This window comes from Pan paniscus, chromosome 21 (assembly GCF_029289425.2).
Source record: "Pan paniscus chromosome 21, NHGRI_mPanPan1-v2.0_pri, whole genome shotgun sequence".
Classification (NCBI taxonomy): domain Eukaryota; kingdom Metazoa; phylum Chordata; class Mammalia; order Primates; family Hominidae; genus Pan; species Pan paniscus.
This window is the reverse complement of record NC_073270.2, coordinates 8,060,723-8,204,901: the sequence shown is the minus strand read 5'-3', so window position 1 is coordinate 8,204,901 and position 144,179 is coordinate 8,060,723. Positions and strand designations below refer to the sequence as shown.

At 37.3% G+C, this 144,179-nt stretch overlaps 1 long non-coding RNA gene across 1 annotated transcript; it reads left to right on the top strand.

Annotated features, from left to right (window-relative positions):
- Positions 1–25,153: 25,153 nt before the first annotated feature.
- On the top strand, positions 25,154–132,971 carry LOC130541035 (uncharacterized). Its single transcript, XR_008955076.1, has 8 exons — positions 25,154–25,388; positions 29,704–29,744; positions 37,722–37,769; positions 90,918–91,000; positions 96,092–96,142; positions 131,240–131,438; positions 132,066–132,261; positions 132,791–132,971. It is a non-coding gene; the product is annotated as an uncharacterized LOC130541035 (long non-coding RNA).
- The last annotated feature ends 11,208 nt before the right edge of the window (positions 132,972–144,179 follow it).

Sequence of the window (144,179 nt, the reverse complement as noted above, 5' to 3'; positions counted from 1 at the left end):
AGAAAAATGTGATATATACAGTAGGAAGGAATTTCCTATGTTTTCTTGGCACTGAAATTTTCCTGGAATGGTTTTTGGAAATACATTATTAAAATGCACATTGCTGGTGGAAAGCATTAAAATGATACATCCAGATCCTTAAGGTACAGGTTTTATTTGTAGAATTAAATAAAAAACCTAGAGAGGCAAACAAAACCCTGAAGCTTCCTTTTTAAAAAAAAATGTTTTGATAAGCATTTCTAACCTTTATCAGCATGAGAGCTACAGGTCATAGACATAGTGAGTTGAGGTGATGATAAAAATCAGGGTGATAAGAACAGGCAGTGAATTGCAGAGGTTAGATCAGACTTGAAGAACCCCTGAAGGTGTTGATACTCAGCTCAGCAGAGATGGCTTTAAGTTCCAGGGACAAAGCCCAGTTGCCAAGAGACAAGCTCACACAAGGAAACTTGTTAACAAAGCCCAGGAATAATATCTGTATAGCTGGCATCAGACCAGGAAAAGAAATTGAATAATGTACATCAGTATCCAGTACTTCCATGATTTCAGCTGTGATGTCTTTGCAAATAACTTTCCATCTTTGTCTCCAGCCTTCACCTAGCTCTTGATTTCAAGATTCAAACTCCCATCCTCACTAGATGACTTTCTAACCTCAAACTCAACTGGACTCACCATTTTCTCTCTCAAGCCTGTTTCTATCTGAAGTTCCTCAAATTAATTACAACATCTCTCAAGCCATTCAAGCTTGAAGACTTAGAATCCTCTCTGGCTCCTCTTCCTCCCTTCCTGGCTACAGTTAGTGCCAGATCCTCTTGATTCTACCTCCATCTGACTACAAGACACACAACCTCCTTTCCATAAGCATGGTCATTGTCTTGGTTAGGGCCATACTACCTCTTACCCAAATTAATGTGATGAACTCTTAAATGGTTAGCCTCTCCCTTTAGCTTTTCCTCCTAATTCACTTTATCAACTATTTTAAATTTAATCTTGATAAAGGATTACATTTGTTCATACATCTGAGCAAAACTCTAAGTACCCCTGTTGCATATAAAATAAAGCCCAAACCAGCAGCTTAGCAACCAAGAACATCCATCCTTTGACCGCAATGATTTTTCCAAAATTATCTCCTAACCCCTCTCCAGTTCAAACAATGTTGCTTACTTGCTATTTGCTATGTTAAATTTTGCTTTCTTATGTTACCTTTTTATGGTGCTACTTCTGCTTATAATGTCCTCCATCCAATGAATTTCTCTGTATCAAAACTCTACTCATTTTTAAATTCTGTTCTTATAAAGTCTTCCAAAACATGGAGGTTAAGCCATATTATTCAAATTATTATACCTTCTTTTACGCAAATTCTCATAATGTTTTTTCCCTTTTTTTAAAATTATACTTTAAGTTCTAGGGTACATGTGCACAACATGCAGGTTTGTTACATATGTACACATGTGCCATGCTGGTGTGCCGCACCCTTTAACTCGTCATTTACATTAGGTATATCTCCTAATGCTATCCCTCCCCACTGCCCGCACCCCACGACAGGCCCCGGTGTGTGATGTTCCCTTTCCTGTGTCCAAGTGTTCTCATTGTTCAATTCCCACCTATGAGTGAGAACATGAGGTGTTTGGTTTTCTGTCCTTGTGATAGTTTGCTGAGAATGATGGTTTCCAGCTTCATCCATGTCCCTACAAAGGACATGAACTCATCATTTTTTATGGCTGCATAGTATTCCGTGGTGTATATGTGCCACATTTTCTTAATCCAGTCTATCATTGATGGACATTTGGGTTGGTTCCAGGTCTTTGCTATTGTGAATAGTGCCGCAGTAAACATACGTGTGCATGTGTCTTTATAGCAGCATGAATTATAATCCTTTGGGTATATACCCAGTAATGGGATGGCTGGGTCAGATGGTATTTCTAGTTCTAGATCCTTGAGGAATCACCACACTGTCTTCCACAATGGTTGAACTAGTTTACAGTCCCACCAACAGTGTAAAAGTGTTCCTGTTTCTCCACATCCTCTCCAGCACCTGTTGTTTCCTGACTTTTTAATGATTGCCATTCTAACTGGTGTGACATGGTATCTCATTGTGGTTTTGATTTGCATTTCTCTGATGGCCAGTGGTGATGAGCATTTTTTCATGTGTCTTTTGGCTGCATAAATGTCTTCTTTTGAGAAGTGTCTGTTCATATCCTTTGCCCACTTTTTGATGGAATTGTTTGATTTTTTTTCTTGTAAATTTGAGTTCTTTGTAGATTCTAGATATTAGCCCTTTGTCAGATGGGTAGATTGTAAAAATTTTCTCCCATTTGGCAGGTTGCCTGTTCACTCTGATGGTGGTTTCTTTTGCAGTGCAGAAGCCCTTTAGTTTAACTAGATCCCATTTGTCAATTTTGACTTTTGTTGCCATTGCTTTTGGTGTTTTAGTCATGAAGTCCTTGCCCATGCCTATGTCCTGAATGGTATTGCCTAGGTTTTCTTCTAGGGTTTTTATGGTTTTAGATCTAACATTTAAGTCTTTAATCCATCTCGAATTAATTTTTGTATAAGGTATAAGGAAAGGATCCAGTTTCAGCTTTCTACATATGGCTAGCCAGTTTTCCCAGCACCGTTTATTAAAAAGGAAATCCTTTCCCCATTTCTTGTTTTTGTCAGGTTTGTCAAAGATCAGATAGTTGTAGATGTGTGGTATTATTTCTCAGGGCTCTGTTCTGTTCCATTGGTCTATATCTCTGTTTTGGTAACAGTACCATGCTGTTTTGCTTACTGTAGCCTTGTAGTGTAGTTTGAAGTCAGGTAGTGTGATGGCTCCAGCTTTGTTCATTTGGCTTAGGACTGTCTTGGCAATGCGGTCTCTTTTTTGGTTCCATATGAACTTTAAAGTATTTTTTTCAAATTTTGTGAAGAAAGTCATTGGTAGCTTGATGGGGATGGCATTGAATCTATAAATTACCTTGGGCGGTATGACCATTTTCACAATATTGATTCTTCCTATCCATGAGCATGGAGTGTTCTTCCATTTGTTTGTGTTCTCTTTTATTTCATTGAGCAGTGGTTTGTGGCTCTCCTTGAAGAGGTCCTTCACATCCCTTGTAAGTTGGATTCCTAGGTATTTTATTCCCTTTGAAGCAATTGTGAATGGGAGTTCACTAATGATTTGGCTCTCTGTTTGTCTGTTATGCTTATTTTTTTAATACAAATGATTTTAGTATGTGTCTGGAGTCCCACCTGAAATTTACTATTCACAAGGGTACAACTGGTTCTTATCAAACTTGGAAAGGTGTGAAGCACCTATTGAAGTGTGCCATGTGAGACAGGGCATTGGTATTCTGAACAACTGAACACTTCACAGATTCAAATACGAAAATTCTGTAGGAGCTACACAGCAGGTTCCAGGTCACACAGCTGTGAGAAGAGAGCCTTAATTCCAAGTCTCCTGAATTGTCCCTCACAGCTTTGCCTTACACCAGCTGCCTCAAGTTGACCCACAGGTTTCAGCCCATCCCATGGGTCTCTTTTTACTTTTCAACCAATGAGAAAATGTGTTTTCTCCCAGACTCTGGTGAAAAACACAAACACACGTTCTTTTTCTGTTTCACATAATGATGTTTTCTGCCCTCTAGGATCTCAATTCCACTGAAAACAACACTACTGATGTTTTCCTTGGACATTAACATGAAGTTTAGCTGAACTCCTTCTAACCCCTTGGATCTGGGACCTTGGGCTGCAATTCACTTGTGCTTCCCAGTTGCCTCACAAGTACTTTCTGGTTTCAACCCTGTTGGAAATATTGAGACAAGAGTTTCTCTCAGAGGGTAGTGTTTGATCACTTTTACTTTTTTGAGTTAGAGGGAAGCAAAGCCTCTAAAAACAAATAAACAACAGTTAATCAAGTTTTTGATCCTCCTCAAAAGCTTGAACTCAGTTCCAGTTTGAGGCAAAAATTTAGGTCAGTTCTCATTTTATTTATTTGTTTCAAATTTTTCAAGGGAGCCCTTCACCTAGGACGCCCCAGGGCACAAACACAGTAACACACACATAAACACACACACACACAAGCACGCACACATACAATTACCATGCTATTTTCAAATTAATCCACATCTCCATAAAAGCACTGCAAAAAACTAAAAATAGCAACAATAATAACAAAGCAACTCCAAAACAAACATTTTATCAGCTTATCTTGCAGAGGGACTTGCCCCAGTTACTTCTGTAGTATGACTTAAATGATAATGCTAAAATTTTCCCCTACCCTGAAATATCCATAAAATCATCCTACCCTCTTATGTGAAACCCTTACCACAGGAAATTAAGTTCTTTAAATAAAAACATTAATCTCAAAAAAAAAATCCTTTAATGTCCTAGGAGAGGTATCACTAAGCCATTGACACCTCATTGTGAATTAGTTTATATGAGATTAGTGAGTGAGTCACTCTCAAGAACTGGAGGAACTCCCCACAAGTTTAGACACTTGCTCACTATCCCCCAAACCCTTCCTTCTACAACTTTGCCCAATCTACATTTATTCACTGTTGTTTACTTATCAAGAACCCAACCACTGCAACTATCTGGAATTTATTTAACAGTTAAGGCTTAGCTCAAAGTTTACTTCTTTCATAAGTAGCACCAGGATGAAGTGGCTACAAGGTGCCAAGTGTTTTACAGTGCATTGTTCGTTTACTTTTTTTGATGAATATCGTATGAGAGAAAGAGATGATGGGAGGCTGTGCATTTGTGGGGCAGGGAATATATGGGAAATCTCTGTACTTTTTGTCAATTTCATTGTGAATCCTAATGTTCTCCAAAAGCTAAGTCTATTTTGAAAAGTCATATATCACATAAATTCCTGGTCCCAGAGAGAACAGCTTTTAGAACAGGTTCTAAAAGATGCAAAAGGCTTGGTCAAGTTATTTATTGCCCTACCTCCCAGAATCTCTCCCTTCTCCCTCTAAGGATGAGACTCATTCTTATGACTGAATGTAAGATCCACAAATGGTGAAGAAGGGAAATGATGAGATTTTCCTCAACCATCAAGAGAGTAAAGGGCTGTAGAATGATTAATAGGAACTGAAACAAATGGACAGTAATTTTTAAACATTAAAACATGTCAGCAATGTAAGTTGCTACTAGAATCAATAATGGTGGTTGCCATACCTGGGCAGGTCAAACATACTGTTTATTGCCTAAGAGAGGGAGAGAGTTAAAGACAGATTGAGAGAGGAAGGATACAGAACCAAAAGTCTACACAGGAAATTAAGTGTGTGCTAAACATTAAATACATCTCATGCCAAACTATTGCTTAAAGCCACTTCAGCCATTAATGAGAACCTCGTTGCACAACTCCAAGCTGCCATTTATATAGACTCCTATGTAGATAGTCTGGTTGCTATCACATATAAGTCATAGTTTCCTCTCCAGCCATACCATATCCAAACTTTGGAAACACAGCAATAGAAAACTACCTGAAACCTGAGATGTGGTCTTTCTTCTAACCTATATGAAAATAGATGGTTACCAAAAACAAAACAAAACAAAAAATCACATTACTCCAAAATATTGACTTTCAAAAATATCCCTAATGCAAACCTGGAAATTGAAGAAGATGATCAGTAAGTGAGACAACCAAGAAATAATGATGATCAAACCAACTTTAAAGAAGCCTCAGCTAGGTGCAGTGGCTCCGGCCTATAATCCCAGCACTTTGGGAGGCTGAGGCAGGCAGATCACGAGGTCAGGAGTTCAAAACCAGCCTGGTCAATATGGTGAAACTCCGTCTGTACTAAAAATACAAAAATTAGCCAGGCATGGTGGCACACGCCTGTAGTCCCAGCTACTCAGGAGGCTGAGGCAGAAGAATCCCTTGAACCCAGGAGGCGGAGGTTGCAGTGAGCCAAGATCATGCCACTGCACTCCAGCCTGGGCGACAGAGCAAGACTCCATCTCAAAAAAAAAAAGAAGCCTCTTCCATCTATGGTGTTTGAGAGTCAATCCAAAGTTGGTTCGTCATGAAACTAATGAAGCTTAACCTTTAGGGTCCCTACTTGTGTAACCCCTTTCAAGGTTCCAACGAAGGATCTAAAAATGAACTCAGAAGTTTATATGTACTTTTAAAAATTTTTCAAAAATAGGATATTTAATCAACATTGATTTAGTATCACTTTCGTTTCAATTTTTTTTTACCCTTGTAGATAAGGAACTTTTTCTCATTTATTTTTCTATTGTGTAATATTTAAGACATTCCAAAAATATGTAAAATGTATATTATGAAATACGCTAAATGAACGGTTTTTTTTTTCGCTTTTTTGTTTTAAGTAATGAAATCTACATGCTATAATTAATGCATGTAGGATCAAAGCATTTGACTTTTGGTCTTGTCTTTGCCCCCTTTTTTCCCCCTTTGGGAAACTTAATTAGTGTAAGTTTCAGTTGTTTTTTCTACAATAGCATCCTCAGTCTGCTCTACTTCCTGGGAGATGTGAGGTGAAAAACAACAACAACAACAACAACGTAAGCTATCTTTGGCAGGGTAGAATATATATATTTTTTATCCTATGCATTTTTTCTTCTTTAAACCTACTGGGAAAAGGTGTTTTTGTAAAATAGATATTCTACTCTAAGAAGCAGTCATATTAGCAGGAGAAAATTTATTGGCCTAATAGATAATCCAATCTTCAGATTTTGAAAGACTTGTTTCTATTTCCTTGGAGGATCATAAAGACACGATACTGGTCCTATAAAGTAGACTTAGGAAGAGTGATGCCCATGGCCATGACCTCACAATATTCCACCAGATGGAGCCAGAGATTGAGGAGATTACTGTAAAAACAGGCAAAAGAAAGACCACTACTCATCCAAGGATAATCCTATTTGGACTGAAACACAAGCTGGAGTTTAGTGGGAGTTCATGTTTACCAGTAGACTGTTTTACTTCTGGTTATGAATAATATTTGGACATTTTCCCATACATCACAAGGTAGAAATAAAGTCATGTACTACACAGATAATTGGGAAAGCATTTTCTAAACTACAAAGTATTCTACAAATATTGCTATTACTATTGTAATAGTCTGAGGGATAGTACTTAGTAGCACTGTTTCTGAAAAACAACAAACTTACAAATAATTCTGTCATCATTTATTGGACATAAACCAAAAGAGATGAAGATTCAGAAAGGAATGATATAATTCTTATTTTTATAGAACTCACATTTCATGTGGCCTTAAAAAACATGGCCATGTAACCCAAATAAATGAGGGCATGCCAAATGGCTCAGCCGCTTCTTAGGGTCTCATTTATAGAAACACAGAATACTAGTCGAATGTAATTTAAATCTCCCTTATAGGATTGAGGATATACCTTTTATTGCTGACCAAAGGACTTAGGAAAAAACTCTAGCTTATCTTTTTCCACAATACTCTTAGCCCTGAGAAGCTCTGGTGTTTCATTTTCTCAGCATTTCTCAACTCTCTTTGAATTTTCCCCTTGATACTCTTGATACTCATGAATAGCAGAGAGTGTGTGCTATTCATGCTGGGCCACTCTAGAATAGCCATAAATTTGAGTATTTATAAGCAATAACTTGAATCCACTCTTTAATGCATTTAGAAAGAAGCCCATAGCCTCATCTGAGATGTCTAGTTCTTTTCTCTCTAACTGCTTCCTCCACCCCAACCCCCAAATGATAACCACTAGAGAATTTCTAGTAAATACAACTATGATTTTATTATACTGCTAAAAGGCTGGACTTGTATAATAAAGAACATTCATAAAATGAAACTGCTTTTACTACATTTTTGCCATTATTCTTAGTGTCAGTACCATAAATGTTACCAATTAGTTCTTTATGAGATATTGATTGCAGATAGAAACTAGATAAGAATTCTGCCATGGAAAATGAAACTTTGAAAAGTTGTTGAACCAAAGGGCTACCAATGGATGATCCACACCTAGACAGAGACGCCCAGTAGATAACCTTTAGTAACTTTAAAGGCTTCTAAAGTGGCTTGGTAATGCTGTCTCCTCAACATTTAACAAAGAACAAAGTCACTATAAGATGTTTTATTAACTTCAAGTTTGGAGCAGGTAATTTCTAGGTTTCCCATCAAAGCTTCTTTTCTATGTCCAATGAATGGGAAAATCCCTCAAATGGTTAAACAATTGGCCTGGGATCTGGGTGTAGTTTAAATCATTTAGATTTGAAATGTGAGGATTATAAGGAGGCCAAATTCACCTATGGAGAAAACAAACATGACCTTTTTCTGACCTAAGTTTCTCTAACATGCCCCATGAATAAATGTGAAAGTCACTTCCTTTCTTGGATTGTGTTTTCCATGTTCCTTACTGATCCCTATGGAATATGGACCAAAGCATCTACAGCATCTCCACCACCAGTTTCTCAGCATCTCCTCTCTTTCTCAACAAGAAAGAATTTCAACATCCAAAACAGAATCCCTTTCAAACGGCGATTATCTTTACATTCCTGTTATCTAGTAGTATGTTTATTGGTTATGAAATAGTGAGTAATAAAAAAGGGATTTTTAAAAATAGAATGAACCCAGATAGCGACAATCTATCCCAAACCGTCTGGCTTTCTCTTGAACAATATAAGTTACTTCAGCAAAATGACTGATACAGTGCTTTTCCTAGACAACTAAAATCAGTCTTGCTGCGCTGTGGCCATGGTGTTTTAGGTACCTGTATGGTTCAGGTTAATTTGTAATTGAAAAGCTTATCTGACTTATATACCAATCTTCTCTGTATTTCCTTTATCTCCAGTTCTACTACCTAAATTTCTGAAGTCTAAGATATAGACCAGAAAAAAAAGAAAAACTTAACTGTAGATAAAGATAGAGAAAAAACAAATAAATAAAATAAAGCAGCTTATAATCTCTTTTACGGGACATTAATTTATTTTTTGTTTGTTTTTTATTTTTGTAGAAAATCAGCACACTTACACTTCTAGAAAGACTCTTTTTCCTTTCCCTTACCTATCTTCACTGTAGGAGAAATTTTTTATCCTCTTTTCAGAATAAAAAAGGTATCTTTACCACTAAAAGTAAACTGCTTTTTAAAAAATCTTTTATCATGATTCTGTCATGAGAGTTTTGAACAGTTCAGTGCTTTAAAGGGCTTCCCTAGTTTTGTAATAGATCAATGTGGCAAAAACTGAAATGCTTAAAAAAAAGCAAAAGTTGGATTGGAATAATTTAAAAGCACCATATTCTTTTATATCCTGTAGGAAATAATTTGGCATAAATTAAAACAGGCTGGAAATTGGCTTATGATCTACATTTATTTTGCCCTCTTTTTCAAATATTTATATCTAATCTAAGTCTATTAGCTATACATGTATATAATCTCTGTATCTGTGGATTTACATACATCCACATAGATGTACATAGGTATATACATACATATATTTAATTTTAAAATCCTTATAAAAACAAGTTTTCTTTTTTCTAGAAATTTTCCTTGGGTTTGCTCATGACTTTCCAATCCAGAATTATGTAAATAAATTATATCATACAAGGCAATATGTTCAAGGAGTTACTACATTAAGTAAGCAAACGTCATATAAAACCCGCATAAACAGAGTCCCTCATTCAGGTTCCTTTGAAACATGTTTATTCTTGGGAACTCATTCGCTCTTCAAACCTTCTTACCTTTAAACTGCTTCCAAGCTCAAAGAGCCCCGGAAAGAATTCATGTGCCTGAAGCTATACCACCCTGAGAGGATCTGCTCCTTAAATTTTACAATTGTCAGGTGGAGAGAGGGGAGTGAGGAGGAAGGGGAGGGCGTTTGGGCGGGACCCAGAGGAGCCCGGCAGCACACCTGCAACAGAGAGGAGTTACAGAGTGGTGCCAATGACTCAGGCCTGCATCAGGCCTTTAAACTCAGGATCTGAAGGCTGTTGCTCATTTTAAAAAATAACAAAACAAAACAAAAACTCTTGGCGTAGTGTCATTGAGAGAAGGGATGTTAATCCTCCTGACTGGCTTGTCCTGATTCTTGGGACACTAGAATCTGCTTGCTTTGATTTCCCTTTCAGATTGAGCGAGGCAGGGATTCTCCTTCACTTCTGGTCTCAGGCTGTGGTTCCTCTGGGCCATTACACAGCAGCTGTGCTCCATTCCAAAAACAAGTGTCTCATCTATAATATTATTACTCCCTTGCTGTTCACAGGTGGGAATGTGAGGCATGGTGAGTTCAGTGGGCCACATCCATGACCATCTCGTATCAGGTTATTTTCACTATAAAGGAAGACATATGTGGAAAAATAAGTCATGTAGAGGAACTTAGTGTTTAGGTTTTCCTGAAAAGATGGCCATCCTAATTTTAATGCATTTGCTGTATACCATGTGACATAATTCAGCTTACAGAGAAAAACCTACATTTTTTTTTCATTGACCAGAAACATTGGTTTCCATCAAAACCAATTTATGGTTCCAAGATATGGAATCAACCTAAGTTTCATCACTGGATAAATGGATAAAGAAAATGTAGTACATATATACAATAGAATACTATTCAGGCATATAAAAGAATCAGATCCTGTCATTTGCAACAATGTGGATGGAACTGGAGGGTATTAAGTGAAATAAGCCAGACACAGAAAGACAAATATTGCATGTTTTCACTCATACATGCAAGCTAAAAGAATAATCTCATGGAGGTAGATAATGGAATGATGGATACCAGAGGCTGGGAAGGGTAATAGGAAGTGGGGATTGAATAAAGATGGCTTGGTAAATGGGTACAAAAACAGAATTAGATAGAAGAAATAATATCTAGTATTCAGTAGCACAATAGGGTGACTATAGTTAACTTATTGTATCTTTCAAAATAACTAGAAGTGTGGAATTGAAAGGTTCTTAACACAAATAATATATACTCAAGGTAATGGGTATACCAATTACTCTGATTTGATCATTACACACTGTATGCTTTTATTAATATTTCACATGATCCCATAAAAAGATACTATTATATATCAATAATAATTAAAAATAAAAATAATAAAATATACAAGATAATAAAAAAACCTCCAGGGTTCTGGTGACAGCAAGCTTTACGTATTTCAGAAACATGGTTCCAGGAGTCTCCCACTCTCTTTTTATAGTATGATAAATGACCTCTTATCTTGTTGAGGGAAAAACAGCAAATCTTGAGGATTCTCTTCTTCCATGTTTTTATCCATCTACAAGAAACTGACCATATGCCTTACCCAAGATATCTTGGGAAACATGTCTCCAATAGACAGGGATTCAGATTATAGTGAGTATTCATCTTCAAAGATTTGATGTACAAGAAATAGCAAATTTGTTTATTTTTTTAAATCAATTAAATAGTTTTTGAGTTTTCCTTTTGTCCAGTTAGTGGAAAATACATCTTAGCCATTATAGAATAGGGCCATTCCTCTAGCCTAATTTTGCCCAATATTCCCAAAGTCTTATTTGCTATCTGAAATATGAAAGCTAGGACATGTCTCTATCAGTCCATTATAATCAATAATGAAGTCCACCTTCTTATAGTTTCCAAATAAAATAAAAGGCACCTGCTGCTGTGGTTTAAATGATGGTGCGTGCTCCAAAATTTGTATTTTTTGTACTGAAACTTAATCCACATTGCAACCACTTTGAGAGGTGTTGCCTTTGGCTAGTGATTAAGCCATGAGGGCTCCATCCTCATGAATGGGATTAGTACCCTTCTAAAGGTGCCTGAGGTATAGAAGGAAATACTCTCTTGCTCTTCTACCCCTTCAGCCATGTGAGGACACAGCATTCTTCTCCAGAGGATGCAGCAATAAAGCACCATCTGGAAGCCGAGAACAAGCCCTTAAGACACCAACACAACGGTTGCTTGATCTTGGACTTCCCGGACTCTAGAATTATGAGAAATAAATTCCTATTGTTTGTAAATTACCCAGTCTGTGATATTTTGTTATACTAGCACAGACTAAGATACCTGCTAATTGTGAATTTCATAAAAATAATGAATAATTTTTAGTATAAATAATGCTTTAAATATAAATGAACATTTAGTCACAAATAATGCATGGGACATACTTATGCTAAAAAGTAATTCAACATTTACCTGAAATTCAAATTTAATTGGTTGTCATGTATTTTTCTTTGCAAAATATTGCAACACTGTTCCTTGCTCAAGCCTGAAAATCTCTTGATAACTGGCATCTTCAAACTCTGAGTGCTGTTCTGCCCCAAACTCAGGGTTTTTCAAATTCTTGGAGAAACAGCCCGTGCTTGGATTCTGCCCTCTTGAGTACAAGAGAAAGCAAAATTTTCTTTGGTCTTAGCTTCTTTACTAGTCACCTTATATCCAGAACACCTTCTGGGAGTGTCTCCTTCTCTCCTTCCCTGATTTCAAGGCTTCTGGAAAACAGAGGTTTGAAAGCCAGGTAGTCTAAAAATAATGTTCACTTTTAAACCTGTCATATAGAGCTTCCCTGAGGCAAATAAATGTTTGAGGATTAGAAGAGATGAAAGGAAAATAAAAAGGGATCAAACCACAAATTAAGCTTTATCTCAATAAAGCTTTCTGACAAATGGTAATTTATAAAGAAATATCCCCTCCAATAAAGATGGTCATCTTTCCTTTTCACTTTTCCTTCTAGATTAATAATGTGCCATATTGAAATGTGTTGAAAATTACAATAGTCTTGGATAAACTACTGTGGAATCATTGTGCTTTCCATATTTACAGGGTGAGTCTAAATACTTGCAGGTTGGTTGAACTGGATGGGGGGATTGGTCTTGCTTTGTACAAAGTCAGTAAGTCTTTCCATCTGTGTAGATGAGTCTTCTTTCAATTGACTTGGAAGGGTGTAAACCAAAGTCTATTTTATTTACATAATAAAACCAGAAGCATACAACAAAACAATCAGTGTCTATCTGTCTTAATTGTGAAGAACAATTGAATTGGGAATTGGAAAATATGAATTGGACAAGTTGGTGTACCTGTGATTGTGTGACCGAGTTATTTAAACCTAAATAAATTCACCAAGCTTATAGAAATATAATAGGGTAGTTTCATATAATGTGGTCAGGTTAATTAATAAGCACTCCAATTACCACTTTTACCAATCTGCAATTTTGAGACTTCAGAAGTCCCCCATATCCCTATCTTAAATAGTGTGATTCATTCATGGATACTCTGATTGCATTTCAATTCTTGAAGGAGAAAGCGGGAAGAAAATAGATGGTCTCACTAGTTGTTGTAGTTCCTGCCAAAATACTTTTGCTAAGAAATCTTTCTTCTTCACAAAAGGCCTGATACGCAGTTGTTTCTAAAGCAGGAACCTGCTCTACTTTCTTCCAATGAATGGGAAAAGGTATAAGATCATTTGGAAAGAGTGAGGGTTAGGGTGGGTTTCCTAGCACCTTGAAACTGCTAGTTAGAAAGCTCAGAATAAGCAAATGCTCGCTTTTCCCCCACCTCCCCATCTCCTACCTCTCTTTTTTTATTTTTTGTAAAATAACTATTTATTCTTCATTCCATCAGAGAAACAGGATATCCTAGAACCAGTGGAAATACATACAAGGCTCATATAGGTATTTTAAGACTCTGGAATCTAAGGAAACTATGTGTTTTTTAATTAGAACTGATTCAAATGCTTTGACAAGTCTTGAAAGAATAACATATGAGGCATTCCAGGTTTACCCTGCAGTCAAGCTCAGCATTTCCAGCCTTTGAAGTTGCTGATTTACACACATCTGCGATGGGCTCAGCTGGACCCGCCACTTACAGACAACTTTAGAGTTACAGGCCCCAGGTCCACTGCATTTAAAGAGTCTGAGAAAGCAGTACTGTTATTCTCTGCCTGAGCATTAGAATCACTTGGGAAGCTTTCCAAAAATTCCAGTGCTTATGCTGCACCCCAGACCAATTGTATCAGAATCTCTGAGGGTGGCATCCAGACATTAGTGTTTTTTAAAGCTCCCAGATGTGGAGTTAACAATTAGGATAAATGAACTTTAAAGCATTCATGAGTAAGATTCATAAAAGGCCGATCTCTAACGCTTTCTAGGGTGAGAACTACAGAATTTAAGGGAGTGACTCACATTAGGGTAGATGACCCCCAACCTCAGGGACCTAAGAGCAAATGGAGTTCTCAAAGGAGGCTACCCCTTAAGCTTCAAAAGGAGAAACATGTTTTCTACTGTTTAACACTCAAGATGGAGGGGGTAGAGGGCAAAGAGTACCGGAAAATCCTAAATTTTCATCCCCATTTTACCACTATCTTCTATGACACCTTGGACTTCAGTTTCCTCACCTGTTTAATATGGGTTGAGTTTTAATCAGTGGCTCTCAATTGCTCATTAGAATCTCCAGGGGTATTTTGTAAAGTACTTATGCTCAGGCTGAAACCCAGACTAATTAAATTTGAATATCTCGGGCAGTAATTCAAGATTTATCTATTTTAACATATTCCTCACGTAGGGCTTCCAGGTAAAATGGAAGACGCCAATGTCTTCGAATTTCAGATAGACAAAAATATTTTTTATTACAAATATATCCCAAATATTTGCATTGGGCATACTTATATTTAAAAAATTATCTGTTGCTCATCTGAAATTTATTGAAATTTCAGATGAGCAACAGATAATGCCGAAATCGGGCAGCCCTCCCAATGTGATTAAAATATGCAGACAGAATTACTGGTGTCCTTGCTACTCGTAGGGTGATCTCCAGATTAGCAGCATCAGTTTCACCTGGGAGAAAGGAAAATCCATGGGACCTAATCCACACCAACTGAATCAGAAACTTCAACAAAATCCTCAAGTATTTATGTGCACATAGAACTTTGAAAAGCACTGGCTTAGGTGACCTACCACAAAGTTTCCAGAATCTTCCAACCTTTCCAACCAAAAGCAGCAAATCCAGAGGTTGCTGCACAACTTAAAGAGGTCCCCTAAGTTCATGGAAACTTCAGAAATGGTTTCGATTGCATTTACTGCAAGAAAATTGGTTGCTTCTATTTTTCACCCCAACTCTAACATAAAATCCCCTCACTCTTTTGTTGAACGACAAAGGATTTGAGCTTAAATTAGGTCTCTGCTCACACTACTTTGCCTGCCCTTGCCTGTTCTCTCCATAGAGGCAGGGCCTGGACTGTGACCCAAATCTTGCATTAGTCAGGAGAACATGAAGCTGGATTGACTTCATCAGCTTGCCACTAACCCAAAAATTGTGACTCAGACCTGACCTGTCTTTGCAAATATACTCTTTCCTGCAGGGGAAGGACTCCTCACCTCAGCTAATTCACCAGGCCTTCCCTTCATTAACATGAGGATGTCTTGCCATTCAATCAGATATCTAGATATTAATAGGTAGATTAGATAAAGAGACATATTATATATACACATTGTTTTTGTTGATATTAAAATACATGTTTAACTCTTCCAAATTAAAAAGTATAGCATTTCAGAAGGTCGATAAGAATTCTCAAGCCTAAACATTATTACACCCTAAACCATAACTTATCAAACACCATCAGTCCATTAGCTACCTCCTTTCTGAACTCAAGGCAAATCCAGCTGTAGAAATACATACCAAACATATTGCAATGTTCACACTATACATCACATTTGTCTGAAAATGTGACTACAACATCGATTTTGATTTTCTCAAATATATACCTCTTTTTCTAATATTAAGGGTTTTGATAAAAGGCTAAATATACATCAACACCTCTCCCATATGAACACACGTGTATTTAAGGGGCAGTTTAATGTTTATGTTTCTAATGGATTTGCACTGAACTCAAGAAAGCATTGTTTTGCAAGAGACGTTAGCTGTACAAAAGAGTATCTTCTTTTCCGCCTATGAATTTGTTAACTTAAGGGTAATTAAGACTCCAATCTAAAAATCATGTGTTTAATTTGCAAGTTAGTACCTTGTATGTTCAAAAGCATTCCAAAAGAATGAAGATGTTTTTTGGGACTCAGAATGTCCTTTAAAATCTCTTATTTTTCATTGGAAAAAAATTGGAAATTGTTTCCATTGGAAAAAAAATAAATCAAGAGTGTAAAATGACTGAGGGTCTGAGTTAGACTCTGGATCCTCTGGCTCTGGTCACTTTCCTTAGGAAGTCTCCATCAAAGTTTTCAATGGGTAAATGCAATTTTTACCCCACCTATTATGCCAAATCAGAACAACATGCATGCCAGCCTTGCTATAGTAACTGACATTAGCATAGATATGCTAACGTGACTTCACAACTAAAGGACAGAGTCTGGTGCTATTTTACCACTAGCAATTTTCTCCTTAAGATTGGGACCAAGTTGATGACCTAACTTACATTATTCTTCCCTTCAATTTAGTATAGTTGACAGTGAACTCAGTTCTTCCCTCCAGATCATGCCTTTGGCCGTGGAGTTCCTGACGGATGTTAGCTGGCTCCAACTTGTCCTCCTTGCTTGCTGAGGTGACAGGACCTTTTTGCACCAGAGGGACTAGAGCCATTTAAGCCAACACCCACACAGGGTGGGACTGATTCTCCCTAGACATAAATCTGCCAGATTGTCATCAGCTAGATCATCCCCCTACAAGGGCAGAGAAGTAAAAGCAAGCTGAATCATAGATTACTTCACAGCTTATAGCTAATAAAATAACAAACTCAAAAGTTAATGCAATTATTTTCCTGTATTCAAGACCATATACTGAGAAAATCAGTTAAAAAGTCCATATATGGCAGGTCATGGTGGCTCATGCCTGTAATCCCAGTACTTTGGGAGGCCGAGGTGGGTGGATCTCGAGGCCAAGAGATCGGGACCATCCTGGCCAAGATGGTGAAACCACATCTCTACTAAAAATACAAAAATTACCTGGGCATGGTGAGGCGAGCCTGTAGTCCCAGCTACTGGGGAGGAGGCTGAGGCAGGAGAACCGCTTGAATCTGGGAGGCAGAGGTTGCAGTGAGCCGAGATTGCACCACTGCACTCTAGCCTGGTGACAAAGCGAGACTCCGTCTCAAAAAAAATAAAATTAAATAAATAAATAAACAAATAAATAAAAGTATATATTATACATATATATAGAGAGAGACAGAGAGAGAAAGAAACCCAGGTATTCAAAAATAGTCTAAAGATACTCAAAGTTATTTGCCAAAAAGATGGGATTTAGATTAATGTGTGAATAACATTCTAAATAAAACATTTTTTAAAAAAGCAAATTGTACACTTTAGAAAACCAATAGTATACTTATTGAACTTATACATATTTGTTACACAGAACAGAGCCCTCAGAAATAATGCTGCATATCTACAACTATCTGATCTTTGACAAACCTGACAAAAACAAGAAATGGGGAAAGGATTTCCTATTTAATAAATGGTGCTGGGAAAACTGGCTAGCCATATGTAGAAAGCTGAAACTGGATCCCTTCCTTATGCCTTATACAAAAATTAATTCAAGATGGATTAAAGACTGAAATATTAGACCTAAAACCATAAAAACCCTAGAAGAAAACCTAGGCAATACCATTCAGGACATAGGCATGGGCAAGGACTTCATGACTAAAACACCAAAAGCAATGGCAACAAAAGCCAAAATTGACAAATGGGATCTAATTAAACTAAAGAGCTTCTGCACAGCAAGAGAAACTACCGTCAGAGTGAACAGGCAACCTACAGAATGGGAGAAAATTTTTGCAATCTACTCATCTGACAAAGGGCTAATATCCAGAATCTATGATGAACTCAAACAAATTTACAAGAAAAAAACAAACAATCCCATCAAAAAGTGGGCGAAGGATATGAACAGACACTTCTCAAAAGAAGACATTTATGCAGCCAAAAGACACATGAAAAAATGCTCATCATCACTGGCCATCAGAGAAATGCAAATCAAAACCACAATGAGATACCATGTCACACCAGTTAGAATGGCAATCATTAAAAAGTCAGGAAACAACAGGTGCTGGAGAGGATGTGGAGAAATAGGAACACTTTTACACTGTTGGTGGGACTGTAAACTAGTTCAACCATTGTGGAAGTCAGTGTGGCGATTCCTCAGGGATCTAGAATTAGAAACACCATTTGACCCAGCCGTCCCATTACTGGGTATATACCCAAAGGATTATAATTCATGCTGCTATAAAGACACATGCACACGTATGTTTACTGCGGCACTATTCACAATAGCAAAGACTTGGAACCAACCCAAATGTCCAACAATGATAGACTGGATTAAGAAAATGTGGCACATATACACCATGGAATACTATGCAGCCATAAAAAATGATGAGTTCATGTCCTTTGTAGGGACATGGATGAAGCTGGAAACCATCATTCTCAGCAAACTATCGCAAGGACAAAAAACCAAACACCGCATGTTCTCACTCATAGGTGGGAATTGAACAATGAGAACACATGGACACAGGAAGGGGAACATCATACACTGGGGCCTGTTGTGGTGTGGGGGAGGGGGAAGGGATAGCATTAGGAGATATACCTAATGTTAAATGAGGAGTTAATGGGTGCAGCACACCAACATGGCACTGGTATACATATGTAACTAACCTGCATGTTGTATACATGTACCCTAAAACCTAAAGTATAATTAAAAAAAAGAGAAACATTCCTATTCATAAAATAAATATTAACCTAGAAAAAATAGATATTTGTTATAAAAATATGTTAGATAATATAAACTACCAAAGTTATTTTTGGTAGTTACTTAAAATGAAAACAGGCATCCTCAAGTAACACCCAAATTCTCCACCTTTCTTGTACTTTCATCTCTTTCCTTCCTTGTGTTTTCTCAGAGACCAATATGGCCAGTTCAGATAGAAGGATGACTTAACTGGAGGTCAGAAGATATTAGTCACACTGTATAAGGAGTATTGTGGGGATAGGAAACAATGTTTCCTCCATAAAAAGACAAGTGGAGCTGAACTGAAAATAGGAGATGTATGGGTGTGGTGGCTCACACCTGTAGTCCCAGCTGCTCAGGAGGCTAAGGTGGAAGGATTGCTTGAGCCCAGGAGTTAGAGACTGCAGTGAGCCAAGATCATGCCACTACATTCCAGCCTGGGCCACAGAGGAAGTTCTTGTCTTAAAAAAAAAAAAAAAGGAAAGAGAAAAAGAAAGTAGGAAAAATAGCTGTCATGCATATGTATCTTTGATGTTGTTGAAGATGCTTTGAATACAAAACCTAAAACTTTACTCATATAAAATATAATTATATTTAAGTTGTCCTGTACAATTTTGTCCAAGTTGTATATGCTTTATGCCAATGAACTCTAATGAGAAGTCATCCCTTGAAATATTAAGGCTGTTCCAGTTACCATTGCTGAGTAACAAATTATCCCAAAGCTTGGGGACTTAAGACATGCTCATGGTTTTGTAGATCACGAATTTGGGATTATCTTAAGTAGGCAACTCTAGCTCAGGGTCTCACATACAGTTGCAGTAGATGTTACCTGGGACTGCAGCCATATGGAAGCTCCACTAGGTAGGATGTTTGAGAAGGCTCTCTTACCTGGCTGGCAGTTGGTCATGACAATTGGCTGAGATTCAGCTGGGGCTGTTAATAAGAGTGCCTACTATATGTGGCCTCTTTACCTGGTAGTCTTGGGGAGGTCAGGGTTCTTATGTGGTCTCCAAAAGCAAGTATCCTAGTTGCAACACCTTTTATGATCTAGAATTAAAAGTCACTCAGTGTTACCTCTGCTATATTCTATTGGTTAGCAGTAAATCACAGATTCAAGGGGATAATTAGACATCCTCTCTTGATGGAGGAAAGGCAAGGCTCTGGAAGAATGTGTGGCACTGGAGATGTTATTGCAGCTGTCATTGGAAATCTGCCATAGATATTCATGGAATTAATTAAAATATACTGGATTTAAATGGAGATAGATAGATTGATTGATTGATGTACATGATTTAAGGTATAGAGTCAGCCCTCCATATCCCTGGTTGTGCATTTGCAGATTCAATCAACAGCAGATCAAAAATATTCAGGAAGAAACATTAATAAAAATAAAACAACAATTAAAAATAGTACAAATAGAAAACAATACAGTATAACTAATCACATAGCATTTACATCGTACTTGTTATCAGAAGTAATCTAGAGACAATTTAAAGTATATAGGAGGATATGGGTAAGTTATCGGCAAATGTTACCCCGTTTTATAAAAGGGACTTGAGCATTCATGGATTTTGGTATCTGAGTGGGTCTCAAATATGCATATGATTGTATGGGACTGTATTCACAATGGCAATTGACGATCTGCTGAAAGCAACTCCTCTGGGTTGAGCCTCCACTCAACAAATTACCCCATTCCAAAGACTTGGCATAGGGAACAGGTGGGAATTGTTCTCCTTATAGGATCAATCTTATTTAGTAGCATCCCAGCAAAGGCTTAGAGAAGGAAGAAAAAGAATGCAGAAGGAAGAAATGAAGGAGAGGGAAAAAGGAGAAGGGAATGGAACGTATGGCAAGAGAAGGGAGATAAAACATAGAAACCTCTTTCTGCCAGTTCCTGGCCTCCCTGAGATGGGTTACCAGAGCAAACTCAGGACACAACAACTTAATTGAGCAGGAACTTGGGTCTCTTTTTGTCATGGCCCATAGGCATGCTATTTGCATGTATACTCTTTCTTCCCTCTGCATATAGATTTACCTGCTGAGATGCAACTCAAAATGAAGAGCTATAAACACAGAGAGGAATCAATGTATTTGTTTTTATCCACTGTCTCCAATGCCCTGATTTTGATATTTTTCCACTTTAGAAGTCATGAAGACTCAGTGTTATGCCGGCTTTTAAAAATACTTTTAGGAGTTAACTTATTTCTCAGAGTTTTGAACAACTTAAATAGTAGAGTTATATCTCCCTTGGAAGTTGGAAAGGATGTACACTAACATTTTCCTGGCCTTTTTGGAGCATTATCTTTGCTAGATTTCCTATTCTCTAAATTATTTATTCAAACTTCTTAAACCATAAACCAATTAATTTCCACAAAGGTTTAACATTCTCCTAGGCACTTGTGATGAGATTAAAGATTATTAATGGCTTTTCAGAGCCAAGACTCATCTCTTTTTGGATTTTCTAATGCCCTTCATAGCAACATCTTAATATATTTATATTTGCCTGGCATATATTTTTTAATGGGAAGGAAACTGTAAAGTTTATTTTTAACTAACTGGTTGAATGCAAAAAATAGACTTTGCCCTTGGATAGTCCTTGTTTGTAGTGTGGGTATCAGGAGAATGAGGCAAGCCAAGCTGTGAGGAGTCTGTGGGTCATGGTTTTGGCAGCGTGGAACCTGGGACATAGAGTCCCCCTTGATACGGCTGTTCGGCAGACCAACTTTGTTGTAAATATTTAGATAAAAATGGGCTTTAGAGCAGCCACATCTGAAGACCCACAAGGCTGAATGTTACACAGGGTATGTATTCTGCTTTTGGCTTTAACAAATGTCTAAAAGGGAGAAATCCAATTGACTCTTGTTGTTTTAATGTTAATTAATTGCTGTGGTGTCTGTTCATCAAGTGTGAGTGTAGAAACCTGTTAGTTCACTTACCACTGGGGCTGGACTTAGCAGATGGGAAAAATATTATTTTGGCATGTTTTTAATGGCAGCACAATTTATTTTTATCTAGCTCTCTTTGGTGTGTATGAAAGGAGACTGCCACCTGTGCTTTGTGGATGAGTGTCAATGATTCGGACAGATTAATTTATGGCTTAGTAGACAACCACAAAAGATTTCTGGGGTAGAACTCACCTTTTGGCCAGCTTGACATGAACTTCAATTTTACCTCATTTTCCCAGGCCTGGAAGATTGTATTTAAGTAATATTATACCAAGTAGAATATAATCTGTACTTTCTCTTAATCATGGAAAGTACAAATAAAGATATAGACTTGTTTCCATACGTCACCCTCTGTGTGTGTGTGTGCATGTGTGTGTGTGTGTGTGCTGTGTAAATCTGACTTACCTAAATTCTGACATTTGTAGCTGCCTTTTCAAATGCTGGAAGCACAGATACATCTTGAATGATGTAAAAGCACATTCGTATTTTTAGCAATAAATCTTTGACTGTAGAATATCATTAAATAAATTGAAAAGCAGACCAATATTAACATTGTGATTTATATGCCACTTGCTGCTAGAGACTTGACATAGAATACCAATTATGAAAATGGTATAGTGCTAGATTTCTTCCTGAATTATTACACACACATTATACTTTGCAGGGAGCAGGTTTGACTTAAATGTAAATTACCAGGGCTTTTTTTTTTGCTCTTTCAAAGGGCTATTTGTTGTATTACCCAGTGCTTTTCTGTCCCTCATAGTTGAAATAATTAAGATCATTTGCAGGGCCTGGTTTGCTCATTTTGCCTAGTTACATTGCTGCTATGGTCCATTATGTCTACAGGGGAGCACCACTATTTAATCTGAACATCTGGAATCCATCATGTGTAGTGAAGGACAAGATGTATCCTCATTTTTAAGCCAACTCCATGATAAAACTGATGGATGGGACCAATGTGTACAGGTGAAGAAGATTGATACTTAAGATCTGTATGTTGTGATAGGAAGATCATAAGAGGACTTTTATTCTGCTTCTTTTTTTTTTTACTTTATTTCATTATATTGTATTTTATTTTATTTATGGCACAGCAATCAGAATCTGATTGAAGATAAACTCATCCTATTTGGGTCAGAGCATTAGAAGAAAGAAAGAACTGACACTTCTCAACCTTCTCTAGTTGAAGACTTCTCTGTGCTGTAACTACTCGAAGAGTTCAGCAGAAAAATTTTACTGAAGAACCCCTGATCCTCATTTAAGTAGCTGTAGAGAATATTCACTAAGTGTAATGGGACACGTCTCTCTCATGCCCACTTCTTTTCTCTTATCCCTGCAAGAAAATGAAGTTTTGTTGGAGTCAGAGGTTTATTTTAGTTTATTTTAATCAGAAACGTGTATGAAATCCAAAGCACACGATCTTCATTTTTAATAACGTAAACCATCCCCCCATGTTTATGTGCTTTCTCTGGTCCTCGACATTTTTTTTTCTTTTTAATTTTAAGAACATCTGTCCCCACTGCAACTTCACTTTCATCAGGAAATCTAATTACAGAGATAGAAAAGAGTATAGTAGGTGAAGCAAAAGACAGCAGCTCCACCTCTTAATACTGAATACTTAGATGACTGCCAGATGAACAGCTGGATCCTTGTGTGGCTAAAAAACTAACTCACCTGGTGTAGAGAAAAACAGTTGATAGATCAAAAAAGTAGTACAGATAACAGAGAGCAAGTGGTATGGATATGAAATACATTAGGGAGCATACAAATGCAGTTTGGCCAGGATTTATTTCTAGTTATGCACTGATGAGGAGACATGGGGAAAAATTGTCAAATTAAAAAAAAATCTTCTTGGCAAATTTAAACTTTGCCTCTATCCTTTTTCTCTTAATCTGCTACCCAGATATGCACTTCAAATAGGAATGTGGGCCTACTGGGGCATGAAATAGTTGAGAGCTATTCAACAATGAGGAGAATGAGAGAAATCTATTTAGAAGGACATTTTAGAATTTAAGCCAGTTGAACCTTAATAGTCACAGATAATTTAACATGACCCCTAAACCATTAGGGGGATTTTTACTACAAGGACTTGGCTCTGTATTAACAATGTCATCCTTCTTAGAAATTGATAACTATAGAAGTTATCCTATGTGGAGTAAGATAAGAATGACTGCTCTTCATGTTTACAAGAGATTACAGTGGATAAGAACCAGGTGAAACAGGAATCCCAAGGGATCTCCTTCCTTCTCAGAGTCATAGCCATTCCAGGGAATCTGTACATTTTCTGGCTTTCCCATTTCTATCAGATGGTTACTTAGGAACAAATGAAAATCAGCAAAAGTGCCATGATAATTATCACAAATTTGTACGAAATAATGAGGCAGTTGAATGCATTTTTTCTGTCTTATCTCTGTTTGTCAATGAGCTAAACAGTGTGTTCAGGTCCCTCTGAATACTTGGAGGAGCAAGATTCTTTAGCCTTGTCTCACTGATTCCCAAAGTTTATCTAAGTCTTCCAGAGGAGGACCTCTATTGTCAACACTTGATAGCCAAACCCTTCCTTTGTTTTTTTCCTTCTATACACTACTTGTTAATCAACTTGCACAAAACCAATTTCTGGTTCAACTTTGTCCTGAGCTGCTAACTGGCTATGACTTTATTTTACAGGTGCAGTAACGTTGTTAGCTATTATTTTGAGGAGCTCCAGCCATGGGCTCATTTGATAGATTTAATTGCCAACATCTTGAACAAACCTCTTGATTTTAAAATTTTAATTTAGCATGTTTAACATGAAAGAGGATTGCCGAATAAGTGTCCCATTTGATTTACTCTATAAGTAATACAGCTGTTTGTCTTTATTTGAAAAATAAAGGTAGACACTTAGAAATGAAAGATGAAGGCTTGGAATGTGACCTGTAAGTCCAGAAATCACAGACCAGAAAGCAAGAAAGGAACATGAGCAGCACATGTCAAGTATCCAGGAATTTCTAAGTATAATGCAGAACTTGGGGCATGAGAAATAATCTCTCTCTCTCTCTGCGTGTGTGTGTGTGTGTTTTCTTTATCTGAGCATGTTTTTTTATATACTGCCTTTTCTGGTAACTTCATTAGGTCTGTATAATTATAGTTTGCTTCAACCTTAGTCTGCATCAGTATTCATTATTATCTATTTGGTGCATTGTAGCAGCATAAATATAACTAAATTACTAGGGTCAAACCATAATGGGAGCTGTTGTGATGGTAATTAGAGCAGAAATATAGTCCTTTTTTGGTAAAACTTGCAGAATTGTAGCATGAGGTGTGTTCTTATAGGGTACAATTAAATCCAGGTTGTGGGTTCAAGGTGGTAAAATGATGGATAATGAAGGTACACCATTAATCACAGTTCTGAAAGATGCTCTGTATCAATTCTTTTCTCTCTGAAAGGTAGCTCAGAGGTTGATGCTAAGACAAAAACCAACAGAGGGCTTAGAGGTAAGATGCCAACTTCCGTGCCTTCACTAATTGTCACTAGAAAGGTGAAACTGTATCGAACTCTTTAAAAGGAAAAAAAGAAACTAGTAGAAAGCATCTCGGCGTGGTTATTGAAATCATTAAATTTGAACTTAGTGGAGCAATGCTTTAATTCTATGTGTCTTTGCCATGTTGGGCTGAGTCTCTCACATAACATCTTTAGAATTTAGAATGTGCTATAACTTGGAGCGGAATCACCCTTATTGTCTTTACACACAGCCCATAATCCTGAAAAGCAGAAACAGAATTCCACTCTTAACCCCCTCAGTTTGCAGAATGTCTAAGTGTAGTGACTCTAGACTCAATGTGAGGTATGTGGAAATGCTTCAGAAGAGAACAAGGCCTCGGCTGGGCGCAGTGGCTCACGCCTGTAATCCCAGCACTTTGGGAGGCTGAGGCGGGCAGATCATGAGGTCAGGAGATCAAGACCAGCTTGGCCAACATGGTGAAACCCCATCTCTACTAAAAATACAAAAAAAATTACCCGGGCATGGTGGTGCACGTCTGTAGTCCCAGCTACTCGGGAGGCTGGGGCAGGAGAATTGCTTGAACCCAGGAAGCAGAGGCTACATACAGTGAGCTGAGATCGTGCCACTGCACTCCAGCCTGGGCAACAGAGCAGGACTCTGTCTCAAAAACAAAAGCTAAAACAAACAAAAAAAGAGAACAAGGCCTCAAAATTAACAAATATCTGCTGATTAACTTTTTTCACTCACAGCAAAAAAATTGGAATATTTCTGAACCAGTGAAATATCTCATTAAAAACCCAATTAAAAAGTCTGTGTACCCAAAATGTAAGAAAGGCTTGCTCTTTAAGCACACAATTGAAGCCTTTGATGTCTACCTAGGATTGCTCATTTGATCTCATTTGATGTACTCCTGGAAACTTTGTAAGTATGTATGCATGCGGCATGTTCAAGGTCGTAGGCAACCTTTTCCAAACTAAGTTCTTCGCCCTTCATGGCTTTGTGGAATTTAAAAAATCAATTATATTTTATACTCTGAAATAAAAGTTTCCAATTTGGAAAGATGTTTAAAGTCAACGGTTGTTTCTCCAATAACTAACACAGAGCTTGGCATACAGTAGGCACCTTATAAATTTCTCTTTGAGAGAATGAATAAATGCCTGGGTAAAGCTAATTGATACAAAAGGGCTCAATAAACTATGTGAATATTAAATGAAAAAATGGAAAAACAATTGGCCTCTAATAACCACACAGAAAACTGAGTACATGTTTTCTGCTCTTTCTGATTTTCCAAAACACACAGTTAAGAAGTTTCTCATGTAGCCTGACACATAAAGGTTTAGAATGGTGAGTTATTTATTGGATATATTATTCATTATATAATCATTTGTGTATCTTTTGACATTAATTGTTCATCTTTCTTTGTATGATTTCATAATCAGTTATAGATTATTTGAGCCCTCCTTTTTTAAGGCAACTTTCAAATTGTATAGTTAATTTTATAGTTTTTTATAAAGCTACTCAAGTGATTCATTATTATAGATAACTTTGATTATATGTTCAAATTTTAAAAACTGATTAATAAGCCAACATTATGGCAGATTGAATAATTTCTTAGCAAATATATGCTTTTTTTTTCCTTATGCCCATGCTTGATTTTCAGCTCAGCTGTTGGTCCATGGATGTTCGTAGATGTGACTTAAACAGATGCTTGAATTGTGCTATACATTTAGGCTTGCTGTCCCGCTCTGTCTTCTGCCATGAGAAGAATATATCTCACTAGCCACTGACTGGGACAAGGAAGATGAGAAATAGTCATGGCAGATCTATACCCAGCCTATAGCTCTGAGCAAAACTCTGAGTCAAACTCGGCCTGCATTTTGCGGACTCCCTGCTGGCCTGAAAAAATTTGTATTCATTGTGGAAAGCCAATGTTCATTGTGGAAAGCCAATGAAAAGAAAATTCATGTTCATTGTGGAAAGCCACTAAGTTTGTCTGTTTTGTTATGTAGCATTGTTGAGAAAATACTAGACTGATACAACTGTTTATGAATTAACACCATTTTGCTTTTAGGCACATCTTCTTTATGTAGGTACCATAACATAGGTTCCCTTGATCTTTACCATAATCTCATAAATCAGACACGATCGTATCCCCATTTTATACATTTGAAATCTGAGGCCTCAAGAGGTGAAGAGAATTCCTAGACAAGACTTGACACCAATTTGTACATCTCCAAATCCCATGTTACACGCTGCTTCATCCATTTAAATGTAGCTTAGTTAGCCTGCCTCTCTGGTACCTAGTAAGTCCTCATAAACACTAATTTTCTTACCTTTCCTTCTTCTTTCTTAAATTGTATGTATCAAGTTAAATGGAAATGTTTGATTAAAATAAGATAACCAAGGCCTTGTGTAGAATAGAAGGAGGTATTGTGCATGTTTTCTTCTGATAAGATGCTTCTAATATAGGAATGGAGGCAAAAATAAACTAGTATAACAATAAGAAGCTACCTGTCACATATTTAACAAATAGATTGAGATAGTAATTAAAGCATTGTCTCAATCCAGACATAATTGAAAAGCTGAGTACTTCAGTTAATAATCACTTTAGAAGGTGAGAAAAAAAGAGATCTATGCAGTAATAAACAAAGTAGACTTCATTCATTAGTACTATTCAATCTCTCCTTAAACTGAAGATTAAGAGCTGATTGTAAGTATTTTATAGTCAGCATACTTATACTGTAATAGTACTACAGAAACAGTCTCTCCAAATGCATATTTAAAGTTGCGTAGCTCCTCCTGACATGCATATTTGAAGTCAAATTATGATTTTTGGAAAAGAAGATCTATCCCTAAAAGACATTTCTCATTCACTATGACTGTCTGGAATACGCTCCCCTTCCTTGTATGCTTGGTACAGTAAATTCCTTTATATTTAACTTAAGGACCACCTCTTTTCCTACGCCTTTTCTGATCTTCCCATATAGATGCTCTTTCTCTCTCCTACACTTCAGTAACAAAAATGGCAAAATTTTAATAGATTTTGACATTGTTTTATTTATGTCATCTTCCTATCTTCTTCCTCTACTCAGCTCCTTGAAGGCAGGTGTTTTGACCTTCCTTGTTAGCAAATTTAGTGTTTGACATACAGTAGGCACTGCCAAAACATAGAATAAATAAATAGACACAGTTAAGTCTTAAGAACTCAGTCTTTAGGAAGAGAGAAAAACAGAAATGTAATCATTTATAAAGAGAATTGAGAGAACTAATTCTTGTTGCCAAGAGGCCAGGACTCAATTAGGCTATTGAATTATGATCAGTGGGGAAGAGAACTGAAAACAGAAAAAGAAAGAGAGGTTCAATGTGTTCAATGGAAAGACAAGAAAGGATAATAGAGATAGAATATTTTCTTTTAAGTGGTTGAAATATTTCTTTTCTTTCCTTGAATCCTTGAGGCACTCTGTCAGCTGGCATTAAATATTTATCAGAGAATTTTTTATGCACATAAATAGGCTACATGTATGACTAATGTAATGGTGGCCTTACATAATCAAGTTAATAAAATTAAATGTATTCACTTAAAAAATCAATTCAGAACATTTTCTTCATTCCATCAACTTCAATGCTTACGTTCTTCCCCATTGTCCCATTGCCTTCTGCTGTGAGGGAGAGGGCGAAGATGAAATGATTATTGCAAGCCTAGGCTCTCACAAGATAAATATAATTCTGACATTACTTCAGCTTACTACTGGAAATGAACCCTGGACAAAATTCCCTTTTATCTCCCTCTCATCCACCAGACATACTAAACATAAAACTTTAGAGTAATGATAACACATTCTGAACTAAATTTAAGTGTTTTGAGTCTCAAAATAACCGACTTTGGGTCTTACACAAGCTACTGATTCCAAGTATGTAACTTACATATGAAATGAGAGTTACACAGTGACACCAGTTGTTTCCAAAGGCTTAGTACACTTGCTGCAGTCTTGCGATGCAGTTTAGAATGAGGTGAGAGGAACTGAACATTGAGCTCTTTCTCTTAGTAGCTGTGTCCCAACATCTTCCTGCTAAAATAAATGGGGCTAATAAAAGCCATCTTAAATGGAGCTAATAAAACTTATCTATAAAATTGAGGTACTAAATGAGAAAATGTAGATACTGGAGGCAATGAAAGCCTTCGATAAATATTAATGTCATCTATCTATCTATCTATCTATCTATCTATCTATCTATCATCTATATCTTCCATCTACCTATCAATCATCTATGTATCTATCTGAGATTTTGGAGTGGTAACCAACATTAATTCCCTTGACTGAGTAAATTCACTTGACTGAGGCTTTCAATGTGCCTTCTGTGAAGAAATTACAGTAAAGCAGTATAGAATCTTAAGTTGGATATTCTGGGTTTGAACATGGGTTTTGTGACCTTGGCCAAATGTATTTAATTTTGCTGGCCTTAACTTTTTTTAAGATGAAAGTAATAATAGTTTTTACCTCTTTAAATTATTATGAGGATTACATGATCTAATACCTGTTGCAGCACTTAGAATAATAATTGACAAATAGCGAAGAGTAATAAATATTAGTTATTATTTCCACAGTTCTATAAAGAGTAACTCAGTTTTGACTTCCATTTTATCTCTTTTTTTCAGATGAAAAGGGAAAAAAGAAACTGCATATAAATAGTACTAGAGTAAGTTAAAAAGAACTATCTTATAATGTGCTTAAAATTATGGAAAGTTTCTGAATTCTAGCCTGAAATTTAAGAACAGTTCTAAGTAATTCCTTAAATTTGTTAAGTCTTTTCAATCTTTGGGTTTTCAGATAAGACAACCAAAGGACTGACTGCAGTAAATAGAGCTTTTGAAGGCATTATCATTCTATTAACAATAAAGCTGAGAGGATAGATTTGTTTTATGATTTTCACATGATATTACTCGTCAGTGACCTGAGCTGAATTTGAACTGGCATTCTTGAAAAGAAAGATTCCCTTTACAAATCCTTTAACCTCTAATGCAGTCATTTTAATTCACAACAGGCTAGAACCTTGCATAATTGTTCTCAGCTCAATACAATCTTTAACAGCTTTTGATTTACATATTGGGCAGCTGTTTTGAATAAGAAGTTGTCCATCATGGATCCTTTTGTCATCTGTCCAAGGAATGTATTTATAAATGGTTCCAATTAGAGTAATGAAGGATTCATGTGAAAACAATGATCAATAGCCAACCTTAAAAACAATATAAGTCAAAGACAGATGTAAACTGTGACCAGGCATAACAAAGTCAAGTTATCTATGGGGAATGTATACCATCACTCCCGGAAAACAAATAGAAATTTTCAAGTCTTTGACTATTGGACAGATGTTGATTCCATGACACAGAAGCATTTAGATTCTGTGTTAAATAAATCATTGACCCACATATGACTGAGACTATGCAGATTAATGAGAACAACCGTGGCCAGGGAAAAGGCAGCTCAGTGAAGCCAGCTAGATCAGATCCTCACTGTGATTATGGACTGCACCCCATCAGCCTTCAGGAACAGATGTCTGTTGCTATAAGAAGGAGCCACGTTGATAGTGAAGTATCTGTACAAACACGTTTCAGACTATGTCAGACACATCTGGTCAAGGGCTTTGTAATAGCTTTATTTATTTCTTGCCTGAACTGGAACGTCAGAAGCATGCACTCCACATTAAGCCAAGAGTTCCCTTTGTTCCACACGGCTGCCACAGCTGGAACCTTTTGTTAGATGACACAGCCAGATCTTCTGTAGAGACCATTATATTCTTTGGCGTATTTCAGTGAGTTTGCATCTTTTAATCCACCTCAGCAAGCAGTGGGGAGTTCATAAAGGCCATGCACAGAGCCTTCTCTTAAAACTGTACAGGAACACCAGCTGGGATTGCAAAATTGATAGCATCGAGGTGGCCTGCTACCAAGTTGGCCTTAGTGAGATGTGCTCTCTGCCATAGCCCTGTTTGCTTAGATCATTTAGGAAAAAAACATCAAAACAGAAGTAACTTCTCATTCTTGTGTGTTGAGGTTGCTCATAGGTTACTCTCTCCAGCCAAAAAGAAAAAAAGCCAAAGAAATTTTGTCATAGACTATAAGATCTGTGTATGATGAACAGTTTCATGAGGGTTACTATAGAAACATCTAGCCTACAAAAGTAGAAGGGACCAGTTAAAACGAAGTTCTGCCTAGATTTCTAATATAACTAAAGCTGTTTTTTTTCCCTCTCCCCCTCTCTTCTGTCTCTCTTTTTCTCTCTCTTTAACCACATCAATTGACAGCCCAATTTCCACATATAAAATAGGAGTCATAAGTTAAAAGAAGGTGGGGGCTGAAAAACAAAAGTAGATATTCAGAAATGTGCACCTAGAAAAGTCTTTCAGACACATTGAATTGATTTTGTTTGGCCTGATTATCAGAAGTTCAGTGCCGTTTTTAGTTTTCGGGAACACAGTCTCAAACATGACAGTAGCTCTACTCCAGCCCCGGGGCACCCGCCCTCACTTTGCCTTTGCCACATCCTTTCTACCAACTGGCCCCCAACTCAGAATAAAAGCTGGTCTAGCCTTTCCAATTGGCAAGCCAATGACATTCACCTGCATTTCTCTTGCTAGTGATCCTCTTAACTAATGCTTAAGCTCCAATTTCTTGCCATAGTGCTTATCACAGATTGTACTCCTGACTAAGACTGACCTCCAGATTTATCTCCTGAAGCATCCCCATCAAGAGTGTCTGATGGGGGCCGGATGCGGTGGCTCAAGCCTGTAATCCCAGCACTTTGAGAGGCCAAGGCAGGCAGATCACGAGGTCAGGAGATCGAGACCACCATCCTGGCCAACATGATGAAACTCCATCTCTACTAAAATTACAAAAATTAGCTGGGCATCATGGTGCATGCCTGTAATTCCAGCTACTCGGGAGGCTGAGGCAGGAGAATCGCTTGAACCAGGAGGTTGGAGGTTGCAGTGAGCTGAGATCACGCCACTGCACTCCAGCCTGGCAACACAATGAGACTTCATCTCAACAACAACAACAACAAAAAAATAGTGTCTGATGGGAAGAAATTCTCCTCCAGGGTCTACTCCATCCCGAAGACATTTCTGAAATGATTGAGAAAGCCCTCAAGCATAACTTGTCATTGATGTTGCTAGGGCATTCTATTAGGAAGCAGATGCAGAAAGAGCTGTATGTAGTTAGGGGCATGCACATGTGTCTTTGCTCAATATAGGGGGTTGTATACGGTTGTTCTCCCCACACAGCATACAGGAAGTTTAAAATTAAGCTATACTTTACTTACACGGATAAAAGTCTTGATTTTTAGTTTTAACTAAGTATTTGCTGTTTTCTGTTCAAAAGGAATGCTGGGGGTTCATGTCAGTGACAGAGTGAAAAGCTAGAGCAGTAGCATCAAGATATAAACCAAGGTTCATTTTCTCTCTTTTCATATATATTACTTTTTAATAAATCTATGTTTTTCTAATTACAGAAGTAATATAAGCTCTTTAAAAATTTAGCAAAATAATAGATGAGCACAAAACAGAGAAAGTTAAAGAAATGAATGATTTTATGCAAGTAAACCATTATTAATATTTTCTTATATTTTCTTCCCATCTTTATATATATATAATTTTTAGCAAAAATAGTAACACACTATATATGGTATTTGTAACATGCTCTTATACTTACAAGTAAAGCAAAAAAAAAGTCAGTTTAATATACGTAAATCATATGTAAATGAAATGCCATAATAAAAATACATCACACATAATTTAAATATAATATGTACATGAATAAGTTAAGTTATAATATGTACATGAATAAGTTATAATATGTACATGAATAAGTTAATATGTACATGAATATATAAGAACACATCTAAGTAACACTTTTTTTACAAAAAATTTTTTATAGCTACACAACATTACACTATGTGTATGTATCATAAATATTTTTACAATTTTTCTGTTTAACTTTTAAGCCATTTCCAAATTTTTACTATTAAGAAATAGAAAGTACAATTTAGACTAAATGTTTTAAAAATATTCATGATTAGTTATTTGAGATTAAATACTAGAAGTTGAAATTTTGACAACTTTTAGGACAATTATAGAACTTGTAATGATTGTTGTCCAAATTCAGCAAGGCTTCTAATAGAATATACCTACAGGATATCAAGGAGGTACAAGAAAATATACAAATTTTTTAGAGGCAATACTAAAGTATACTGTCTAGGGATACACTGTTTGAGTGCTAAAACCATAAAGAAATGCAAGGAAGTGGTTAATATAAAAGTTAGCAGAGCAGGCCAGGCGCAGTGGCTCACGCCTATAATCCCAACATTTTGGGAGGCCGAGGTGGACGGATCACTTGAGGTCAGGAGTTCGAGACCAGCCTGGCCAACATGCTGAAACCCCGATTCTACTAAAAATACAAAAAATTAGCTGGGCTTGGAAGCACATGCCTATAGTCCCACCTACTTTGGAGGCTGAGGCAGGAGAATAACTTGAACCTGGGAGGCAGAGGTTGCAGTGAGCCAAGATTGTGCCACTGCACTCCAGCCTGGGAGACAGAGTGAGACCATCTCTAAAAAATCAAAAGTTAGCAGAGCAATGAGTATTTGAGGAAGGGACACATGGAGAAGACTTCTGAGGTGAAGGGCAATGTTCTGTCTTTTTACCGAGGTGAGGAATGCAAGGCTATTCACCTTCTAACAATTTGTTAATTTATTTGTTTGGATGGTTTTTTACATTTTATTTTATAATGCAAAATCTAAAAGTAAAAATCTAGATTTGATTCCAATTCAGCTACTGGGTATAATTAATTACAAGAGTAAATTCTGACAATCCTGTGAACCTCAGTTTTTTTTCAAGTGTCAAATTAGACTATGCATCTTTGCATGTCTGCATCTAAATTGATTATGTTATGATATTCTATTATTTTAAGGCAAGTCACTCAGGGACAGGGGATCCCACAAGACTGTGAATACCAGGAGGTATCATTCATTAATTGGCACCATTAATTGGATCATTGGGGGCCATGTTAAAGGCTGCCTATCACAGAAATATCACAGGTTTTGGAGTCAGGTATTCGTGATTTTTATATCCTGTTCCACTATTTCCTAGCTATTTTACCTTAAGCAGACAAAATAATCTTGCTGTGTCTCAGTTTTCTCATTTATAAAATTGGGATAATATTTACCTCTTTGGTATGAATCCTACCAAATAGATCTCATTTCTCTTTTGAAACAGAAGTAGTAGTCTATGTCTAGAGCTAGTGTATTTTTATTTCAACAAAGTATTCGGTGATAAATTTCTTGACATCCTTGAGGTCAAGATGAAAAATGGGAGATTTGGGATTGTCCAAGGGAACAGGGCCCTCAAGAAAGAAGGCTTCTGATGCTATTAGAAAAGAATATATTCCTGTCTGTTTCAAATTCAACAAATTTATAACCTTCTTGAATAAAAGCATTAAGTAATGAAAGTATTAAGTTTATGCCTGACACGAAACTAGAATAGCTAATCCTTTGGAGGACACATTCAAGATTCAAAATCACATTAACAGATATGAATGATGTGCTCAGCTAAGTAAGACATTAACTAATAAAGACAAAGTTACAGTACTCTGTTTAAGGTCAATGATACATTTACAAAAATACAGAATTGAGAAGGCCTTCTGTCATGGCTCAGATTTGTAAGATAGTTTAGCATTTCCACAATTTATCTTTACCTTTATTAGCTTGGAATTGACAATGCTAGGATCTCAGGTTAGTATTTTTTGTATCCAAAATCCATGTTCTGCCTATATCTACTATAGCTATTCCCTCTGTCTGCCTTGTATGCTATTCAAACATGTCACCTCATATCTCTAAATATGCTTTCAGTTACAAAAGCCACCAACCAAATAAGGCCATTTAAACTTAAATTAATTAAAATTAAATTAAAAATTTAGTCCTTCAGACATGCTAGGCAGATCTCAAATAATCAACAGCAAAATGTGGCTAGTGGCTACTATATTATTGGATGGTACAGAAACAGAACATCATCATTGTAGACAGTTCTAGACAGCAGTGATATAGAGCAGGGCTTTCCAATGGGCCAGTTCTACCCTGCAGGGGGCATTTTTTGGAATCTATTGGGGTACTGTCAGTTTTCACAATAATTTCATAAGAAAATAATACATAATAAAAATTGTTCTACTTTCTCATAATTTTTTATTATCTTGTAAAATATTTAAACAGACAAAAGTCCTATTTGGAGTTATCTGAGTCTAGAACTGAACTGTTAAATATACAATGCAAATAGTTTTAATATATACTATCTTTTATTGGAATGTTCCTATCATGTGAATTCAGGTACTCTGTGACTTGGCTTAGTCTGTTCAGTGTTTAGAAAAATCACATCATGAACAGAAACACCACTTATGGTGTTTGAGTAGCAAATAAAAGTCTACTTGTATCTCTCATTGAACACAGCCAAGAACTCTGAGGAGAATACATGGAATTGAGAACTTCGAAGGATAATTAGTAGCAGGCAGATTAGAAAAGAATACTAGAATCTAAAATGCCACCAAACTAGAGATGAATTTATCATTTTTCCCTTCTAATCTTCCTACTGCTTAGCCATACAAGAGCAAAGTAAACTCAAAGAAAGAAGGGAGGAAATAATAAAGAAAATAACAAAATTAGTAAAATTGAAAACTAACAAACAATTCAAAAACAGAAAAAAAAATCAAACCAAAGAGTTGTCCATTTGAAAAAAAAAATAAGATGGCTAAATTTCTAAGAAAAATGACAGAGAGAAACAGAGGGGGAAGATATAAATTACCAATATCAAGAATAAAAGAGAAAATACATTACAGATACCCACAGGCTTTAAAAAGATGAAGAACTACTGCAAACAACTCTGTATACGTACATTTGAAACTCAGATGAAATGGATCAATTCCTCAAAATCACTAATGTTCAAAACTCATTCAAACTGAAATAGATAGCCTATTAAGCCCTAAACTGTTAAGGAATTGTAATCTATTGTTTAAAATCCCCACAAGTAAGTCTCCAGGTCCAATAGTGTCACTGGCAAATCCTACAAACATTTTGGAAAAAATGACACCAATTCTATTCCAGGAAACAGAAGAGGAAAAACACTTCTCAGTATTAGCCAGCATTACTGCAACACCAAAAGCAGACAAAGACAATTTAAGAAAAGAAACCTACATACCAATATCTCTTATGAAGATAGAAAAAAAAACCCAACAAAATATTAGAAAATCCAAACCCATCAACATATAAGTGAACAACGATAGTAAAGGAATAATGAACCACAGCCAAATGGTATTTGTTCCAGAAATGCAATGAGGTCCAATATTCAAAACTCTATCAGTGGGCTGGGCACAGTGGCTCATGCCTGTAATCCCAGCACTTTGGGAGGTCAAGGCAGGTGGATCACCTGAGGTCAGGAGTCCAAGAGCAGTCTGGACAACATGGTGAAACCCGTCTCTACTAAAAATACAAAAATTAGCTGGGTGTGGTGGCAGGTGCCTGTAATCTCAGCTACTTAGGAGGATGAGGCAGGAGAATTGCTTGAATCCGGGAGGCAGAGGTTGCAGTGAGCAGAGATCGCACCATTGAACTCCAGCCTGGGTGACAGAGTGAGACTCCATCTCAAAAAAAAAAAAAAAAAAAACACACACACACACACACAATTCTCAAGATGTAGCCAACCACATTAACAATAAAAACAAGAATGATCTCTTTAACCCTTATGCCACTGCATAAGGGTTTTCTTCACTATGCTATCTATACCTGATTTATTCTTTAAAAAACGCAATTCAGAAATCATTCCCTCTTCACTGTGTCTGCTTCCACCCTGACACTAAGTAGGACAGGTTCTCTAACTCTTTCTAATAACTAAAACCACTGGTTAAAAATCCAGATAAATCTCCACTATAGGACGTTTTCTATGAAATTGCAATTATCCTTTTAATTGTCTATTTTCTGCCTTAGGCAAAAGATTTTTATTTTTTTTCTTTAGGACACTCATTTCTAAATTGGAGTTCAGTGGTGTGATCATAGCTCACTACAGCCTCTACCTCCCAGGAGCAAGGGATCCTCTTGCCTCAGCCTCCTAAGTAGCTGGGATCACAAGCACATGCCACCACACCTGGCTAATTTTATTTTTTGTAGAAACAGAGCCTTGCTTTATTGCCCAGACTGGTCTTGACTTGAAGAAAGAAGAAAGTAAGCCAAGCATGGCAGCACGTGCCTATAATCCCAGCACTTTGGGAGGCTGAGGCAGGAAAATTGCTTGAGGCCAGGAATTCAAGACCAGCCTGGGCAACAAAGCGAGGCCCTGTTGCTAAAAAAATAAAGTAATAGCTTGGTGTAGTGGCATGTACCTTATGGTCCCAGCTACTTGGGAGCCTGAGGCAAGAGGATTGCTTGAGCCTGGGAGATTTGAGGCTGTGATCATGATCACACCACTGCACTCCAGCCTGGGTGACAAAGCAAGACCCTGCTTCACACACACACACAAAAATTATGGCAAAGGTACTCTACTCCAGAAAAATGAGAAAAGGGGTGCTCACAAAATTAAGTAATTGTTCTACAGAAAGCAATTCCTCCAGTAAAAATAACATCAGCCTTCATTTTTCTTTAGGATTTGGGTTATAAGATTGGTAATTCAGTGTGAAGTTCACGGATGCCTGTAAGTGAACTGGAATCTGAATATACAAAGTTAATTCAATGTTTCACTCTTAATTAATGAAAGGTGATCCCTAATTTGGGGGAATATTATATCAGTCAAGATGAGGAGTGCCTTCTTGTGCATAAAGACAGCAGAGAAAGATCCAAGAGCCAGAGTGGATCCCAAGTTTTATAAACACCCTGGTAATGAGACTGCTAGTTTGTTCATTTGATCCTAGGTTATGTAAAGAGCATGTCTGGCAAGAATGAATGCAATCTTTCAACTTTTTGGCACAGTGAACAGGTTCTTATTAGTACACTGAGCTTCATTTTTCTTCTTATATCTAAAACATATTCAGGGGGAAATTGATATATTAGGTAAGCCTACATAAACGATCAAAGTTTTGCAGACAGAAATGTCTGGGAATAGACTGGTTAAAAAATTGATGCAGCTGATCAAAAAAGGAAGTGGTTTTTAAATTCAATGTGGGATTACAGCTCCAGCTTACTGAGAAAAGAAAGTGCTTAAAGGAAATAAATAATGATACTTTCATGTTAGGGAAAAATGGACAATGACCACTCAAACACTAAACAGTCTGAAGCAGACAGAGGATATGAATTTTCTCTTAAAGGATATTTAATTTGGAGTGAACGAAATGGTTCTGAGGATTTCCTCTAGGTCTAGATTTCTAATGGAAGATGGAAATTTAAAATACTTTGATCTCTACATCTGAACATTTTCACTGTTCTTTATTACTGCTTATTTCTTAATTAAATACCTATGTACTACCACTTTGGGTCGGCCTTCCAAATCCTCCCAGCCCTTTTCCCTTTCCTTCCCTTGGTAGATTGAGTGCTTTAAGAGTTCCAATCTCCCCTCACTTTCTGTAGCCTCCTTACTACCACTTGCCTATGTGTCATGTGACTGTTCCATTATTTTCCCTGAAGTGCTGGAGTCTATTTTTTCCACATCTTAATACTGAGTCTAGCCATGAGATGTTTTGGTCAAAAAGGATGTTAGCAAATGTGACGCTTGCAGAGGATCACAAATCAGCATATGAGCTTCTGGTTCCTCTCTTGCTCTTACATCAGTGTCATGAGAATATGCCTGAGCTAGTCTCCTGGAGAATGAGAGCTATGGAACAGGCTGGGACACCCACTTCACTCCGGCTGAGTACATACTAGATCAGTCAACAGCTAGCCAACACCCAGACATATAAGCCAGCAAGTCAAGATCAGCAGAGCCACCTAACCAACCTGCAGGTGGTTAGGCCTTTTAGAAGGAATCTCATATAATTTAGCATTGTTTTCTCCCTTTCTCCATGATGAGACATCTTCTTTATTGGAGAGCTTGTTTGGTATCAGTGTAAACAATTTACCTGGTCAGCCAAATGGCAGCTTCAGTCTTTCCTCTATTGGCACCTGCTGTGATACCGTTTCTCACGCCTGGCCTTTGGCCATACGCTTCTATTCATGGTGCTTTTTGCCAAGGTGTCTTCAACTTTGAGAAATCTTGCATATCTTCATATTATGTCTGTATCCACAAAACTCGGATTATTTAGGTCTTCTGGCATGCATGTTATGACGTGGGGAGCGTTGACATCCTTTTCCACACTTCTCTGAAATATCAGGAGACCAGAGAGTGAGAGAAGGAAGAGTCTACCTGTACCTGTCTTGCTTGTTTTTGCTCTATAGATTATGCTGACATGGAGAACATTTCTATGAATCACTGTCATCTAGACACTAAAACCTAGTCTTGACCTGGGAGCAAGAAACAGGTCTCTTCTGCCCCTGTAAAGCCCTCATTCCTGTCCAGACTTTCTGTTCTTCAGGCCATACCCCAAGATTCAGTCAGAAAGCAGTCTCCCTAATTCCTTCTTAAGAACTCACCCATGCTGAAGATCTCTCCCTCCTCTCTGAAATTCCCTCTCGCCCCCATCAAATGAAACTTTATTTTCCATTCAGGGAATCCACAGGCCGTTTATCAACTGTCTTATGCAATATTGCTTAAGTCATAGTCTCTATGCTAAGTTGCCTTTAGGTCTTGTTTTTGAAGTTGTAAAATATCTGGCTTGTGCTAATCAATAGCCTAGATTTTTCAGACTATTGTCCCTGACGTGAGTTTCAGGAGGTTGTTTCAGCATTCAAAACAAGAATTTGACATTTTCTTCTCTTTGTTTCATCACTTTTATGTATGGTATGTTTCTGGTGAAACATTCAGGTGGAGCATAAGGGGGAGATTATATATCAGGAAAATAGGGGTTATTATTTTTTATTAATATCTAGCAGTTTTATCCTGACACAGTTAACAAAATATGAAGTACATATATATTAAGTAGCTTGATTTAGCCATTCCACAATACATGCATATTTCAAAACAACACATTGCATATAATAAATATATATAATACTTGTCAATTAAAAATATTCTTTAAACTAAAAGATAATGGCTTAGATGAGATGGCCCAGAAGAGTTTACACAGTGAGAATAAATAAAGATTAAAGGCAAAATCCTGGAGGGCATTAACATTAAAGGGACAGAAAAAGAAAAAAAAAAAGAGGAATCTGTGAGGGAAATAACAAGAAAGAGACAAAGAATGAAAAAAGAAAACCAGAAGAGGCTGGGTGCAGTGGCTCACGCCTGTAATCCCAGCACCTTGGAAGGCTGAGGGGGGGGGGTGGATCACTTGGTTCACAAGTTCGAGACCAGCCTGGCCAATATGGTGAAACCTCATCTCTACTAAAAATACAAAAATTAGCCAGATGTAGTGGCAGCCACCTGTAATTCCAGCTACTGGGGTGGCTGAGGCAGGAGAATTGCTTAAACCCAGAGGCAGAGGTTGCAGTGAGCCAAGATGGCGCCAATGAGATTGTGCATGGGCGACAGACCAAGACCCCATCTCAAAAAAAGAAAAGAAAAAAGAAGAAAGGAAGGAAGGAAGGGAGAGAGAGAGAGAGAGAAAGAAAGAAAGAAAGAGAGAGAAAGAAAGAGAGAGAGAGAAAGAAAGAAAGAAAGAAAGAAAGATGGAAAGAAAGAAAACCAGAATAGTCTGGTGACATAGGAATCAGGAAAAGAAGAGAAGTTTAAGAATGAAGGAATAGATGTATTATGTTAAATTGGAATACAAGGTTGTGTAATGATAAAGAATTCTGTCTGAAACCAAGAATTTCTGAGTTGACATACTGACAGTCTTAAAACATCCCTCAACTTCTTGAAATCTTGCTTATCTCATCTACAAGATATGCATAAAATAGTATTAAATATTTTTGGTCGAGTTGTGAAACAATGAGATACTGCCCAATGACAAATTACAAAATAAGCTATGATTTAAAGATCACGCTATACTACCTTCATGAAATCAATTGGTAATATTTTCTGTATGCTAAGGAATAGTTTTAAAAACTGGAAGAAGAGCCAGCTGACTTAGGGTCTTTGGGGAAAAACAAACTTTAACAACTTTTATTTCACTTATTTGCATTTTCAATATTTCAGCTGCATCTTTACTCAAATGTTTTGCTTCCTAGTTGGGTAATAAGTATTGTGCTTACACGTCAGAGAGGATGCAAGAACAAGTAAATTTAATTTTAAACAATAACTAGTAGGAATTTATAAACAAAAAATACTAAAAACATAAGAAATATTAGCTCCATTAAGGGAACCACCTCATACAAATCTGGCTCTTAAAATCTAAAAACACAGCAGTTAAAACCCTATATTTCACAAAAAGTTAATCGATTTCTCCCTGTTTCCTAGCTAGTCTGAAAATGGGTTTGATTTCTAGGAAGAGAATGTTTAAGCAATGCTACAAAAGTTCTGAGTTATTTTAATTTTTGTTGAAGCAAATCTAGGTAGAAATCCTGAATTTAGAGATACTATTCATAGGTTGACAAACACCCTACCTAGCCAAGGCAACATACTGAATTAGTTACAAGGTAGGTGAAATAAATTTGATGACAAGAAAATTTAAACATGCTGGAAACATTGACAATTCATGAACTATAGCTACTGATAACTCCACTTAGGATACCTATCCAGATGTAATTGAAGAGCTGAGATAACCATCAATATCCAGCCTTTAAACTCAGGATTAAAAGGAGAACGAACAGCATCCAGATGAGTTCCTGCCATACTACTTCTGTGAAAATCAAAGATCCAAATAGAGGTTTTCATGTTAAATACAATGCACTCATCAGAGATCTGGCAGGAAGGAGACTACTGCAGTCTCTACTACATCTGGGCATGCATGAGACATAGCTGTTAATTAAAGCAGTTTTCGTCCTTCAGTCATTCTATGTTTTTCTTGACTTATGCCAGAACCTTGGCTGGATGGGATATTTTTCAAGTGTGGTGACTCAATCCTTTATTCTTGTGGAATCCGAATCTTAGATTACCATGGTTTTCCATTGACTAGCGCTATTTGCAAAGGAAGTACTAACATACTACCAGAAAACTCTCTGGGTTTCAAGCATACTCCTTCTTGCCCACAATATGTAATGTCAACCCGAATTCTACCTTGTAATGGACTTCAACCACTCTACTCAGAAGAGTAATTCGCTTTTCTGCCTGTTGGTTCAGTGACACAAGAAGTCCAAGGTGGTGGTGGGGAGAGGAGACTGTTAATTCATTAGAACCCATGACCATATGCCTGGAGGAAGCATTGTCTTCATGGCCACTGGGACTTCCAAACATCTGAGTCCAAAGTTGATAAGAGACAGGAAGCAAAAGTTATTTATGTGCATTTTATATATAATATTGAAAGGAGTCACTTCTACCTCAAAGACTTGATTTTTAACTATAAAAAGCAGAGATCCTGTGGTGACCAACACTTTTTGAGGGCTACCCCTGCATAGTGTTGAAAGATAGCTGTCCACTTCTGGCTGGTGCCAGCATGCCATGCCTATTGACCCACAAACCAAGCCTGAGCTTTTTTCTCATCTGCTAATGGTCATAGGAGCTTCCCTTGACTTAATATATGTGGAAAGAGGGAGGGGCAGCATAGCAAGAGGAGAGGTAAAATGGAGCTATCTACTTCATGCCATTCTAGTTATACTTTCCAAGCCTACTCAGTCATGATCTCACAAATATGATTCTTCTTTTATAATGAAGTGCAGCTGTGCACATCTAATTTTACGGTTCAGTGAATCAAATAATTCTCAGTTCATGACAGGTAATTCAGGCTGCATAATCACTTGATGTTCCATAATCAGGGATTCAGTCTGTGGGGGCCCAGTAACAAGCTAGAAGTTTCTTTTCAACTGAAGAATATTTGTTACCTGAAGATGAGACGGCCTTACTCTAAAGCCCCAAAAATGTATAGTGTGATTCTCCCGTTGGTGCTTGCCAGGGGGTTCATGAACCATCTCTTCTGGCCACAGACATCTAAGTTCTAGTGGGTCCTATGGATCATAAGGCCCAAGTAGCTGAGTAGCTTAGATGAGAGCCAGAACTTGATCAGTAGTGGATTTTTTTTTCTTCAGCTTTTAAGTTCTGGGGTACATGTGCAGGATGTGCAGATTTGGGCTTGTTGCATAGGTAAACGTGTGCCATGGTAGTTTGCTGCACAGATCAACCCATCGCCTAGGTATTAAACCCAGCCTCCATTAGCTATTCTTCCTGATGCTCTCCCTCCCCCTGTACCCCCTACAGCAGGCCTTATTCTTTACACTTCCTGAAGGAGTATTTTGCAGGCCTCTCAGGGGTACAGTGAGAGAGTAGAAGATTAAGGGACCAAACATCACAGTTTTCAAGAGACTATCCTGGAGTTGGCACTGAAAATCTCATGTCCCAGGAAACCCCTCAGTCTTTCTTAGGCATATAATCTTGTTGGCTGCCCTAGGAAAAGAGCAAGTTGCACATAACAAATCTTCATCAACACTCCCATCTACCTGAGGTCTTAGATTTCTTTAGGATGCCAAGGATGTTACAGCATTTCAACCTCATTTTGTTCGAACTACAGGTGGCTGACTTATCAGAATGTGAGTTATATTTATAAGTTTTCAAGTCAATAAATTTAATTTCAAATTCTAGGTGAAAGTCCTCATGTCAATACTTTATCTTACTCAAGGCTTTCTTTCTTTATTTTCCTAGCCTAATACCCTTAGATTTCATTGTCATAGATATATATATCCAGATCCTGGCCAGTACAGATTGGTGAAATCCTGTAACTCCTTTGGCACCTAGACTGCTCTATCTGCAGATCAGGACTGGTGTTTCATGCGTCTGAGCTATGTTGGCATCTAAATCTCATGGTGGCACTGAAGGTGATAAAGCATGATGGAAGTGTGTATTGAAAACAACTGATATACTCTTATGAGAAATTGCCCCATATGTCCAAGTCTTGCACTCAACGTAAGTCTTTTATGCAGAGGATGAGTGGATTTCTCAGAAGAGAAAAAAGGGTTTCCTTAGCCAACAGGACAGAGTCAGTGGAAATTAAGGAAATCATATATTTGGCCCAAATAAATCAACTTCTCGTATACCAGTGAACCAGTCTTTCTTCTCCAGAGGCCTAACTTTAGTGTAAGAAATTTGGTAGCTTTAATGTGTGAAAGATAAGATAAGGGTTGCAGAGTAGCAAGAAGGGTTGCAGAGTAGCAAGACCTAATCTCAGGATAAGTCTTCAGACATATTTGCTCCACAATTGCAGGAGATGATGAATTCTTTTATAGCTGCCATCAAGGCTTTCTGATTGTTCACCAACATTCTCAGTTGTACATTCATGTATTTCAATTTCCTCTTCTCTTTGTGCCGTCTAGGACCATAAAAAGAAGCCAGGTGACCTATAATCTCCATCATCACTATAGTTGTCATAGTAAGTGCTTCAGTCACTTGAGGTCTCAACACTTTGCCTCCACCTGCACTTTATTTCACCTGACCACCAGCAACCATCTGAGAAATTGTGATGCTACTAACCAAGATGTGAACAAACAGAATGCACAAATGATAAATTGGTCAAATACATGTAACCAATGGAGAGCATGGATTCAGTTAGATATGATTTATGGGCAAAAGCAATGAGAAGTTTACTGGCAGAATGTAATGTAAATGCAACAATCCTTAAAGGAAACTTTTATAATGTAAACTCAAGAGCCTCAACGTTAGAACTTAGGTTTTCAGGTCTTTTCTGAGCGTGCACACAGTCCTGTGCATACACATAGACTTCCGTATGTGGTTGTCCTTCAGGATTCCCAGGAACATATCAGAGCTTTTCAAAATTATGAATTGAGGCAAAAATCCAGCAGCCAATTTGAAAAATTATTTATAGATATTATCTTATTTTTAAGTTATGAAATCAAGACTATTTACAGTTTTAGATTATTTACAGTTATACAATCAAATGCATGAAAAATAAATAAAGAATAAAAGCATTCTAACTTTTGACTGTGGCAGAGGAAGAAGGAGATGTAGGAAGGGAAGAAAGCCAATGTAGCAACGTGAGAAGACAGAGAAAATAGTGAAGGATACCATTTTAAATACAACAATATTAAAATAAACACTGCTAGCATGTTCCTAAATTTACCATTGATATAAGTGACTGAAACTAAGTCAACAATCACATTTCACTGTATCTTAAATGCAACACTCTTAAAAAAAAGTAAGTACAAATGTAGAAAGTAAAGTGCAAAAATATAGATAAATGCAAAAAAAGATTTTAAAAAGAAAAACAACAACAACAACAAATAACACTGCAGTTCCAACATTAGTACTGGATGATTGGAACTCAATCCAAACCTGTTTAATAAGACCAAAAGGCTCAAATTATAATGGAAAGGATATAAACACCTATACAGTGGAAATATCCTTCATGATATTTTTAATGCATTACATAACATTGTATTCGAATACACTAAAGCAAAATCTAGAAATGAAGGGAGAAATTGACAGAAACAAAAATTATAGATGGAAACTTGATTTGTCTGCTAATGAGAAATAAGTAGAGAAAACAAGTAAATCATAGATAGGATCTGAATATGGATAAAGTCGATTCATTAAAGATACATAAAAATTTATACCCTGAACTATCAAACTAGCAATGCACATAAAGAAAAGATAAAAAAGAAGTTATATATTTATGAAAGGAGGACTAAACTTGGTATTACTCTCCAGTCATAAGATTATTTGCCTAGGAAACATAGAAAAATAAATGAAAAACTATATTTAAATAGAAAAAAATCATTAGCATTTTTAGAATAATTTACAGATTAATGTTAAAAGAACAGCCAGGAAAATATTCACAGAAAAAACATACCATTTACAATAGAAAGAAGAATAATAAGAAAGGTGACATAACTAGAAATGATTACTAGATATCTATTAAAGCTATCAGAATAAAACTTTAAAATTTAAAATTCTTCTAGTCTATATTCTTTGTTATGTGTGTCCATTGAAGTCTCTGCTCAGTTATCTTAATGGTCATTTAATGACTGGACAGAGATTTCCTTAACTACCTGAAACTAATGTCATCCACAGTCTTTGTTGAGGGGTTTTGTGTGTGTGCTGGGGTATACTTTCTACATTCAAGAAGTTACAACTCTACCTTAGCCTTCACTTCCTGTTTACACAGAGCCTCAAGGTTAGAACTTAGGTTTTCAGGTCTTTTCTGAGCATGCACAGAGTCCTGTGCATACACATAGACTTCTGTACGTGGTTGTCCTTCAGGATTCCCAGGAATGTATCAGAGCTTTTCAAAGCCCCCTGTGAGCGTACTATTTCCCTACTTCCCCTTTTAAGGTTTCTTTGCCTATTGTTTGCTCAATCTACCATCCATTGCCTCAGGCAGCTGTGGTGTTATACAGTTGTCTCTGATTGTTTCAACAAACAATCCTGGGGAAAAGGCTATTCACATTAGGCAAGTTCCAAGTCACAGTCAAATAAAGATATCCTTGCAAGTAGTGTATTCCAGTGAGTCACTAGACAGGTCAAATAACCATAATCCTCGAGGAATGCAATTTTAAAGGAATTCCAAATCCATTCTGCCCCCACCAGTGGCTTCCAGGATGCAATGTTAGTTTTTATGATAATTAGGATGTGGGAATAGTGCTACAGTACTGCAAAACTGCTTATTTGTACCAATATTCAGCCATTGTTCTTGAATAAATATCCCTGGAGTTTCTACAAGCATTGATTGATTTCTATAGTTTTGAAAATTTTAATTCTAATAATTGTTACTAGTGCTCTCATTGCTTTTATGGAGGAGAGAATTTTAGAGGTCCTTACTCTACCATTTTTTGATGCCACCTCAGATCATATATTGTGGACCAAGAGTCTGAATTCATGGATTTATCAAAATGTTCCTAAGTGGACACCTCAGGAATTCAACATATGATATTGAACTTTTCCAAGGGTTGAGCAAATATCTTGAGCTAATCAATTAGAAACATCACATAGATAATTATATGAAGTTTCCTGAGTATTGTATATAATCTTTCAATGAGAACAAATAGCCCTGAAGTTTGAGAAAATAGCTCAATTGGTCATTTATATTGCCATGTGACAGATCAACACAAATCTTAGTGAAAAGACAACAAATATTATATTATTTCTCATGAACTTTGTGGGTAAGAAATTTGGAAAGGACTTTTGTTTTGAATAATGGTTATGGTCAGATGGTAGTTATGGCTGGAACATTCAAATCTGGGGGGTTAAAGTACCTGGCAGTTGCCTGGGCATCTCATTTTCTTTGTATTAGTCTCATGCCCTTACCATGTGCTCTTTGTATGTGAGATAGTTTGGGCTTCCTCACAACATGGCACCCTCAGGGCTATAGAATGATTTCTCTAGCCTCTGAAAGCTTCAAGAATGAGTATTCCAGCAAATAAGACAAGTGACATTATCTTTTATTATCTAGCCTCAAAAATCATACAGCATTACATATATTACATTCTATTGATTACAAATGGGTCATAAGTCCACTCAGTTTCATGTGGAAAGAAACAGGTTCTACTCCAGGATGGAACAAAGGCAAGGTTCTAGAAGAGCATGCATGGATGGAGATAATGTTGTAGCCAGTTGTGGAAAATACAACCTGGCACTCAATTATAAATTTCATCTGCAATCATTGGGAATTTTGAGAATTGATAAATATAATTTAGTACTCAGTAAATGACTCATGAGTGTCTTTAACACTTTGTAAAAATCAATAGTTGATGATATCCATAAACTTCTTTATAGATAATTGATGTCTTGAGTAATTGACCTTCAGTTTCCCTTTAGACTGAATGTAATTGGTTTCAGTTTTCATTATAAGTTAATTATTTGCCACTGAGATGAGGTAGAATTTGCCAAACCAGTTTCACTTTTTGACTCATCACTAAGTATGTTTTATCCCAGTGCTATGTTGACTTCTATTAACATAAGCCCACAAGTTGAAACATTGCTTCCAACTCAATTGCTTAGTTTAAAATGCAGAAATTATTTTGGTAAGACATGACAAGGATGATGAAATGCTTTGTGTATCATTCTTCTTTATAAGACACCATGATTCTGACAACTTTCATTCCTCATTTAGTATTGAAACATTGCCATCTTTATTAAACTTGTTGTCAGGTATATCTACTGAGGACCAATTTGCTATGTATGTCTCGTCTACAAATTGCCCGTGGAGTGAGGCATTTGTAGCTGAGATGGGGATTTGATATTCAGGTTGAATCAGACCTCATTACCACGACTATTAGCATTTCTAACAAGGCAGTATAAAGTCTCTGGAAATAGTGGCAATTTTGCAAATGTTTGGCTCTTAAGTGTTTGATGTCATTGTTGTTTACTTTTTATTCTAAAATGTGATAACACTACAAAAGAGAATAAATGTAAATGTAGAGTATACTGCATAATCACAAAGCAAATACACATTTAGCCACTACCAAAGATGAGAAATTAAATCTTGCCAGAAATTCTGAACTCTTGCTCCACATTTATTCTTCCTCTGTGACACACCCTTTTCCTCATCCCTTTAAATAACCACTATACTAGTTTTTATGATAATTGCTTTCATGGATTATTAAATATATTTTAGCAATTTGGTATACAACTATAAAAAGTATTAATTTTGCCTATTTTTAACTTTAACTGGAGGAGCACTGAATCTAATACTTTGCAACTTGATTTTCTTCTCTCACAGTTATAAAGTGCACTCAAGTTGTTTATTGGTTCTGATTTTCAAGTACTTAAAATAGTTTGTAGCATGCAATAGGTGTGTAAAGATGCTAATTTTCACATTTCCTTATTTTCAGGGTTTTCAAATCCTTAAACAAATCCCAGTCTGTTTATATTTGGACCCAAGAGCACTTCACTTTGCATTAACAACCCCAAAATTTACATTTGGATTCATTTGATTTTTATTATAAGCCAAATCAGCTTATTCCCATATTCACTTGTACAAAATTTTTTATAGAGACTGAGCTGCCTTTTCAAACTTTTATTTATGTAGATATAAAGCCAAATAGAAAAACTTTCTTAGATGAAAATCTGGAATTAAAACAAATTCCAGAAAAATCACATGGGCAATACTTAATGTGTGCTGGCACTATTGTAAGCATTTTATATGTGCTGACTTATTTAGCACTCATCACAGCCCTATTATTACTTACTTCAATGTTATAGATGAGTTTAAAGAACCAAAGCTAGGTTTGACAACTTGCCCAACATCAAACTGCTAGAGGCAAAGTTGCGATTTAAACCCTGATGCTCTGTCCCAACATCCTATGCTCTTAATCAGTACATTAAACCTCTTAGATATGCACTCACCTTCAGTGGAAGTTTTACTGAATACAGATGGGTCTGAGGTCCTTTTGTTCCTAATCAATTATTTCCATGGCTTTATGTAGGTCAGTTAGGGCAGCAAGGAAGGCTTTTCCATGAGACAGAAGGTATCAATAAGCTGGCTGGAAAAACAAGGATCACATTGCTAACCCACATCAGGAGAGCTGGTGTGCCTTGGCTCTCCCATGGCTTGTTTAGAGCCAGCAGAATCATCTCCATGAAACTAACACATGAACCTTCAAAATGAACCAAATTTCACAAAGCTAAGAGGGAAACTCCATACAATTTTGTTAGCAAGACTCCTTCAGCACATTCACTATTTGTTTCTTGTCCCCTTGCTGTTTCTGGGGTCAGAATCCTTCTAGAGCCCATAAGTTCTTGCTGTCATTCGCGCTTATTTTCATCCAATCAGAGGCTGACATAGAGTTTCCAACCTTAGCCGGACACTATTCTTGATCAACTTGTGCGAAAATCTAGTGTCCTTGGGCTAACCCAAGGACAACCCCGAGGCCCTTAGCTTTATTGTCTCTGAAATGAGACATGTGGGCCAGGCGGGGTGGCTCATGCCTGTAATTCCAGCACTTTGGGAGGCCGAGCCAGATGGATCGCTTGAGCTCAGGAGTTTGAGCCCAGCCTGGGTAACCTGGAGAAGCCCTGTCTCTACCAAAAATACAAAAAATTAGCCTGGCATGGTGGCATTTGCCTGTGGTCCCAGCTGCTTGGGAGGCTGAGGTGGAAGGATAACTTGAGACCATGAGGCAGTGGAGGGTGCAGTGAGCCAAGATTGCATGACTGCACTCCAGCGTGGGTGACAGAGGGATACGGCATCTTAAAAATCAATAGATAAATACATAAATAAGATGAGATATTTGAACAAAATGACCCACAAGGTTTTGGCAGTTTCACAACGCTGTGCTTCCTTTCCCAGCACTTGCAGTGTGGTCTCCTGGGTGTCGTTATAATGTATCACCACAGTTAGATAATATCAGAAGAGCTTTATTGTCAGATTTCACACAGAAAAGACCAGATATGGTTTGTGTCACTTCATGTTGGATGAAGCCATAATAATTGAATATTAGAGAAGGAACCTATTAGAGATGGATTGTGTCTAATTCACTTATTTGGATAACTATTCTATTGGCGTTTGTTAGCAAAAAAAGCCACAGGCTAGCCTAACTAGCTATAATTTTATAAACCTTGTTTTAAAAGATTAAGTGGTTGTTTTGGGCTTAGTATAGGCAGGCTGCTCTAATAACATAAAACGAATTTTGTTTATCATCTGAATCCTTGGTTATTGATTGGAGAATATTTATTCTCTTAGATTTGTTATTCACAGAATTTTGCCAAATATTACCAAGGAGGTGACATTCAGGAATATAATTTCCTAATATGTAGCATCACCATGCTTCATCTTAATTTCATATTTTATAAAAGAATAAAACAAGTGATCCAGTACATTTTGGAAAATTAAAGATGTAAAAAAGTAAAACAATTGAATTTACTTAATTAATTCAACTTAATTCAATTAACTCAATTTAATTTATTCAACTTGTTAGGCAACCAAGGGTTTTTTTTAACATTAATTTTACTAAATAAAATGTCAGACCTAAATAACATAATTTAATTGGTTGTTTTCTGAAAAATGAGTTTATTTTTTTTCTCCAAAATAGACTATTTCCATATACTCTTCAACAATATTATGGATTGTTTTCAAGCTGTTCATGTCCACTATTTGACTTATACAAGGAAAACAAGACTTGCTGATGGGAGAATAAAATTAAAATATGTATAAAACTTCTCAATGTAAAGGATATAATACAAACAGATTATGAGCATTTTATATGGGAAGAATAGAAAAAAAAAGAAACAAATTGTTCTGTTTAATAAATGAAGTGTGGACTTAGAGGGAATTAAATTAAAATGTTTTTCAACTCCTTTTAACCTGCAAGTCTAACAATTAATATACTATTTTACAACATTAAAACTTTTAAAGATTTAAAAAATGCTAGTTTATTTTCAAAAACATTTTGCTGCATTCTGACTGCCATAGAAATCAATCAAGAGTTAGTATTTGTTGGTTTCAAATATAAATTCATTTTCTCAATTTCGTTTTCTTCTAAATCCAGAACCCTGGAGTGTGGTCAGACTCCTTTCTTCAGTTCTATCTGCCTCAAGGGTCTCTCATAGACGTGGCCACTTTATGAGTTAAAGGGCATTTTTTTCCACTCAGTATTATTTGATGCAAAAATGCAGAAAGATCAATTAGAGGTTCTGCTTTGAGAACTCAGGAGACAGCAAACAGGGCATCCTTTTCATGAACTGCTAACGGTAGACAGGCTTTTAGAAAAAGTAATTTTAAATTAATGGGAACAAGTCTTTGATGCAGTTAAAACTTCAAAGACATGCCAAGTTTTTATTTGTAATAATAATAATAATAATAAAAAGGAGTTACAGTAAGAGGAGGTTGCACATTAAAGCTTACAAAATCTCCCTAAAGGGCTTGGTCTGACAGGAGTGTGGGCAGGGGTTTCCGCTTCTTTCTCTCTCTCTCACTCCCCCTCTTTAACTCCCTTTCTCTTTCTCTTGTTATCCCTCCCTTATTCCCTCCTTGCCTTCCCCACCTTGCTTCCTCCCTTCCTTCCTTCCTTCTGTCTTATCATCACTTCTCCCTTTTATATTTCTTGTGGTTATATCCGACTTAGTTAATAACCACTAACAAACCAACAGTGCCAACTCTCCAATCTCACAAGTTTAAAAAACCAAAACTGGCTCTCACTTGGGAAAGTTAAAATTACCCTGATAATTTGTAAAAAAATCTTTTTAAGGGCCAGACGTGGTGGTTCATGCCAGTAATCCCAGTATTTTAGGAGACAAAAGTGGAAAGATAAGTTGAGGCCAGGATTTCAGGACCTGCCTAGGCAACATAGTGATGCCTCAGGTCTACCAAAAATAAAAAAATGAATTAACTGAGCATGGTGGCACACATCTGTAGTTCCAGCTACTCTGGAGGCTGAGATGGGAGGATTGCATGAGCCTGGGAGGTTGAGGCTGCAGTGAGCTCTGACTGAGACACTACACTCCAGCCTGAGTGACAGAGTGAGACTGTCTCAAAAATATATGTATATATTTAGTTTAAATGAAGAAGGAGTCATTCATTGATTTGGACAATTCCTTTTACTTGGCAAGACTGGGATGCCACATAATATATCTGAACTAATTAAGAACAATAAGTCACTTTCAAACAGAAGAAAGGAAGAGGGAAAAAATGCCAGTGAGGTACAAGAAGCTTTAGCTAATGAGGGGTGCTCCATTTCATTTCTGTTGATGCCTCATGCTAGGAACTGTGAACAGCTGTTGTATAGATTTAGGAGTAATCAGAGTAGGCCAAGCACTGTCATATGGCAAACAGTAGGCCTAGTATTCCTTTAAGCAGTTTTTTAAAAAATCTTTGACTCTACTCATGGAAGCTAATACCTAAGCAATGTGCAACAGAGCTGAAAGAAACAATTCTAGGATAATCAGTTCCTACAGAAATAAAATATTCTACATTGTTAATTAAAGTCAATGTAACTGTATAAATTATATATATATGTGTTTGCCCACGAGATCAGCAGCTCAGCTCACCTCCTAAAGAACAGATAATTACTTGCCAGCTGCATTACCGATTCCCCAATGCCCAAGCATGCCACCAGGGACCTGAGGATTGTTCTGCCCCATCTGCTACCCTGTCAGTGAAAGTGCACCACCAGGAAGCCTCAAAACAGGCCCAAAACACTTGTTTCTAGCACCAAAGCACATCTTCTGGAGGCCTGAGGATTGCCCCACCATATCTACCTCAGCTGACATCTATGTATTCCTCCAACAAGCCTGAGGACAAGCCTACCCACCTGCCACCACCACCACTGTGGGTACCTACCATAAGTGCCACCTGGGGTACTGGGGCTGGCCTGCCTAGCCCATTACAGCCACTGCTAACATCAGTGCCTGTTGCCTGGGCACCCACAACCATTACTGCCTTTGCCCACATAATGCACCTTGCCCAGGGGTGCAAGGACACACCCAGCAGCCTGGCCCACCACTCTTGGTGAGCCACCTGGAGGTTCCAAAATTGAACCCGCCAATACCCGCATCTGTATATGCTGCCCAGGAACTTGCAGACAGGCACTCTCAGTCTTCCACTGCCACCCCTGGGGCTAGAGGACTGGCCCACCTGTTATCTTTGTCCCCAGCAAAGCCTTGCCACAGCCTTTACTAATAACCACTCCCTAAGTCACTGAGGAAAATACAGACACTACTGTTGCTGTTTACAGCTGAAGAAATCATACAGAGATACACTACTGCATGTATCCAGAATCAAAGCTAAAGTGCCCCACTGAACAAATACCTTGGATATAATCTCAAGAAAAAGTCTTCCCTTACAAAAATGAATCCAAAAACTTGAAAGAAGTGACAGTTGCACAATATGTGCAGATATCAATGTGAGGACACAAGAAACATGAAAAAGAAATATGACATCGCTAAAGGAAAACATTAATTCTCCAGCAACAAATGTCAATTAAAATTATGAAATGCCTGAAAAAGAATTTAAAATAATGACAATAAAGAAGCATAGTGAGATACAAGAAGACACAGATGAGCAATACAAAGAAATTAGAAAAACAACTGATGATATAAGTGAGGAATTCACCATAGACAGATATATCATACAAAACAAACAAACAACAGAAATTCCGGAACCGAAGAATTCAATGAATGAAATAAAAAATACAACCAAGAACTTTAATGATAGACTATCTCAAGCAGAAGGGAAGAAAATAGAACTTGAAGACAGAGCCTTTTGAAATAACAGGCAGACAAACAAAGAAAAAAAGACTAAAAAGAAATGGAGAAAATATACATGACCTATGAGACACCATAAAGCAACCAAATATTTGAATCAGGAAAAATCCATATGATCATCTCAATAGACACAGAAAAAGCATTTGATAAAATTCAACATTCCTTCATAATAAAAACTCTCAACAAACTAAGCATAAAAGGAACATACCTCAATATAATAAAGGCCACATATGATAGGCCCAGAGTTAAGATTATACTGAGTGAGGAAAAGCTAGAAGCCTTTTCTCTAAGAGCTGGAACAAGACAACTTTGCTGACTTTTGCTACTTATATCCTACAAAGAAGACCTAGCCAAAGTAATTAGGAAAAGAAAGAAAGAAAAAAGACATCCAAATTGCAAAACGGAAAGTCAAATTGTTCCTATTTGCAGATGATATTAAATTATATTTAGAAAAACCTAAAGACTCCATTAAAAAAGTCTTAGATCTGATAAATAAATTCAGTAAAGTTGCAGATACAAAATCAATATACAAAAATAAGTTGTATTTCTGTACCTCAATAATGAACCACTGGAGAAATAAATCAAGAAGGTAATTCCATTTACAATAGTTACCCCCAAGTATAAAATACCTAGAAATAAATTTAATCAAGAAGGTGAATGATCTCAACAAGGGAATCTACAAAACAGCGATGAAAGAAATTAAAGAGGAAACAAAGAAATGGAAAGACTTCCTTTGCTCATGGATTGGAAAAATTAATATGCTTAAAATGAGCATATTATCCAAAGCAATACATAGATTACTGCAATTCTTAGCAAAATACCAATGACATTTTTCACAGAAATAAAAAAAAAATTCTGAAATTGTATGGAACAATACAGGGAAAGAAAAAAAAGATCCTAAGCATCCAAAGGAATCCTGAGCCAAAAGAACAAAGTTGGAGGCAACAGTTTAAAATATATTGCAAGGCTATATTAACAGCATGATATTGGTAGAAAAACAGATACATAGACTAAGGGAACAGAGTAAAGAACTCAAGAATAAATCTACGTATTTATAGCCTAGTGATTTACAACCAAAGCACCAAGAACATACATTGGAGAAAGGATACCCTCTTCAATAAATGCTGCTGGGAAAACTGGATATCCATCTGCAGAGGAATGAAACTAAAGCCCTATCTCTTGACATATACAAAAAAAAAAAAAAAAAAAAACCTTCAAAAATGGATTAAAGACTTAAATGTAAGACCTGAAATTATGCAATTACTAGAAGAAAACATAGGGGAAGGCCTCCCAACCATCAGTATAAGCAAGTATTTTATGGCAAAAATCTCAAAAATCACAGACAACAAAACTGAAAATAGACAAATGGAATAATATCAAACTAAAAACCTGCGCAATAAAGGAAACAACAAGTGAAGAGACAAAATATTTAATGGAAGAAGACACTTGCAAACTATTCATCCAACAAGGGACTAATAACCAGAAGATACAAAGAACTCAACCCACTCAACAGCTAACTGAATAAATAGCGAATAATCTTATTAAAAAGTGTGCAAATGCTTTGAATAGACTTTTCAACAAAGAAGATATACAAATAGGCAACAGGAATATGAAAAACGATCAACATAACTAAACATCAGTGAAATGCAAATCAAAACCACATTGAGATGTTACCTTACCCACTTAGAACAGCCATTATCAAAAAGACAAAAAAGGAACAACTGTTAGAAAGGATGCAGAGAACAGGGAACTATTATACACTGTTGGTGGGAATGTAAATTATTATAGCCACTATGGAAAACAGTGTGAAGATTTCTCAAAAAAACTAAAAACTGAACTATCATATGATCCATCAATTTCATTACTATGTATCCAAAGGAAATAAGTCAGTATATCAAAGGGATACCTGCACCCTCATGTTTATTGCAGCGCCATTCACAATAGCAAAGTTATGGAATCAACCTAAGTGTCCATCAATGGATGAACGGATAAAGAAAATATTGTATAGATATACAATGAAATACTATTCAGCCATAAAAAGAATCAAATTCTGTCATGTGCAGCAACATGGATGGAACTGGACATTAAGTGAAATAAGCCAGGCATAGAAAGACAATTTATTTATTTATTTATTTTTGTTGAGACAGAGTCTCACTCTCTCACCCAGGCTGGAGTTAAGTGGCCCCATCTCAGCTCACTACAACCTCTGCTTCCTAGGCTCAAGTGATTCTCATGCCTCAGTCCCCATGAATAGGTGAGACTACAGGCAAGGGCCATCTCGCCCAGCCAATTTTTTTTGTATTTTTAGTAGAGACAAGGTCTCACCATGTTGCCCAGGCTGGTCTCGAACTTCTGAGCTCAGGCTATCCACTCACCTCGGCCTCCCAAAGTGCTGGAATTACAGGTGTGACCCACCGCACTCGGCCAGAAAGACAAATTTATCACATCTCACTCACATTTAGGTGCTAAAAAAGTTAATCTTATGTAGGTAGAGAGTAGAATGATAGTAACCAGGAGCTGAAAAGGGTGTGTGGGTTGGGGGGATGAAAAGAGGTTGGGTAATGGGTACAAACGTATAGTTAGAAGGAATAAGTTTTAATGTGCAATAGCAGAGTAGGGTTACTCTAGTTAGCAACAATCTACTGTGTATTACAAAATAGTTAGAATAAAAGATATGAAATATTTTCAACATACAGAAATAAAAAAACTCTTGTAATAAATATTCTAAACACCCTGACTTGATTGTTACACATTCTACACATGTAATAAAATATCACATGTACCCTGTATTAGTTTGTTCTCACACTGTTGATAAAGACATGCCTGAGAGTGGGCAATTTACGAAAGAAAAAAGTTTAATGGACTTACAGTTCCACATGGCTGGGGAGGCCTCACAATCACGGTGGAAGGTGAAAGGCATGTCTTAAATGGATGGCAGCAGGCCAAAAGAGAGAGAGAGCTTGTGCGGGGGGAACTCCTCTTTATAAAATCTTGTGAGACTTATTCACTATTGCGAGAACAGCATGAGAAAGATCCGCCCCTATGATTCAATTACCTCCCATTGAGTCCTTCCCATGACATATGGGAATTGTAGGAGTTACAATTCAAGATGAGATTTAAGTGAGGACACAGCCAACCATACCATATCCCATATATACCAATGTTATGTATCAATAAAAATATATATATTAAATTTGCTAACTGAATCAAAGACTTGATCCCATTAACTTTCAACTCTCTCATAACAGCCTACCATCAGCATCCCATTGCCATGAACTATTATTCATAATATTATTATTTATTAATATCAATCATAACATTATTATATAATTTATTTTTGAAATTTAAATCTAGAGTTTCTGCTGAGGTCCACTGTTATCATTTGAGACAATTTTTTAAAATTTGAAATGTATGATGGAGACCAATTCTCCTTGTTTGCTTCAGAATAATTTTTGCAACAAGGCATTCTAAATTCAAGAACTGCTATAATTTCTATAGTTCTACATAGTGCATTATAGTTTCTTTAACTTAGTTTAATTGTCATTAAAAGTATCCAAAATTCTGCTATAAAAGTTACAAGTGGAATTTTCAGCAATGTAGTTTCATAGCTTTGCTGACAATTCTTTGATTAAAATTAGAATATAAGCTCCATGAGAGCTAGAATTTTGTCTGCTGTATTTGCTGCTCCATCACCAGCACTAAAAGAATGCCAGACACACAGTAAGAGATCAATGAATATTTTTTCCAATTGAAATGTCATAAACTAAATGATATTCTTCACCTGGGCATAAATAAACTACTAGATATCACAAAATATTGATAAACTGGAACTTTGCTTTTATTTATATGTCTACAAGTATTTGTCGATGGTCCCAATTGAGGGTGCATTTGTGAACAAAACCGGTTCACTCTTCGCCCTCATGGAATTTAGTCTTTCAAGGGAGACAGAACTGAATCCAAATACTTCATAAAGGAAAGCGTAATTGCAAACTTCAATAGCAATTCTGTAATATGGATGGACAGAAGGAAGGAAGGGAAGGAGGGAGGGAGGGAAGAAACAAGGAAGGAAGGAGGGGAGGGAGAGGGAGGGAAGGAGGGTGAGGGGAAGGAGAGGGGAGGGGAGAGGAAAAGAGTAGAGGGGAGGGGAGGGGAAGAGAGGAGGGGAGAGGAGGGGAAGAGAGGAGAGGAGGGGAGAGGAGAGGAAAGAAGAGAGGAGAGGAGAGGAGACGAGGAGGGAAGAAGAGAAAACCTAATTTCAAATATGGATTCAGAAAATGCCACACTCAAGGAATTGAAGCTGACATTGAGATCTGAAGAGAAAGTCAGTGTTAACTGGGTAAAGAGAGGAAGAAAAAAATTTTACACAGAGGGAACAGCCTGAGCCAAATCCAAGGTCAGTAGCTAACAAAGCTATTTCAGGAAACATAAGAAAGCTTGTAAGTCTGGAATCTATAGTGCAGGATAAAGGTCAACTCCTAAATGCTGGATGATAATGTGTGTTGTTATTTGGGCTGGAAACAAGTCATCTGATTTAATTCTGATGGAATTCTGGCAATGGTAAATTAGCTCATTTTTCACCACAGCAGCAGCAAGCTATTCCAGTGGCCACAACTGGGTGTTTGATGCACAGGAGTTCCCACCAAAGACCTTGACAGTAATTCATTAATAAAAAGCTCTGCCCGGTGGAAGAAGTGTTAATTGTCTAAGATAGTGGGTTCTCAAATATAGACTTCATCGTAATTACCTGAAAGATGTGTTAAAGAATATTGCCCACTTGCTGGAATTTCTGCCTCAAGATGTTTGTATTTCTGACAAGTTCTCAAGTGATGTGGAGGCTGCTGGTTTACAGACCACTCTGAAAACTGCCAGTATAGAAAAACCAAACTAGATCCCTGTGTGTTTTGGACAAGAGAAACAGGTCATTGGGAATCAACAGGATAAAGTAGCTAACAATTTAGAAGAACACAGATCCTATGAAAGCAAAACCTAGGCAGCAGGGGTCTTTTACTCCAGTCTCTATCTCTAGCAATATGAGAAATTTGTTTTTTCCCTTGCAATATGTCAGCATTACGTATTTTTCTACATTCCTTATTCATTGTTTTTTTGTTAAATGGTTATCACCAAAATGAGACTCTGATGTGCAGTGACTGATATTTTAAGGAGTCACCTTTCCTTTGGGTTCTGAGTCTTTCATTAGAGCATGATCTCTTCTAAGTTATGGCAAATATGAAAGGACAGACTATAATAATGTTCACCAAAAAAGTAAACAGATAAAAACAGATAGCAAAATATTATTTTAAAGGTAAGGTAAGATAACCAATAGATACTACTAGGCATTTTGTTAAGTACTTAATACACATGATCTCATTTAATCAGCCCAACTGCGTGATTAAGTAGGTATTCTTGTTATTTCACAGTTGAGAACATGGATGCTCAACTTGGCAAGTGCTTACCTAATCAAGAAGTGTCTGAATCATAACTTTTCTCTAAAAAAGTAGTTACTCACCTTCTATTCATTCCGTATATGAAATCACATGTGCGTACTTGGTGCAATGTAGTGGTTTAAAGCTGAAGCTTTGAAGTCAGACTCTATGTTCAACCCTAGCCTCACCACAAACTATGTATACCTCACAGGGTACATGTAGTTTAAACAAGCATATATTTTCCAAGCACCTTGAACAGTTCCCAGGACTCAAGAACTTTTACCCAAATGTATGCTTAAGTAAATAAAGTAAACATAAAAAAGGTTTCGCATGACACACAGTTTGTCCTTATTAAACATAATAGAAAAAGAGCACCAATATCTCATATGCTTTCATATATTTAAATATATGGCCTTAATTGTATTAATTATATGCCAGTCTAAGTTAAAGAACATCATTTTTGTGCTTTCAAAATGTAATTATAGCAGGTGACATCTGGCATGACAGCATGAGGAATTCTGTAGCCCTACTTGTCAGGGAGACAGATTAAAATTACAAAAACCAGTAACGACCACCATTTAAAGTTTCTAGAAATAGTCCTGAAGGCATACAGGAATCAAATAAACATTTATTCAAGAAAATCTACTAAAAATTGACAAGAGCAGTGAGAGTCTATGGTATTTGAACCAAGACTCACTCCTTTCCTACCTCCTCCTAGTTCAACAAGATAGAAATTGCACTCTAGCCTTGGCCAGCCAAAGAAACAGAGCTTCCTCCCTCCATCCTCTAGATGCTAGTCAGAGGACTATCTTCCTGAGAAAGGCAGGATGTTAGCATTTCTCATCCTTCCCCCAGATACCTGTTGATACTACTACAGCAGCTGAGAGGTGAGAGTTTCCATCTTTTGCCCAGCCCCCACATAGGATGTGCCTCTACTTTAGGCAAATGCCACCAAGAAGACTTGGACCCCTATCAGCCTTGCTCTCTGGTGGTTTTGTTTGTTTGTTTGCTTTTGCTATGGAGTCCGGCTCTGTTGCTCAGGCTGGAGTATAATGGCGCGATCTCAGCTCACTGCAACCCCCGCCTCCCGGATTCAAGCGATTCTCCTGCCTCAGCCTCCCAAGTAGCTGAGATTACAGGCACGCACCACTACGCCCAGCTAATGTTTTGTATCTTTAGCAGAGACGGAGTTTCACCATGTTGGCCCAGCTGTTCTCAAACTCCTGACCTCGTGATCTGCCCGCCCCAGACTCCCAAAGTGCTGCTCTCTAGCTTTTAAGGCAAAGATTTCCTGCTGGAAAATACAAGTCAAGAAGACCTGAGGCTACTTCCCCCCTCAACCAAGGATTCAACTCACAAAGTGGGATTGTAATGTAGAGAGACTGAGCCATTGTTCCTTTCCCAGCTCTAGAAATTTGGCTCTAGAAATATCCCAGCTCTAGAAATATTTTACCCTTAGAATGAGAAATACGCCATAAAACAGAAAGCTCTAAATCTCTTCCCAAAGAAACTGCAATGGAGTGTGGAAAAGTTCCAGGCTAAGAAAGCTCTTAAACGCAAGAAAGTTTGTGGTAAATAGCAACTGGGAAGAGATTGGTAGATTTAATGGAGGTATAGGCTAAAGTATAGACTGGCTAGTTTCTCAGAGAGAACTAGAGAAAGAGACAGTTGAAATGAACCTTTTGGGGGTCAGAAAACACCTGAAAAACTAACCTCAGGAATTATTCTTTCAAAAGAACTTAAATAAGGTTGGCTAAGTCCCTGGAGCAATTTATGTTCCCAAAGCTTTGTTAAAACAAGAGAGCAATCACCTGTAAGTTAGTGGAGCTAAACATCCTGGGTTAATCTAGACAAAAGACAGTCAAAGAGCCCAACCAATCCACTGTCACCCCAGGGTGACTATGGGCATGCCCAATACTGCACCTCCTGAGGATTAACATCGGAGGCTTCACACAGTTGGCAAGCTGGAGAAGGATGAAATTGATTTCACTAAAATAATCTAGCCAGTTACTAAACAAATAAACAAATACCAATAACAAGCCCTGGAGTGGAGAATTAGCCCTGTGAGTTGCATAATATATTATCTAAAATTTCCAATTTTCATTAAAAATTATGAGATGTGCAAAGAAATAAGAAATTATGACCCATATACTGGAAAGAAAAGCAGGCAACAGAAATTGCCTATTAGAGCAAATAGATTGTAACAGATTTCACAATGAAATCAAAATATTCATTTATAAATACTTTCAAATACCTAAAATAAGCCATAATTATAGAAATAAAGATATAATGAAAATGTTGCATCAAATAAAAAATAACATGAAATAGATGGAAATTATTTTAAAAGAACCAAAGCAAAATCTGGCATTGAAAAAATATAATCAATAAAATTAAGAAAATTAATAGAGGAAATCAGTAACAGATTTAAAGTGGCTGAAGAAGAATGAGCAAACGTGAGTCTAGATTAGTGAAGATTATGTTATTCCAAGGACAAAGAAAAAAACAGAAAAATGAACAGAATATCAGAGAAGTGTGAGACACCATTATGTGCATCAACATGCATATTATGGGAGTACCAAGGGGAGAGGAGAGAAAAAAGAGCAGAAAAATATTTAATAATGGCTGAAAAGTTCCAAAATGTATTGAAATATCAATCAACACATCTGGGAAGCTCAGTGAGCTTCAGGTTGGATGTACATCAAGAGATCCTTAAAGAAATGCATCATAGGAGAAATGCTGAAAGCCAAAGACAAAAATGAAATATTGAAAGTAATAAGAGGGAAATGGCTGGTCACTTACAAGGGAACTCAAAATAACATTAACAATTTACTTCTCATTAGAAACAATGGAGACCAGAAAACAGTGGAATAATTGTAATCAAATGGTTCAGAGGGGAAAAAAAATGTCAACAAAGAATCCTACATCTAGCAAAGCTATTTTTTAAATGGAAGTGAAATAGAGACAGTCCCATTTAAAACAAACAAGCAAACAACAAAAACAACAGCAACAAAAACACAAAACCAGACCCAACCAAACCAAAAGAGAATTTGTTGCTAGCAGACCCAACTTAAAAAAAGTGCTAATAAAGCATAATGTTAAACTAATAAAGCATAATGTTAAAGATGACTCTCAAGGCCCTTGCGTAAATCAAAATAAAGCTTGTGAAAGCATTTTAGAAGTTAAGTAATTCATGATATTAACATAAGCTGCAATTATGTTTTATCATACAATTTGTTTTGTTTTGTTTTGTTTTGAGGTGGGCTCTCGCTATGTTGCCCCAGGTTGGTCTTGAACTCCTGGGCTCAAGCAATTCTTCTGCCTCAGCCTCCTTCGTAGCTGGGACTACAGGTGTTTTATCATACAATGTTTCATTTAATGCATTAACCAACAAAAATATTTTTCCAAAGTCTAAGCCTCTTAATAGTAATCTTTAGTGACCTAAACAGGGTCATGTGTTTATGGCAGAACTGGATTGTAACTCCTCACTCTGAGCCCAGTGCTCATTCCACTTCACCTGATCAAGTTTCAGTAATGTCTGCACAAGATATGTATACAAGGAAGATATGTATACAAGGAAAATAAAGAGACAGGAAACATGGATTATTTATTTAATGATCTTTCCTAAATGATGCAAAGAGAGTGAGGATTTAATATAAAGAGTAAATGTCACCATCTTTTTACCCCTAAAGAGTCAGTTTTCTAAAGCTCAGGATTCTAGATGAGTATGGAATGGAAAAGATAGATAGAAAGTACAATATTGGTCCCAGTACAATGGAAAATATTCACAGCAACTTATATACAGAAACATTGATTCATTCATTCAGCAAGTATCAATTTGATTGGCTTTGTTGTGATCGATGGTTAGGAATATAGCCGTGACTATTTACACATATGGCCCTTGCAAAATGAGGCAGGGAGATAGACTATTAACAAATGTACATCATATCAGAGTTTCATAAATGCTATGTAGAAACAAATAAGTCAGAAATGAGAAAGGGGAGTTTAGGGACAATTTGTTTTATTGTGACATCTGACATCTGAGCAAATACTTGAAAGAGGTTAGTGGGTGAGCCATTCAGGTATCTGGAGAGTTTTCCAGCAGAAGGAAGACACAATACAAGGCCCTGAAGCTGAAGTGTGGCTGGCATGTTCAAACAAAAGCAAAGAGACATATCCAGGGCCCAGATGTTGAAGAATTTGCAACCATTGTGAGGAATTGGGCTTTTATTCCAGAAACCCAATGAGAGATGGGAAAACATCGGAGAATTTTGTGCAAGCCAGTGACATTATGTGATATAACATAATGTGATATAACATAAACATAAACAGTGTCACTCTGATCGATGTGTTGAGAAAAGACTTGAGCTACCAAAGGCAAATGCTTGGGACACCAACTTGTGATGCTGATTATGCATCCGAATGTTTATATTCCAGCGTAAAGGACCAAGCTTGAGATATGAACAGCAATAAATTGTTAAGAGACTGAGTGAAAGAATATGGAACAAGGGCTTAAAGAGTAAGATGTTTACTTGTGAGAGGTGATTACCATGTTCTTATTGTAACTCTATGACGTGTTTCCAATAGATGAATAAAAAAGCACAACAATGAATATGAAAATGAAATTATTCAATTGCTGGTACATCTATTATACTGATTTTTAGCTTCTGAAAAACACTGATAAAACTATCTAATCAAGTATCAGTAAATAATTTGGAATGAAATGTACAAATCGATTAGGTGACAAGAATCATCATGTAAAGTTGAATAGATCAACCTTATTCTACTTCTTTTTGGGTTTCTCAAGCTGGATGTAATATGAAATTGTTGCCACCATCTTATCTGCAACTATTCATAAATCATTTTGATGACAATAATCTGTAAGTTTGAGCCCAGATATAAGCCATGAATCATTCAGCTGAAGGAGAATTATAGTTGGAATACTACCTCTATAGGCTAAAAATTAAAGAGCAGGGGAGAAATAAATGAAATATAGAACCATGTACCTAGACATACTTTTAATCACTCCCAGTTCTCCTCAGCCTCATCCCCAAAGACAGGAAAATATATGAAAAAGCTATTCGCTGTAAAATTCAGAATTCTGTTTAACCCTCAAGCAGGAGTTCCTCCCCTAGCCAGCATAGTTGGGAATGCACTGAGTCTCCTACGTGAAGCCTGACCATCTCTGAGTCTCACCCAAGGCCTATGGCAAGTACTGCCTTTGTGCCACTACTCATTATTCAGGGCCCAAAGGCTCTTTAGTCAGCAGGTGATGAATCCTGCTAGAACTGGGTTTTTCCCTTCAAAGTAGTGGGTTCTTTCCTGACTCAGGGTGTGTCTAGAAATGTCATCAGCAGCTACGGCCTGAAATGGGGGCTCAGGAATCTGCCTGATGCCTGATCCTTCTGCGGCTGAACTAGTATCCAAGTTGCAAGACAAAGCCCTCTTTAATCTCCCCTCTCCTCTCCTCTCCTCTCCTCAGGCAGAAGGAAGGAGTTTCTCCCAGAACTGAGCTGTACCACCTGAGGTTGGGGGAGGGGTGGCACAAGCACTCTTTTGGTCACACTGATTGGAATTTCACTGGATCACCTGCCCCCCAAGTCCACTGACTCCAAGCCCAGTAAAGCACCAGCACTTGCCCAGGAATTGTAGATCTTGTGGCCTAGCCTGCGTTTCAATTTTGTTTAGGACCCCAGAGCACTTTAGCCTGCAGGGGGTGGGCTTGCCAGAATTTAGATTCTGATTACTGGGACAGATGATTACCCTCTGGGTAGAGCTTGTCTAAATGTTTCCTTCATGGGCGCTGGCTGAGTTCTGCCTAGTGTTGCTTTCTACTGTGACAGGGCAGCACTGAGTTCTAATGCAAAGCCCGCAATCCCTTTGTGCTCCCTTCCCCAAGCACATAGATGCTCTCCCCATGCCATGTGGCCTCTGCGAGGGGATGGGGTGGGGTGATGTCAGCAATTCAAGACTGTGTTTCCTACCCGCTGTAGTGCTTCTTTCAGTAATATGAAGTTAACATCAGGTACTGTGATCACTCACCTAATTTTTGGTTCTCATGAAGGTCCTTTTTCTTGTGTGGTTAGTTGTTCAATTTGGTGTTCCTTTGGGGAGGACAATCAGTGGAGTCTTCTGTTTGGTCATCTTGCTCCACTTTCTCTCCAAAAGTATTCTAAAATTAAATAGTGGTGATCATTGCACGTATGTATGAATATGCTAAAAAGTTACTGAATTATGCACTTTAAAGAGTAAAATTTGTGGTAAGTGATTATTTATTTAATTTTAGATTCAGAGTCGTGCTCTGTCACCCAGGTTGAAATGCAGTGTTGTGATTTTTGGCTCACTGCAGCCTTGAACTCCTGGACTCAAGAAATCCTCTCATCTTAGCCTCCGAAGTAACTCAGATCTCCATGCCCAGCTAATTATTTTATTGTTATTATTTTTATTTATTCATTTTTTTTAAGAGATACGGTCTTGCTATGTTTGAGGTCAGTCTCAAACTCCTGGCCTCAAGCAATCCTCCCTGTCTCAACCTCTTGAACAGCTGGGTTTTGATATGTGATTGTATCTCAATAAAGTTGCCATTAAAAAAAAAGCAACAAAAAATGAAAGAATGGTAAGCAAAGAATTTAATAAATGTAGATGAATAGAGCAAACATTGTAAAAACTAGTAAGAAAGATGACAAATCTGGGAATATAAAACAAAACTAAAATATTAAGCAACAATAACATGTAATGCTTGAAAGGTCAGGGGAGTTAAATAGTCATAAACAGCTTTGATTTATTGGGAGGATGGTTGAGATAGTTCTTAATTTTGCACAGTTTTTCAATTTAATAAGTTATAATTTTAAAGATAACTTCTAAAATAGTACAAATAAAGTATGTATTTCTCAGGCCAATAGAAGATAAATATGTACAAGTCAATGCATTTTTTTAAAGGCAGAAAAAGACTAAAAATAAAAAAGCAGGGTAAAATGAAAACATATATTAAGGTGGTAGACATGAATGTGCATATATTAGATATCATATTTGATAGCAATGTTTTTCTTATAAACAGCACCAAAAGAATGAGACTATCAGATTTTATTTATGAATTAAGTCCAAAAGATAAAATTTAATAGGTGAAAAAAAGTTTTTATGTGTGAATATATGAGTTTTTGTATAAGAAGGCCTGCAGTAATTTAACTTCTCATGTCCATACCATTGCTCAGTTGGTTGTGCCCTCTCACATGGACTCTGGCTTGGCCCTGTGACTTACTCTGGCAAATGGAATATTACCAAATGGTATTCAAGCAGAAATATAAAAAAAAATTTTTAGGCATTTGAGCTTGTTCTCTTGCTCCTCTTTTTTTTTTTTTTTTCTTTTGAGGTGGAGTCTCACTTTGTCGCCCAGGCTGGAGTGCAGTGGCACGATCTCGCCTCACTGCAAGCTCCTCCTCCCAGGTTCACGCCATTCTCCTGCCTCAGCCTCCTGAGTAGTTGGGACTACAGGCACCCGCCACCACGCCTGGCTAATTTTTTTGTATTTTTAGTAGAGACGGGGTTTCACCGTGTTAGCCAGGATGGTCTCGATCTCCTGACCTCATGATCCGCCCGCCTCGGCCTCCCAAAGTGCTGGGATTACAGGCATGAGCCACCACGCCCGGCCCTTGCTCCTCTTTTAAATCCTAAAATTGTCATATTTTTGTGGGGAAGATCTACTAGAGAATAATAATCCATAGACAGTAGAGGTAAACCTTCTTAAGAAACGATTCTCCACCCAGATACAATTTTAACAACTATACTATGTGAAAAAAAGCTATCCTAAACCATTTAGCTACCAGCTAATTCACCAGATGCCCAGAGGTACATAAAAGAGCCCCAGAGAGATCCATGGAGTTGGCCCAGACCAGAACTGCTTAGAATTATGAACTATTTAAAAAGGTATTTTTAAGTAATTAAGTTTTGTGGTGGTATTTTACACAGCAAAAATTATACACAGGTACGCTCAGTACTTCCCGTGCTCATTCATTTTTTTTCCCATCTAGTTTCTTAATTTAGCACATTTTTTCAATGCTTCCTTACTGCGTACCTGACATTTTTTAATGAGGTGTTAAATGTGAAAGAGATTAAAACAACCCCACAAAGTCTGGAGGGGTACATATTTGCCTACATAAAATACAGCATAATGATTGCTGTAAGAGTTTTACAAATTGAACAGTATTCCGTATGCTCATATGGGACAGATACCTACACCTCCTGGGTGGCATAAATAACCTTTCAGGCAAAAGTTGAAAGACATCTTTTTACCAGGAAACTATTGGTGGTGGGACACCAGTATGAGGTTGAGTGTGCATACAAGGCAGAGGGAGCAATGTAATCAAGGTCAGAAAACTAAAGAAAGGAAGGCTTGCATCATGAACTTCACATAGTTTAGTGCTGTTGTGACAGCTTGTCCAATAAATGGAATGGCAAGACTTGAGTTTGGTGGTAGCTACATTATACAAAAACCTTGCTTATCCCTCAAAGGAACTAAATTTGACATTGAGACATGTTAAAGATCATTGAAGCATTTTGAGAAGTGGAGAAATATGGACAGAGTCACATATTAGGTGGGGGTACATTGGCAGTAATGGGTGTTGGCTCCAGAACAGACATAGAAAGACAAGAATAGAAACTGCTGCCCTAGTCCAACAGGCCTCGTGACTTCGGATTTGGAAGAGAGGATGCCAACATTTGAAAAACCTGGTCATTAAGGCCTTGCAGGAAACATGCAGTAAAGGTAGAAAGGGGTAAAGATGTGAGAGTCTGAGGGTAGCAGCAAGATAGATTGGGTTATATATCCTGGGGATTAGTGAGAAAGAAAAGAAAGTGAAGTCAGGAGAAACTGGGCTGGAAGACAGGATCTGAAGCACAACAATTTCAGAGGTGGGAGCCTTGGGAGGGAGAGAAGAAGAGAGAGAATAGGTGTCCTCTGTAAGAGCATGAAGACCTTGAGTTTGAAAGAAAATGAAAGTAATGATCATTGATGTTATGAACAATATACAAAAGTCCATTGAGATCTATTGTTGATGTCACTGGTGTTAAGAAATAATTTTCAATAAAGATTACAGCACGACTCATATGAATTAGAAGAAATATTTATCAAGATACCATCAAACACATTTTGAAAATGAGGAAACCATCAAGATGGTAAGATCAGTTCAAAGAGAATTTACAAATCTGGATAGATATAAGCAATATAATAAAGGATTGTTAAAATAAGTTTGTTAGATTAGGTACAAGGCTGGCTAATGCTCCACAGGGTAACATACCATAATCTTTAGAGCTTCTTTTCTACTAAATAAAATGTTTTTGTGTCTCTACCACTCACAGATCAAGTTATCATATAACTTCACAAAGAATGTATCCTTAATTTTAGAATGTAGCAACATCCACCAATGGCACATTCTTTTAAAAGTTCAAATAATCCTTATGAGAAAATGAAGCCATTCTCTTAGCCTTATTTATAGGTTTGGAGGGTTTTTTTCATTAACAATAAAATAGAAAAATCTATTATACATTATACCCTTATTTTTACTATCAAATGAAATATATCCAGAACCCAACCAAATCTAACCACTTCCACTGTTATCACCATGTTCCAAACTATTACCATCCCTCACTTGGAGCACTACAGCTATCCCTTAACAGGCCTCCTGACTTCTCCTCTCCCCTAATCCCCAACCACAACCTATCTCAATATAGCACCCAGAGAAATCCTATTTAAGTCATGTTTTGTCATTCCGCTATTTAAAACTCTCCAAAGATTGCCTATAGCACTCAGTAAAATTCAGTTTTTCTAGTGACTCTTAAGGGCCCACCTTGCCTGACCCTCTTTTCCTCTCTAACCTCAGTACACCCCTTTCTTAGATTACTCCAGTCATCCTGGCCTCTCAGCTGTTCCCACAGCACATCAGACAGGACCCCTCAGTATGATTTTGGACTTACATTTCACAATGGCAAGGACATATTTCTGTTTCTCAGTGCTGTATTCCAAGTTTCTAGCCCTGTGCTGCCTGATAAGATATCCACTAAACACATATAGCAATTGAGCACTTGAAATGTGACTAGCTTGAATTAGGATATGTTATAAGTATAAAGCATATAACCAAATTTCAAAGACTTAGTAAGAAAAAAAGGAGGTAAAATATCACATATATTGAAATGATGATAGTTTGGACATATTGGGTTAACTAATTGTTAAAATTATTTTCTGCTCTTTCTCTTTTACTTGTTATGTGACTACTAGAAAGTTTGAAATGACATATGCAACTTGCGTTATATTTCTACTGAACGGTGCCTCTGGATCAAGAGCTTGGCACATGATACCTAGTCAGCCAATAATTGATAAAAGAAAGAATGATAAGAATAGACAGGAAACAGAACTGCACAGTGATTAAGAGAGCTGGCGTGTCTTAAATTATTTGTAAGTTATTTACCTTGTGCTTCTGGTTGCTCATCTATAAAATGGATTAATAATTTCAAAAAAATGATATGGCTACTAAAGTGAGGCATCTATATGAAATGCCTAGGACTATAACTGACACATAGTTCATACTCAATTATCTTAACTATTATTGTTATTGTTATCACTATCATTACAGAGATGACAGAATATGCCCACTCTCCTACTTTCTTGTCCTAATATATAATAGATTATTTTGACATTTGATCCATTAAAAATAACTTTTAAATAGTTATGGTTTTAATAGAGCTTAAAGGTCAAAAAAGACTTCTATAAAATTTATTCGTATTTGTTTTTAATCTTTTGAGAAGTGACCACATTGTTGAGCCATTACTAGGGTCTGCCTAGTAATGAAATGCTTCAGCACCTAATAAGAGAAGCTTCACAGTATGGGATAAGGAACATGAGGCTTTGGACCCCTAAGATGGGTATTGAAGTTCCACTTTAACAATATTAGTGTAGCTACATTAGGAGGTAACCCAAACTTTTCCAGTTTTGGTTTCTTTATAAACTAAAAATGGTAGTGGGGAGTATGACAAAACTATCATAAAATTGATTGCTATGACTGAATGACAAAGTCATTACCTCAGAGAAGGTGGACATTCCATATTGTGTTAGTCGGTTTTCTGCTATTTTAACAGAATGCCACAAACTATTTAATTTACAAAGAACAGAAGTTTGTTTGGCTCATGGTTCTGAAGGCTGGGAAGTTCAAGAGCATGGTGCTGGCATCTGGTAGCGTCATCTCATGTCAGAAGGCAGAGTGAACACAAGAGACAGGGAGACAAAATGGGGGCCAAAGTTCTGCAATAGCTAAACTATTCCTGCAATAAGAGAATTAATCCATTCATGAGGGCAGAACTCTCATGGACAAATCACCTCTTAAATGACCCACTTCTTAATATTGTTATAACGACATTTTTAGTTGTAAACACATGAACTTTGGGGGACATATTCAAACCATGGCATAAATGCCAAGGCCTGACTTAATATTAATTGCTACGTCACTAAATCTTTTTCTTAAGGGTTCAAGAAATGTCAAAGGTCTTTAGGAAGTTGAAACAGCAATGGGATCAATGAAATCCTCTGTTCCCATGGTCTAGATTGTCTATGGAGAGTCTCAAGGTATTCAGGGGATGAATTTAGTTTTTACATGGCCTAAAGATGATTCATTTGTACCTTAAGAATAATTTTCTCCCTTTATTTAGTTATGAGGCCCTAGGCTTTTCTCTGCTGTCATATTTGGCCACTGCTGTGCCTCATTTCATGATGACCACCCACACTTTTTCCAACAAGTTTCTTGATTTTATGACAAATTAAATTATTATGGAACTTGGTTCAAACCCCAAAGCAAGACATTACTTCTGAATAGTGAGAGATTTCTCAGAAACGAAGTCTCTAATTTGAAGAGAGCTGGTCAAAAAGCAAGGTGCCAAGTGATTCTTTTCATACACACAATCCTGACTTCCCACTTCTTATGCCCAACCAGAATCTCACAATTTCAGCAACAGGAAACAAAGTGTTGCTATTCACAATCTGTGGCAGTACATCAACAGATGGGGAAAAAGCCTTGCTTTTTGAAAAGCAGCTTTTATTCATTCACATAATCTGAAATGCCCCTGGCCATGATCACCATCATCTTTGATGTGGCTTCTGCATATTGTCTGTGCAACACACTGCCTTCCAAGAGAACGGGGACGCCTACATGAGAGCAGCATGGTAAGGCTTGAAAGAAATACTTAGCTATTGAACACAATGTCTTAAAACAGAAGCTCTGCGGATTTCCTCCTGTTGATACAAAATGATTCTTCTCAAGACCTCACAGAAACTTCTTCTCAGATTCACTACACAGGTCCTGAAGGGAAGCACATTCTTTTTGCTCGTTGTGGCATATCTTGGCAGAGTTCCATTTAAAATCTCAAGGAAACTTGACTCAAGCAATGGTTTAATAAATGCATTCAAGGTTAGGGAAAATATTTTCCAGCATTACTATTGATCTCTTGGTTTACTACAGAGAAATTAGGAATCACTAACTTCATAAAATGGTTAAAAGTTCTTTGTTTGTGGATGCTCAGAAAATAGTTCCTCTGTTGCCCTTCAATTCTTACATTCCTAGAGCTCTGGTTAAAAATGGAAGAATGGAAAGGCAAACTAATAATGTCTCTCTCTCTCTTTTTCTCTTTCTGCTTTTCTTTTTCTTAATCTCTCAAATGAATAGATATGCAACACATACACAAATACATCTGTGTATAGCTGTATTTTTTTAAAAAAGGATCTTAAGACTGTTCCAAAAATATCACACAGATAAAAAAGTGGGTCTTGTATTAATCTAAAACTCAAGAGATTTTACCTCTAATTTATGTATGTAAAAGTACACAGCCACAAATTTTATTTATCGTGCAGCATTAATTTTTTGAGATACATACAGTTTGCCAAACTCATGAACTTTCTCCTTTCTCCTCCCCCTCTTTTATTCTCATGAACTCTCTATCTTTGCAACCTGTACTTTTCATATTTCCCATTAAAGAATTACCCCAACCACTTCCACTAAAGTCAAGACTATCCAGAAGTACAACCTAAGTAAACAAATCCTGGGCTTCTCTTTCCCTTCCTGCTATTCCATTCTACTGTAATACAGAAGCTCAATGACTTCAAACCCCTTCACTCAACAGAAAATTCTTATCTAGCTTCCCTGAAAATAAAATCACTCATCCCTTAAATTTGAACACAACTTTTTCTTCTGCTTAAAAATTGTTTTCAGTGAGGTTAATTAGTTATGTCTTAGGAGAAAAACAGTTTTATGTTAGTCTTTCCTACTAAAACATAAAACAAGAAGATATTTTTGTGATTCTTTGAAGATTATCTGCACCTATAACAGATAAAGGCCTAATCACATAATGATAAACTAGCATAGATATTCTTATGTAACTCTCCCCACACCTTAAAGAGTTGTTTTATTCTACTTGTCAAGAATATGCCAACTGCTGTAACAAAAAAAATAGCAAATTTCTAACAATGTATAATGGTTGGTCTCAAGTGGAAATGTATTTATATTTCCCAGACAGTTCATCCTGATTAATGGACAGCTTTGCTCCAAGTGGTGTTTCAGGGACTCAAGTACTTTTTATCTTATTCTTCCAACATCTTCAACTCCTGCCAATGAAAAATGAAATAACTTTAGGAAATCACACATAGAAGATTTTTATAGAACGTCTTCAAAGAAGAGAAGATCATATTCCATTGGCTTGAACTCAGTCACAGAACCACATTAAGAATAAGTAATTCAGGAAATGTGGTCTAGCTGTAAGACTAAGAAATCAAGACATGCTTAAAGACTAGCTAGCCAGTCTATAGCCAACTAACACACACTCTGTTTAGAAAAATTATTGTAACCATTCTTTAAGAGTCAGTTTGTGGCCAGGCATGGTGGCTTATGCCTGTAATCCTAGCACTTTGGGAGGCCAAGGCAGGTGGATCACCTGAGGTCAGGAGTTCGAGACCAGCCTGGCCAACATGGTGAAACCCCATCTCTACTAAAAATACAAAAATTAGCTGGGCGTGGTGGTGGGCACCTGTAATCCCAGCTACTTGGCAGGCTGAGGCAGAAGAATCACTTGAACCCGAGAGGTGGAGGTTGCAGTGAGCCAAGATCGCACCATTGCACTCTAGCGTGGGTGACAGAGGGAAACTCCATTCAAACAAAAAAATAAAAAGTCAGTTTGCTAGGAACTAATCTTCTTTGCTTTTCTTCATCAGAGAATATCTTTCTTTCTCTTTTATTCCTAAAGGATATTTACAATGGATATAGAATTTATAGTAGACAGGTTCTTTCAATACTTGACTAATATGCTACGCCTTTCCTGTGTCCACGATATTGAATTAGAAATTACCCATTATTTGATTGTTATTTGATTGCTGTTTCCCTCTAAATAATGTGCTGTTGTTCTCTGGCTGCTTTTGGGATTTTTTTTGTCTTTAGTTTTCAGAGGTTTCAATTACGATGTATTCTGGCTGTGACTTCTTTGGGTTTATCCTATTTAGGGTTCCCTCAGACTCTTGAATCTGTAAGCTTTTGTCTTTCACAAATTTGTGAAGTTTTCAGACATCATTTCTTTAAATTCCTTTCTAGTCTCACTCTTTTTGTTCTGTCACTCTGATAATACAGATGCTAATGCTTTTGTTTTTGTCCCATAAAAGCCCTTGAAATTTTGTTCATTGTTTTCTAGGCTATTTTCTGTCTAGGCTATTTTCTGTTGTTCAGTTTGGCTAAATTCTGTTGATCTGTCCTCAAGTTTACTGATTCTACCCTCTGTCTACTTCACTCTACAGTTGAAACCCTACAGTGGGTTTTTATTGCAATTATTTTATATATCAATTCTAAAATTATATTTGGTTACTCTATTTATAACTTTTTTCTTTGCTGAGATTTTTCTAATTTCATATTTGCTTCAAGAGAATTTGTAATTGCTTGTTAAAATACTTTTATGATGGTTGCTTTAAAGTATTTGTCAGGAAATTCCAACCTCTAAAGCATCTCTATTCATTATTTGATCTCATTCTAGTTGTGGTTTTCCTGGTTCTTGGTAGAATGAGTGATTTTCTATTGTATCCTAAACATTTTGGATATTATAAGACTCTGGATGCTATTTAATTCTCTTTTTAAGCAGAGAGCACACCTATTGCAATGTACTCTGAGGACCAAGTGGGTGGTGTGGGTTGGAGTGAAGCCTAGGAAGTTGAGTTTCTAAACAGGTTCCCAAGTGATTGTGATGCTGCCCAGCTAAGGATTGTCCTTTGAGAATCACTGGGGAAAAAAGAAAATAATTGAATTAGATTGAAGGAAACCTGGATTTCCATGTTGAAAGCTGTATTTCCCACTGGGCCTTGTCAAAACCATGCCAGGAAAAGTGAGGCACAGGCTTTCTTTACTGACCACAAGTGGGGGTTCTGGGGTATTTTACTTTCCTCCTGGGCCTTGCTGATCCTGGGGAAGGGAGAAGTGGAAGCCTCATTCATCCTCACCTGTTGGAAGGTGGGATAAGCTTAGCTTCTGGCTGGCAGTTTCTGACACCAGGGGAAGGAAAAGGAGGAAATGGAGTACAGACTAGCCTCACCTCTCACCATCCCATCATGCTTCATTGATAACAAGTATGGGAGCCCCACCGTTGTTTGGCATTGCCATCTCAACTCATGGCTTCTAGAGTCACTGAGGCATGGAGGGAAAACAATGGAGGACCCAGATGCTCTCAAACCTTCTTCACTTAAGACCTTCTTAAAGATCTACCACATCATAGCAGATCTGTCTAGGATTCAAGTTTTGTTTCTCTGTTGTCAACTCGTATACCATCAGTTAAGCTTTGCTTTCTAATATGTTTTATGGCAAAGAAAATGGGTGACATGTCATCAGTTCACACAAGTATGGAAATCTTAATGGCATAATCTAATAGCAGGGAGCAGTCTAGGAATTCACCCCATGTGACGGTTAATTTTACATGTCAACCTGACTAAGCTATGGTGCCCAGGTGTTTGGTCAAACACCAATCTAGATGTTGCTGTGAAAGCATTTCCTTGAATGTGATTAACATTTAAATAATTAGACCCTGAATCAGGCAAACTACCTTCTACAATGAGTGGGCCTTACCCAATCATTTGAAGGCCTCATGAGCAAAAGAAAGAGATCCTTTGGAGGCAGAAGAAAATTGGCCTGCAGACTGCCAGACTGCCTTCAGACTTGAGCCAAAACTGCAACTCTCCAGGATTTCTGGACTTTCCATCTGTGCAAACTTTATGATAAATCTCTCTCTCGCTCTCTGTCTATATATATAAATATATATATATATACACACACACATATATGCCTATATGTATATATTTATGTGTGTATATAAACCAAGAAATGTAAATAATAACAAATTTTATTGATTAGATATCTGCTATACTCACTCTGACAGGAGCTTTAGCTGCTTTATTGAAATTTCAAACTTATCTTATAAGATAAATATTAATATTCCCACTTTTAAAATAAGTAAACTGAGTTACAAAGAGATTTAGCAGCTTCCTGATAAGGTACTAGGATTTGATTTAAATTCAAATTTGCTGACTCTAATGTCTTTTAACAACCACCACACATCAACTTATTGAAATTCATAACAACACTAAAGTTATATCATTTTTTCTATCAGCCTTCAATACCTAAGTTTTTTTTTAAAAAATCACACACCCTTTGATTTTATCATTTTGTATGTCTTTCTCTCTTCCTTCAATATTTGCCTCCTCTTTGTCACCTGGATTTCAATACCCAAGTCCTGAACATGGGGCACCTTTTGCTCCCAGACTCAGTTCCGTGTAATGTAGATGCACAGATGAGCTATACATGGTCTGTGCCCCAGAGAATAAATCTTTATGGATGTTTCTCCCATCGTACATTTCTTTTTCATTTTTCTGACTGTAAACTTGAGTAACAAGATACACTGGGGACTTTGTCACTCTTGATGAAATACAGGATAAAAATAATTGTCACTGTAGGCTTATCTTCTTCTCTAATCATTTATGGAGCCCATTATGGATGCTATTTAGCATTGCCAATTAACCAACAAATACTTGAGTTTATTCTTTGTCCTTTCCTGTTTCTGCAGCCAGGAATATATAATTCTATAAGATACACTAACTTGTGGTGGCATTTACAGACTTTTAGGGAGGCACAATTAACATATATAAAGCAATTAGAGAGCAGCATAATCAAGAATATATGTAAATGACAAATTGTTTGGAGAAGTGAGTTTACAGATAACTTGAATAACTGTAAAAGAAGTCATTCCAGACCTAGAGCCAATAAAATTAGGAAATTGAAAAAAGGATGCATGAGATCCATTTTGTGCATTGTTTAGGTCAGTGTTTCTTAAACTTTACTGGCATTAGTACAACCCGAAGGGCCTGTTAAAACATAGATTACTGGCTGGGCACGGTGGCTCACGCCTGTAATCCCAGCACTTTGGGAGGCCAAGGCAGGCAGATCACAAGGTCAGGAGTTTGAGACAAGGCTGGCCAGCATGGTGAAACCCCGTCTCTACTAAAAAAAATACAAAAATTAGCCCGGCATGGTGGCAGGAGAATTGCTTGAACCTGGGAGGCGGATGTTGCAGTGGGCCGAGATCACGCCACTGCCCTCCAGCCTGGGCGACAGAGCAAGACTCAGTCTCAAAAAAAAAGAAAAAGAAAAGAAAAGAAAACATAGATTACTGAACCTAAGCCTCAGAATTTCTGATTCAGTAGGTCTGGAGTGCAGCCTGAGAGTTTGCATTTCCAATGGCCACTGATGCTACTGGTCTGACGGCCACATTTTATGTACCATTGATCCCTCTAGGTCTTTCACAGTAAGTGTCTGTGTCTGTTAGCACCTTACGCATTTCAGAAATCAACTTATAACACCCGTTGTTGCATTTTCTTCTGACTTTTCTTTTACCTTCTTGAATTTCATTGTCCTACCTGCAGTAAATAGATCCTAATAAACTCTAGGCTATGCTACTTCAAAGAAAAATGTGGTGGTAGAGCAGAAAACTGACTGCTTGGATGAAACCAACATTGGATGTTCAGTTTGAAAATAATTCAATCTTTGATACTTTCATATACGAATCCAACATCAAAGTGAACTCCCAGGTTCTGTCAGATTTCTTCTTTCTAGTAAGAGATGAAATGTTTGTCTGCTGTCATTCCTTAACACGATAATTAGACAGTGTGATAATACAGTTTTCCTAGTGTTTGTAATCCTTGATCACATATTGTAATCATAAATATAAGCCACAGACTGAATGACTTAATTACAACCTTGATGGTAGACTGATAGAGAAAAACCTCGCACTATCCTCAGGGTAAAAAAGGGAAGCTTTTGAACATATTTTAGAATCAAACTATGGCAAATATTTAGAAATGTATTGTAGTGCTGATACTCAGTCTAACATCATGATTTTAACATGCCCTGACATACTTAACCTTTATGCCTTTATGCATGTTCCACTTAGCACATATTTTCAATTCATCCACATCATGCCAAATTCTCCAACTTTTTTCAAAGCCCCAATTATGTTTGCTCAATCCATGGACCTATCACTTCCTTTGTTGACACCCATTTATTCATTAAACACATTCGATACAGTAGCCTCTATGCTAGATGGAAAAGATATAAAGGTGAATGGAACACAAGGGAAGCACCTGATGGTTAGGAAAATATGCTTGTAAACATATAAACACAATAAAGTATTAGAGGGTTATCATAGAAGTATAATGGCCCATTTTGACTAAAAAAAATCGACCTTGTTTTAATGTTATTCTCTGAAATATCATGTGAGCAGATTCTGTCTTTTTCTGCTAATGCAATTAGTTCCGCATATTCAAAATAAATCTTTTCTCAATGTTATAACAATCATTGACTTGTGTGTTCAACATTTAACTTATGTAAAGCCAAATATTCAGACCACTCCTTCCATTGTAGTGACAGCATAGAAAAAAAAAAGGCATTAAATTCCTGACCCCGACATTCCAATAGTTAAAAATACAAATCCTCTGAACTTATCTTATATATTAGTTTTGAACCATGAAAATAATCAACATTAGATGTGGGAGACAGAACTTAGATAGCGGTCAGACATTTCCTTAGGATCCTCCCCTCTTCCATCATCCTCCAGCCCCAACCCCCACCAAAAAAAGCCTAGGGGTTTTGCCAGTGTCCTGGTAGGCTGAGATGAAGACTTTGTAGGACCCAAAGGCCAGCAATACCTGGCTACATTGCTGGATATTGTGTATAAATATATATATAGTGCGTGTGTATATATATACATACTATGTAGGGTGGGTGTGTATATATACAGATATAGTATATAATTTATGTATATATATACACACAAATACAGTTACATAATAAACTGTATTAGAATATATATAAACTGTATTAGTACATATAAACTGTATTATTACATTTATATATAATGTTTATATATATACCTAAACTGCATTAGTAATTACACACAAATTTTAAACCATGCAATTCTCTTTTTCTACTAATTATTGTGCAGTAGTAGAAATATCATGATAGAATAACACTTTCAGATATTGTTAAGTACCACAGTGACATTTGTAGACACTTCTCTGGTCTCTAGGATATGTCAACAAGACAGCCAGTACATGTTTAATGGAGAGCAGTGGCTGGAACAGATTCATTACGCTTGGCCTTGGTCCCCCTCCATCTCCTAGAATGGAACCATGTGTCAACACCAATAGATCTTATAATCATTTAATTATTAATCTGAATTCCAGCTTTCTCTTTTATAAAGGTCTATAGTTCAAATGCATGAGTTTAGTGATTCCTCTAACATTCTATGGATTCTCAATTTCATAGGTACTTTCACTCTTAGATAGTATATTTGAGCTGATAATTTGACTAGTTAATAGGTAACTTTGAAGTTTTTATTTTGCACTGACAGTTCCCCTCGCAGTTTTAAAAGCTATATCTAATAATCCTTATTTTATTCTGAAATAAAAAATCGATTTCCAGAGAATATAATAAATGCAGAGTAAAGAAGTCCTCAGAGCAATTAAAACGCATGTTCTCAAAAACATCTACCTTAATCCTCATGAAATCATGCAAAAGTGCCCCAGTCACTCAGTGCACACCTAGCATCTTAGAAGGAATAAATTGAAAATGAATTATTTTATGAAAGCAATTGAATTTTATGGTTTTATGTTCATAATTTTACTTTGTTTCAAATGTTTTGCTTTCGTATTCGAGTGAGTACGAACTGGGATTAGTCCAGCATAAAGAAGAATGTTGAAAACCAAATGGTTCCTTATTACATTTCTACCATGAAGAAATGCAAAAGATAGAAGGAACTACTGGAAGAGCAGGAAGGAATGGTCACTAATTGGGAAAGAGGAAACAGTGCAATTATAAAACGTGACTTAATCTTTAGAAAATGCTGCCAGGTAAAATCATATAGTATAGCAGAAAACAATCACACTTCTCAAACGCCCCAGTTTATAAGTTTATCACTTGGATATTTTGTTTTGTGTTGCATCCTTGAGCCTAGACATGCACCTAGCAAGCTCACTCTCACCAATAATATTCAACCAGCAACATTGCTCTGTTTTTTAACTCAAATGACTAAACTTTTCCATACACAGAAGGTGCATGAAAAGACAAAGCTGAATCTCAGCTTTGCTATATTCTTACTTTGTGATCCCAGGCTGCAGTCTTGAGTAGAGCTTAATGAGTAGCTACTGCTTAACGACCTCTACTACATGTCAGACTATACATATATATGCATGTATTATAACTAATACTTACAAGTAATTGTATAGTCCTAGAAAAAGACTACAATCTTATCTTATATATAGCCAACAATCAGTAAATGGCTAAATTAGATTTGAAATGACATCTTGTTTTTTCCTTTCTTTCTTTTTTTTTTTGAGACAGAGTCTCACTGTGTTGCCCAGGCTGGAGTGCAGTAGCATGATCTCAGCTTACTGCTTCCTTGACCTCCCAGGCTCAAGCAATCCTCCCAGTTCAGCCTCCTAAGTAGCTGGGTCTACAGGCATATGCTACTATGCCCACCTAATTAAAAAAAAAATTGTAGAGACAGGGTCTTACTATGTTGCCCAGGCTGGTCTTGAACTCCTGGGCTGTAGTGATACTCCCACCTCAGCCTCCCAAAGTGCTAGGATTACAGGTGTAAGCCACCTGGCCAAAATGATGTCTTTCAGTTTCCAATCCCATGTCCTATCTCTGTCCCGCATCCACCATGCTCCTCCCCTATCTGTAAACCCAAACTCTTAAAGAAATGGTCTTAGTCACAGTCTCACCACTGATTAGCAAGGCTCTTCATTTCTTTATAGAGGTCTTTCTTTTCACCACAAACTTTATTTTTTATACACCTATGACTCAGAGTAGCAAAGCCCCTTTTGTGCTTCTGTTCCTTAGAATAAAAGTGTTGGAGAAATTAAAACCATAGCACTGAATCATTATGAGTAATAATGAAAGAAATAGGGATGATCTTATCAATCACTCTTCAAAGGTATAATGTGAATGTCTAATTACATAAACGATAAAATACATAGCACTGCACTACCTTTTCGTACTTATTTTTGTCTTTTTGAAACTTCAGGAGATATAGGACACAGAATAAAATGAAGGATAACAAAAGACTAAAAAATAGATGAGAAAAAAAGAATTACATGGTATACCAGATCTTACTCAATTTTAGATTATTGGGAGAGAAAATTTACCAGTTGTATAAATTGGTGAACTAGGAATGAAACAAGACACAACTTTATTGGGTCTTGACACAATTTTAATTCCAGGAGTGAAACTTTTGACCTAATCACTTCCCTTATTTTAACTCCCTAATGTAAAATGGGTCAAATGAAAGCTTCCTTTTCTTATTCATGGAAATAACATGATATCTGGATTATAACATTTGGAGTTTTATGAAATAAAAATGGCCATAAATGTTTCATGCATAATTTTAATAAAGTGAGGTAAAAACAAGAAGTCTGTAGCCTCAGAGTTCTCTGTGTGATCTGACTTGATTTTACCATTTACCTCCTGCTACATGGTTCTGGGTTTGTCTTTTTATTTTTTTTTCTCTACTAGATTTTTATTAGTAAAGCTAAAAATAAAAACATTAAATTTATGCAATGATCTGATGGGCAGAAAACTTTGGAACGCCAGTTTAATCACTTAAATGGCTTTGTTGTCATGAAAGAAGCCAGTAACTTCTTATCTACTTAATACTTCCTTTTACGATGTTCCGTGACAACAATTGTCTGCAGGATTTTGGGTTTATAAAAGGAGAAGGACCCCGCCCTACCTCTCCAATCTCATTTTTTGCTCCACCAGCATCTTTCGCTGCAGGCAAATTGGACCACTTGAGTTTCATCCAAGGTGCTGTGTTCTCAGTTATCCTGGTGCACCACGTGTCTTATCATCTCTGTTCCCCATCACTTCTACTCAATCTTCTCCTTTTGCGTCCTGCTACATGGTTCTGGGTTTGTCATCTGACCCAGTTATCCCTAGCACTTTGACTGAGCCCCTTACATTTTACTTGTTTCTGTTCCAGTAGGACACTAAGAAAAACCTCTTTTATAACACCATATGATTCAGCAATGTCACTTCTCGGTATTTTCCCAAAAGAATTGAAATCAGAATCCTGAAGGGATATCAGCACTCTCATGTTCATTGCAGTACCATTCACAATAGCCAAGATGTGGAAACAACCTAACTGTCCATCAACACATGAATGGAAAAAGAAACTGTGGTATACACATGCCATGGAATACTTATTCAACCTTGAAAGAGGAGGAAATTCTGTAATATGTGACAACATGGATGAGCCTTGAGGACATTATGCTAAGTGAAAAGGCAATCACAGAAAGACAAATATGCTTTCATTTCATTTATATGAGGTATCCTAAATAGTCAAGTTCTTAGAAGCAGAGAGTAGAATGGTGATTGCCAGGGATTAGGAGGAGGGAGAAATGGGGAGTTACTAATCAACAGGCATAATGTTTCAGTTAAGCAAGTTGAATCAGCTCTAAGATCTGCTGTACAACATTGTACCTAGAGTCAATATGTGTCATACACTTAAGACTGGGTTAAGAGGATACATTTCAAGTTAATTGTTCTTACCACAATAAAACAAAACAAAACAAAAGCACTTACAATGACTTTGTCTGCCCCCTCACAAGACAGCCAGCTCCTTGATAGCAAAGACAATGTCATATCTGCTCCTGTACACTCAACCTTTGCAATGGGCTCAACACGTAGTAAATCCTCAAAGATCTTTGCTTCATAAGTAGAGACACTGCAAATAATTTAAGCTTACAATTGTGCTGTGCTTTATTAATAAAAATGGGGCTTCTGACCTATTGTTCAGTAAAATTTAGATATCTTTTATTATTTTTTTCCCAAGTATATTTATTGATTTTAAAGGCACTCTATTTCTGGCAAATAGTCATATGCTAATAGAGAAGAATAAAAACTTTCCCAATATTAAAAAACTGATCATGTTATAAAAGAAAATAAAAATTCACCTTAAATAAATGTTATTTAAATTTCATATTTATCTCAAAAGATTAAAAAAATAAAGCAGAGATGTGTTCTGCCCACAGTTAGAAAGTGAGTTTAGGGTAAATATTGAAATTCCTGCCTTCCCAACGCTATGTCACAATCAGGCCCCATTCACCCCGTGGTCCCAGTTTCCACATGCGTCTCAGAAAGAGTTTCACTATCTCCATATCCATTCCTCAGCTGTAGCTTGGAGGAGCCCCATGGGGTATTATTATTTCAGCCAGTAAAAGCTAGATTGACTCTAAGCTTGAATCATGCTGAGACTTTGCTTAGGCTGCCAAGTTCAAGCACGGTTCCTCTTGCAAGAAGAGTTTTACAGTTGTGTGGCCGAGGCCACTGAGTCATTTCCTCCCCCTGCTATGGGCACTACTTCAAACGAGACCTCACCTCACCCTTTCCCAATGGAGAGGAATCACAGGACCTTCTAAATGAAAGACTGCTGAGCCTTGAATGGCATTGCTAATGTTCCTCACAGACTTACTCTCTCAGAATTATAACTTAAAGGGAGAAATGCCCAAAGGGCTTGGTCCTGCTCATTTAATTGGTCCTATGCTCCCTTTAGAGGCTTATCCTAGAACATTTAATTAGGCTAAAGAGCGCATTCCCTCTGTAGAATGGAGAGTGGGAAAGTTTCCAGTATTTGAAGGGGAGGATAGCTGGTTGTCAAAGGTAAGCCCATTTCTAGCTACTCATGCTGATAATTTCTTTTTTTTTTTTTTTTTCAATTGAGATGGAGTCTCGCTCTGTCATTCAGGCTGGAGTGCAGTGGCACCATCTTGGCTTAATGCAACTTTTGCCTCCTGGGTTCAAGTGATTCTCCTGCCTCAGCCTCCTGAGTAGCTGGGACTTCAGGCTTTCTTATTCCTGCTTATTTAGGGTTGGGATGTAGATGACCTCTCTAATGTCATAGTGAGGTAGGCAATTTTAAATCTTATCATCCCATTGTCCAGGCACATGGCTCATGACTGCAATTCCAGCACTTTGGGAGGCTGAGGTGGGAGGATCACTTGAGCCTGGGGAGGTCGAGGCCCTCTCTCAAAAAAAGAAATCTTATTACCCCAGAACAATTATATTGCTGGAAATTAACCAAATCAATTTAAATATGGCAACAAAAGGTTATTTTAAATAAAAGAAGCTCCCCTTGCTTGAAAAGCTGGCTCTACTATTAAAAAAGAAATTAACAGGGTGGAGCATGGTGGCTCATGTTTGTAATCCCAGCACTTTGGGAGGCAAAGGCGAGTGGATCGCCTGAGGTCAGGAGTTCGAAACTAGCCTGGCCAACATGGTGAAACCCTGTCTCTACTACTAAAAATACAAAAAACCTTAGCTGGGCATGGTGACATGTGCCTGTAATCCCAGCTACTCTGGAGGTTGACACAGGAGAAACACTTGAACTCTGGAGGCAGAGGCTGCAGTGAGGAAAGATTGTGCCCCTGAACTCCAGCCTGGGTGACAGAGGGAGACTCCATCTCAAATAATAATAATAATAATAATAATAATAATAATAACAACAATAATAATAACAGAATGGTGCTCAATATTCAGAAACAAATTTAAATTGGTATAAATATGTATGTGTTATTGAATATTTGTGGAAAAAAAAGCCACTTCACATTCAACTTGAGTATTGATTAACCTACATTTAGAAAAGGCTAAGAGAGAAAAAGAAGTTTACTTTTGCTTTGTTTTATTTTGTTTTCCTTTTTTTTTTGAGTCACAGCCTCACTCTGTCACCCAGGCAGGAGTGTAGTGGCGCAATCATGGCTCACTGCAGCCTCCACCTCCTGGGATCAAGCGATTCTCCTGCCTCAGCCTCCCGAGTAGCTGGGATTACAGGCGCCCAACACCACGCCTGGCTAATTTTTGTATTTTTAGTAGAGATGGGGTTTCACCATGTTGGTCAGGTTGGTCTTGAACTCCTGACCTCGTGATCCACCCGCCTCGACCTCCCAAAGTGTTGGGATTACAAGCATGAGCCACTGCACCTGGCCTGATTCCTTAGTAATATCTTTAATCAAGGCTCTGAGTACTTGATTGAAGCCAAACCTGCAAAGCCATGGCGTTGAGTTCCTCCAGTTCTGGTTCTATTCACACTTCATCTCAATCTTTGCAATGTAGCTGGGGTAGGACATCCCAGAAAATGAGCTTGAGGAAGACCAAATCAAAATATCTTTGACATAGATGATTATCTCCTGATCTGAAGATGACGGAAGATGTGACTCATCAGGGGCTGGAACACTGTGAGGATTTACGTGGGCAAAATGGCATCAGAAGCAGCAAGGATGAGCTGAATTTGACTTGGCAATGCTCTTTTCTCTTCCTCGCTTTTCTGAGTTCCTAGAAATTCATTTCTTGTAAACATCAAACACTCAGACTGTTACAACAATCAGGGCACCTATAAAGCTTTGGTTTCAAAGGAGATAGATGAGTGTCTGCTAAACAATGTTACATTGCAAGTTTTATGGATAACTTCCCTTTAGATTTGGATGGGGGCTTGAAGACAGTTTGTGCTTTCAAAGGATTCCAGTCTCAACATAAGATCACACTCATGATCTTAACATAATTAGATATAGTTATTTTGCTACTACTCAGTAAGTCCCACAGTAGACCATGTGCTGGAATGACATGCAAACTCCTCAGTGGGTGAGCCAGAAGTCTTCCTAGGCAGAAAAGTATCATAGTTTGGCACAGTTTGCCAAAGTAAAGTCTTCCACTCAAAATAGACTCCTCCCAATCCTGGCCTTGCAGCCAGGCACCTTAAATGTAATCACTTTCTGTATGTTACTCTACTTGGACCACCCAGTGGCAGGGTCAGGGTCATGTGGAATGCAGTTGTGAGCATATGCAGATACAGATAGACAGCTAAGATCCCAAGATAGCTGTAAATGTCCTTATTTTCCTAGAGCCAGTTATCAGCAGGACATACAGATAGAACTCAAATATCAAAACCATAGGCAGTCAAAATATACCTCAAGGTAAGAGAAGGGATGAGGCTTAGACTTGGCTTGTTCCTTGTCTAGACTGGGAATGGAGAAATCTCTCAATAGAAGTGTGGGCTAATTATCTGTATTAGGAAAGGCCTCAGACTAAAAACTTAACTGAGTTGGTTGTGACCGTCTCCCTATCCAGTACTCGTCAGGTCACTGATCGAACAAACCATTTGATTTTGATGCGAGGTAGCACATGGCAAAGGATAACTAAGTCTTTTTAAAATTGCTTTCCAAATGATATCCTTTAAAACACATTGCGGTAGTCTAGAATTGAAACTGAAATCTCCCAGGACTTCCCTCCCTTCCCTGTCAGAGGCAGTAGGTGGATAAATAGACATACTCCACTCTTCTTACAGTTCTTTGGAAAGATCAGAAGAATGAGCATTCTTCAGAGTTGACTGGCTTTATATACACATACAGCTGTTTCTTTATCCAATGGGTCAAGCTGTAAACCAAAACACCATGGAATCAGTGGTTCATAGGAACTACAAAGGTAGCCATAAAAGCATATGCTGAAGAATTAGAGGCATATATATTTGTTGCATGAATAAATGGATTTTGCTAATGTCATTAGGCAGCCATTTGAGTCACTGAAGGCAGACCTGCCAGGCCAGGGCCAGTATTTCTGTCATTGCCTTTACTAACATGGCAAAGCCAAAGTCCTTTTTTTTTTTTTTTTTTTTTTTCCAGATAGGGTCTCACTCTGTCTTTCAGGATGGAGTACAGTAGTGCAAACACAGCTGATGGCAGCCTCAACCTCCCAGATTTGAGCGATCATTTTACCTCAACCCTCAGAATAGCTGGGACCACAGGTGCAAGCCACCATGTCTGGCTAACTAAAAAAAAAAATGTTGTGGAGATGAGGTCTCATCATGTAGCCACGCCGGTGTCAATCTCCTGGACTCAAAGTCTTAAATGAAAGAGAAGACAGTGAGTCATGGGTCCAGAGGAATAAATAACGGGAGATCAAGAAGTAAGTTTACTGTAATTCACAGGTGGCAAAGACGAATTCAGAACATATTCTACAAATGGAATGTATGTACTGAACAGACTGACTGATATATATATAAATATTTTAATAGATTTTTAGCTAATTGATTTTTGATAATATTCAGCCAAACCATATGATTCTGCCAATATTCAACTATGTCAATGAATCAATTTGGGGTAATTTCATAGGACATAATTCTAGAATGTAAGACGGGATCCCTCTTTGTTGCTTAATGAACTGTTTTAGGGTAGTACTTCACAGAAGAAAAGTGTATGTACTTAATAGAAATATATTAGTAATCTGTACTTAATAAAAATACTTTACAAAGAATAATGAGGAAACCTCAGTGTAGGAAGCTGGGTAAGGGTTGGGTGAACTTCACTCAGCACCTCTACTGATATTTCCCTTAGGAGGAACAGCTCTGCTTGTGGCCAACCCACAGTCCCCTGACCCAGGACCAATTTGAGGCCATCACTTCCTGCCTTGTTCTGGTTTACCTGGTGATATCACACACTATCTGGCAGCGAAGAACTTCATGTGCTCTGCTAGAACCAATATCTTCCCATGACAAAGATGTTTCTGCTGGGTGTGTATTCTCTTTCCCCATTCTTTTGAGATAAACAAGAGCCACCCACCTCTTCCCTTAAGTTGTACACTCTAGATTTTGTACTATTACATGGTTAGTTAGGACATGGCTGTCTTCACACAATTCTCTCTCTTCCTCCCTCTCTCTCTGGAAGTGATTATTGTTGCATTGGGATACATTTACTCAGCAAAGATTTATAGAGAAAAGAAAAAAAAAGTATAGGCCAAATGTTCAAGGCCACAGAGTTGGACTAATAAGAGAGCCAGAGCTGTGTTCACATTCCTGGGTCCTTCATCAGGCTTTTTCCATTCTTTCAATCTCAGACATCCTTCAATGTGGTGCTCATTTTATAACCCATACTCATCTCAGGTCAAATCTCCTAGATAGGCAATCAAACCTAGTGACTGATTTGTCTACTTCATGTTTTAGTAATGACTTTGAGCCCAAACTGAACACTTTAAATTTTACTTTCCTCTCTATTGTATTGTCCTTTTGTTCTTTCTTATTTTTTTTTCTTTTTGGTGCATTTTGGTCTGTGCATGCATTTTAAGAACACTTGAGGCATTCCTATGTAGGTAGCAGAGGATTTCACCAATGATTCTGTTCCATCTCCCATCCCTATACTCACATTTCACCATTGTGTTTTAGAACCCAGAGAACTTCTCTTTTCCATGTCTTGATATTGTTTTAATTTTTTTATTTGTTCATTCTTCTTGATCAACTGGTGTGCTAGGGAAAGCTTGCACAGGATTTCAAGAGTTAATTGTGCACGTTCCTTCTTAACTTGAATGGAAGCTTGACATTAGCCACAGTAGAAGTGTTTGTAGAATGGAAATCAACAAATACTACAAATCAGGGGATTTGGGGTATTTTGAAAGCCAATTGTTAACTCTTTCATTTACTATCCTACTCCTCTTTCTGCTCCACCATAAAAAATCAAGCCATCTTGTTCCAGGCAACTATTTTTTTCCTTTGTGGGGCCTCACCATTGCTAAATGTTTAGAATGAGGCTGTATTTTACAATACCTCCAACAATGTAAATATTCTTCAATTGACCTGATGCCTCAGCCAACAGATCCCTCTATTCCCAAAATCAGAGTAAGACAGATATACTTGAGTTATCTCTCCCAGGCTCACATCTGTGAATACTTCAAGGAAAAGAGCTAACAGAGACTGCCTGTATTTGCCATCTGCGTTTTTCTTTTATTACAGTGAAGGATGATGCCATGGTAGAACCTTCAGTTTTAACTAACTCACCAGATAAATACAGCCACTTGAGTGATCTCCTGTGAAACCAACAGAAGAACCACCCCATAATCTACATAATCTTGATAAGTAATAATTTCTTGTTTTAATGCATCAAGTTTTGGGGTGGTTTGTTATATATCAGTGGATAACTGAAAAGAGCATCTTTCTGTTCTACAGATTTGCAACTGAATTACAAACCACTCCTTAACTTCTTACCTTGGCTTTGGGAACCTCACCTTTTCTAAGGAGCTCGTCTTTAGGAAGGTTCAGTTACAGAAAAAGAGGGGGAGTAAAAAACCTAGGACAGGGCCCACAACATGCAATTGAGAGAAATCCAATGCAGGAGAGCCATTTGAGTAAACAGGAAGGCTTTAAAAAAATAAACACACACAGCTGCAGCTGGCCACCAGTCCCCTGAGTGAAATTCTTAATTTCCAAAGACAAGAGCAGGCTCCAGAGATCAGACTAAAAAGAATACATTCTTTGGCCCTTTTTTGCTATTGGGTCACTATAGTTGTTAATAAAATTTTCTCTCCATATTTAGTGCCCGTCCTGAGTGTGCTGGAATACGTATAACTAGGGAGTGCTGTATGCCTTCAAACAACTATCTTATAATATCTTCAAAGCTAAGCCTGAAAATGAGGTAAAACCCCAAACAAAAGACTTGATGGTGGAAGCAGAAGATATCTCCTGAGATCATTGAAAAAGGCTAACAACCATGACAATTATCTCCTGGATGTCCATTTGTTCACATCTTACTTCATGCACATGATAGTCAGATTGTGCACACTTGACAGATCATTCCAGAAGAGGCCACCTTGCCAACAAAGAGTCCCTCGGGAATATTCAGCCCTTAAATCTTCACTGGGGTACGAATGCCTCAAGATTTAGCATTAGTCATTCTCAACCATGTATTTGAAGAGGACTACTTATTCTGACAGCATGCTCTAATTGAAGACACTGAAGTTGAATTAAAAATATAAAGGACCAACAATTCCCTTTGGGTACTTAACAAGTCCTAAATGGTAGAAAAGTAACCAACAGAGAATTTATAATTCTGTTCATATGTTACTCTCTGGGGGATTATACATTATTAAAACTTATTGAAAGGGCAGCCTTGTGTTTTTCCTTCTTCACTTAGCCTGTTTTCTCTTTGCACTTCTCTCAGTGAGCCTATAAAGTGAGCCTGAGCAGGTTCCCATTAGCTGTGGTCAGTTTTAATTTCTGGTTCTCATGCGCAAAGCTGATGTGTGTAGGTTCCCAATCCTGGAAGGAAAATGCCATGAAACCATTTCTGGCATTGCTTAATTAAAACAAAAAATGCAGCCTGCAATTTACACAGCAAAATTTAAGACAATCAGTTACCTCATGTGAACAAATTTCTTCACTACATAATTTCATAATTCTTTGCCCTCAAAGACCATTTGCCCATCTCCTCTAAAAATTTTCACATAAGAAGAAAGGTGATGAAATAAGACATTTTCCCTTCTATTCCAGTGAAATTTGAAGTGTGGCCTCTCTCAACTTATTTGGTAAAAACAGAAAAAGTAAATTCCTCAGTATTCAGACACCATAGTCCACAACTTCCATTTTCAGCCAACAGCTGACCACCATATGCATCATAAATTGAGAAACTGTGGTACTAAGCCCCCACCTTGCTGGCCAGTACTGCATTGAGAAGAGGCCAAGATCAAATCTTCTAGTTTTTATCTAAATTTAGTCATACTTCTTTCAGCTTCAAGAAACAGAAGCCTCACTCAATCTGGCTTTCAAAATGGTGAGAAAAGAAGTGGACTCACATAATTGAAAAGGCTTGAGGTAAATTAGAGTTTCAAGTATGGCTGAATTCATCAAGAAAATCTCCTTCTCTATTCCTTGAAATGATTTTCTTGAGGGTTTGCTTTGTTCTCACAGAAGGCTCTTCTTGTGTAGTGGAAAAGATAAGGAAAAGTACCAGCTTACATTTCATATACTAAGGAATCCCAACAGAAAGAAAGTACCTCTTATTTAATTATTCCAGGGAAAGGCCTAGGTCTCCATAATTAGTCACTGAAGCCAGAAGATGGAATAATCTGATGTGCCAGATTTTGGTTTTTATTTTGGTTCAGGTTTCCCCAGAAGTAGACCTTGAGCTAAGGATTCCAGTGAAAACAGTTTATTGGAAATTGCAAGGAACACAGGTGGTTGACAGGGAAGGCAGCCAATTTAAGCAGTATTGTTAAATCAGATACCAGTGAAATATTATAGTTTAACTTTGCAGTAATAGCCTCTGGCTAAACCAATACCTAATAATTACCCTTGCCAAGAAGTGAGAGATTCGGGGTACTTACATTGCTATACCTATCAGATATTAGGTAAGGCCTACCTCCAGACGGATTCCCCATCCCCCAGTCACTTTCCACCTGCCTTGTGCATGAGAAAAGAAGGTTTCGTCAACATGAAGGCAGATGTCCAGCAAGCATGCTTTTGCTAGCTGATGGAGGCTAAAATTGTACACATGGAAATGGAAGGGGTATTTGAAGAGATATGGGCAGAGCACCAACAGTCTGCAACAGATCCTATCCTCATTCATCATTGAAGGGACGCAGGGTTTGGTGCAATAGCCATACCCAAGCCACATCTAATGAGAGTAGAGCAGGGATAGTGCTTACAAAAGAAAACTAGAGTTCTGTCTTCAAGAATAAAGAGGAAATGTTCTTTGACAGGTAAATCCAAGAGATGTTCTCTTGATTAACTGAAACATGAATAGTGCTTTCTCAGTGTAAACCTGGCAATACAGAGACTGGTGCCACACTGTAAATGGAGATTAAGAAATAGAAACTGAGCTTGATCTTGCTAAGGTTATGGATTATCCCTAGCACTTGAGCTGGGATCTTTGAAGTGTACTCAATGCCTTCAAGAGCAAGAAGATGGAGATGAGTACACTCTTATGTCTTCATTCTACTAATAATTCTTGGTCAAGAAAATACAACTACTCAGCATTGGGGACTAGGAATAATTTTCTAAGATACAGCAAATGTAATTGGTGCTTTCTGGAATAAAATAATTAAAAGACAGTTATGGCAAAGGCATAAAGACTCTACCTATAAATGTCTATGGAAGGAACTCTCTTAGCCAAAAAAATAAGTGGCTATCAGACGATTTTTAATCCCTTTATTTTGCTTTGGCTGTAATCATTGTTACTTGGTGATGAGCATATTGTTTGGCAGTTTATTCTTTTTTAGAAAAAAAAAATACGTATTGCCAATAGCTCTTCCAAATGAAAATCACTGCCCAAGGAGCACTGTATAAGCAGCAGTAAGACATTTGCAACCAAGCAAGCATTAACGAAGTCTTGGGTAATTTCTACTGTGGTGAGCAGAATAATGCCAAACCTGCTAGATGTCTGGATTTCTGGCTGCCTAATAAATCTTTCCTTTGTGTAGCCTGTGAATGTTGGCTCATGATCTTCTTACATCAGACTGGCTCTAAAGGGGCTCACTAAAATTGTCCCCAACATCTCCACATGGTAATCTCAAATAAATCAGAGCAGGACTTTTTCATCATTTTTAATAGAGGAAATTATTTAGCAATGCTCATACAATGTACAACAATTTTACTCTTGTGTTTGTTTATGTGATACACAGATTTTGTTTGGTTTGCTTTTGTCTTTGATGCTTTAAAAAATTCGAGGGGATTTTATGTTTCTAGATTCCTGGAATCTGTTGGAAACACAAAGAGGATGTTCTCCCAGCATTACAGTCTCAACTAAATTTTACTTCTCAGTCTCTGACAACTCACTTTCTAACTCGAAGTCTCAGTTAAGTTCTACATAAGCACCTCCATCTTTTCATACTTATCCCCGACTAGCTAATTTTTTAAAGTAAGTGAAACTTACTTTATTTCTTCTTCTTTTTTACAGAGAAGGAAAACAGGTAAACTGTATTCTTTTTTTTTTCCCTTTTTTTTAGGTCTCCTTTGATTTATTTAATCAGCATTGTATTGTTTTCAGCTTATACGTTTGGTATATGTCTTGTCAGACTTACACATACATTGTTCTCTTTTAGAGCAATTACAAGTGGCATTGGATTCTTAATTTCAGTGTCCAACATGCTCATTGTTAGTTGGTGTTGATTTCTTTTTAAATGCTTGGTGAAGTTCCCTAGTGAAACCATGTGAGCCTGGAGATTTCTTTGTCTGTGCCTGTTAATGTTTTTGGGTTGCTGGCTTCTCCAGCACCCAGCACCCTGCCTGAGATTCATGAGGCCAAAGAAAACACAGGAGACTCACTACCATGTGCTTCCTTGGACCTCAAGCTCCCTAGCTAGTCTCCCTTCTTCTCTATAACTTTCAGAGTCACCTTAAGTTTTATGTATATATATGTCCAAGGTTTTTATTTGTACTTAGAGAGAAGAATAGGGAAAAATATGTCTACTCCATCTCCTCAAAAGTAGAAGTCCCCAGATTATAGAACCTTTTGATTCTCAATTTATTTGAGAAGCTATTTAAACACATACACACATTTATAGACATCAGATATTTGTTTTCTAAGTCTTTGCCGATGTGTTATGTGTTCCTGGGGCTAGTACTAGGGCCTGTGAGACAGTGCTACTCATCATGCAGTCCAGGATTCAGTACCAATAGTGGTTACTGCTCTGTAATCAATTTAAAATTCGAGAATGTACTTTTAATCTTTGTTCATGGGTGTGTTACAAATAGTTTGTATGCTAGCACTCATCTCCTGACCACAATTCCAGTAGCATGATATTTTTAAGAAAACAGATTCAGTAGTAGATAGGTCAAAGAAAGTTAAAAAGCTTTCTATACTGGTGGACTCCACAAAGACGATGTGTCAACATCGTCTTTGTGTAACTCACAGGTGAAGCTCTTTTGAAATGTTTCTTTTTTTTTAATGTTATTATTATTATACTTTAAGTTTTAGGGTACATGTGCACAACGTGCAGGTTTGTTACATATGGATACATGTGCCATGTTGGTGTGCTGCACCCATTAACTCGTCATTTAGCATTAGGTGTATCTCCTAATGCTATCCCTCCTCCCTCCCCCCACCCCACAACAGTCCCCGGTGTGTGATGTTCCCCTTCCTGTGTCCATGTGTTCTCATTGTTCAATTCCCACCTATGAGTGAGAACATGCAGTGTTTGGTTTTTTGTCCTTGCAATAGTTTGCTGAGAATGATGGAGGTAAACCGTATTCTATATACTTTCATTTTAAAGCCCACACATACTTTGAGACTGGAGTAAAACTGTGGAGTGAATCAATGGCCCATGCACTATTTCTTGGGAAAAATTCATCCACAAAACACAACTTCTTTTGTGATAATGATCTGAGATGTTTGAAGTGGGGAAAGATGCATTGCAAATATTCGCATACTTATGACTGCAGATGTCTGCCATGATGAAAGAAAAGGGGAAACAAAGGAGAAGTGACTCAATGGTAATCCTGATGAATTGTATACTTAGACTCTTTCTCCAGGGAGCAATTCTCTTCAAGGAAAAACTCAAGACTTTTAGCAGAAACTTTTGGTTTGTTGCTCATGACCATCTCCAAAGACCAAACACTTGCCTTCTACTTCTAGTGATTCACCTTACACAGTGACAAACCACTATACATACATTTGACATTTTTATTTTTGTGGCCTTGGAGATGATCAGAATGGGTTAAAGACTTAGCAGAGCCATAAATCCGAAGGTATGTGTCTAATTACACTCAACACAGAATCCTTAAAATGTAGAGCCTGTTGTTCTTCAACCAGAGAGCTGCTTCTCCCTTAGGCAGTGGAATCTTGAATAAGTAAAATGTATTAGACTTCAATGGTAGGTACCCCAGGGCAAGCCGACAGGAAAATGTCTGAATCCAAAAAGATGCCTCACAGCAGCCAGTTCTAGGCAAAGAAAAAAAGGAAAAGGAAAAAACACTCTTTAAGCCATTCCAAACTTGGCTTGGGGAGAACATGGAAAAGGGGAAAGAAAATGTTTGGGTGTTTTTCTTCTTTTTCATGTGTTCTGTCTTGTTGGCATCTTATTGCCAGAAGATATTGGAGAGCCAACAATGTGCAATGTGGAACGTTAAAAATAAATCCTGTCTTGGAGCAATCCAAGATGTTTACCATGGAAATGAGGCTTTCCCAGTGTTCCAGCAGTGAACGAATCTGAAATCAGGGTTCCCTAGTGCCTATGTTACATATTAGAGTGATGAGAAAAAGAGCAGAGCAGGGAGAGACTACTATGATGGCAGAGAACGGGTCAACAAAATGACCAGAATGATGGGTGAGAGTCTGATGTCTAGACAGCATTCTAGTCATCAGTATGGTCAAGAATGGACTGCAGGGAGAGAAGAGCACATCTTTGAGATCCATAAATAAAGATACTTGCTTTTTGAAAAAAGTAATAGTGCAAGGTTCAAGCAATCTGGTTTTTAGTGGGTAGTTTCCTTTATGGTAATTCTTGTTCTATAATCATGAGTCTTTACTCAAGCCTTTACTCAATCAATGATAAATCTCTTTTGCAATATTTATCTTTCTTTCTGTTGAGAAGTTGAAGGTTTAAGTAATGAGATGATATACAGTTAGACCACTGAGCCTCTTGTTCTTTTTTTAAAAGTTAAGTATGACAGAACTCACTCACTGTACTATTCCCAACATACTCTCAAGGCAAAAAGAAAAAGAAAGAAGCAAGGAAGAAAAAAAAGAAATCTTAGCATTAGAAGCCAAAAAGAAATGAATATAAATGCCAATATATACAGGCAACAACTTTTCAAAATACATGGTGTGATTGGCTTTGATCTAGCATCCTCATGGATGGAAGTAATTAATGGAGACAATGATAAGTGTCTTTATCTGTTTGGGCTGCTGTAGCAAAATAGCATAACCTAGTAAGATTATAAACAACATAAATTTGTTTCTTACAGTTCTGGAAGCTTAGAAGTCCATGATTGGGGTCCCAGCATGCTTGGATTCAGGTGAGGGCTCTCCTTTCCCTTTCAAATTGCCAACTTCTAGCTGTGTCCTCACATGGTGGAAGGGGTTAGCTAGCTCTCTGGGGCCTCTTTTATAAGGGCACTGATCCCATTCAAGAGTACTTCACTCTCAAGACCTAATTATCTCTCCATGGCCCCATCTTCTAGTGCCACTGCACTGGTGATTAGGTTCCCATATATAAATTAGGAGGGGACACAAACATTAAGACCATAGCAACAGGGATTGAATGAGAAAGAGGAACAGAGAGTAAATGGGGATAGTAAATCTGTAGATATAATAATCCTAATAGAATCCTTGTAAATTCAACTCTTTGGAAAAACTACCCAGAATATAGCTGTGTTGCAAAAGTAAAATATTGGAAAGTCCATGAGATAGTCAAATCAAAGTTGAGTCAAATCAAAGTTGAGTCAAATCAAAGTTGAGTCAAATCCATTAAAGGGCAGCTGAAATTCAGTGAGAGAGCATTGTGACATTTCCCCCCACCTGAATACCATTCCCCATTCTCTACTGTTGTGGGGCTGCAGCAGTGGCAGCTGCAGAGAAAGTGGCCTATGCTGCTTGTTAGCTTGTTTATGCCAGGGTATTAATACAAACCTTGTCCCTAAAATACTGTGGTTGTGGATTTTGGTCTGTCTTGTGGTTCCCTGAGAGAATGGTACAGAGACTGACAATTGTTTCATCACCATTCCACCCCTCCAACTTGGGATGGAGTGGCTACTCAGACTTTGGAAGTGGCTGTGAAAAGATATAAAGACATACGTATCCCATGTGCACTTGGAAAAGGGACATCAGATGGGATAAGCAATAGACAAAAACTCCAAGTCTAGGAAGGAGGAGGCAGAAGAAGGTTAATGAGAAAATGAGGGTTCCAAGAGCCATCACATATGCTAGAGAAGACAGAGTGAAACACAAAATGTCCAGTACCCAAAACATGCTCAGAACAGACGTGAGAGGACTCTAGGCTTCCACCTCTGGCTGATCTGTAGGCACCATGCAAGTAGCAGGTAAAGACTAGGGCAGAGTCATAGGCAGCCTTGAAGAAAATCATTTTGGCCAAGCATGGTGGCTCACACCTGTAATCCAAGCACTTTCGGAGGCCAACACACGAGGATTGCTTGAGCCCAGAAGTTTGAACCCTGCCTGCACAACACAGCAAGACCCCATTTCTACACAAAACAAAACAAATATGATGGGTGTGCTGGTGCATGCCTGTGAGCCATGATCACACCACTACACTCCAGTCTGGGCAACAGAGTGAGACCCTGTCAAAAAAAACAAAACAGAAGAAAAAGAAAGAAAGAAAGAAAGAAAGAAAGAAAGAAAGAAAGAAAGAAAGAAAGAAAGAAAGAAAGGGAAAGAAAGAAAAGTTTAAGAACATTTCTGTTAGGTCACTGGCTGACTACTGAGATAACAAAGCAGAAACTTTAGTGACCACAAATGACAAGAAATACAGTCTTTCTTTGTGAAAATAGTTTGGAAAAGTAACTGGATAAATGGATATCTATAGCCATAAAATATCAAGAACAGTGAACTCTGGGGAGGGAGAGAATCTGATCCCCTGAGTTACCAAACTATAGTAGGGTATCACGTCACACTCTCTAGGATGTTATATTAGTCTGTTCTCATGCTGGTAATAAAGACATACCCAAGACTGGGCAATTTATAAAGAAAAACAGGCTTCACGGACTCACTTTCACATGGCTGGGGAGGCATCACAATCATGGCAGAAGGTGAAGGAGGAGCAAAGTCACATCTTACATGGTGGCAGGCAAGAGAGCTTGTGCAGGGGCAACTCCTCTTTATAAAACCATCAGATCTCGTGAAACTTATTTACTATCACAATAATAGCACAGAAAATACCCATGATTCAATTACTTCATGCTCCCATGTGTCACAGTGTATATATGTATATGCATGTATATATATATACACATATACATATATATACACACACACAATGGAAAATTATTCAGTCACAAAAAATATTGATATGTACTACCATATGGACATACTATGAAAACCTTATGTTAACTAAAGGAAATCAAACACAAAAGGTCATGCATTGTATGATTTGATGTAATATGAGATATCCAAATAGGTAAATGCACACAGACAGAAAACAGATTGGTGGTTGCTAGAGGCTTGGGGAAAAGAATAGGGAATAACTGTTTATTGGATTCTTGGTTTTCTTTTCAGATGATGAAAATATTTAGGAGACAGACAGAGATGATGGTTGTCTGACATTGTCTATGTACTAATAGCCACTGACTTGTTCACTTCAAAATGGTTGATCTTATGCTATTTGAGTTTCACCTCAATGAAAAGGAAAAGGAGAAGGAAAAATTTGCCTTCAGTGAAGAGGGAAATAGAAATATTTTAATGGGGTTATCAGTGCTTGGAGTAGGTTGTTTCCTTTTTAATTACTAATTGAGGAGTGATTTCAACATGATGCAATACTGTTGGACAGTATTCAGAAGCAAGGGAAAGCAAACAAACAAGGCAGAGAGGAAACAGTCTACAAAGTATGGATGTAGAATGACAACTGGAAGTGGGGGTTGTTCCCACCTGATGGGACTTATTTCGTCTTTGAAGTAAGGTGAATGAATGTCAAGTTCAGAGAGAAGAAATAAAAAAAATTGAAATGGCTCCAGTAGAGAAGGAAAGAGAGAGCTGCATATGAGTCAAACAAGGGCTGAAGGCTCGAATGAGTTTCAAGGACAATCCTTTAGAGTCGCACGTGCCATGTCTTTGTGTGTTTGAGCATGGGTAGCATGATTATCAGAAACAATCAGCTGCAGTCAGGCTGTGCTGTCAGTTAGTTATGCCTTTATGTCCAGGACTGTGAACATAAAGAAAACACATGGCCAAACATGGTGACTCATGCCTGTAATCCCTGCACTTTCGGAGATTGAAGGAGGATCCCTTGAGCCCAAGAATTTGAGACCAGCCTGGGCCAAATAGTGAGACATTGTCTCTCCAACATTTTTTCTTTTTTTTTAAATTAGCTGGCATGATGGCCTACACTTGTAGTCCCAGCTACTCAGGATGCTAAGGTGGGATGATTGCTTGAGTCCAGGAGTTTCAGCCTGCAAGAGAGCAAAGATTGCACCACTGCATCCCAACAATGGGTGACAAAGCAAGATCCTGTCAGAAAAAAAAAAAAAAAGCTGTCCAAGCTGATCTAGCCTTATGGTTTTGTTACATGGGTGGTGTCATGGACATTAATGAATCAGTGAGACAGGAGGTTGAAGATAGAATGGGAGAATATGGTCATTAGAGTGGGACATTTTAATTCAATAGTTCATAAATGGAGCAGGCTCTGTTGATGGTGGGCTCAGACATGAGAGTGTGTGGCTCAGGAGGGGTGGAGGTGAGTTTCTGAAAATAAGGTCATATACAGAGGCCAGGTGGTTTTATGAACTATACATGTGGATATTGATGTTGCCAACATTGATGGTAAAACTTGGGGTGAAGAAGACAATGTACTCATTCTTCAGTGAAAGAGGGAAAGGGACAATAGGAATAAGAAGGGTGCAGCAATGATCAAGCTGGGTGGTCTGTGGTATAGTCCTGGTCTGGATGTGGTATTAGTAAGTGGGGAAGATGACCAGTCTATCTCTATCTCTTGGGAAGAGAGCCATTTTTTAACTGGAGAGGGTGGGACCATAGGAGAAACAATCTAACTTACAAGGCTTCTGAAGCAAATAGGCATCAATCTGAACAAAGGTGATCAACCTGGAAATAAGAAAGAAGAAGGGAAGAGTGTGTCCCTACTGTTACCTGAGCAGTCATAATTGTGGGCATGGGAAGAATCTGCAAATTAGAAATGTGTGCTCTAATGAGGGGCAAAGATGTTTCCCAAGGTTTACCTAGGTTTGCACTAAAGTCTCCAACTCTATTCATATCTTTTTGCTCTTATTCTAGAATGCCCAAGAAATCCTACGCAGACTAATCCAGTTTTCTAGAAACCTAGGGGAACATATTTAGTAGCAAGGTGGATATTGTGGGTTTAGATTTGGATGCACTGGAAACGTATATTTCTATTTTAACTAAATAAACTTATATTCTGATTTGTCAATTGGCTTATCCCAATCCTGGCTACTATATATAAAATCCAGTGATGTTCTGAATGTCTTTGTGCATATGATATTTGATTTTATACATATGTGTATGGGTCCATATATTTATATACGTATATATGTACATTTATATATGTGTGTATATATAAATATACACATATGCATATATATTAAATCAAATATCATATGCACAATGACATTCAGGAAATCATTGGATATTTTGGATACATATATTGGTATAAAACAGAGTATCGATAAGTGGATATTTGAAATCTTAGATGATTATGTGGAAAATTTAGTTCATGCTCAACTCTTCCTTACCACATACCCAGCAGCCTCTGTATTTTACTTCTTCCCAAGACTGAAAGCTGAAAAATACCATGTGAATATTGACTCAACTCATCTACAGCATGTTTGCTTGGAGGTAGTCATGCACTAAGTTAATAATATGCACTTTGAAGGGTCTGTAATTATGTAGTTTCATAGAACACAGTAATGGAGCTGATTTAACTGCCTACTGTGCAAATATGCATGAATACAATTTTAACCACCTAATATTTACTTATAATGTAATAGCTTCTTGAGAGGTTGTGGGTGGGGGCCAAGAGGTAGAATGTGGGAGCAATTTTACCAATGGGTATTTGAAGTAAATGGAGAAAATAACACCTCTTGAATTATTTATTAGAGAATTGAGGAAAATCTGGAAAAACTCTAGGTCATTATTTTACCATGTTGTTAGGTTTGATCTAAAAGCTTCAATTCTGTATATATCATATTTCTAGTATTTAATTTTAATATGATCTTATCAATTATTCAAATACCTGTCATGATACCAAACTTGTGAGTATGCATCTTTATTCACAAAAATTATTGCTGAACCACAAAAATATTGATGAACAACCAGAAACCAAGTGAAGTGGACTTGACAAATTTGGACCAAGACCATATTTGAGAGGACAAATTTGTCTGCCTATGCATGAAAATTAAACACAGAACATGGAGATTTCCTTGACATTTGGAACAGGAAACATGACATGTTGTAGAACCAAGCAAAGGTCACACACCCAGGAAGTTCATAAACATTAGTAGTTAATTATTAATGGCTAATGAAGTCTCCTTAACATATTATATTTTATTATGTCCAACTCAAATTTGCAGTTTCCCATGATTCAAAAGTCTAAAAACGACATTACTGATGGTGCCTGATATGGTTTGGCTGTGTCCCCACCAAAATCTCATCGTGAATTATGGCTCCCATAATTCCTACATGTTGTAGGAGGGACCTGGTAGCAGGTAATTGAACCATGGGGGCAGTTTCCCCCATACTGTTCTTGTGATAGTGAATAAGTCTCACAAAATCTGATGGTTTTATAAGGGGTTTCCCTTTTCACATGGCTCTCATTTTCTCTCTTGTCTGCCATGTAAAACATGCCTTTCATTTTCCACAATGATTGTGAAGCCTCCCCAGCCATGTGGAACTGTGAGTTCATCAAACCCCTTTTTGTTTACAAATTACACAGTCTCAGGTGTGTCTTTATCAGCACTGTGAGAATAGACTAATACAAGAAATTGGTACTGGTAGAGTGGTGTGATGCTGTAAAGATACTGGAAAATGTGGAAGCAACTTTGGAACTGGGTAACAGGCAGAAGTTGGAACAGTTTGGAGGGCTCAGAAGAAGACAGAAAAATGTATGAAAGTTTGGAACTTCCTAGAGACTTGGTGAATGGCTTTGACCAAAATGCTGATAATGATGGACAATGATATCCAGGCTGAGGTGGTCACAGATGGAGTTGAGGAATTTGTTGGAAACTGGAGTAAAAGTGACACTTGCTGTATTTTAGCAAAAAGACTGGTGGCATTTTGCCCCTGCCCTAAAGATTTCTGGAACTTTGAACTTGAAAGAGATGATTTAGGGTATCTGGCAGAAGAAATTTCTAAGCAGCAAAGCATTCAAGAGGTGATTTGGGTGCTGTGAAAAGCATTCAGTTTTAAAAGGGAAACGGTATGAAAATTTGAAAAATGTGCAGCCTGATGATGCAATAGAAAAGAAAAACCCATTTTCTGAGGAGAAATTCAAGCCCCTGAAGAAATTTGCATAAATAACAAGGAGCCAAATGTTAATCACCAAGACTATGGGGAAAATGTCTCCACGGCATGTCAGAGACCTTTGAGGTAGCCCCTCCCATCATAGGCCCAGAGGCCTAGAAGGAAAAAATGGTTCTGTGGGCCAGGCCCAGTGATCCCCTGCTGTGTGCAGCCTAGGGACTTGGTGCCCTGCATCCCAGCCACTCTAGCCATGACTAAAAGTGGCCAAGGTAGCTCAGGCTGTGCCTTCAGAGGCTGCAAACTCCAAGCCTTGGCAGCTTCCATGTGATGTTGAGCCTGTGGGTGCACAGAAGTCAAGAGAACCTCTGCTAGGGCAGTGTAAAAGGGAAATGTGGGGTTGAAGCCCCCACAGAGTCCCCACTGGGGCACTGCTGGTGGAGCTGTGAGAAGAGGGCCATGGTTCTCTAGACCCCCGAAAGGTAGATCCACTGACAGCTTGCACCATGCACCTAGAAAACACTCAGATGCTCAATGCTGGCCCATGAAAGTAGCTGGGAGGGAGGATGTACCCTGCAAAGCCACTGAAGTGGAGCTGTCCAACACCATGGGAACCTACCTCTTGCAGAAGCTGACCCAGATGTGAGACATGGAGTCAAAGGAGATCATTTTGGAGCTTTAAGATTTGACTACCCCACTGGATTTCGGACTTGCATGAGGCCAGTAGCCCCTTTGTTTTGGTGAATTTCTCCCATTTGGAACAGCTGTATTTACCCAATTCCTGTACTTTTATTGTATATAGGAAGTATATTTAAGGTAGGATATTTGCCTTGTCTTAGATGAGACTTTGGACTGTAGACTTTTGAGTTAATGCTGAAATGAGTTAAGACTTTCAGAGACTATTGGGAAGGTATGATTGGTTTTGAAATGTGAGGACATCAGATTTGGGAGGGGCCAGGGGCAGAATGATATGGTTTGGCTGTGTCTGCACCCAAATCTCATTTTGACTAGTAGCTCCCACAATTCCCACATGTTGTGGGAGGGACCCACTGGGAGGTAATTGAATCATGTTGGTGGTTTCCCCCATACTGTTCTCATAATACTGAATAAGTCTCATGGGATCTGATGGTTTCATAACGGGTTTCCCCTTTTGCTTGGTTCTCATTTTTTCTCTTGTCTGCCTCCATGTATGACTTGGCTTTCACCTTCCACAATGATTGTGAGGCCTCCCCAGCCATGTGGAACTGTGAGTCTATTAAACCTCTTTTTGTTTACAAATTACCCAGTCTTGGGTATGTCTTTATCAGCAGCATGAGAACAGATTAATACAGAGCCATTTAGAAGTATAATGTTTTCTACTCTGTATTTTTATTTCAATGTTATTAGAAAATAAAATACAAATTATTTATAAATTCCACCATTTAATTTTTTTGTTTTCATTATATAAAGTATGTGGAGGAAGTATTGTGTTCTGTCTATCCAATATCAGCATCCAAAAGAAACCATATTAAGAATTTGATAGGTAATCATACAGATAATTTCCTATGTCTTCAAACACACACATGTGTATGCATGCCTACACACACACACACACAAACACATTACTTTTGTGAATTAGGTATTTGTTTGTTTCTCCTGAACAGTATACCATGAGTCTATTTCCAGGACACAACATATAGATGATAATTTATATTAATGGCTGAATAGAGTTTCACAATATGATCAGTGGTGTGCTGATAAATTTGCTGTGTTTGGATTCCCCAAGACCAGCTCCAAGTTTGGTAATTTGCTTGGAGGACTTACAGGACTCAGAATACAGTTGTGTTCAGTGCTATGATTTATTACAGCAAAATTATACAAAGAAAAATCAGCAAAGGGAAAAGGTGCATGGGATAAAGTCTGGAGGAAACCAGGAGCAAAATTCCAAAATCCTCTCCCAGTACAGTCATGCAGGACACACCTAATTCTTCCAACAGGGAATTCTGACAACACATATGAAATATTGCATAGGCATGAAGCTCATTAGAGACTCACTTCCTAAGGTTTTCATTGGGAAATGATCAATAGTCACCCTCTGCCTAGCGTGTATCAAGGTTCCTCTGCCCAGCCTTAATCAACGTCTTTTAAGGAAAGTAGATGTTCCCCATAATCCCCAGTTTGTACAGCATAGGCACAATGAGGACTTAAAAGTTAGGGAATGGTGAGAACCCTCCCTAAATCCAGCAATCCAGACAGTAATCAAGGACCAACTCTGTAAGCAGGTCATTCTAAGGATAGTAGTCCTGCTATGTTAATTCTTTTCTGCATACTTGATCTATGGATTAAAAAAAGAAGAAAAACTAATTTGGAAGGTTTGCTCATTTTCATGGTATAGATAATTCTACCATGGCCAATTTCAACCTATCAATGTGATGACACCCAGGGGAGAGTTGAAAATGATTCAACAGTTGGCTCTTCACAAGCCAGTGCAAACTGTCTCCAGTACACCACTGAATCATAATTATTTACAATATACTTCTTAAGAGTGTAAAAGTGTGTACCTCCACACTGGGAGATGTGTGTGTGTGTGCTTATGTGTGTGTGTATAGCCAACTGAAGTTAAAGTCAAAAGAGAAAATGAGTTAGAAACTTTGGGTGTTACAGGTAACCCTTCAGTCTCCATGACTGTCTTTCAACTGAACAAGCTGAATAAGAGCTGTTCTCTTCATAACATCTCGCAAATAGTAAAATTTTAGAGCCACAAGGGACCTTTAATTCACACCTAACATTTCAAAAGTAAACAACCTAAGAGCCAGAGAATATATGTGACTTTCCAAGACCCCCTACTAACTATGGTCAAAATAGCAGAAATTAAAGTCTAGCTTCCTTGAGAGCTCAACTATCATCCTCAATAATTACAAAATAAAATTTAAAGATGTATAATAATTTATGAATTCTAGGTTTAAAGACTTTGATAATTTAATGTAATTTCTCAATCCCACTAGAACTGAAGGTGGATGCAAAAATTAAAAGCTGCAAAGGGAAAGTGGGTGTGAAAAAAAATGAACACATTCCTCATATTTTTCAGTAAGAAATTAAAATACGCAGTTTAAAAAAGACAAACAAGAAGTATATATGATTTCATATGTGTAAAGGCAATCCTAGAGAAAACTCAGAACAGGAAGTATTGAGGTGAGCTGAAGACAGAAGGAAAGAGCATTTTAACATTTCATTTTATAATGTTTTGTATGATTTTATATTTATGCATATATTTTCTTTTTCAAACAGATTTGACATATTTTTTAAAGAGAGTGAAAAGACTAGGGATCCATATATTAACAGTAGATATACCTGGTTTTAGGTAATTGGTGATTAAGGTAATTTTCTTCTTTTTTGCATTTCCCAATTTTTCTACATGAACATGTTTTTTTCATGAAGTATAAAGTTTGTTTTAAATTATTATTACTATTAATTCATTCTGAAAGAGTGAAGGGAAAGGAGACATTTATTGTCATCTATAAGCTAAAAATGTTAGTCTAAGCTCAGACTCCTTTTACATTACAGCCCAAGTTTCCATATCAAAAACATATAGTCACAATTAAAGGAAATGGGAATATTCTCTCCAGTGTTATTACAGATAGGTAGCAGATATCTGATTAGCAGAGTTATTTGAAATTTAATCTGGAATCATAAAGTCTTTCTCTCCATCTTCTCAGTTTACAGTCCTTCTAATGCACTCTCTTATGTAAGCACACAAAGTTTTGGGAGCAGATAATGACTTTTTGGCACACAAACAGCAAATATTAACACAATAGGTTAGTACATAATCATATAATATGCATATATATCATAGCAAGAGAGAAAAAATATTTTAAGAGATGAAATAATCTATAATCTACTCAGCAGGTTATAAAGCAACTGGTTTTTGAGCTAGAAGTCTCATACAAGTTTTTTAATATATTAAAATATAGGGATTAATGAACAGTAGCTTTCACCTCTTACATAAAGGGTTTCAATTATGTTCTGGTGGGTCACCTTACTAATAACTTAATTTTTCTTCATTGTTAGAAATATTTTAATAAAACTTATCTTAAGCATCTATTTTGTAAAATGACCTAATTGGAAACACTTATCAAACCTTTATAAATAGTTCAAAGAAAAAATTCAAAGAACATTAAAAATAAAATATTATCTAGAAAAAGAGGAGGTAGAGAAGCTGACAAAGATCATCTGTATCTTCTATATGTCTTCGGGTAAATTTCTAGTGAACAAGATTTGTTTTAGAAAATTTATTTTTTCAGAGATATAATAAATCAATTTGTAAGTTTATTTTTCTTGCAGCCCTGTGTTTTGTGGCTTTCTGGGTTATTAAATTTAGACAATTCCTAGGTTACCATGTCACTGACAAGTAATCCTCACTGGTTTTCTTTGCATCGATTGCTTTGTCTTAAAATTTATCTGGGTAGGTTTTGATGACTCTGAGTGTTAACAATAACAACAACACTGTCCTCTGAAAAATTAGAAAGGCTGTTTGCATTAGTTCATATTTCTCATTTCAGAAAAAAGAATATATTCCTGGGTATTATAGAGTTTCTGACCCACAAACAGCATCGTTATTAGGGGAAATCAGAAGATGGCAGAATTATGGGCACTGGAAGTTTTGAAAAACATGAGACAAATTCCAAATGAGTATACTTTAAAATGATGCCTGAAATAATTTAAATTATCCAACCTTTCAATTATTCACTCATATGTATGTTGAAAACTTGCATAATGCTCACTATGTACCAGGCACCCCTGAAGGTTCTAGTAGCACTGCAGTAAATAAACAAAATTTCTGGACTCAAGGAGCTTACATTCTTGTACATACTTTAAAAGACCAAAATCCAACCTGGAGTCACTACAAAAAACTGTGCTAAAATATACTGATGAGGATCTGAGGTTCTCTTAGCTTCTGTTGGGAGGCTGGATTTGATCCCAGTATTTTCAGGTCATGAGCATGCAATTCTACTACTGTAAATAGATGAACTCCATGAAACCACAAAACCACCATCACGTAGCTTTCTCCCACTTCTGTGACCTACCAGTAGGGCCAAATCTGATATTCACCCCACCCAAGCTGTGGCTGAATTTACTCTTGGATTCCAGGGAGGGGAAGGGCTGGTTTTCAACAGAGACAGGGCTCTAAGAATGTGTCCTTTCCCCAGTCCTCTGCCCACTCCTTTCCTTCTTCCCTCTCTGCACTTCATGCTAAAATCCCTGAATACCTCAGGCCCAGGAAGTGCCCTTTGTAAAAGGAATATCCCAGAAAAGTTTAATTAGAATGGTAAAAGTTATGGAGACACTGAGTGTAAAGAAGAAAAATCCTAACGATTTGAAACCTGCAACTTATGCACATATTTCCAGGGTAAACTATGGGAGAAAAAAACGCTTATAGTCTACAATTTTCTGAGTGCCAGGACAAGGGTCCATCAGTAGAGTTTACAAGGAGATAGATTGTGATTTTATGTAGGATTTTCTAAACGCTGGAGTCCCCTAAATTATAAAATGACCTGCCTTACATATTTGGATGTGTACAAAATGCTCAGTAGTCTGGTTGGATGTTATAAAACAAATTCCTGTATTAAGTTAGTCATACTAATGAATTAGTATTCATTGAATGAATTCTAAGAGATGAATTCTAAGAGATCCTGTCTGACATCCAAAGCTTCTGAGCCTCCATTCCCTTACCCATATGGTGATATCATAGGTCAGGGATACAATTTTTTTCCATGTAGCCCTTATGGCCAGGGTTGTAATATATAACCCTTTATAATAATTATATAATAATTGTATATAATAATTCTAGATATTATAATGTCAAAAAGTATATTTTGTGTAGATCACATAACCTAGCTAGTAGGACCTTGGGCAATATGCACTAATCAACTCGATTAGTAATTATTTATTAAAACATTTAAATATTCCCATGATTTCAAGAAAATAAAATTTATACATGGACTTAAATATGTACAGGTCAGGTGTTGCCACCAAAATGAGGTTTTGTTTGTTGTTGTTTTTCAAACAGTTCTCACACATAAAAAGTGGCCAAATTATGGGCATTGGAAGGTGGTTGTGAGATTTAAGTCACTTAAACTCCGGAGAGTGACATATTAGGTGCTCTGTTACTGACCATTCACTGTCCTGTTTTTCACCGGGGTGGACCTCAGGTAAATCTTAAGATTTATCCTTGTGACATGGAGACTCAGCTTGAAACCACAGTTTGGTTAGTAGCTTTATGTTGTAAAGAATGTGTTAAACAGCAGCTAAGATTCTGATTTGGATACAGATGTACAGCACATACAATGTGCAGAGGTCACTGTTGGCACACACAGGCCACAGATGCCAATTCACAGCAACTCTTTTGACAGAAATGTTCTCAACCAAACAGAAGCTACCTTGACTAGGAGGCCAGCCTCCACCCCCATCCCGGGGGCTAACCCACAGCTAACAATTCATGCAAAGGGTACAAAACTTGAGCCTCTTGCTTCAAATTGATACCATCTCTGTAGTGCTATTCAAGGTTCAAGACTACCCGTGGGATCAGGAGGAGAACCTGGACCCATCCATTTTTGCTTAATGTCTTTCCTGCCTTCTGCTTTTCTTACAGCTTTATAGCATTCACCAGAGAGCACTCCCTCAGTAAATCATGGGCACCTAATTCCAGTCTCAAGCTCTGTTCCTAGGGACTCTGACCTAAGACAAAAGTCAATGTGATTTGTTTATGTTCTGTTCATACCCACACCGGTTTAATTGTAGAGATCCTTAAGCATTCACCTGTTGCACTAATATAGCATAATTCAATGAAAAGATGCTGGGCTCTGCAATCAGTTCAAATCTCTTAGCTACCCAGTGAATTATGGTACTCAATGTCCCCATTAAGGATAATGGTCTATGCACTGCAGGAGTGTTATAAATGGAAATAAAGTGCCTTAAAATAACTATCAAAGAATACACATAATAAGTGAAAATTCTATTCCTCCATAAGGATCACTGCTAGATTTTGGCACTCTGTAGGTTTGCAGATCATCATATTCTTTCCTGTCTACTGATGGAACATAGACGTGAAGTTTAATAAGGGGAGAACCACAACAGCATTTCTTAAAGATGCTTCCTCATAATTACATTGCCTCTGTTTGGGATGGAAGTATCTTCTCAATCTTGTGCTTGGAGCCATTTGCCCATGAGTCTGAACTTTCCAGCCTATAAATGTTCTATGGAATATATAAGAACTCTGGTGATTTTCTACTTTTATCTTAAAACCTTTGCCATGTACCTGCAAAGTGTTCTGTTCATTATAAAGGGAGGCTGACACACGCAGCCACACCACCTAAGGAGGGACACAGAAGCAGCTGTGTTTATTTGAGCTTTGCTCTGCCAGGTCTTAGAAACTCAGCTGGAAGAGCCTTAAGACAGAACTAACAACACTCACATGGCCTTATGTCAACTATACTCCATGGGAACCTCTTTCCCATTTGTCCTTCTTAATAGAAAAAGAAAGAAATTTCAAGAAAAATAATTTCTTATAAAACCTACAAGAACTGAGGAAAGAGATGCAATCACTATTATTTATTACTCATCTTTATTTTCAAATCAGTCCTGCAAAATATGTTATTAATCCCATTTTATTGATGAGTAAACAGGCACAGAGAGCTTTAGTAATGTTTTCAAGCCATATACTAGTAAGTTGAAGAATTACTGTTTGGACCCCTAACTGTCTGACTCAAATGTCACACTGTTTATATATATTGTCCACACATATTTGCAAGATATTGGGTAAATCCCCAAAGCTAGGCATTGGATATCTTTCTATTCTGCTGGTTAGCTCGAATCAGGTCAAGGAAGTAGAACCTCTGGAGCATGTGAGAAAGGTAAGAAAACATTCAAATTATATTCATAATAAGTTTCAGATTTTATGAAGCATTAACACTATGTAAATTATAATGAATACATTTAATCAGTTAGGTTTGAATTTACCTGAATAAAATGATCCATTAGAAGTAGATGATTGGTAGATCAATAGATACATAAGATAACACCATTCAGAAACCAACTGGATACTCCCAGATTTTACCAGCTGCACAACCATAGTAATAATCAACTATCCAGCTTATGAAAAGCAACATCTTGGCATAGAATAAAGGCTGAAATTTTTACCATGAAACAAAGACTCTGAATTTTAAGGACTCTATATAGAAATAATTTCTTTTTATGGAGTTTAAGAGGTCAAGCAATCTCCAAGAAACTTGAAATGCAAACAACACTATTTGTAGCTTTTCAGGACTGAGCAATTTGTTAAAATGTAAAAAGATTCCTACCTGCCTTGGGATACTTGATTCCTAACTGTTGTGTCATCTGCCTCCTTTAATTTTCATATTTGGTGAAAAGAAAAAACATAAACTTTCAAAATCCAAATCCCATACCTCTAACATCAAATAAATATCCATGAAGTCATCTTCTAACACGTCAGTTTGGGGGAAAATTAGGGTGGGGAAATATGCCTGCTGTCATTACATTTATTTCATTAAAATTTCATGGAATTTCACTAAATGAAGGTTTGAATGGATGAGAAGCACCCAGAGAATACACTGAAGCAGCAGGATTTCTAATTAGCTTTGGAAGATGAAACAGTACCTTGTGAAATATAAAAAGACAGTATTAAACAGACAAGACATCTACCTTTGGGTATTGTTAATATTGCATATATTTGACTAAATTGGAAATAAATATGTAAGACTTTTTCTTTGCACTATTTTATATATTTTGTGCCTTTCTTGATTTTTAATGTTTATTTTTGAATCTTACACTTATGAGCCACTTCTTAAATATTTCCTTCTTCCATATTTCATTGCTCTTGGCTTCTTTCCTTTCCTCTCTCTCTCTGAGGATTTTATGGGTTTACACCACAGTCTCTGCTACTTAGGAAGTGTTGGATAAGTACTTGTTTGATTGATTTATTGCTGACCAGTTTTACCTACTCTCCTGTCACCTCTGTTTTATCCCCCCAGCACTTTCTTTGGGGAAGAAGTGTCAAATAATTGAATCAAAGCCAGCAGTCAAGTCAGGTCAAGAAAGGTGCATTGAAGCAAGAGGATGCTCATGTCACCAGCACTGCTGGGCAGGAAAGACCAAGGAAAGCAAATGGCTCAACTTGAGAAAGCTCATCTGAAAGAGTTAAGATAATGAGAGAATGCATTCTTTCTGTAAAAGATTTAAAAGCTCATGTAAAGTCAAATGTAACAATACTTATTAGAGACGGTGGCAAATACTTTATGACTCAATAAAGCAAATCTCCTCAGTAGCAGAGTTCAGAAATATTACATTTTTTTGCCAAATCTTGGGATCCAGAGTTGTCGGTAGAAAAAAAAAAAACAACTAGATCTAACTTTGATTCTTACGTCTTCTTCCCTCTCTGTGATTAAGAGGGAAGGTTGTAAACTCAGCTGCAACTTTAAATAATTAATGCTAAACATTTAAGTGCTACTGCAGCACAAAACTGCTCCAGTAATGGGGTTGGCTTCATAATTGCAGAAATTCTAACTTTTACAAATTTTAGGCATAGTTTATTTCAGAATGAAATACTAGAAACTGAATATTACAGAGATAAACATATGTTTAGCATTGAGATAAAAATTCAACAACAAAGATTTTATGAAAGTAATATATTTATTTAATCTATACAATATTTCTTTGCAATAGTAATTACGTTAATGGAGAATTTTAGAAAAGCAATTTATTGGAACTACCGTATTTCAAGACTTTATCTAGACTATTTTATCCTAACATAATCTATGTTACACAGCAGAAAACTAAGACTCAGGAAAGCTAAGTGTTATACCCAAAAGTCTGTGGATGTTATACTAGACCTGGCTCTCACAGGCTGGAGAAAGACATCTCTACATGTGGGGTGCTACCTTTAGTTCAGCAACTTCCAGTGTGCAACTTAAAATTAGTCATGGTGGATTCAGAAACACTACATAGAAATTGGCAAATTCTTCAAATTAAGGACTATTTCTGCTTGAGAACTGGTTGTTAAACATTTATCAGCACACCACTGCATATAGGTCACAGTCAGCAGAGTTGGGATATGAAGCTAATTTTTCTGGTTTTAATCCTGAGCTTTCATACAACTTCTCAGCCACTCAAATACATTTTTCATGTGCAATAGAGTTGTGTATTTTCAATAAAATAAAAGCATCATTATTAAATGGTGATAAATAACTTTCCAGATCAAGAAATGTGGTAACTGTACGCTCCAGCAAGTACAGAATAAACCCTATAAATGATAAGATCTATAGTTATTCTACTTTAAAATTGTAACCTTAAAATAATTAAATTATAACTTTAAAATAATTTAATTGGAGAAAATCAAAACCTAAATACATTTTTAGATAATACTATTTAAAAGCAGAGGGTAGCGTCAAACACGCTAGTACTCTGAACACAAGAGAGATTAAAGGAAATATTTGTTTTCAACAGAAAAGCAGGTGGCAGTGAAGAAAAGATGTGAAATCCAGAATGACAGCGTGAGAGGGTCTATTGTGAACAATGATCAGACAAAGCAAAAAAAAAAAATATCATAAAGATATTAGGAAACTTTTGGGGAGTTTTACCTCATACTAAGACATAAAGAAATACCCTATCAGCTTTATATCTATAATACACATAGTCTTAAGATACCTGGAGTTGATTATTAGTATCATTCCTAGTGAATATTCAAGGATATTTAAAACGAATTTATCCACCACCAGAAGCTGCCTCTTTTTTTCATTAATAAATCAGGAAAGATGAGAGAGATCTGCAGATTGGTTAGGAAGACTTTGATAATAATTTGGTCTTGTGTTTCTCTTTTCATTTCATCATCTTCATATGAGCAAAGATGAATTCAGCATCAAATATTTGGAAAACAGAGCAAAAATAATTCCTGCCTATGAGGAATTGCTATAGGACCTGTCTTGTTAAAAAAATATTCCAAGTGATAATAGAGTCAGAATCCACAAAATCTAGATACTAAAGCTTCAATATGAAATGGTAATTAGCCACAAAATCATGCCAATAGCCAAGGGTTACACTTTCAGTCCTTCACATTTGGGTTATCTTATGTTTCGTGCATTCATAATCGCAGAGATTCTTATTAAAAATCCAGGATTGGCCGGGTGCGGTGGCTCACGCCAGCGCTTTGGGAGGCCGAAGCGGGCGGATCACGAGGTCAAGAGATCAAGACCATCCCGGCCAACATGGTGAAACCCCGTCTCTACAAAAAATACAAAAATTAGTTGGGCATGGTGTCATGCACCCACGTGGCAGGAGAATCGCTTCAACCTGGGAGGCGGAAGTTGCAGTGAGCCGCGATCACGCCATTGCACTCCAGCCTGGTGACATAGTGAGACTCTGCCTCAAAAAAAAAAAAAAAAAAAAAAAAAAAAAATCCTGGATAACTCTAGGCAGAGGGAATATGAAGAAAAGGCTGATAATGAATTGCTAGTAGACATGACTCAATAAATCAATATGATTTATGATCTTGAAATCTGTAGTGAACCAACAGTTGAATTTGTGTTGTGTATCTGAAAGGTCTTTACCGAGGGGCACTGAACAAATCTACCATATGCCAAAAAATTATGTCTGGACCAAAGTTTTGAGGCCAAGTCTCTGGGAAAAGGAGCAGGAAGGAAGCTTGGAATTGACTACAACAAACTTCTTTGCCTTTCAAGAGCCGAGAACATGAAAAGTAAGATCAAAGAGTAAACATGGGAAAATACAGACTTTCTCCCAACTTCTTGGCACATTCCCTTTGTTATCTCACCAGGCACAAGCTAATACAGCCAACAGTATCAAGCCCAAAGCCAATGACTGCCTTTACAATGCATGGAGCAACAGGATGCTAAAAATGAATGAGTGAATATTATCAATGAACTCCTAAAAGAAACAACAGCCAGTCTACCAAATTTCAATGTTCCCTTCAAAACAGTCATTTACTGTGTTAGCCCATTCTAATGATGCTATGAAGAAATACCCAAGACTTGGCAATTTATAAAGAAAAGAGGTTTAATTGACTCACAGTTACACATGGCTGGGGAGGCCTCAGAAAACTTACAATCATGATGGAAGGCACCTCTTCACAGGGCAGCAGGAGAGAGAATGAGTGCCAGCAGGTAAATGCCAGGTGTTTATAAAACCATCAGATCTCATGAGACTCACTCATTATCACAAGAACAGCATGGGGAAAACCATCTCCATAATTCAATTACCTCAACCTGGTCCTGCCCTTGACACATGGGGATGATTATAAGTCAAGATAAGATTTGGTTGGGGATACAGAGTCAAACCATATCACTCCACCTCTGTCCCCTTCCAAATCTCATGTCCTCACATTTCAAAACACAATCATGTCCTTCAAACAGACCCCAAAGTCTTAACTCATTCAAGCGTTTACCCAAAAGTCCAAGTGCAAAACCTCAACTGAGACAAGGCAAGTCCTTTCTACCTATGAGCCTGTAAAATCAAAAGCAAGTTAGTTACTTCCTAAATACAATGGGGATACAGACATTGGGTAAATACGCCCACTCCTAATGGGAGAAATTGGCCAAAACAAAGGGGCTACAGGCCCCATGAAAGTCCGAAAATCAACAGGGCAGTCATTAAATCTTAAAGTTCCAAAATGATCTCCTTTGACTCCATGTCTCACAGCCAGGTCACACTGATGCAAGAAGTGGGCTCCTATGGTTTTGGGCAGCTCCATCCATGTGGTCTTGCAGGGTATATGCCCCACCCACCCCTCCACAGCTGCTTTCATGGGCTGGCATTGAGTACCTGTGGCTTTTCAAGGCGCATGATGCAAGCTGTTGGTAGATCTACCATTCTGCAGTTTGGATGATGGTGGCCCTCTTCTCACAGCTCCACTAGGCAGTGCCCCAGTAAGGACTCTGTTTGGGGGCTCAGACCTCACATTTCTCTTCCACCCTGCCCTAGGAGAGGTTTTCCATGAGGGTTCCACCCATGTGACAAACTTCTGCCTGGACATCCAGGCATTTCCATACATCCTCTGAAATCTAGACAAAGGTTCCCAAACCTCAACGGTCTTATGCACACCCAAAGGACCAACATCACATGGAAGCTGCCAAGGTTGGGGAATTGCACCCTCTGAAGCAATGGCCTGAGTTGTATGTTGGCCCTTTTTAGCCATAGCTGGAGCAGCTGGGACGTAGGGCACCAAGTCCCTAGGCTGCACACAGCAGGGGGGCCCTGGGTAAGGCCAAGAAAAAGATTTTTTCCTCCTAGACCTCTGAACCTGTGCTGGGAGGGGCTATTTGAAGGTCTCTGACATGCCCTGGAGACATTTTCCCCATTGTCTTGGTGATTAACATTCTCCTCCTCATTACCTATGCAAATTTCTGCATCAGGCTTGAATTACTCTCCAGAAAATGGATTTTTCTTTTGACCCCATCACCAGGCTGTAAACTTTTTAAACTTTTATGCTCTACTTCCTTTTGAATGCTTTGCCACTAGAATTTCTTCTACCAGGCCAGGAGTGGTGGTTCATGCCTGTAATCCTAGTACTTTGGGAGGCTGAGGCAGATGGATCACCTGAAGTCAGGAGTTCAAGACCAGTCTGGCCAACATTGGTGAAACCCCGTCTCTACTAAAAATACAAAAATTAGCCGGGTGTGGTGGTGCACATCTGTATTCCCAACTACTTGGGAACTGAGGCAGGAGAATTACTTGAACCTGGGAGACAGAATTTGCCATTAGCCAAGATTGCACCACTGCACTCCAGCCTGGGCCAAAGAGCAAGACTCCATCTCAAAAAATAAAATAAAATAAAATAAAACAGAAATAAAAAAGATTTTTTTTCCACCAAATACCATAAATCATCTCTCTCAAGTTCAAAGTTCCACACATCTCTAGGGCAGGGGCAGAATGCCACCAGTCTCTTTGTTAAAGCATAGCAAGAGTAACCTTTATTCCAGTTCCCAACAAGTTCCTCATCTCCATTTGAGACCACCTCAGCCTGGACTTCATTGTCCATATCAATATCAGCATTTTGGTCAAAATCATTCAACACATCTCTAGGAAGTTTCAAACTTTCCCACATCTTCCTGTCTTCTGAGCCCTCCAAGTCTCCAGAAAGTTCCAAACTTTCCCACATTTTCCTGTTTTCTTCTAAGCCCTCCAAACTGTTCCAACTTCTCACTGTTACTTAATTCCAAAGTTGCCTCCACATTTTCAGCTATCCATATAATAGCACCCACTCCTGGGACCAATTTACTGTATGAGTCTGTCGTCATGCTGCTGTGCAGGAATACTCAAGACTGGATAATTTATAAAGAAAAGAGGCTTCATTGACTCAAAGTTCCACATGGCTGGGGAGGCCTCAGAAAACTTACGATCATGGAGGAAGACGTCTCTTCACAGGGTAGCAAAAGAGAGAATGAGTGCCAACAGGGGAAATGCCAGATGCTTATGAAATCATCAAATTTCATGAGACTAACTCACTGTCATGAGAACAGCATGGGGGAAACCATGATTCAATTACCTACACCTGTTCTTGCCCTTGACATGTGGGGATTATTACAATTCAAGGTGAAATTTGGGTAGGGACATAGAGCCAAACCATATCACTGGCTATGCTTTGCTTTTCTTTTTCTTGGCCCCAAAAGAATATGCCAAAAATATTTTAATGTTGATTCAGATCTTTCAGGAGTGGGTATGGGGGATCATTAGCTTACAAAGTACCCTGGGAGATTCCTAGATAAGAAGTTATCAGAAATATGGCCAGAACTTCTCAGTTGACCTCAAGAAAGAACAGGAAGCTTCTAAAAAATAACTGGCTTACCTCAAGTTATATTTTTCAAAGCAGGTGTAGGATCATACCTGCTTGTCAAGCATCATACAAAGTGCGAAGCATTCAAAATCTGAGTCAGTGTCTGCTGAATTCCCAAATAAAATATTCTGTTCTCCAAACAGTGGAGTCCTGCTAAGTTTATCCTTAGAGGGACCTAATAGGAAGGTAATTATTGGCAGCTTATTCCTCAAACCCTAACCTCAGCATACTCTCCTGAGGTCCATTTTCTAGGATTGTTCATCCATTTGCCTAAAAGCAATTAAATGTGACTCAAATTAAACAATTTTAAGACCAAAAGAAAATATTCTAAAACAGATCTAACCCCACTTCCTCTCATGCCAGGAACTAAGTGATGCAGAAATATGAAAAAGAAGTCATGTTTTGAGGAAAACTCCCACATTATCTGAGGCAAGGGTGCAGATTACAAAGACACACAGGTTAGCACCAGCAGGTGGAGCTGGTTAGAAAGTAGTAGGAAAGAGTATACATTCTCAAAAGATCTAGAATAGTAATAAATTCTGAGGGGTTAAGGGAAAATGGAGGAGTGAGAAGAACATTCAAAGATATTTATTTAGGGTGATTTTTCTTTTAATCCTGTGAAAGAAGTACTCTTATCTTAAGGGACTTTGGGTTAAACCTTCAGTAATCTGTGAGGACTTGGGGACTTAGAATAAAATGCGAGCACAGTATTTGATCAAGGAGAGGCAAGAGCTGACAAAAAGAAATCAGACTATTAAAAATAGACAAGGAAGAGCGGAGTAGATAAGTAGTAAAGTATGTTATGAAGATGCCTGATATTGCCTGCCTTCACCCTTTTTCTTTCTTTGGATGTGTTTGTGGGGGAGACCCTTTGGGATGTGAGTAAAATACTATATAGCGCTAAACTGAGAGGAGGTGGAGAGTAAGGCCAGAGGCATACAGCTGTAAAAAATTAAGTGCCCCAGAATAAATAGTAACAAATATACTTTGAAAAACTTAGAAGTTGCAGTAAAATAAAATATAAACAAGAAAATAAAATTTCCTTTTTTAATTATTACCCAGAAATAATCACTCTTTCCACCAGTATTTTCAATGTGTTTCTGTTTATTCTACATTCCATACCTTGATACTCTTAAGTGCTGTTTTGTTACTTGACTTTGTATGAAGAAAATTTGACTTCGTGGAGGTATTTTCACATCTTTAGATAATGTCCCAGAATGTAATTTTTAATGTTGCGTATTATTTTGTCAATTAATATGACTAATTTAACAAAACACTGTCCTATTGTGATATTGAATTTTAATTTGTCCTTATGAGTACCTGTATCTTTAAACTATGTATTAGGGCAAATTTATAAGAGAAGAAAATCGTGTAAACATTTGATGTTCATTACCAAATCATACTCCCTAATGGTAATATGTTTCCATTTCAGTGTCCACATCAGCATTTAACATTACTATTTTTTAAAATATCAGTTACTCTGATAGGTAAAAAAGTTTAAAAGACCCCAAACTTATTCAATTTCCTTTTCATTTCCACCAAAATTATTTCAATTAATGTGTGAATGAATTCTGCTGGGAAGGTTAATTTTGATATTTATCAAAGTATTCTTTAAAATGTGTTATCAAAAGTCAGTATCTTATTTTGGAAAAAAGTCTCCATTAACTTTGTTAATCTATCTACAGCCAGTAAGCATTATTCAAAAGATTTTCTTTTTTCATAGAGAAGAAATACTTTCGTTTCGAAAACTTTGTAATAATCACTGAAGCCATGCTTAACTATTACCATACTAAACAGAGAGAATAACAGATTCCAAAACTCCTGAGAATCCACAAACTATAGTTTATTTTCAGTTACCTCCACATTTCATCAAACCCTCCAGGCTTACTATAAATACCTACATAGAGGATTGACTGTGTCAACCCAAAGCTAAATACCAGCCAGTCTGACCTTTTTACTAAACTGACTAAAATGATTGGATCAACAGTTATTTCTTTTTGCTAAACATACTCCCTAATTTTAATTAAATTCTCCATCATTATGGCTAACTTTGATTCCTGACAATATCCTGTCAGGAATGCCAAATAGAATCCTGTCTAGAATTTTGACAGGGAGTGTATATACATGACTGTATCTAGAAAAATCTCTCTCTATCACTCTCTCTTCCTCCCTTTCACCACAAATATTATTTCTTCATATTCTGAAAACTCTATATCCCCTTAGGGAATTGTGTCTTTCTCATGTAATAACTAGACATTACTCATAGGTTTAACCTGCTTTTTCCTGTTTCTGTACAATAAATATTATCTAATGAAAACAACATAAAGACTTGTTTTTTGGATTGGTGGGAGGGAAAAAAAGAGAAAGTCTGTCAGTTCATCTTGTATGAGGAAATGGCAGCTTTTTCTCAGATGAACTGCAAAATAATAACAATGCATTCATGGAGGGTGTTCCCATTTGCCAAGTACATTCACATACAGCTTAATGCCTCATTCTTAAAAATGGACCCTGGGGAAGGTGTGCATGGGAAAATCATGAGAGATGGGTATTACTGTACTCAATTCCATGTCATTCCAAGGAAATTGTGATTCCATCCCATTCCTCCTTTACTTTAACAATTTGCAACCCCCAGCAGCAGCTGGGCAGTAGCTCACCACTGGCCTACTTGCCCCTTCCCACATAACCCCCCGAAGCACTTCTGTATATCTGCCATCCCTCAGAGGTCCAATTCTCTCTATTTTATTGAAAAGGAACTGGGGTTCTATGAATGTGAGGATTCCCCAACAATTGCATTTCTAAAAACAGGAGAGTATTAGAATTAAGTTGTACCTCCTGAGCCCAGTGCTTTTCCTACTATGTCACATGTCCATAAAATCCAACTATCAGATTTCCATTAGCATTGCTTGAGTATTTCAGAACTACATCTATTTTTAAATGTAGATCCTCTATGAGAACTGCTAAGGTATAAGAATTATGCTTAGACCATAATACAATAAATAATATTGATAATCAATGGCACTTGCCAGGCTATAACACAAGGTCAGTACTAACAAATTCTCACTGACTTATAACTTCTACATGTTAAACTATAGTATAACTATTTCAAAATATCTCATTTCTATAGTGATAGAAACTTGGTATTGCAGTATTTTAAAATAAATAAATATTTCACATGATTAGTGTAAAATATGTGCATGCTACATTCATATTCCCTTTGTTTATACTAATGCATAGCACGTGGAAGAATTATCCACTAGCAAAATGATTATTTAATTAGAATATATGGTCTCAAATATTCTATGTAATTGAAAGTTTCTATAAAATGCTTTTATCATAAAATGTACCAAGAGACAGTGTTTTTCTTTTTGTTTATTTATTTTTTTTTTTGAGACGGAATCTCGCTCTGTCGCCCAGCCTGCAGTGCAGTGGCACAATCTCGGCTCACTGCAAGCTCTGCCTCCCAGGTTCACGCCATTCTCCTGCCTCAGCCTCCCAAGTAGCTGGGACTACAGGTGCCCGCCACCATGCCTGGCTAATTTTTTGTATTTTTTAGTAGAGACGGGGTTTCACCATGTTAGCCAGGATGGTCTCGATCTCTTGACCTCGTGATCCTCCTGCCTTGGCCTCCCAAAGTGCTGGGATTACAGGCGTGAGCCACCATGCCAGGCCCTGAGACAGGGTTTTTCTATATTAATTGTCTAACTGAAATCTCTAGAACAATGACAAAGAAAGAATGAAAGGAAAAACTATTATCTGGCACAATCTTCAAGCATTTGGACAAAAAAAAAATCATGAAATAAAGATTAAAGTAATAATTTGCATACATTCCTAACTGTGTTAAATGTGCACATCGTTACAATGCATCTGAAAATCATTGTCTGACTTATAATGGATAATAAAGAAGTACACACCCTGAGTACTTCAAAATCTTTTGAAGAATACAAAAAATGCCATATCTTACAAATACACATTCTCAAAACTATCTATTGCCTGCTTTTAGTAGAATGAGGCTCTGAATGGTAACTATAAATCACTATCGTGATAATTATTAATATCACTTTAATTAATATTAAAGTGATATTATTTAATATTGTGATATGCAAAGCAAGAAATACAAACCCTTCTTGTCATCTTGCTCCTCCTTTCTTCATGCACCCACCTGAACTATTCTCCTTTCTATATTCACTACCTTAGTTAGTGGTTTTGCAAATTATAAGTGAGAGTTGCAGTGTTTTGCTCAGTCAAAATTTATTTTCCATTCTCTTAGAAACAGGACTCCAACTTTTCCCTAGACAGTTCCTTCTCTCCTTCATGGGGTTCTCTCAGAGAATGATGTCCCTGGCCACAGTGGTGAGTTCAGATCTAAGCGGGTGGCCTAATTAAACTTTTGAAGGAAGGAGTACAAAGGTCTCTCCTTCCTGCTAGACTTGTTGCTGTGAAGATGCTGGGCTGGAGTCACTGTCTGCCTTGATACCATCACATAGAGCCTGAGAATAATTCCAGCATAAAGGAAAAGAAAGCCAAGAGGTGAGGAGAGCTCAGAAAATGGTGGCATGTTTTGGATGCCTAGATCCCAGCCACATTCTACCCCTGGAATTTTTAGGTATGAGCCAATACACTCTTTTTTATTATTTTTATTCCTCCTAACACACTATATTTTTCTTTTGAGTTGTATTTTCTGTCATTCTCACATCATCAACCAAGACAGTCTTAATATAACTTCTCAAAGGCCTCTGCTAGAAATAGCAACTCTGCCTTGATTTCCCCTTTTATCTTGTGTCTTTTCCCCACCAATGTTCACTTGATGATCAATTTCTGTCTGTTCTCTTTCCAAGATTCCTCTCAGATCAGCCTCCTTCCTCCCATTATTCCTATCACCAGCAGTTGTTGGTGTTTTTAAATCCAGGCTTTCCTCGTCTCCTACCTGAACTATGGTAATTACTTTCCAATCAGGTTTCTATTGTCTAATTCATCCTTCATTATGCTAATAGTGGCATCTACATAACCTGCAAAACAGAGAAACTCACTTCTCTTCTCAAAATTTAGCTGTGGCTCTCCACTGCAAAAAAAAAAAAAAAATAATAATAATAATAAAACACAATAATGAGCAACAATAAAACAGAATATTTAGCTTGGTATTTAAAGCTTTATCTTTCCCCTTCTTTTCCTGTCTTGCAGGTTTTTCTCATCCACGGACTCTGCTCAGGCTGCATGCCCCTGCTCACTATTCCTTGGCCATCGTATTAAGTTCCATATCTCTGTGAGGTTGCAGAACCAGTTACGTCTGCCAGGAAAGAGTTTTGTGTCTTTCTCCACCTGCCTAACCTCTACTTCAAGATACGACTCAAATTTTTCTATGAGAGTTCTATTTTTACTGTGCCAGCTAAAATTATTATTCACCTCCTTTATATATAACACCACTATAAAAACAAGTACCATATTATAATTTGTGTTACCTTTCCACTCAATAGATATTAAATTCCTTGAGAGCACAGACTAGACCTTACACATCATTTTCACCTTTCATTAAAAAGAACTATGCTTTGTGAATATATTAGCATAATCACTGCCACCTGAAAACTTGTATAGATGAATACATCTGTATCTAAAGAAACAGCAAAGACCAAAAATAAAATGGCCCATAAAAGTATGGATACATTTTCCTGGGATTAGATAAGGCAGTTGAGAAAATTGCCTTGTTTTAATAATTCAGGTTAAAAATGAATGTGTCTAGACTGCTTCCACACCACTCCAATTAAAGTGGAGATGTGCTCATTGTCCCAATATTAGATGTAGACAACTTGAGAAGAGAGTTCAAGAGCCAAAGTGAGACCAGAATAGTAGACCATCTCATCACCAGATAAGGCTCCCCTAACTGTGCATATGATAGTGATATTGTAAAAGAGGAATCGATCGCGTATTTTCTCTTTGCACGAGTTTTACCTCAACTTATCCTTTTCATCACTGACATCTACCGCTTTACTTCATTATTTCTCAGTAACCCTCTAAGAAGCTCCTACTTTGCCTGGATATGGAAAACTTCTGCTGTGCCTTAAGTACATCTCTGTGAGCCTGCCTCCTCACCCTGCACCTAGAGAGATGAAAGATTATGAAACAGTGAGGGTTCCTCTCTCCAGAAGAAGAAATCAGAACAATCTCATCTCAGAAAATGGGCCAGAATCAGCAGAAAAACAGCCTGATGGTTAACCATGCTTTGTGGTCTGTGACTCAACTGAACTATCTGAACTTAACTTTAATGATCTCAAAGGTCAACACAGCTTCTGACAACCACAGTCTGAGGTTCAGCAATTGGCCAGCACCAAGCTTCTCTACAACCAGCCAATCCAGAACTGACAAGTCAATAATGCGTTTGAGTCAACCAATCTCTTTTCCTTGTGGAGTCTTCAGGCTTTGAAAGTCATACACTTACTTTGGTGGAGGAGATGGTATTCTGGGAGACTATTTTCCTGTGGATATACCCATTTACAAGTTAGTTTGCAATTCTCTCGTAGTTGTTCTCTGATACTTAGTTGGAAGGCTCATCCCTAAGAGCCTCATTCTTGTATATTAAATAAGTTTACCACTCTCTGGTCAGTCATAACTCAGCTTAACACTCTAAGTCTTTATTCTCTTTTTATCATCTGGTTATTGTCCGAATATTTCCAAGTTGTCAAAGCTATTTCAATTAGTTGTCAAAGCTACTTCAATCTGACCAAATATACCAAGCCAATTCTCCAAATTATACAGATAACTCAGAACTTTGAGACAGATGTTCAGTTAGTTCATTTCAGAACATACACGAAAGCCCTGTCAGCAACCTGAGCTGAGCAGAGCGTGCGTAGACACTTGGGGAGCAGGATGAAGCATTTCATAGTCAAGTGGCTGAAATTATTGGCAGCACTTACAATTCAAACATGGCTGAAATTTTAAACAAACATCCCAGGCCCGATCTCTCTATCTACTCTATTATGAGTCCTTTTATTTATTTCAGCAAGTTAGAACAAGACAGCTGGAACAATATGCCAGCAGCATTTCCTCCAGCATTTAACCACATTGAAAGAGAAAACACCTTTAGAAACATTGGAGGTGTCACCTTAATTTTTTTTTGATTAAGCTCTTATTTTAAACTGTCAAAATGGGTCACATTATTAACAAGTCTTTATTCAAAAAATACTTTGGTGCATATTTGGGAATACAAAGAGTCACCATTTTACAGGGGATCTATTATTTTAATATACTCTCCTCTATGTCACATAATATGAAATAAATGACAAAAGTATAATATGTAGACATCTGAATTCCAGGTTTAATATCTACATTTTAAAAGTGGCAAGTTTAAGAAACAAAACTACAACTCTAACAGCCTTTCATTGGCTTTATAGACCTGAATTCCTAGTGTTTCTAATATATTAGTTATTAAAGAACCATGAGATCATGAAATATTAATCATTTACAGTGGGCCAATGGAAAGGTGCTAATTAATACCATCTTAGAAAATTATTATTATTACTAAAAACAATACTGCAAATGAATGAAATTAAATACATATAAAGTATAGTTCTATTAACTGACTTATTATTCATTATGTGATGCCCATAGCAATTTTAAGCTGGTAAAAGTTTGGTTTTGTTGTCTTTTTTTATATGGCAGATTTAGGATCATAATAAAAATAATAAGTCTCCCTACTTAACATCATTTTAATTATTTATACATTGTATATACCTGTACAATAGTCTCTAGTTTTGCTTTATCAACCAATTTTAAGTGCTGCTTTTAAAAAGCTTTGAAAACATTTTTAGAGTAAATAGGCTATTCCTCTCTTTCTTATCAAAGAAAACATTCAATGTCAGATAATAGGGGAAGAAAGAAAATTACTCTTTCAAATCCTGCAAAATATAAATTACGCAACTTTTCCTTGGTTATAGATAAAAAATAATATATTTCTTCAGTGAAAAAGGAAAATATTGAGTCAGATATCTTTTTTGAAGAGTAACAGAATAAAAAATTGAAAATTTTATTCCAGTTATAGTATTTATCCATTTTTAAAACAAATGTGGTTTATAGCACATATAAAAATAGAGACTGCCTAAATCAAAGCAAATAGAGATTGTTTATTCTATCCCCTTGCTTTAATGGTTAAGGAAACAGAGCGAATGATGCATTGGAGAATGCATAGGGCCAGAGCATAGGTTCCCTCATGGAAATTACTTTTTAATAGTAAACCTTCAATCATAATTGTTAAAGTTTAATCTACTTTGAAATCAACAGCATTCAAGAGATGCTAACACCACGAAAATTTTAAGCAGAATTTGGTTTTGAACAATTTACAAAGTTGTAGTTAAAGGAGCATTTTTAAAAAAAAGTTGTCTGCTAATTTTGTTTCCTAACAACATTTTTCCAAATTCTAAGATTCACTTTTGCTATTTTTTCTAAATATTTTTCTTTTATAATTTCTACACTTTGTTGGTATTTAATAGATAATATTTAAAACGTTTTATAACAACCTAGATGGCAGTACGGAAACAGGAAGAGAAAAATAGTGTTGATTCAGAATGTTTCTCTGCTATTTGGGAGGCTATTTAACATAAAAGATAAATTCTCTCTCCCAAGCAAATGTCTTAGAAAAGGGTTACATGAATGAGAGTAGGAAGGCTCTAGACAAGCACTATTCAGTAGAAATATAATGTGAGCTATTTGTGTAATTTTAAGTGTTCTAGTAGTCACATTAAGAAAAGGAGCAAGAAACAAATGAAATTAAATTCAAGAGTATATTTTATTTAAAACAACGTATCCAATATATTATTATTTCATGAAGTATTCAGCATAAAAATGCTACATATAAATTTTACATTATTTCCTCATATTAAGTCTTTGAACTCCAATGTGCATTTTATATTGACAGTAAATTTCAACTCACGCTAGCCTCCTTTCAGGTTTTCAATAGGCGACTGTGGCTAGTGGCTACTGTTGCTCTAGATTATTTTTTCTGGTCAACGATGAACTTGTCAGGACTTTACTAGCATGTTAGAGCTGGTCAAGACCCCTGTGCTACTACCACAGGTCACTGGCATCACATCGACCAACCTTCCACCATTGATCCCAGAGGGAAATGAGGAAGAACCTTTACCTCTTTATTTGCATCAACAAGCTATTATGTAAAAATTAAGGGCAGAAACCCCAAACTAGAAAAATCGAGGTGCTTATATGAAACAGATTTAGGATGAAGTTCCTTTACCTGGCCCCAGCTGGAGAATCTGGCCTGAGAGCCTTTTCTTAGTGCTAGCTCTGAAATTCCATCTACCCCCTATGTTTATGTCTCTCCCTGTTGGACTGTTCCATCAGCTGTATATCCTCAGTCCCCAACACATAGCTGCAGCCTAGCAGGTGTCTGTAAGTGTCTGTTAACACTGATCTAAGCTAATAAGAACCTCTAAATATGAGGGAAGGAAGAAGAACTTGGTGTCTTGTCAAGTAAGATGAAATTCATTCTGTAGACAAATTGAACTTACACTATCTACAATTAATTGACAGGGACACTGGATGTTTAAGAAAGTCTTCCATAGTGTACCCACCTGACTATGCTAGAAGTTTTCTTCAGCCTCTTGCTATAATCTTACTCAGAAAGATTTGAAAATAAAGCTTACCGCCTAAGGAATTCAAATTTACTTTAAAGCATTCTTTTTATTATCACAACTGTGCCTTCAAAGTGATATCTCATAGGTGATGAGAAAATGTTACAAATTATTTTTAATTAATATATCAATGCTACATTATTCAACGGGAGAAACTCAAGGCACGAATGCAATTTTTCAATAAGAGCTGAACATGTAGCTTCATGTCTTCATCTGATGCACATATGGAGACAGAAGAAAATCTATTTAAGTATCTGTATGTTTGTCATTGGCATGTCTGTCTTGGAGTCATCAATGAAGCATTTTCAGAGTGCAGAGGTAACTGAAAGAAGTACTTACAAATAAAAGCCAAACAATGTTAGGTTAGGCAAGTTACTTAAGCCTCTTAAACCTCCATTTCCTTATCTGTAAACATAGGAAAAGAATAATGCCTAACTCATAATGGGCTATTGTGGAGGCTTAGATAAGGCATAGATTTGTGTTTAGCAAGAGGACAGGCACTAGGTAAAGTCTTAAGAAATGGTAGCTATTCATATAAACACATCTGATTTCTCAAAAATGAGGTAAAAGGTAGAGGAGGATAATAGTAGATAATTTATCTGTTCTTTGCTAAAGCTGGAAAAAGTGTGAATCATGCTAATGACTGTTTATTTTACCAGAATAAACACAATTTCAGACATATCGTGACTCTAAAAGGAGGTGATGATTCTACTTCCTGCCAAGTCATTGGGTATAGATGACTTAGTGGCCCATATTCTTTGAAACACCCTTATTTAATGTCCAAGATATCTCTGGTTTTTTTCTGTCTGGAGACATCCATGCTCACAGAGGGAGAGGGCAACACCCCGTGGTTAGAGATCAGAATGTAGAGTCAGACTCAAGGACAAATATTCCAGTCTTGCCACATACTCTTGAATCACCTTCAAAACATCATTTGGATCTAGAGACTGCAAAACCTTTCCATCTTTCAAGCGCTTTAGAACCTTCAAAGTTGCTCAAAGGCTTGGAAACCCAATGAGATATTATTGGAAGAACTATGTAAATGTATGCATGCTTTTATCTGATAATACTCTAATGACTACAATAATGACTTCACTGTAATAAGCAATTGGGTGGAAAGGTTAGGCAAATAATAGAAAACTTGGAGAGTAATGTGACTTTTATCTCAATGGAAAAGGAACCTAATCTAAAACTGCTCACTGAATTGGATCTGGCCTGTACCCTTTGTATCTGTTTCAACAAATGGATAAAGTACAATCACAACCCATTGAATTTGTTCTCTTAAGTAAGTCTTAAGAGGCTCTGCCTTCTTAAGTATATCATTAGTTTTCTTAGCAAGTCCTTTTCTTACATAGAATGCAATAGTAATCTGCAAGTTAATTCAAGACAAGGTATTACATTCCTTAAATTATTGGAAAGTATACATTTTTAAATACATTGAGTGGCTGACTCAAACATGTCTATAACTACTGATGGCAAAGAACATGGTCTCTTTATCAGGAATGTCTAAGTTATTAACATTGTAGTCGGACAACCTGGTGCTAAATTATCAATCTGCCTCTTAAACTCTCATGTAACTAATGTTAAGTCCTTTAAATGAACAGTTCCATATATGTGAACTGTATGTAGCTAACTTTTCCTTCTCTATATGCCACATAGTATTGTTAGAAGATGGAAATGAGAAATTGTTATGCAGCCTAAAGATAAATAACAATAATATTACTTTTTTTTTTACAATTTTATTTTTCAAATTTTATCGTAGTATGACATATAGTATTTGGGTAGATGAACAAAAGATTCATATAAAATGTTAATTTCTACATATTTCAAAAATGGAGTTTAATGAGGCCATTCAAAAATAATATTTCCTTTTTTGGCCAGGCACTGTGGCTGATGCCTGTAATTCTAACACATTTGGAGGCTGAGGCAGGAGGATCTCTTGAGCTCAGGAGTTCAAGACCAGCCTTGGCAACATAGCCAGACCTTGACTCTACATTTTTTTTTTAATTAGCTGGGCATGGTGGTGTGCATCTATAGTTCTAGCTACTCAGGTGTTTGAGGTGGGAGAATCACTTAAGCCCAGGAGGTCGAGGCTGCAGTAAGCAGTGGTCATCCCATTGCACTCCAGCCTGGGCAACAGAGTGAGATCCTGTCTCAAAAAGAAAAAAAAAAAGAATACCTTTTTTCATGTTTTATAATTTTTTTCCAAATCACTTTTATGCATGGTCTCAATTTTCTCCTCATGACCCAGTGAAAGTAGGTAGTACAAGCACTGTTTTCATTCTCAGATGTTCCAACTGAGGTAAAGAAAGCAACTTAATCAACTTAACATAGATTTCCATGAAACAACGACAACAACGAAATCAGCCTTGCAAGAAATTTCCACTCCAACACTCATTTTCTGCCACCATAATTTTTCCAGGGTCAGATTCTTAAGGCAATGTTCTAAGTTCATAATTAAGTTTAGTTGCATGCACAATTTGGGTAGTTAAGTAATTACATGATTTGCACATGCAAATACTGCAATCATTGGCACATAAAAATAATGTCCTTTAAACATCTGGGCCTGATGGAGGACAAATGGTCAGGAAAATCAGAATTTCTGTGGTTCCCCAAAGGGATCACTATAAACAGGAACCACTACAATCTGTTCTCAGACGTTTAGAAAATCCACTCACTTTAACCTAGAGAAAAGAAGCAACATGGAGGCATTCTAACTTCGACTTCTCCTCTCCAAAACTATCCAGGTACCGAATAAGCTATCTGTAAACATAAAACGTCTGAACACTAATCAGAACATTTGAGTGTAAAATACGGTCCTACCACTGAAGAGGTTGAAAAGTTTTGAACAAATCACTTAATCCCTGAGTCTCCTAATATTAATCTCTAAAATGGGAATAATAACAATATCAACACTATAGGATTGAAAAGAGAAATAAATGAGATAAATTTCGTGAAAGTTTTCTGTAAATGCTGAAATCCTGTACAAATAAGATAAATTTTTATTAGGTTGGATATGTATATGATGCTATCAAACATCCAAAGATCCCAATAGACACAAAATGGTTTTGTTTGATTATTATTATTATTATTATTTGGTTGAAAAACTAGCTATCTCTAAGAGAGCTAAGTACTTTTAGTACATTTCCTCTCTCACCCTGAAAAGAAGTATAACATGAAAGGGAAATGAATTTTCTTTTATATCCAGAGGTGATGTGGCCTCTGTTAGTCCTATATCTAGTTTGTGAACCAATAATTGAAGGTGGATGACAAAGAAATTGGCAAGAATTTCCAAGGAGGGCAAAAATTCATGTCTGTAATGTTAGAAACTAGGCCCGCTGATAAAAACAGGGGGCAAAACATTTTTTATTATTACAATAAATTCATGAGTTTTGTGACCTTGCTACAGTTTTTAAGGGGTACGAAAAATGTTTCACATCTGAGGCTGAAAATACAGCCCTGACTGAAAATGTAGCCAGATAAATGTATGTGAGACATTGTGCAGAATGGTCTAAAATTAAAATTGCAAGGCATCAGAAAATGTTTTCATTAGAGAGCTTGTGTCATTTCCTTGTGGGAGATTGACAGACGTATTTGTAACTTTTGATATGATGAACCTGTAAGAAGGTTAAAAAAGGAATCGTGGGTCATGTTAAAAGATTTCCCAAGAGATGTAATTCTAGAGTTGTCCTACTCCATTCTTTCTCACACAGGAAAAAAAAAAAAAACACACATTGATAAAAATGTGTGTCCTCTCCTTCCCAAAGCCCTCTTTCTAACTCAGATAACAGTATGGTTCCACGGAAAAGAAATGGCTTTGGAGACACGGAGATGTTGTTATACTCTAATCTCATCATTGGCTGGGTGCATGGATCTGGCAAGATAATAATACTTAAACTCAGGCATTTTCATTTGAAAATATCTAGAACATTCTCAAATTCTAAGTAAACTGCAAGGGAGATTATGCACAGCTTCATCAGGATTCCAACATCACCAGGACCCAGTTTCTACCTCTCAGATACATCCATATGGCTACATATGGTGGGTGGCAAGATGACAGGAGTAGTTGCAGCCTGTGATTCCCAACTAAAGGCCAAGAGAAAGGGCAACCGTGTCTGTGGCAGAACTTTCCATACACACGTATTTGATTCTGATTGGCTCAAAGGTATTCACAGTGGCCAGGCATCTGGGGACTCTGCGTCTGTCAGAACACACGTGCTGAATTTTGGACGAGGCAGGAATTCTGTGTACACTTTTTTTCCAGAATTTCAGGAAATAGACTGATGGCAGAAAAAACAGATACCCTCTACAGAGGTTTAGGGATAACCTATGTAGGGACATCGTGGTGAATACGAGGGCTTCATTGATAACTTTTTCAATGTCTACAGTTCCAACATTTTAGATACAAAGTGAAGATATCACTTTCTTATTTTATTTCTTATTCACAGATAGAATCTTCATCCGTCAAATTTTGCTCCCCATAGGTGGCCTTCAGACACTTCTTCCACAAGGAAATTGGGCAGCTTCCTGAAATGAACAACCCATAAAGCCATGGGAATTATGGATCAGCTCCCAGACCTTCCGCTTCATGGCTGCAAGCCTTTGTGAAAGTTTCTGACCTCTTTATGCTTCAGGAATCTTAGCAATGAAACAAGGATAATGGCACTTACTATGACGATCATGGTAAGGAGTGAAGATAAAGATTAAAAGATCCTACAACAGCATCTACTACAGAGCAGATGCTCAATAAATGATTCTGATTGTGTAGCTAGGTCAAGGTCTTGAGATCTATTTCTTGGGGCTTCCTGTCCCACTATCACCATCATATCCCATCCAAATGTCAACATTCAAAATGACCTTCATCTTTCACAATTTTGAAGAAGTCGGTGGTCTAAAAAGATCTAGAGGCACTGCATAACAGTTTGTAGATCATTTGAAGGGGCACTGCTGTGCAAAGAAGGGTTTCCATCATAGGACAAATGTCTGTTACTCTCAGTACTAAAAATTTTTCTAAAGTACTGAAACTCACTTAAGAAATTCAGAGAAAGAACCAAATTAGAGTGCTTTATGAAAGGAAGGCTCTGTCGGGAAGTTGGCTCACTAAAAACTAGCTGTTTCTTATTTATCAGCAAATGACCAGCTGCAACAGGTCAGCCTAAAAACCCTTGCTATTTGACCTCATCAGCAAGCACCCCGCAATAGGTCACCATTGCTTAATTAGACAAGGGAGTGTTCAAATGTAATCTCTTTGCACTCAGCAGGCCCTGGGTCAAATAGAATCTGACTAACCTGCAGCTTGTGTTTACACAGCTTCCAACAGTTCAAAAAGCCAAGGGAAGATCAGAAGCTTATCTTCCAGCCAACTGGGGTGGGTTGGTGGGGGTTGGTGGAATTTGACAGAAGCTTGTAATCAGCCACATTGGAGGATGAGGGGAAGGCCTGTCATCTGTTTTGAAACGTGTTACGACAAGATGTTACATTTCTGGAAACCTGGGTGCAGAAAAAGGTGGGCAGATTCCATTCTAGTGGTTTAATTAAGAAGGAAAGTAAAGATCTAACGTGAAGTCCAGCCCTGTTGTCTGGACCTCCTCTCTCGGGAAGCAGGGGTAGTGGCGGGGGAGGCTGGGGGAGAGGGCAAGGGCACTGGGATGTGCCGGCCAGCGCGTGGCAGCTGTTCATGGTGAATCCTATTCTAGCTCATGGCCATGTGTTCCAGCCCTTTTGGAAAATTACCTCCAAATAACAGATCACGAAAGAGCAACTCCAACAAGCCCTATAATTTAGTCCCCAGAGGAAATTCTTCATTCATCAAGTGTACGGGAGGCTAAATTAGTTCTATACCCAAGTGGGCCCTGGTTGGCAATTTTATGTGAGGGTAAACCCTACCTTGGGGAGGAGTCCAGCCAGAAGGGCTGGTGGCCAAGTGCTGCCTGGTGTCCAGCTGGGTCAGACCACATATTGCACCACAGATTGGGGAGAGTTCCTGGGGAATATCTCTGGGACCCAGTCCCTGTCACTTTTTTTTTTTTTTCCAGATGCACTTTTCTGAGAGTTTGTGCGGATTGAGTGAATCTGCTTCATTTCAGCCCGAAGTTGCTGGAGGGTCCTTCGTCAGGAGACAGTATATATAGACTTGCCAGAAGTGCAATAATTATTCAGTCTCTTTCTCAGTATTAAGCCAATGTACAAAATAATTACAAATCTGCTTCTATAGTATGCACAGATGTTGCTGTTGTCGTTGATTTGTTCATTTGTTTTTGTTCATCTTCCATGAATCTATTCACAGCCTGGAAGCCAACTCCACTGTTGGTGGCCATTAAAACCTAAACAAAACAAAAATTCCTTAGAAGACAGTTAAAGGACGGGTATGTTTAAGAGTATGTCTCTTTTTCCCTCAGTCAAATCTTTATTTTTGTAAACTTTGTTTTTTCTTAATTGAGAGGTAGTTGAATTCCTCAGGTGTACCAAACATTTCAAGGTCTATAAATAAGCCAGTTTTCTTCATGCGTAATCAACATGTTGCCTAGAACAAGATACTTTTTTAACATTCCCTACATTTTAAGAAAAGTGATGTTGCTAAACTTGGGTTACATTCTGAAGCTAAAAATCTTGTTCCTCTTCTTAGAAAACTTATTCACTGTCTCCATCTAGGAATCTGGATAAAACTACATGCTTCTCCTCTTTGCTATCTTTTTAGTAATCTGAAAAAAAACCAGCCTCATTTGTATTTATGAGACTTCTTTTTACTTAAGATTTTATGAGCAGCCACTCTCTGTAAATCAAAAGTTTGCTTTGTGAATTCACTGAAATGCCACAGGCAGGGCATGTTTGGAAAGAAGATTTGTTAATTTGTGGAGAAAATGATCCTGTAGAAATAGAATAAAGATACATTCATGAATAGTAGAACAAGAATTCAAAATTAAAATTAAAATTAAAATACTACATTATATATTTTATATATGTATATATAAAACTAAGTTCAAATAAGACTATGCAAATAGAGTTGATTGAATTGCACAGTTTTGTCAACTTGTTTATTTTCTGTTTTCTATTTCCAGGTGCCCAAAGAGACTGACACAAGCATTACATCTCTAAATTTGTATTCATTGAATGTACAAAAGAAGACAGCCGTTAAAAGTACAGAAGTCCCTCTTCTGCAAAAAACAAAACAAAACAAAATTCTAAGGAAATTCTTTCAAAATGATGAAATGCATTTACTGTTAATTGGGTAGACTAATAGAAGTGGTTATATATATAATATATATTTATTTATTTTAGATTATATATATATACTTTCAATATACTTTCACTTAAAGTGTTTATGTCAAATGAAGCATTTCTTTGATCAAAGACAAACCTGTCTGCTTAATTTCCAATTTTTTCCCCCTTAGAATTGAGTGGGCAAGAAAAGCATTCAGAACTTACTAGAAAACATGCATGGTCAGAGTAGAAGAGGGAATAAACATGAATTCATTGCTTATTCACCTGGGTGCTATGAGTTTAGTATATATTTGACTGTTTGCCTTTTTTTTTTTTTTTTTTTTAGACAGAGTCTTGCTCTGTCGCCAGGCTGGAGTGCAGTGGCGCTATCTCAGCTCACTGCAACCTCTGCCTTCCAGGTTCAAGCGATTCTCCTGCCTCAGCCTCCCAAGCAGCTGGGACTACAGGCATGCGCCATCATGCCCAGCTAATTTTTTGTGTTTTTAGTAGAGATGGGGTTTCATCATGTTGGCCAGGATGGTCTTGATCTCTTGACCTCATGATCCACCCGCCTCTGCCTCCCAAAGTGCTGGGATTACAGGCATGAGCCACCACGACCAGCCAAAAATTTGCCATTTAATAGCAAGCAGAGGCAGGAGTGCTGGTTAAGTTTGTGGGACAAGCCAAGAAGGTTGGAGGCTTGCCCAGCTCACAATCATTTAAACTCAGACTAAAAGACTAGAACATAACTTGTTAGTGATCTTGACTCATATTTGTAGAGACTGTAAGTCCCAGGCAGATAGGGCCAGGGTTACTATAGAAACACAGATACTAAGTATGTCTAATGGAGAGTGAAAGTTCGGATTAAACCAAAGTCTTCATCCTCCTCTAACCTGTGCATCACCCTTCCTCAAGTTAGACATTTGGCACTGCACAAATTCATTGCACATTTTTAATTTTTTGGCATGAGGTCTCCTCTAAGAAAAAGCTCACCAGGTTGTGATGAAGAGATGGAAGATGTTGAAGCATGATGTCTTCAAACTACTCAGAGAAACTTGTGGATGTGAAAGCAAGTCAAAACTATATCAATACAATTGCTACTTCTGTTTTTATTAATTCACAAATAATTACGTGGGGTGTGTTATAGACCCAGGCACTCTTGTATTTACTGGTACTATGCTAGAGAATAAGACAGAACACTTGGGGTGTTCCTTCAAGTGGGTTGGAGTTTGCAAGGGTTGTGAGGAATAGATAGTAAACAAAAAAATGACAAACCAACAGGATAAAATCATTTAATAGTATGCACTATTAGGAACAGAGTGTTGGGCCAGAAAGTGACTTGATGACTGCTATGGATGGGTGGTCATAGAAGGCCTCTCTTGGGAGGCAACATTTAAGCTGAGACCTAAATGATAAGAAGCTGTGAGCCATGGGAACGGCTGGGGAAAGACGACTGGTGAAGAAAATAGTAAGTGCAAAGGCTTAAAGGCAGGAATGTGCTGGGTATATTCTGGGAATAAAAAGCATGCCAGTGTGGGTTCATGCCTAGTAAGAAAGGAGAAATGGCACCACGTGAAGTGAGGGAGAGAGGCAAGGGCAGGATTTTGCACAGCCTTGTCAGCTTAAGTAAAGGCTTTGATTCAAGTTCAATGGTGAAGAACTGGAAGGTTTTTATTTGGGAAATACATGATGTGATTTAGAATATTACAAAATCACTCAGGTTTCTTTTCCAGAATGTGCTGAAGGAGCATGTGGTGAAATAGAAGAGGAGGCTCTTACAGTGATATAGGCAAGTAAAGATGGCAACTTGTACAGGAAACTTGGCAGTGGAAATAAGTCAATATATGCAGGATATATTTTATTTCACTAACAAAGTTGACTATTTGTTGATTACATAAAATGTCATACATGAGCACATGAGTGGGAGGGGCATTCAAATATTTATGGTTTAAGGAGGACTGCTTTGGTTCTTTTCTACCTAATCTATTCTGCCAATTTTACCAACTGACAGTAGAAAAGTTACCAAATTGCACTCATGGAGCTTTTCTCTTGGTGTTTACCGGTTTGTATTTCTACAGGATTTCACATCACATAACATATTTCAAATAAGAATGGTATATTCTTCTTAGGACAAAAACAGACATGATTTGTGTGGCTGTTTTAAATTTTCAAATAAAAGATTGGCAGTTGTCACAAGACACAAGGAAATTCATCTCCCCATACATTCCTTTAAATGACATTATGTTGAGCAGGAAGGAAACCACAATGCCACTCCCTCTGTCCATAACTTGTGAAAAATGGAAAATGGTCTCCACATAGAGTTGATGAGCATTGAGCAGAGGGGGCATGACATAGGAACCAGTTATGTGACATAAATTTATAAATGTATCCATGAGAACCAGTTATGGATCCATGGTCTTGAGAGATCTTGAGCCTCACGGACTTTGTGGATGAGAAGGTGCTCTGCCACCCTGTAAAACTACATGTTTCCAAATGCTTTATTGGTTGCCTGGCCATGTGGCAAACTCTCTAGAACAATGTTGTCTAGTAGAAACATAAGGTGAACTATATATGTAAATTTGCATTTTCTAGTAGTCATTAAAATTTTTTAAAAAGTAAAAATAATTTCAATAATATATTGAACCCAATCTGTACACAATACAATTATTTCAACATGGAATCAATATGCAAATTTATAATGACATATTTTACATTATGTTTTCATGCTAAATCTTGGAAATGTGGTATGTACTTACAGCACATGGAAGTTAGACTAATAGTATTTCAAGTGCTCAATATTCACATGTGGCTAATGGCTACTGCATTAGACATCACAAATGTATAGTGCAAGTGTGTGTGTGTGTGTGTCTGTATGCACACTAAGATAGCATGTCCTCGAATAACATCATGTTGTTCAATGTCATTTTGTTATAACATTGATGAGTGAAAAAAATGATTTCCAGGTGGGGCCACTGTCTCTGTGGCATTTGCACACTCTCCCTATGTCTTCGTGGATTTGCTCCAGCTCCTCTGGTTTCTTCCCACATCTCAAAGATGTGCAAATTAGGTGAATTGGTGTGTCTAAATGGTCCCAGTCTATGTGAGTATGGGTGTGTGAGTGAATGCTGCAATGGAATGGCATCCTGCTCGGGGCTGGTTTCTACCTTAGGCTCTGGCCACCCATGACCCTGAACTACAAAATATAGGTAAATAATTATTTTACTTGTTTTTATTAATCTTTCTTACATGTATATACAGCTAACATGTATTTCAATGTTTAATATTAGAAGTGTTTTGGGACATCATTTAGATGTTTGGTAATGTTTTTGTGACCAGAAATATGCCATAGGAAGTTAACTCTTGTTTATATCAATTAGCCTGTGGTAAAATTGTTTTCATTATAATTTCTTTTACTACAAGTGGAAGTTTGCAAACACCTATCAAGGATGTTAAGTGAAGACTTACTGTGTATGTGTGTCTGTCGTGTTAGCAATAATTTGCTCTCAAATGTTCAAAAAGAAAATAATGGGGCCGGGCAAGGTGGCTCACACCTATAATCCCAGCACTTTGGGAGGCCAAGGCGGACGGATCATGAGGTCAAGAGATCAACACCATCCTGGCCAACATGGTGAAACCCCATCTCTACTAAATATACAAAAATTAGGTGGGCATAGTGGCATGTGCCTGTAATCCCAGCTACTCGGGAGGCTGAGGCAGAAGAATCGCTTGAACCCGGAGGCGGAGGTTGCAGTGAGCTGAGATCGCGCCACTGCACTCCAGCCTGGGTGACATAGCAACACTCCATTAAAAAAAAAAAAAAAAAGAAAAGAAAAGAAAATAAAAAAGAAAAAAAGAAAATAATGGATGTCAAATTACAGACATGGCCCACTGGTGGTTCATAAATAGAAAGCTAATAACTGCCCAAAATACCTGTAGCATAAATCTGGCAGCCTTGACCTTTGAGAAACTAGAACCACATTTTAAAGACCTGTGACTTTGTTTGAGCTGTTTCTTGCACATTAACTCTTTGCTTTATTACACTTAGAAACAAAAGGAGGAACACAGAAGGGAAAAAAAATTAAAAGCTGTGGTTTTTTAATTCAATTTTTTGGTTTGTTTTATTTTGTTTTTATAGTTAGTCAAAAGGCTGTAATGGGACAATTACATTATTTCCAAAGTATGTTTCAGAGCACTTGACTGTCCATGCATGACCTTGCCCTTCTACGTTTACATGATGACAATGATAAACAGTTCTCAAGAAGAGAATCTGTATGCGAGATTGCGGCTGGGTGCCAAGGGAAGCATTTTGGTATTGTTGAGATTCAGATAAGTAAACCTTGGTCAGGAAGTATACACCAGATGTGACACACACCTGAACAGCACAGGGCTCCTAGCACCAGCCTCTGAATCTACTTGAATAGCACAGGCATTCCAACACCAGGCTCTGAATTCACATCAATAGGCATTGTTATACTGCTTGTCCTGGGATGGAAATGGGAACTGTATTAGTCCATTTTCACGCTGCTATGAAGACATACCAGAGATTGGGTAATTTATAAAGAAAAGAGGTTTAATTGACTCACAGTTGCACATGGCTGGGGAGGCCTCAGGAAGCTTACGATCATGGCAGAAGGCAAAACAGGCACATCACACGTGGCGGCAGGCAAGAGAAGTGCCAAGCAAAGGGGCAAAAGTCCCTTATAAAACCATTGGATCTCATGAGAACTCACTACCACGAGAACAGCATGGGGGTAACCGAGTCCTTGATTCAATTACCTCACACTGGGTCCCTCCCACAACACATTGGGATTATGGGAACTACAACTCAAGATGAGATTTGGTGGGGACATAGCCAAACCATATCAGGAAGCAACGTCTTTGAAGGCTGAGAGGCTTTGTAAACCTCTCACGCAAAGTGACATAAATTGATTATGCCAATTTAATTATTATCCCAAAGTTTTGACAATTATGACTTATTGAAACTGCAGTAATTCTTGCCAACTATGGATAGATTTAAGTGATAAGAAAACATATAGAATCTTCTGACCCAGCTAACCCTGAAAAGACAGAAAATTCAGTGCTAAGCACTGCATTTTAAATATCTGATAGGTCTAAATGATTTTAGGAATGATGTTTCTTGAAAAATACCAATTTAATACAAGTACTGTATATTTAATTTTATTTTTCAACTAGGATTATGCTGGCTTTGGACGGCTGTATAACTCACACATTAATCTACATCCAATTTCAAATTTCTACATATAACTGCAAAACTTCAGTTTTTGGCCTCTTCTTATCCAAAGCACGTATTTCAAATGTAGTTTACAATTTTATTCCTTCAAAACCTATTAGCAGTAAGATACCTTAAGTCATCATTTTACTACAAACTTTGTGGAATGATGTTCACCAGAGCTACATGGGGTAAAGGAGTTGAGCCAACCTGCTCTTTACCCTCTACTTGAAATGACAGTAGCCATAATAATCACAGATATTACTATTGATGCATTTTCTACTATGTCCAAAAGGGTATCTACTATGTCCAAAAGGGTATCAAGCGTCTCTCTAAAAATTTATTTTTCTGATCTCCTATCTCTTCATGCAAAGTCAAATGGCTAATAACATGTTGAGAAGGTTGGCAGATATACAGATGCTTACATTAAGGAAATAGTGCAAAATTGATATAAAAGTTTTGGACCTTACAGAATTATTTTGTATAAGTGTGCAGGCCCAGGATTAGTCTTAGCTTTGAATCTTAGTATTGCTATTAATTAGGTTATATGAACTTGGAAAGACCACTTAAAGGACAGTTTTCTCATCTATAAACTGCATATAATTATAGAAAACATTAAATTACAAATTTTATATAGGAAAGGAGCTTCCAGAGTGTCTGGCACTTTGCAGCAATTCCCCAAAACTCTTGGGTCCTTTATTAATTCCCTCACATATCTCCACTAATGTAAATAAAATGGATATCCAGTTCTTCTGAAATTAAACAAAAGGAGTAGAAATTATGGTTTATGTGAATACTATATAAAAAATCAAAATGTATGTTCACTATATAGTTTGCTTCCAATTTCCTATCAAAGAACCAAGTCATATGAGTTGCCTTTAGTCTTTTAAGCAGGGACACTACATAATCTGTTATAATATTTATATTTGGACCTGAGAATACAATCCCAAATGTCTTCTTAGTAGAATTTTGAGCAATCTACTGGTGGCATGTGAGGAAATTCTGACATTCAGTTTCTCATGTGGGCAAGGTTTCTTGAGAATTTCTAAGAAAACATTGTAAAGTATTGTCCAGAAACAAAGATTTAAATTCTATTTACTTTCTTCAAGTCATATTTTCCTCACAAATGCTAATAAATATATTTTGCCCCAATAGATAATACGTAATTTACCATCCAATCCTAAAGATAATGTTACACTTCTGTTCATTATTCCAAAAATTTCGGAGAATTGTCACCTTATAATGTTAAATTATCTACTCTTCAGAAATGATTCTCGATGGCTTTATCTGTATTTCTTTTATTATCCATTGAACATCTCCATTATAAAACCATATCAAACACCTTACATCCAACAAAGCTTTCAGAACACATTCATGAATAACTTTCAGGTTGCTTTACAATTCAAAACGTAATGTTACAGAATTAACTGTTTTAGAAAATGTACCTGGTCTTAATCTTTATGTAAATATGCATACATGTATAAACATTCACATTCAACTTTCCATAAATCTATTGGAATTGGAAATATTTCGCTTCTATACATTCAAAGTCACATGAGTTTACAAATTAAGTAGGAAATTACACAGATCATCTATAAAACCTCTGAGACCTTGAACTAACTTGTGTAGCCTTCTAAGTCATCAAAAGTTAGCTCTTGAAACTTAAATAACTTTTTGAAAGTTTCTTTAAAGTTAAGTGAAAGAAGTTAAAAAAGTGTCTGTCATTTCTTTCTGTCCTGGTCTAATGTAGCCTTTTGAGTTGTAGGACCAGGCTTTTGAGTGACAATGCGCATAAAATACTCCAGAAATCTTTCCAACAAATGATTCCTTGTTCACAACTTCAAAAAGCTGGGTGTGAACTTTATCTCAGTCAGGCTGACAGTGATAAGATTTTAAAACAGAGGGAACATAGACCACCCACGGCCCCGCTGTCTCAAAAGCAGACCCATTATCTGCTTTTGAGCAAACGCCACTATCACAATGCAAGTAGCATCTCCAAACTGACTGTCCTCTTGAATGACAGGCCTTCATGGAGTGTTATCTAATTGACTAAGAACAGGAGGGAGAGGAAGGTACATGCTCATTTTCATTTAAATGTGCAGTTCTCACCATTGAACCTGGAGAGAGTGAAGGGGAATACCAATTTACTCACATGGCTTTTTCTTGGAGACAGTGTGCCCCTAGTGGTACATCGTCTGTGATTTTATTATTTTTTTCTTTTAAATATTGCCTGAGAGATAGTACATCAAGGACTTCCCTATAGAAAGCCATGCAGGAGCTGAAGAGATGTGTCTACATGTATATGAATACTGCCAAAGGTGACCAAGTGGCAGCTGACAGCAGAGGATGTGAATCACTGACCTTGTTGGTTTCTATTTTGCCCACAGAGCAAAAATATCAAAAATAACCTACAAAAACAATCAATAAATAACCTATTATTCATGTCTGGGAACTTACTTTCTAGTTGCCCTCATCTCTCCCATCTCTATTATGAATGAGTAAAATGGTAAAAAATACTCCGAATGTCTCATATCCATTGAAGTCAGATGTTAACTTATTTTAGTCTCATAGCATGTTGCAAAGAAGTCACCAAAAAGAACATGCTGGCATTAGGAGGAGAAGTGAGAAGTCTAGGGACATACCATTTTCTAGCGATAATCCTGCAAGTTGGGGATATGTTATGCCTCAGCAAGGCACACATTTTTTTTAAAAATCATATGACACTCCCTTTCGCCACTGTTCACTTTGCTGGAATGACACACACTTTGTGATTACTAAATGGCACTTTCTTACTTTTATTAATATATTTAATTGTTGATAGAGCATGATGAAACCTTTCTCATCTAATCCTTCAGAAGTATCTAAAGTATTCAAAGATTTAATAAAACACAGCCAAAATACTCATACATCTAACAAGAGTAATCCAGAAAATTACATTGGCACCTTCTCAGTCAGAATAATATTCAGATTTATTATTACATGGCCATGTTGTGTATGTGCTCAAATGTTTCAGACTTTACCATCTCAGCATTTAGATTTGGCATTTAGATACTATTTTTACCTTTCCCAAGTTTCCTGGATGATGGAAGTTCTTACAGTCTTCAGTTAGTCATAGCCTACACTCTACTAACTATCAGATGCTGGAATAATGACAATGATTGAGATCATGATGAATTTCTGAGGCTGGTCTTGTATTTATCAATAAGGTAGTTATCCTTTTATGAGTCACCACAAACCACCTCTTGCATTTGATGCAGGGAGTCCAGAAAGAGACTTCAGAGCAGGCCATTTTTGAGTTACTGACATGGGAAGTGGAAAGTTTGTGTGTTGTTTTGAGAGTTGTTTTGACCATGTCATTCATTTAGAGCTCATTTCTCACATAGATTACAATTCTATTCTATCCTCCTAAACTAATTGGTTAAAATTAAGGTGGTTAATTCCCTAATTAACTTACCAGATGAGGGAGTCATCATTTGCAAGATCTTTGGAAGTCCCATGTTAAACTCCACTGAAAGCCAGTTTCCATCTAAAGCTCAAGACCAATTTAGGAGTCATCTAAACAATTTACCAGTCACCCAGAGTGATGAGAGTTTAGTACTATTATTCTCTTTATCCAGCATCACGAGGTGTAGATACAAATGCCAGCATTTACATCTATCCAGACCCCAGATTGCAAAGACCACATCTCTCTTCTTTTCTTTTCTCTTCTTTTCTCTTTTCTCTTCTCTTCTCTTCTCTTTGTCTCCCTCTCTCTCCCTCCCTCCCTCCCTCCCTCCTTCCTTCCTTCTTTCCTTCCTTCTTTATTTTTTCTCTTTTTTTGGTGACTCTGGTGGGACATGAACCATATTTCCTTTTTAACCTGAGCTTCCTTTTACTCTTTGGAAATTAGCCAGCCACTTTTTATGGGCTGTTATTGCAGTGCATGGATTTATAAATGCCCAGAAGTCAAAGCATGTCTCCTGAATGACAATGACATTCATGGCACTGTGCATGAGGCTGGTGACTGTCCAACCCTCACACCTCTATTTTACCAAGACAAAAATGCTATAGTTTCAAAGACAAAGGGATGGAGAATCATTGAGAGAAAGAACATTAGGTTACAGAGGGAGCTCCATGCCACTATTAAAGAAATTATAAAAAGAACAATGTTGTTCTAAGAAACATAAGTACAACAAGTTCTTGATGTCTAACTAAGTGCAACTGAAGGAGAGAAAATGAGTCATTCAAATGCCAAAGAATTGTCACCCCCACCTGTAAGTGAATGGCTAGGAACTAGCACCATGAAATGGATTTAACCACATGCATCTCATGTTTTTGTGGCACTCCTTGGTCTCATCATGTTACAAACTACATGTTATAAGTTACAGGAATTAATAGAAAAATTATACAGTCATAGTCATAGACATTGATCTGTACTTACTGTGTAGAAAACAACTCATATAAAAAGGCTTCCTTTCCAGGACAGGTGCGGTGGCTCACGCCTGTAACCCCAGCACTTTGGGAGGCTGAAGCAGATGGATTGCTTGAGCCCAGGAGTTCAAGACTAGCCTGGGCAACAAGGTGAAACTGTATCTCTACTAAAAATACAAAAAATTAGCCAAGCTGGTGTGCACCTGTAGTCCTAACTACTAGGGAGGCTGAGGTAGGAGGATCTCCTCAACCGGGGAGGTGGGGTAATAGTGATCTGAGATCCTGCTGCTGCACTCCAGCCTGGGTGACAGAGTGAGACTCTGTCTAAAAAAAAAAAAAAAAAAAAAAAAAAAAGAAGAAGAAGAAGTAGGCTTCCTTTCCATAATTTAAAGATTCAGAGTAAGGAAGAAAATACACACACACACTACACAAAAACACACACACAGGCACACACACTCACATACTGTATTACAAATTAAGGCTCAAAAGATTAAAATTAGCAATTACAGTTAGCTTTAAGATATCAAGATTTTGTAATGTAGACTTGGCATTTCCACATTATTTTTCTATTATTATTTTCTAAA